At 52.7% G+C, this 121,444-nt stretch overlaps 3 protein-coding genes and 1 non-coding gene across 8 annotated transcripts; all 4 read right to left on the bottom strand.

The window, feature by feature from the left end:
- Window positions 1-10,226: 10,226 nt before the first annotated feature.
- NOP53 (NOP53 ribosome biogenesis factor) lies at window positions 10,227-19,677 on the bottom strand. Its single transcript, XM_061173044.1, is given in 13 exon segments — window positions 10,227-10,287; window positions 10,384-10,460; window positions 11,215-11,281; window positions 11,511-11,686; window positions 12,417-12,620; window positions 12,692-12,796; window positions 14,076-14,171; window positions 15,309-15,379; window positions 15,729-15,928; window positions 16,571-16,679; window positions 18,522-18,586; window positions 19,351-19,650; window positions 19,652-19,677. Coding segments are annotated over 13 exon segments (1,557 nt in total).
- LOC133079207 (small nucleolar RNA SNORD23) lies at window positions 11,066-11,176 on the bottom strand. Its single transcript, XR_009698089.1, has one exon. It is a non-coding gene; the product is annotated as a small nucleolar RNA SNORD23 (small nucleolar RNA).
- Window positions 19,678-21,167: 1,490 nt separating the features above from the next.
- EHD2 (EH domain containing 2) lies at window positions 21,168-39,093 on the bottom strand. 2 transcript variants are annotated; one of them, XM_061173240.1, is made up of 6 exons: window positions 38,989-39,093; window positions 36,555-37,015; window positions 35,929-36,026; window positions 31,532-31,944; window positions 25,448-25,612; window positions 21,168-22,979 (listed from the first exon to the last, which is right to left on the bottom strand). In XM_061173240.1, exons 2-6 carry the CDS (start codon window positions 36,956-36,958, stop codon window positions 22,428-22,430), a joined length of 1,632 nt encoding a protein of 543 aa, XP_061029223.1. In that variant the 5' UTR covers window positions 36,959-37,015; window positions 38,989-39,093; the 3' UTR covers window positions 21,168-22,427. The 2 variants fall into 2 exon arrangements, with proteins under 2 accessions (XP_061029223.1, XP_061029224.1); XM_061173241.1 differs by having other exon boundaries at window positions 36,555-37,011.
- Window positions 39,094-43,834: 4,741 nt separating this feature from the next.
- On the bottom strand, window positions 43,835-118,050 carry BICRA (BRD4 interacting chromatin remodeling complex associated protein). 4 transcript variants are annotated; one of them, XM_061173376.1, is made up of 15 exons: window positions 118,002-118,050; window positions 68,170-68,270; window positions 66,024-66,069; window positions 65,880-65,922; window positions 63,798-63,863; window positions 59,186-61,153; window positions 58,452-58,628; window positions 50,051-50,668; window positions 49,711-49,954; window positions 49,283-49,392; window positions 48,259-48,320; window positions 46,966-47,114; window positions 46,664-46,758; window positions 46,367-46,469; window positions 43,835-45,795 (listed from the first exon to the last, which is right to left on the bottom strand). In XM_061173376.1, exons 3-15 carry the CDS (start codon window positions 66,062-66,064, stop codon window positions 44,702-44,704), a joined length of 4,770 nt encoding a protein of 1,589 aa, XP_061029359.1. In that variant the 5' UTR covers window positions 66,065-66,069; window positions 68,170-68,270; window positions 118,002-118,050; the 3' UTR covers window positions 43,835-44,701. The 4 variants fall into 4 exon arrangements, with proteins under 4 accessions (XP_061029359.1, XP_061029361.1, XP_061029360.1 ...); XM_061173378.1 differs by having other exon boundaries at window positions 49,711-49,891; XM_061173377.1 differs by lacking the exon at window positions 118,002-118,050 and adding an exon at window positions 101,951-102,043.
- Window positions 118,051-121,444: the final 3,394 nt, after the last annotated feature.

The following is a 121,444-nucleotide window of genomic DNA, read 5'->3' as shown; positions in this document are numbered from 1 at the left end:
CCAAATGCATACTTCCACTCCTGAAGGCCAGGTTTTTACATCCAACTGCCTACTTGACACCGACAGTTGGGCGTCTAACGGGCACCAGCAACCTGAGGTCCTGATTCGCCCGCCCCACCTCTGGGCCCCTCCTTCTCCGGTCTTCCCCATCTCGAAATGGCAACTCCAGACCAGGCAAAAAAAAACTTGGAGTCTATTGGCTTCTTTCTTTGTAGATCAGTCAGTGATGGTGGATTTACTTTCACAATATATCCCGGATGTACCCACCCCTCTGCACCTCCACCTGCGGGCGCTGTTGGAGACCCTACCACCTCCGGGAAGGACTTAGGGAGCTCCTGCCCTGCCCTACTTTCCCTCACAGTCTGTTCCCTATGCGGCCGCCAGGGGGCGCCGGTCCCCACCAGCGTCTGCACACGCCCGGCTTCATCACCCAAAGTCATCACCGTGGACCACAGGCCCAGATGTTCCGACCCCCTCCTTACCTCTCTGATCTTATGCCCTCCTCACTACGCTCCACCTACACTGGCCTCCTTGCTCTTCCCGGAACAAAACTGACACGCCTCTTCAGAGTTTTTTGGGGTTTTTGTGGAGTTTTTTCCTTTTTTAAAAATTGAGGTTAAATTCACATCGCATAAAATTAACCATCTTAGAATGTACGATTCAGTGGCATTTGGTACATTCACAGAGTACATTGTTTTTTTAAAAAATGGTCTTGTCATCATTTCTTATAGGAAATGGTGGCGATGGGAGATGGAAGTTGTGTGTGTTTTAATTGTGGTAAAATACACCTAATCTAACACTTGACATTAGAAGCATTTGGTACAGTCACAATGTTGTGCAACCGGCACCTCTATCTAGTTCCAAGACGTTTTCATCACCCCAAAAGGAGGCCTGTACCCATTAAGCAGTCACTCCCCACTCCCCCCCTCCCCCCAGCCCCTGGAAACCACTAATTTACCTTCTGTCTCTATGGATTTGCCTGTTCTGGACATTTCGTGTAAATGGAATCATACAATACGTGATTTTTTTTTAAGTTTTTTTTTTTGATGTGGACCATTTTTAAAGTCTTTATTGAATTTGTTACAATATTGCTCCTGCTTTATGTTGGGTTTTTGTGTGTGTGTGTGTGGCCGCGAGGCATGTGGGATCTTAGCTCCTTGACCAGGGAATGAACCTGCACCCTTTCATTGGAAGGCAAAGTCTTAACCACTGGACCTCCAGGGAAGTCCCTACATGATCTTAAGTGTCTGACTTAGCATAACTTTTTCGAGGTTCGTCTGAATTTTAGCATGTATCCACCTCAGAGATTTTGGGGTTTTTTGTTTGTTTGTTTGTTTTATCTTTTTATTTATTTAGCTGCGTTGGGTCTTAGTTGCGGCACGCGGGATCTTTGTTGCGGCGTGCGAGCTTTCTCTCTAGTTCTGGTGCATGGGATCCAGAGCGCGCAGGCTTAGTTGCCCCACGGCATGTGGGATCTTAGTTCCCCAACATTGGAAGGCGGATTCTTAACAACTGGCCCACCAGGGAAGTCCCCACCTCAGAGATTTTGCATTTACTGTTCCCACTGCCTAGAACACTTTTCCTTCAGACAGTCGCAGGGCTCTTTCCTTACTTCATATCTTTGCTCAAATGTCACTTCTTCCCTGACACCCTATTTAAAATTGCAACACCTCCTCCAGCCCTCTGTACCCCCTTTTTCTCATGGCACTTACGCCCTTGACATTCTATGTATCTTACTTTAGGTTTTTTTTTTTTTTTTTTTTAAGCTGTTAGCCATCTCCCCCGCCTACAATGTGCACTCCGTGTTTTTCTGTTTTTTCTTCCCTCCTGGTATGTGTCCAGTATCTAAAGTAGTGAGTGGCACGTGGCAAGCACTCAGTATATACTTGTCAGATAAACGCATCTTTAAGAAAATATTTAGTAAGCTTATTAGAGAGTCTCTTATATTAATGGCTACAATTGAATAGTATAAAAAATGTATGTGGGGCTTCCCTGGTGGCACAGTGGTTAGGAATCCGTCTGCCAATGCAGGGGACATGGGTTCGAGCCCTGGTCCGGGAAGATCCCACATGCCGCGGAGCAACTAAGCCTGTGCGCCACAACTACTGAGCCTGACGCTCTAGAGCCCACGAGCCACAACTACTGAGCCCACGCGCCACATCTACTGAAGCCCGTGCGCTCTAGAGCCCGTGCTCTGCAACAAGAGAAGCCACCGCAATGAGAAGCCCATGCACCGCAACGAAGAGTAGCCCCCGCTCGCTGCAACTAGAGAAAGCCCACGCACAGCAAGACCCAACACAGCCAAAAATAATAAATAAAAAAAAATTTTTTTTAATGTCTGTGAAACAAGAATGCAAACTAAGTCATTTGTTAACACCAGGAGAATTCTTATCTTCCTCTCCCTGTGATAATTCTTATCTCTTTCTAGGCGAGTACCAGGCGCTTAGAATTCAGGCAAGTTGGATGGGGGAGAGTGGGGGGAGGGGGTTCACTTCCTTGCAGACTGGACCTTGGCCGATAAGAAGCCAATTTACATCCTTAAAGGGAAAGGGCATATTTCCCATTTTAAATGTTGTAAAGTAGGGCTTATAGGCTCTTCTTCCACTGGAGGCAGATTTGTCCAAAGTCCCACCGAGTTTCCATCAGGCCTCTTTCATTCACATGGGGCATACTGAGCCACCGACACAGGTGCAAACGGTAGGAGGCAGGAATCTCGTGTGACATATTCTCGTGAATATGGTACCCAAAGGAACTAGGGCAAGTATTTTGGTGCGGGCTACACTGAGGAATACGGTACCTGCGGAAGCCTCGGAACTTTCAGTGGTGCTGGTGACAGGACCTAGGCGAGGCCTTCCCTGACAACCCTCTTTTTTTTTAATTACCTTTTTAACACAGTATAGTGCACAAATATTAAAGTTACAGCTCAGTGTAATTTTCACATGTATAATACCATTTAACCACCTCCCATATCAAGATATAGGTCATTTCCGGTTCCCCAGGAAGTTTTCTCACGCATCTTCCCTGTCAGTTACCCAACAAGGGTCACCACAATCCTCTATCACCATACATACGTGAGTTTGGCCTGTTCTAGAACTTTGTATAAACGAAACCATACAGCATGCACTCTTTATGTTTGGATGCATGGATAAATGGATGGACCAATGGACAGATAAGTGGATGGAAATGGATGGATTGATAGATGGATAGATGGATCCAGTGATGGATGGATGGGCTGAAATGATGCCTGCCAGCCCCTAGGGGTTCTGGGTAAGGTCTCTGCCTGGCAAATGGGGGAAGGTACAGGGCAGGTGGGACAGGGGAGTAGTCAGAGGTGAGGCCTGACACGCCTTGCCTACAGCAAAGTGACAGGACCCTTTGAGTAACTGTCTCCGCCCCTCCTGCCCTCGCCCCCACCGGGATCTACACACGCCCTTCATGGCAGGGTCCCTGTCTCTCCTATGCTCCCTCTGGCCCTCGCCCTTTTACAGCTCACCCCACCACCACCTCTCCACGTCCAGGACCCCTGCCGACCCCCGCCTCCGATCTGCTCCACCCATTCAGTAAGCGTTGCCCCTCGCCTGGCGGGGGAGGTGTCTAGCTTTTATCCCGCCTGCTGCAATGTGGTCCTTTGAGGGATCTTGAGTAAGGGTGAGGGGGAGTTAGGGTCGCCAGGGAACCTCCAGGCCAGCTGGTTCCGGGTGTGTGCTCTCGGCGCCCCCTGGCGGCCACCGTCTCTCCAGCATCTCTACTCGCTAGAGCCTAGCACTTTCGAGATCCTGCACCTGACGGTCCGCACCCGACACTCTGGGAGACAGGACGTTAATGTTCACGTAGGACCACGGGCGGCGCCACGAGACCGCTCCAGGCATGGTCACCAGGGGCGTCCCCGCCCTGGATCCCCAGGACAGTTCTCAGCGATCCATCCCGGACCCGACCTCCTGGCCAACCCTCCTTCCTGCTGGGGCACGTCCAGCCTCGTGGGAGTGGTTCCTCTGCAGTCCAGATTCCCTCCCACCTCTCTGGCCGCTTTTGCTGGGTCCCTTTTGCTGACCCCCGCCCGCTTCCGCTCCTCCTTCCCTCCCTCTCCCATCCCCCTCTCTCCTCTCCTCCTGCTTTTGTTTACTTAGCTCTCACTGCCTCAAATGCCACCAATACCCCACTCGCTGACCACACCAGTCTCTCCCTGACCGGGCCTCTGAACTCCTGGGTCCGGCCATTTCTGCCACTTTGCCTTTTACAAGCCTATTAGGCAACTCAGGCTTGATCTGGTCAAAATTCAATCCGAATTTCTCTGCCCCAAACCCACTTTTACTTGAGTTGTCCCCATCTTAGTTAACCAGCTTTTTACTATTCCCCCTCCATCCGTTCAGTTCTCATTCATTCTCTGTCTCCCTCTGCCTCTCCTCACCAGCCAGGAACGGGTTAGTGCTTTACTTCCTGGAACCTGTGTTCCCCAAACCATCTATGTCCCATCTCCTCATCGGGCATCCCCCTCCATCCAAATGTTCCACCCAGAATATCCTCGGTGTCATCCTTGGTCTCTCTCCACCCTCTCACGCCCACGTGCAACCGCTCGGCCAATCTGCGCATTCCACCTTCAAAATGGATCCAGAATCTGACTGCTTCTCCCCTCCACTGATTCCACCCTGGTCCAGCACCGTCATCTCCCACCTGGACTCCTGCAGCTGCTTTCTCACTTCATCTCTTGCCCCCAACAGTCTGTTCCCCAACCACAGCCAGAGGGACTCTCTCTCCTCACATGGTCTGAATGGCACTGCATGATGTCGTCTCAGGTTGCATCATGGGCCTCACCTCCCACATTCTCTCTTTGGTTCCCTTGGCTGCAGGCGCCCAGGTCTCTTTGCCCTTCCTGAGGCTCCCAACCCCAGGGCCTTTGCACTGGCTGTTCTCTCCACCTGGAAACAATTTTTCCTGTCCTATATTCATGGCTGCCTCCCTTGTTTTATTCCAGTCTCTGCTCAAATGTCAATTACTAGGAGAGGACTCGGTATTTTGGAGTTAGTACCTGGGTCGGTAAGTAGGGGTGGGGACAAATGCAAGAGCTCTTTCAAAGGGAGAATGTACATGACCCGGGTAGAATCTCAAATCTGGGCAAGTCACTTCCCTTGTCTGTGCTTCAGATTCCTCAGTGGTAAAGAAAAAAAGAGGTGGGGGGAGCACAGTAACGCCTGTCACACTGGGACCAGAACAAGGACGTGGGACAGAGACAGCCTTCTAATTATGGAACAAGTATTAATTGTTTAAATGATATTATCATTAAAGGAAAGGGAGGAATCCATGATGTTGCCAGGTTTTTGGCCTGGGGGACTTAATGTGTCACTCTAGAGTTTGGGTCACAGGAGGATTTTAGACCATAGGTCAATTCCCCCGTCCCCCCACCATGAACTTGTGGGGCAGGTGAGCACAAAGGGCTGGAGGTGTCCTCAGCCATCTATCTATCTGTGCTCCTGCCTCATTCATGGAAGGCTGGGCTCGCTAAGTGGAATGGACAAAGTTCCGCCTGGCCCCTGACTCTTAGCAACTGTGTGGTCTTGGGTAAGCCCCTTGCCCTCTCTGGGCCAACATCTCTTTGGATGGCAAATGAACACAGCAAAAATGTCACAGAAATGGTTTAGTTTCTTGCAGACCTCGGAAAGCTCTTAGAATTTTAAAAATTACTTTCCTGAGCGTAAAAACAATGCATCTTGGGCAGGGATCAGAGCCTAACTAGAAACCACTCCAGGTATTTTAAACAGGAAGGGATTTAATACAGGGAATCAGGTGCTTACAAAACCAAGGGAGTCTGGGGCAGCAGGCTCTAGGCTGGGCTTTAGGGATTATGCCCAGGACGGCTACACAGAACCCACCTGCTTCCAGGGAAACTCTGGGCTCAAGAACGCCCAGTCCTGGCTGTGACCCTGCAGTCACTTCTGCCGTCCATATCTCTGGAAGGACTCTAACCGCTGGGGCCTGTTCTACACCTAGAATCCAGCTGCAAGGGCGTCTGGGAAATGCAGTTGCTGCCTCCAGCCCCTGCTGTAAGGAGGGTGGGTGGAGGTTGGCAAAGCTCACCCCGGGTTCGCCCCAGTGAGTGGAGAAGATACATAAAAGCAGATTTAAGGAGGAAGATACAAATCTAGCATCATTCACCATCGGAGTGTAGCCCCTGTTAACCCTGGTGTACATCTTCCCAAATGCCTTTCTCTGCCTATGTGTTTATTTACATTTTTAAACTAGTCAGAGTCATAATCCTTTCCCCATTTAACAGTTCTCTGAGACAGACCATAAGTATTTCCCCCGATCATTAAAAATTCCTCCCCTTTCCCCCAAAAAATATTCTCCCCAAAGCTGTTTTTTTTTCTTAAATGGTGATGAAATATCCCATCATGTAGACATCTCACTTATAAAAACCCATTTCCCATTGTCTATATTTGGACTGTTTCTGTTTCTAATCTTCCAAACAGCACATCAAGGCATCTATGTCCATATTTTGAATTCCTATTTTAAAAAAAGTTTGGAAAAGCTGGAAAAAGGCTGAAGGTGGAAAAAAGCATCCCCTGGAATCCCCCACCCAAGAGACTCTGGGCACAGGGTTAGTTCAATGAAGCCCAGCATGGATGGGGGCAGATCCTGTTTCCTTTATTCCACAAAAGAGCAGAACATAAACACATTCCGGTTATTACGCATGCTTCCGACCCCTGGGTTAGTGGCCGCAGAGGCCTCCCTCCCCCGAGTGGCCAGGCCCACCCCACGGCCATTACCACGCTTCCTTCCATTCTACACAGCGCTCTGACTGACCTGCCTCTGCATTATGCTTTTCCCCAAATTTCCGGCCATTTCCTTCAGGCATGTTCCCAAGAGTGCAATCAGTGGGTCAAAAGGTAAGAGCATGTGTGAGGAGTCTTTGGCACAGATTGCAAGTTTCCACACTTTTTTTCCCCCCATTTTTGTTTTCCCCTAACATTATAATACACTCATCTAGGGCTTACTCTGTGCCAGGCTCCTGTCCTAAGCACTTCTGTGTGCAGACGCCACCCTTGGAATAACCCAATGAAGTAGGCACTATCATTATGTCCATTTTGCAGATGGGGACTCTGGGGCACAGAGAGGTGAAGTAACCTTCACAAGGTCACACAGCTAGTATGTAACGGAGCTGGGATTTGAAATCAAGACTCTAGCTCCCAAGTCCATGCTCTTAACCACAATTTAAGGCTGCTGCCTACAGATGGCCTCCATCCTTTAAATAACCAACTCTAGCTCCCTCTGCAGTATAGATGCACTATCATTTATTCAGGCATCACTCAACTGGTGGGTAATTCACTTTTTTTAATACCACAATTGGGCAGATTCAGGTTTTGTGGTGCTTGAAGCTTTTACAATTTGAGGGACCCACTACAGGAAAAATAGTAAGTTACAAGTTCGAAAGGAGGTGTAGGACCTTGGAAGGGACCAGTGCAAGTAATTGACTTTGAACCTTAAGGCTCCATCAGCATCACGCTAAATCCCAATGTGCTTTTTCCCAATAATTATTAGCAAGATTTTCAAACAGTAAAGGCAAGCGAGTTTTCCTGGGAGCACCCATATGCACCAGCACCTAGATTCTACCGTTAACATTTCCCTGAACTTGTTTGATGACGCATCTGGGCATCTGTCCCTCCCCTATCTGTCCGTTCATCCCCTTTATTTTATGCATTTCAAAAAGAAGTTGCAGACATCAGGGCACCACTGCAGCTTGCAAATCTTTAACTAGAGTTCAGCATTTTTAATTTTTTTCTTTTAATGTAAAAATCAGAAGTGAAATGTAATTGATAATGCAGGGAAACCCACAAACCTGTCTTTGCTGTTACCCCGTGTTTTTTGCACACAGGGGAACAGACGCATTTCCCCAGGACATTAAACAGTGAGAACTTCCTGAGGACTCTGCCTAATGCCCCGGCTGGCAGAATCTGGCCTCGGGTAGCTGGGACCTCTCCATCCCCCGGGTAACCCAGCATTTGACAGATGCTCTGCTGGCCATCTCTGGACATTAAGAGTTTCCTCCCTTTTTCCAGCAGCTTCCTTCAGACTCCCTTCCCAGGATGAAGTTACTGGGTCAAAGGCTGGGGCTTAAGGCTTTAGCAGACACCAAGTGGCTTCCATTTGCACCTCAACCTACCATCCTCTGCCCTCTCCCCTATACACACACGAACACTGCAGTTTTCTTGTCTGTATAACAGTCCTTTTTAAGATGGGAGAAGGGGAGGAACAGCAGGAACAGTTCCTTAAATTGTGATGTGGGGGGAAGGAGGAGGCTCTGACGTTAGTCTCTCCCTTCAGCCATTTGTTTTATAAATTGCCTGCTATATTTTTATAAACATCTTGTCCTGGAGCAACCTGCCTAAAGGCCATGATAAAAAATAGAGAAAGACTAACAGAAAACTAAAAGCAATGGACACTCCTGACAAGATACCATGCACAAAGTCAAAAGGAAGAGCCTGGGAGAAATGTCTGTGACATGTATGACAGTCTTCAGACCCATAATAAATAAAGAGCTACTATAAACAAACAAGAAAACAGCCCAGGAGGAAAATGGTCCAAAGATTTGAACCAGCATGGAAGAAACCACCAGTGATCATATGAAAAGGTGCTCAACCTTACTGGTAACCATGCACGATAAAATAAAACGTGAGACCATACCGTAGTAAAGCTATGAGCAAACAAGGTGGGGGGGGGACTCCTATATGCAGAGAGCATTTTGGCTGGATCCAAATGACCTTTTAGATACACTTTCCCTGTAGCCCAGAGATTCACTTCCAGGTACTTGTCCTACAGACACATGTGAAATGGCACAGGTACACAGGTATCCCCTCCAGCTTCACCAGGAGCAATATGGGCCTGGGTGAGTGGAATCACAGCACGGTTGTACAGTGGAATTCTCTGCAGCTGAGAAAAAGAATGAGGACGCACCCTACACAGACATAAATTCCCCAACATGTGCTAAACGGCAAGTTACAGAACCACATATGGTATGATCCTATCCCAGACACAGAAAAATTAAAACACTATTTTTCAATGTATACGTATGTAATTTAACAGACTCACACGTGGAACATGACGGAACCCTTCAGAGCAAACTGCAGAGACGGCTACCTCTGCAGAGGTTTAGGATGGAGGGCAAAGGTCAAGGGTGATTCACGTTTCTTTGGTATGTGTATGAACTGTATCAATGACTCAGTGAGACCACAGTCCTTTATTACTTGTAGAATAAGTGTTTTTAAAAGTTCTTTATAGTGGGGGGGGGGAATCAACCTCCTTTCATGCGCTTCCATTTCCTCCCCTTTAAAAAGGGGATAGGGATGGGGACCTCCCTGGCGGCCCAGTGGTTAAGACTCTGCGCTTCCACTGCAGGGGGCGCAGGTTCAATCGCGGTCAGGTAACAGATGCCGCATGCCACACAGTGCGGCCAAAGAAAAAGGGGGCGGGGCGGGGATAGGTAATTCCAGCCCTCCTAAACTGGCTGTCGTGAGGGCTTGATGAGAAAGGATAGGCCGGTAGCAAACGTCAGCTGCTGCTCTGAACAATATGACACGCCTGCAGTCAAGGTGCCTGCGGTCAGGGTCCGCCTCCCTGTCACTGCAGTGCAATGGGCCACCTCCCCCCACCAGAAACCCAAGTGCAGCCCCCCCCCCCCCGCTCTCCCACACCCAACAGCGGCAGGCCCGTGTCCTCTGCCTACTTCTGTAAGCCGCTGCTCACTCCCGGGACGGCTGCCCCTGCCTCTGCGGGACAGGCCCTCTGCCACGCCCTGGCTTCCCAGCAGGCTTTGGTGGAGACGAAGGCCCTGGTACCCACATCCCTGTGTGCTAGAGGGGGACAGGCAGAGCTGCCCCCAGGAGGGAGACAAGTCACACGCGAGGCCTGAAGTGTTGGTCAGAAGGTGCTTTATTGAAGGGCGGGGGCTCCAACATCTCGCGGCAGCTACAACCTGGGGACAGAGGGGAGGCTGAGGGTGGATGGGGGGGTGGGGCCCCACATCCTCATCCACGTGACACCCCCTCTTCTGGTTTGGGCCCTTCCATTTCCCCTCAGGGACCCTCCCTGGCCTGACTCTGGGGTCAGGTGGCTCTGGCAGGCTGACCCTGTCCCAGGCCTGGCCAAGGGAGCATCGCTCCATCACTGGCCACGGCGACCGGGTCTGGGAGGGCCCCGGGACCGCTGGGGACCACTGGGGAGAAGGGGAGTGCCACTCACTGGATCTCGCGGAACGCCCGCTTCTCCACCAGCTTCACTTTGTACTTGCGCTTGAACCTGGGGGAGGGAGAAGAGAGCAGTCGGCGACCTCAAGCCCATCCAGCGCGGGAAGGTTCCCGATGCCCGCCCCGCATGGCAGCCCCCGGCTCTCACTTGGCTCGCTCCCGAGGCTCGATCATGTTTCTCCTCTGGAAGCTCTTGAACCGGTCACGGAGGATGTTGCCCTCAGGCTGCGAGACACGGACAGGGAGGCCTCAGCGGGTGCCAGGCAGAAACCCTAGGGCCCTGACCGCTCCACAGGGTCCAGTGGAGGGGGTGGGGGTGGGAGTCAGCCCCGCAGTCCCCCCATTAGCCAAGGCCCCCAGTCTGGCCTCACGTACACCAGGGGCTCAGCCTGGCCCTGAGCTCATGGGGTGACAGGTACTGAGCCACGGGCCGGCCCTGAGCTGGGTCTGGAAGCAGCAACAGGAAGGAGGCTGGAGAAGGGGGAGTGGGCGTGGCCGGCAGAGGAGCAGCAGGGGCAAAGGCGGGGTCAGAAGAAGGGTGCGCGGTCGGCCCACTAAAGTACAGCTGGCTGGAGCCCCAAGGCGCGCCAGACCACACAGAGTCCGTGGCTGTGTGAGGAGCTGGGGGCACTGGGGAGCCACAGCAGGTTCTGAGCGGGGGAGGAACAGGGTCTATTTTGAGCTTTAGGAAGACCCCTCTGGGACTGAAGACGCTGAGAGTGGGGGCCGGAGACCAGGGGCTAGAATGCGACCTGGCCAGGAGGAACGGTCTTCTGAGGGCCCCAGGCTCCAACTATCCATCACTTGGCCCCTCACCCCCGGGGACCCCGTGCCCTCAGCCCCCAGGCATCAGCCCAACCAGCCCAGCCTGGGGGCAGCCATGATGTCGCCCATAGTCCCTGGGGGACGTGGGGAGCAAGGATGGGTATCATCACCAGGCACGGGGGTCTCCCCTACAGCACCCCAGCCACACAAGTACCTTCAGGGTCCTGAGTGAGTCAGACAGCTCCGAGCTGAGCTGCACGTCAATGTCGGGGTCCTGATACCTGGGGAATGCGGGGCGTCCGGGGAGGGGGTGGTCAGCCTGGCCCAGGACACAGGGCCAAAGACCCATCTTGGGAACAACAGGCCGGGCAGTGGGGTTGAGAACACAGAACTTTGGGGGAAAGAGATGGTCTCCCAGCAGGGGCCCAGGCGGAGCAAAGATAGGAAGGCGCCAGATGGGGGATTTGGACCCCTCCCGGCCTCCCAGGGAGCCCCCAGCCCGGGCCTCACTTGAGCCGCCCCAGCCGGCGGGGTCTGTCCGCCTCTGCCAGCCGCTGTGCCTGCCGCCGCTCCCGCTGTCGAGCCAGCTCTGCCAGCCGCCGCGCCACCTGCGCCTTGATCCCGCGCAGCCTGAAGACCTCCTGGTGCCGAAGCCGGGCGGCCCGCACCGCAGCCTGCTGCACCCTCTGCGGGGATGGGCGAGGTCAGGGGCCAGGCCGAGCACGATCCGGCCCCGGGGCGCCTTTCCTGCACCTGCTCCCAGGTCACAGCAGCTGTTTCTCCACAGCGCTTGTTTTCTTTTTTTTTAAAATAATTTATTTATTTGTTTTTGGCTGCACTGGGTCTTTGTTGCTGCGCATGGGCTCTCTCTAGTTGCAGCGAGCAGGGGCTACTCTTCATTGCAGTGCGCGGGCTTCTCACTGTGGTGGCTTCCCTTGTTGCGGAGCACAGGCTCTAGGCACACGGGCTTCATTAGTTGTGGCTCACGGGCTCTAGAGCACAGGCTCAGTAGTTGTGGCGCACGGGCTTAGTTGCTCCACGGCATGTGGGATCTTCCCGGACCAGGGCTCGAACCCGTGTCCCCTGCATTGGCAGGCGGATTCTTAACCACTGTGCCACCAGGGAAGCCCAGCGCTTGGTTTCTGAACCAACCTTCCTTACACGTTTTTCTCTGTCTGTGGTTCATAAACCCTCCCCACCCCCCACCCGAACATCACCACCAGGGCAGCAGGCCTGACCTGGCGTGTTCCCCGCTCCATCCTCTGAGCCCAGAGAGGCACCTGGAGGATGCCAGGAACTAGGTCTCAGCTGACAAAGCAGCTTCAAGGATCCCAAGCAGTCCAAAAAAGCAGGCTGCCGAGAGGAGAAACCAGGCTGCGGGATCGGGCAGAGCAGACGGGAGCCCACGGTGCTCACCAGCATCCGGGCAGCCTTCTCCCGCCGCCGCCGCTGCTCCGTCTTCTTCTCCGCGGAGGCCGGGCGGGCTGCTGTGGGCGAGGCCTCTGCTCGCGTGGCCCGGTCCCCTCCAGCCTCGGGCCCCTCGTCCTGGCCCTCGCCCGGCTCCCCTTCCCCGTCCGACTCCTCCAGCAGCCCCTGGCACATCTCCTGGAAGGCAGACTCCTGGGGGGAGGGGGCGGGTCAGGCGCAAGGCAGGGAGGGGCGGGGAGGCTGGGCGCACGGCCTGGGCTCACCTGCGTGGCCGCCGGCTCCGAGGCCGGAGGGGCCAGCCGCCTCTCCAGCTGCGCTGCTGCCTTCTGCCGCCGCAGCTCCACCTCGTGGGCCGCCCGGAGCAGCGTCTGGGAGGGGGCGGGGACGCAGGTGAGGACCCAGGCCCTGGAGGCCTCTCCTGGGAGTTACCGGCCCGGCCCTCTTACCTCCCACCTGCACCTCCACCCCAGGGCTCAGCCCACCCCCCTCGACGGCCCAGGCGCCCCCTCCTCTCCCTGGCCTCCCTGCACCGGCCCAAGGGGGTTTCTAATCCCTAACCTCACGTCTGCTCTGCCCGTTCTTTTAAAGGACAGTCTGGTCTCTACACACTGCAGGGTTCCACTTCTAGGAAGTGCCCTGAACAGGCACATGCACACAGACAGGAAGAAGTGGTGGCTGCCCGAGACCAGGGGAAATGGGGAACTGGGGGGTAACAGCTGATGGGCATTAGGTTTCTTTCTGGGGTGATGAAAATGTTCTAAAATTGACTGTAGTGACGGCCGCACAACTCTGCATATACTAAACACCACTGAACCGTGTCGTGTAGGTGAGTGAATCACACGCGTGGAAATCGTATCTTGATAAAGCGATTATGTTAAAAAGGAAAGAAACAGAAAAAGACAGCATCTCCCGGTGAGCAACAGCCTCTGCGCGCAGCCTCCTCCGCCTGCGGCCGGCCTCGTCCTCTCAGTGTCTGGCGCAGCGCTGTCGGCTCCCACAGATGCTGGCCCCGGGAGAGGCACGCGGCCCCGCCCCGCCGGCTAAGAGTCTGCCTCACGGTGCACAACGCTGAACAGCATCCACAGGAGCACCCGCGTCTACTCAGGGACCTCGATTTCTCCCAGGACCCTCAGCTCCCAGAGGGCGGGGGTTCGTTCCCTCTCTGTTCGTGACATCTGTGCCCAGCAGATGTCTGTGAGATAAACACTGACTCTTGCCACCAGCTTTTCCTGTTGCTAAACTACCTTCGCCCTTGCACAAAGCTTACTCGGTCACACGTTTTGTTGCCAACAGTTGAAAGCCTTTTGCATTTATGTCCCACAGAGTTCCTGAAAGGTGCCACGGTCTCACCCATCTCTGGGCCTTTGCACATGCTGTTCCCTCCGCCTGGAACACCCCCCTTCCTTCCTCTCTTACCATAACAAACTGCCCCCAGTCTCAGCTCTGATGCCCCCTTCTCTAGCAAGCCCTCCCTGACTCCCAAGGCTGGGTCTGATGCCCCCCCGTGCCCTTCCATCCCACCCCTGCCCACTCTGGGTCATCGCTGTCTGGGACCAGGTCTGCCTCCCCGACTGCACCACGAGCCCTGGGAGGGCGTGCCGACCAAGTGGCCAAGCACCGACTGACAGGCCTGGCGGGGCGGCGTACCTGGTGGTCCTCAAAGGATGGGTTGTAGGAAGCTCCCGCGGGCGTCACCTCCACGGCAGGCGCCTGGGAGGGCTTGGTGTGGAGATGCTGCGGCCGCTGGAGGAGGACGAGACCAAGAAAGGGTAAGGCCCGGGAGCGCCATGACTCAAGCTCCGACAAGTGCTGGGACCCCGGGCCCGGGAGGCGGCAGAGGCCTCAACACGGCGCACGGCCTTCAAGCTGGGAGGTGCCTGCGGCATCCCGAACGATGGACAGCTGGTACCGCGGGCGCAGCAACCCCAGGACGAGCACGCAGGGACTCTGCTTGCCTTTCCTGAGTAGGGTCCCTGTCGCCAGAGCGGTGGGGAGGGGTGAGACTTGCAAAACCGTACGGTACGGTCACCAGGCCATCACTGAGATCGGCAGCTGTGCTCGGCAGAGGGCACAAGGTTCTACGTCTGTCAGCGCAGGACACCGCAGACAAGGGCTGACAGACACTCAGAGTGTAGCCCTGCGCCCCCGGGAGCTTGGGAGAAACGCAGGGCCCCGGGCTCACCTGAAACCCGCTAACCAGAACCTGTGCTTTAACAAACCCCCAGGGGCCCCGAGTGCACGCTCAGCTCTGAGTAGCATCTCCCCGTCTCGACTTGCCGCGTCCCTGCCCGGCCGGCCTCCACCCCAGCAAAGGTCTCCAGCAGAAGCCTGGGGGTCACCCCTGACGCCCCCTGCCCCCCCCCACAGCCAACTGCCCGCCAGGCTGGGTGCTTCTGCCCGAGGACTTGCCTTGGGGCACCCCCTCCACCCCCGTGCTGGGGTGCCCGCCCCCACCTGTCCCACCTCCTCAGAGCACCCCACAATCCCACCGCCCCCGTGTGCAAAAGCACTTACAATAAAAGCCCACAGCCCCAAGTGGGCTCCCCGCAGCCTTCTCCCACCCCCGACCAGCGGGCCTCCGCACCCTACAGCCCCCCCTCGCTGGAGGCTCTGCCCTCCCATCTCTGCAGGCTCGCTCGCTCCACCAGGTCTCCGGCCCCTTAGTACCATCTTACTTTCCAGTGAAGGTTTCCCTCATCTCCCTAAAGCATGTCCCACTGACCTGCCACCCTGGAGGCGGGACTGCCTGCCCGGCTCCAGCCAGTGGGTTCCCGGTCACAGGCCGGTCGGGCTCTGACGCTGAGTCTCCACGGCCTGAACGCTCCCCAGCCCCGGGCTCTGACCCCTATCACCCCGGACGCCCTTCTGACGAATTCTCACCTTCACACCTTTCTTCTTGGTCTGCTCCAGGAAAAAAGGGTCCTGGCGCTCCAAGGGCCGGTCCAGAGGGTCTGCGGAGGCAGCGAGGGGCGGCTGCTGGGGGAACATCGGGGCCCTGAGGGGCTCCCTCCCAGCCCTCCTCCCTTAAGATGGCACCGAAGCACTGACCGCAAGATGGCCCGGGAAGGACTGACTCGCAGACCCCAAAGGGCTTCGAATGCCAGGCAAAAGAGCACGGGGACGGGGTCCAGAAAGCAGAAGAGACCCAAGGCGGAGGGGCAGGAACCGGCCACGTGGAAAAGGGGAGCACGAGCGGGAAAACGGTGCCACTTCAAGACACCTGACTCTGCCGAAGACCCTCAAAGCAACACCCGCAGGGCGCCCCCCTCAGATACGGTGCGCGGCAGCAGGGACACTCACTGTCTTTGACCCAAAGGTCGTAGAAGGGCCGCTCAACCGTGTCCTGGGGCCCGGGCTTGGCTCTGGCCACAGGAGGGTTGAGGAGCCGGGCCTGAGCCCTGCGCGCCTCCCGGGGCTGTTCGCCCTGCTTTGCCAGCCTCTCCCATAGCTGCTGCTTCCGCTTGAGCTTCCTGGCGTTGGGCACCTGGTGGGCAAGGACGCTGGGCCGGGGAGAAGCGGCGCAGGCACAGCGGGTGAGGCGGGCTCCCCCTGCGCCAGCCAGGCATCCCAGCATCTCCTCCCTCCACAGGGGGCCTCCTCAGGCTTCTCCTACTCCGCACTCGATCCAGCAGCTTCAGAGACCATCTCCCCATGTCTGCCCCCAGCCCAGGCCTCTCTCCTGAGCCCCAGACCTGACAACACAACAGCCCCTGGGGCCCTTGCCCTGGATGTCTCCCAGGGACCGCACACACCATTTCAAAACCAACCTCAGCATCGCCCCACTGCCCGCCCCATCAGCCATCCACGCCCCACCCCCACTTCAGGGGTCAGTCACTAAGCCCTGCCTGACCCATCCCCTGGCCGTGGCTGCCCACCCAGCCCTCCCTTCCATCCCCAGAGCCCTCGGCCACGTCCAGGCCCACCCTCACCTGCCCAGCCACAGCACCCTGGCCCCAGCCTCACTGCCTCCAATCCGCTCTCCAAAGCGCAAATCCGACCCCATCCTCCCCTCCAGTGCACTTCACCTATCACCCTCCCTCCCCAGAATTCCTTTAGGGTCAGGAAGTGAGTAGGGCCTGCACAGAAGGGTGTGAGGCCAGAACCAGAGGAGAAGGAGGATCTGGGGGTGGTGGGACACTCACTCTTTGGGTGCAGGGACCTTGGATGTGTTCTCTAGGATGAGGTCGATCCGAAGGGGTTTCTTGAGAAGCAGCGACTTCTTCTGACCTTTGGTCCTCTTCTTGTTCAGCTCTGGGGGTGGGAGAAAGGAAAGAATTACGGCCTCAGGCCTCCTCACTACCCAAGACCAACTTCCCACTCCCCTCATTCCGGCTCCCCTGGAGACCTGCATCCCAGTACAGACCTGGAGGCCCCAGGCTGACCCCAGGCTCCCACCTGAGGAAAGAGGCCCCTGCAAGGGCAGGGCCCAGGGTGCCCAAGCTGTGACTCCCCACACCACACCCATTTCCTGGGCCAGCTGGAGGCAGCCCTGTGCTGGGGACACAGAGGAGTCAGACCCACAGCCCTGCAGACAAGGGGCTTCCAGAGGCAACAGGGAAGTGGCCACAGAACCATTAATGCTAACAAGGAAGAAAGCAGGTGGTCAGGCGACATGAGGCCCAGGGAGCTGGACTCAGGACCCAAGACGGCCGATTCTTAGCACAACAGAATTTTCTGCTTTTACTTCTAAAGTCTAATAGTAAAGAGAACTCTAGAACAAAACATACTAGGATGGAATCCACATCCTTCCATTTGCTAAGGGACCTCATGAAAGTGACTTTGCTCCTCTGTGCTGCCAAAATGAGGTTTAATGCCTACCTCACAGGATCAGGCGGAGATGTACTGGGTTGACTAAAAACGTCGTTCGGGGTTTGCCATAACACCTTACGGAAAAACCCAAACCAACTTTTTGGCCAACCCAATAATTGCAGCTGACCATTGAACAACATGGGTTTGAACTGCGGGAGTCCACTTATACCAGGATTTATTCCAATAGCAAATACTACAGGAACATACAATCTGCAGTTAGTTGAATCCACAGATGTGGAACCAAGGTATAGAGAGCCGACTACAAACCACACGTGGATTTTCGACCCCATGGAACGTCAGTGCCCCTGACCCCTGCACTGTTCAAGGGTCCATCGTATTTCAAGATCCCACAGCACAGTGATCACCCGTGAAAGCGCGCAATCGCTGTTATCCTTCCACTTTTTTTTTTTTTTTAAACCTAAAGCAGAATCTGTAACGACTTCCTCGCCTGTTCACCAGGGCAGCTCCCTGCCTTCCCCTTCTGTTCACAGAGCAGATCTCCTCACTTCTGTGAAAGTCGACCTCTTTAATACCCCTTCCTTACCTGCTCACTCAAAGACCGCTCTCCCCCAAGCGGTCCTTCCATTTCCCTTAGACCAGATCCCTTGACTGATCTCATACACGTTCATAAAAGCCATCCTGCTGTTACAGCAGCCTGACGTTTTGCTCATTAAAGCTATCGGCTTTCCCGTTAAAATGGACCCCTTAGCTTTGCTAGCCCCTCCTTAAAACAAATCGCTTATTCTTCATCTGTTTTTCCAGATATTGACAGTAAACCTTATTACTCACTGAAGCAAACCCTAACTTGCTTCTCCTCCACTTGTTTTAGAAGGTCCCGACCCTGCATTTTGGCAAATTAAAGCAAGCGGTCAAGAGGAGTCTCTTACCAACTTATTCAAGTTGATCCTTTCGTTCTCATTAAAGAACAAACATCTTATCGAGTAAAACAGGTATGATTCCTTACAGCAAGTCCTCGACTTGGTTTTCTGCAAATTAACAGAGACCTCCTGATTTATGATTATCTACTCAACAAGGCAGATCCCGACTGGATTCTCTGGGCATTGAGACCTCTCTGAAACCTCACAAAAAAAAAATGAGTTCTTTATGTTGGTCCCTAACTTGCTTTCTGTTCATTCCAGATCCTCTTGTTTATACAGTAAAGACCTTTTTTTGCAGGTGTTTGCCACCCAAGCCACGTCATTAACACAGATCCTTTCAGAGGCTGAGAGAGCCTCAATAAGGACTAATCATCGCCATACACCCGCCACAGAAACCCTTCCTCACCTTCATTCTTGGAGCCAGTGTCCACGAAGAAGAGTTTGTCATCGGGGGCCTCTGATATCAAGCCACTGGGAGATGGAAATTCAGAATGTCAGCCATACATGTGGGGGAGAGAAGCACGAAGCTGCGGAAGGAGCAGGTTTAACCTCTCCAGGCTCAGCTTTCCTGTTATACTCATTCAAGTACGATCTTCCCGCCTGGGACCCCTCCAGGCCAAAGCCCCTCCCTCCAGTTTGCAGAATTTACTCCTTAAAACGCACTAGGGCTTCACTGGTGGCGCAGTGGTTGAGAATCTGCCTCCCAATGCAGGGGACACGGGTTCGAGCCCTGGTCTGGGAAGATCCCACATGCCGCGGAGCAAATGGGCCCGTGAGCCACAACTGCTGAGCCTGCGCGTCTGGAGCCTGTGCTCCGCAACAGGAGAGGCCGCGACAATGAGAGGCCCGCGCACCGCGAGGAAGAGTGGCCCCCGCTCGCCGCAACTAGAGAAAGCCCTCGCACAGAAACGAAAACCCAACACGGCTAATAATAAATAAATAAATTAATTAATTAAAAAAACCCAACGCACTAAACTAGGCTGGGTGCATGGTACGTACTGATACCAGAAAAGTGTCTGTGGTTTACCTGGATTCTAATTTAACTGGGCGTCTTGTACCCGGTGACCCTATCAAGTCCCCCAGGCTGTCACCCGGAGTTCCCAGTCCATCCCCTCGGCTTCCCCAGCGGTGCCGGACAGGGGCTCCCAGGCCCCCGGAAGTACCCCCAGGCAGCTCGGCCTCGCACCCCGCCACACAGAACGTGGCCCAGCTGTCCGCAGTCCCGCCCCACTCACCCGCTCGTGCGCTCCTGCAGCCGCACGTCCTCCAGGAACTGATCGACCTCCAATCCCAGCGGCTCCTGAGCGAGCCGCCGCCAGCCCCGCTTCTTATTTCTTGGGCCTCGCCGCCGCCGCCTCAGCGCCGGGTCCACCGAAGTGGGCCGCAGCCCCAGGAAGCCGGAATTGGCCTCGCTTTTCGAGCACTGCCCGCCGCCACCACCTCCCTTTCCCACCGCCATCTTGTTAAAGGAAGAACTTTGTCTCTGGCTCCCGGAAATCCGGTTTGGGGCATGCGCGCGCCGAAATCCCGCCCCCCCGTGACCTACTTCCGGCGGCCGCCATCTTGGTAGGGTGGCTGGAGCCGCAAAGGGGCGGGGAGGCTACTATCTTGGTAAAGATAAATGGCTCCTCCCTCTTCTGCAGATTCCGGTCCGCCCCAGGTTGTAGGTTTGGGGCGCTAGCCCTAGGCGAAATACCTTTCCCGGCCACCTAGGAATACTTTTAAAATCTGAGTATCATTTTTAATTTGTTGAATTTTTAAAAAATCTAGTTTTCTTAAAAAAAAAAGTTATACCCGTCAGTGGCAGATTCGGCACACGAGACTTTCCAATCTCAGAACGTTTGACCTGTCAATGTTCCAACCCTAGCATCTTGGAAATCAGAGAGTTTTCGGAATGTCGAGGTTGGGAGCACAGAACATTACGTGCGAGAAATGTTAGAAACATACATTATTAGAACCCTAGAAGCACAGGCTCACAATCATTAATCTTGGGTAAGCTACATAGTTGTGCCTCAGTTGCTTCATCCGTAAAATGGGGGCGATAATGGTTCATCTGCCTCATAGGTTATTCTGGAGATTAAACAAGGTAATATATACAAAACCCTTAAGACTGCCGGGATCTAAATGTTAACTATTGTTATTACCTCGCCCCCTGAGACTTTATCTTAGAATCAATTAATCTATGCTGTTTACAAATAAGGAAGGGAGCTCAGATGCCCTTGGGCTCTGGCAACCATCCGTAGGGATCCAGAGCCTCATAAGGCCGTTCTCCACTCGAAAAGGAAAAAGGCACAGAGAAGGAAGGCGCCAGGGGGGGGTTCACACAGCGGAACTCGGCCTGGGGAAGGTGACAGGCCCGGGATTTGGCCCTGGAGACCTGATCACCCACCACCTGGGGCAGGGGTTTCAGCGACCGGCCAGCCTAGCTCGCGTGTGTCCACCAGGGGGCGCCGGGAGCCGCGCCACCGGGCGCGCGTGGGCGGGGAGGGCGCGAGGCCAGCGTGTCCCGGGGGCCGTGGGTGTGGCCTTGGGTGTGAGTCGGCGGGACCACGAGCGGGGTCCCCCCGGGCGTGAGCGAGCGCGTGCGCACACTTTGGTGGTCCTGATGGGCAGCATCACCTCCTCCCCCTCCGGGAGCCCGCTTGTCCTCGGTGTTACGTGTCAGGAGCTGTGTACCCAGGTTGTGTGGGTGGACGTCGGCGGGCAGGGAGGAGGACGGGGGCACCTTGTAACCAAGTTGGCACACACACACATACACACAACCCCACGGCCCAGGGCTTGGTTCCCAGGCCCCCGCGGCAGGAGGTTTGAGGGAGGGATGTCCCGGAGGGAGGGCCTCAGAGTAACTTTTCTTCGGAAAATATGTCGGTCTGGTCCCCAGCCCAGGCCTGAGTCATCAGGTTCCCGCAGCATTGAGTCATGGCCTCCACCTCTGCCCCTGAGAGCTTGGAGGGTACCCCCCTGAAGTTCTGCCCAGGGCTCTCCTTCCCCAGGGGGTTTGGGGGGAGAGCGATCCCCACCTCTAACCCATCCCAAGACAGCCTGACTCCCACAGGGAAAAAAGCCATGGCTTTATTTGCACTGTGGGAACGCTATTACGTTCACAGTCCCCTCCCAGGCACGGGGTGAGGGGTGACGGGCGTGGGAATCCCAGCGAGCACCCTGGAGGGGGCATCGTCCCCATCTGTTCCGCTCTTCCCCATCTTTTCCGTGTGGTCCCCCACCAGGGTCAAGCACTAATACGTAGTGACGGCAGGAAAAGGTGTGTGTGTAGGGGGGGTGAGAGTTCCCTTTAGGGGAGGGGAGGGAGGGTTGTAGCACCAAGAGCCCCTCCCCCCACGACGTCCCTGAAAAGGGGACTAAAATTACGTCCTGGGGCCTATCTGGCAGGGGCTCCACTTAAATATGGACTGATGGTGGGCCGAGAGGCTGTGCCCCAGCAGTCTAAAATTCGAACCACCAGCTGTGGGGAGCCTGAGGTGGGGGGAGCAGGCTGGGCTTTCAATCCAGGGCAGGTGAGTGGAGGACAGAAAGGCCTCAGAGTGGACGCCGTCTGGGAGGAACAGGGATGGAAGGCGGTTTTTGGTCTGCAGAGGATCCTTCTTAAAGAAAGGGGTGTGGCAGGAACTGGGGGGAGGGGCTAAGAGGGGTCCAGCTGAGGAAGTAGGAGGTGTGTCTCCCCCCTGAGCCCCCAGTGGTCCCAAGACCTGAGGACACCATGGGGTGGAGGGTCCCCACCTGGCTGGGCAAGAGGAAGCAGGGCAAGGGGACCCCTCCGTTAGTCATTTCAACCAAGTGGCCGCTCACTTATGAGGGGTCCTGCTCAGAATCAGGGATCAGACGGGTTAGGCCTGGGTGCGTGTCTCTGTGTGTTTGAGTGATTCTGTAGGTTCTCTCTCCTGAGAATGTCAGCTCCATGAGGGCATATAGAGTGTCTGCTTTGCTCTCTGCTGTAATCCCCAGTGCCTAGAAGGAGCCCTGAACATAGTAGGTGCTCAACAAATATTTGAATGATGCAGGGATGGATGCTTCTGTGTGTGTGTGTGTGTGTGTGTGTGTGTGTGTATTAGTCTCGGAATGATGTGCTAAGTGTACGTGAGGGTAGAGGTGTGAAGGGTGGGCAGAGAAGCCTTGCCCCTCCCCTGGTCCCCACTGCCTGGCAGTGGGGGGCAGAGGGACCCCCATCCTTACAGCTGGGAGAGTGGGCAGGCAGGGTGCACGTGGGCCGGGGTGGGGATGTGCGTGCAGCCATCCGGAGCTGGGGAGCCACAGCAGGGCAAGAGGGAGGAAGGGCCGGCAGGCAGCGGCTGGCTCACTCAGCGGAGCCCTTCTGGCGCCGCTTGGAAGGTGGCACGAGGCGGCGGGGCAGGTTGGTGGGCAGCCCGTGGCCCTCGAGCTTGGCCTCGATGAGGTGGCTGGCCAGGGCGAACTCCTCGTCGTCCAGCATGCCATCTCGGTCAACATCGCTCAGCTTCCAGATGCGGCCCAGCACAGAGTTGGGGAGTTTGGTACCCACCATCCAGGTCTTGGCCTTGGTGCCACTCAGCTTGCCATCGGACGGCGCCAGGTTGTAGAAGATCTCATCATATTTGGACTTGTCCTTGGTCACCACCCACTCAGTCTCATCATCCGAGCCCTCCTCGCCGTCCTCCAGGGCCTCATCAGGCCCCCGCTCCACGAAGGGGCCCATGTGGGTGCCCTCGAAAGCGCCCCCCTGCACGCCCACATCTGTGCTTTCCAGCTCCTCCTGCCGGAGCAGGGGCATGAGCTTGGCGATGTTGTGGGTCAGCATCTCATCCAGTGCCTCCAGCAGCTTCGGCTTCAACGAGTGGAACTTGGTGAAGTCGTGAGCCATCAGCAGCTCCTGTGGGGAGGGGAACGCAGAGAAGTCAGGGGGCACCATCCCAAAGCCCCCCAGCCCCGTGCTGGCTCCGGGACACTTGGGCAGCTCTTGACAGAGAGGTGCAGAAGTATCTGATTATCTGAACACCCCAATCCGCTTGGGTACCCACCACTCAGAAGAGACTTGGGCAGCAAGGTCCCATGGTGCCCCCCACCCCACCCAGTGCTGGGCATGACCCCAGAATCCCTGGACAGTAGGGAGAGCAGGGGCCCTCCGATGACTCAGAGCAGCAGCCTTTCACCAGCTGGTAGAGAAGGATTTCAACATTTTGACATCAGCCACGGCTTTACCAGAGCACACCCGTCAGCCCTCAGTCCTGCCCACCCTCTACGGCACCCCAGCTGCCCAGTCAGCATCCCCACCATTATGCGAGTTAAGAAAATGCAATTCCTGCCACCCTGCTGGTTCTGTTACCCCACCACACAGAAAGGACTAAGCGGCTTGCCCCATATTTGGAGGTTAGGTTTGGGATGGACAGTCATCAGGAGATCCTGGGACTACCCCCACCCCCGGGGCAAGAAGTCATCTGGTGCTAGAGCCGCTGCAGGGCTGGGTTTGTGGTCACGCTGCTTCTCACACGTGCAGCTGTTAAAGCGATTGCACCAGAAGAGTTGCAGCAAAGACCAATCCATATGGCAGCACCACATTAATTTCCAGAGCCAAGGCAGAGAGCTCCACTGATCACGACCATAAAGAGACAGGGGTGTGATTGATGGTGATGAGTAGGGAGGACTCCAGGGCCAGGCTGCCCAGGTTCCAACCCAGCTCTGCCACTTGGGAGCTGTGTGTCCTCAGTCAAGTGACTTGACCTCTCTGGTTTCCCTGTCAGTTTCCAGATTTGTAAAACAGGTTGAGAACTAGCACTCCCCTCACTGGGAGGTGGGAAAGGCTAAATGAATTCATCTGGATGAAGTGCTCAATAAATGTCAGCGTAATATTCACAGCTGCTCTTTATCTAGCCCAGCGGCTCTCAACCAGGGACGATGGTGTCCCCCAGGGGACAGCGGGCAATATCTGGAGACATTTTTGATTGTCACAACTCGGGGGTGCTACTGGCATCTAGTGAATAGAGGCCAGGGATGCTGCTAAACAGCCTGTGATGCACAGGACACCCCCTACAAGGAAGAATTATCTGGCCCCAAATGTCAGGAGTGTGGAGGCTGAGAAACCTTGATTCGGCCCAAACTCTGTGCCAGACACTGTCTAAGGAAGTCGCAAACACTAGCCAATTAAGCATCCAAGGTAGATACTATCAGGATGCCGATTTTCCAGTTGAAGAAACTGAGGCTCAGAAAAGTTAAGTGACTTGACCAGGTTCACAGAGCTAGTCAGTGACCAAGGGGAAATTCACTCTATTATAATTCTTCAGTATTGGACTAGAAATATCTAAGACCCAAAGGTCACAGGCTTTCAGTATCAGCCTAACACAACCTCAAAACAGAGCCTGGGCTAGGGGCACTAGTCCTCGCCTCCATGCCTGAGCCTGGACCTCTGTCCCCACGTCCATTGGTCACTCCTGCCCTGCCCACCTCCTGCGGCTCTTCATTTACTCCAGGCTGCCACACCCAGACCCAGTGCTTTCCCTGACACTGGTTAATCCTAGGCCTGAACATGTGAGGAGCCTCCGGTTATCCCCCAGTATCCATCTTCCTTTCTTCCTCAGTATGGAATCCCTGAATGTTACCTGGGCATCTGGCCACCTAGAGAAAAGACTACACTTCCCAGCTTCCCTTGCAGCGGCTGTGGCCATGTGACTAAGTTCTAGCCAATTGGATGTCAGCACAAGTTGCTCATGCAACTCTAGAATTGCCCTGTTCAATACAGTAGCCACATGTGGTTATTTAAATTTAAATTAGTTAAAATTAAAACCTAAAATTTCAGTTTTAATGTGGCTAGTGGCTACCACATTGGACAGCACGGCATAGAAAGTCACCAGAGAAAGTACTATTGGACAGCACTGTTCTAGTAAGTGTTCTTAAAGAGAGAGACTGTACAATTAGCTTCCCCTCCCGCCCCGCTCCTCCCCCTCTTCTTGCTGGCTGGAATGCAGACACAATGGCTGGAGTTTCCACAGCCATTTTGTACCATGAGGGGGTTCTTGGGACTGGAGGCCAGACTTGGAGGAGAATTAAGACAGAAGGAGACTGGGTCCCTGGCTCTGTAAAGCACCGAACCAGCCCTGGACCATATTGCAGGACATTTATGAAGGAGAGAAATAAACTTCTATCCTAACTAAGCCACAGTTGCTTTGGGTTTGCTGTTCACTCCCTTAATTCACAAAACCACGCTCCCACAGAATCATTTGCGGGAAGTGCTTTCAGGAACCTGCCATCCATCCCTCTAGTTTTCAAGGTCCCATTCCGGAGCCCATGGAAGCCAACCTTCCCATCACATCACCCCTGCTGCCTTCCTCCTGGGCGGCCTCCCACCTGCATCTTCTGGCAGTCCGGGAAGTCGCCGGGAGATATGTGATGCTCCAGCTGAATCTTGGCAAAGATGACGGGCAACTTGAGGATCAGCTGCTTTTTCTTGTTCTCCTTCCCAAACACGGCGGGCATCTCCTTCTTCAGGTAGCTGATGATGTAGGTGTGAACCTGTGGGGAGGAGAGTTCTCACCTAAGCCTGCCTCACAGTCACCTGCGGGGCTCGTTAAAACATGGGTTGCCCGGAGCTTCTGATTCACTAGGTCTGGGGTGGGGCCTGAGAATGTGCATTTCTAACAATTACAGGTGAGCTGCTGCTGCCGTGGGTACAAGGGCTCCCCATCTCTCCTAGGTACTCTCAGCCCCTCCCGTGGCGTAAACATCCCTCCATGTCCACTGCCAAATCTACATACCAGCCCTGGCCTCTCCCTGGAGCTCGAGCCTCAGAGCTGATTGCCTTGTCAACATTCCTGGACAGCTCCGTCTTAGGACGCCCGCAATGGAATTCAGGTCCAGCCCCCAGAGCTGTGCCACTCTCAGCTGTGCCCATCTCGGGAGACAAACGGCACCTCCACCTCTCCCTACCCAGTGGAGCCCAGAAATCTGGAAATCATTCCTGATTTGATTCTCCCTCCTCACTGGCCACATCTATTTCATCAGCGAGCCCTTTTAACTCCTAAATCTCTCGTCTACTTTTCCATTTCTCTGCACCTCAGTTGCTGCACCCCCCCATCCCAGCAGTCACATCTTTTGCCTGGGGGGACACACCAGTCACCCCACTGGACTCCTGGCTTTCCCTCTGGCCCCTCCAGCCCCTCCAATCCTTTCCCCATGAAGTAGCAGCTGGAGGGTCGTTTTTGTTTTGTTTTGTTTTGCTTTTTTAAGGAACAAGTGCGGCACCATGAGACACTGCTACTATGTATCAATTTGCTTCTTATCCAAGTGCAAAATTCCTCCCACAGCCGACAAGGCCCTACTGCAGCAATTCTCAAAGCGTGGCCCGGGGGGTCCCCGAGACCCTTTCAGGGGTTTGCAGACTCAAAACTATTTTCATAAGAATATTAAGGTGCTGTGTGTGTTTTTTACTCTCATTTCCTCCCCAGCGGACAGTGGAGTTTTTAAAGGCTAAAAGATATTGCAATTGACTGCAGAAACAGATGCGCAAATCCAGATTTCTCCTCTGAAGCCAGACATTAAGGAGATTTGCAAACATGTAAAACAGGGCCACTGTCCTCCCGAAGTTGGGTTTTTTTTTTGGGTTTGGAAAACAGTTAATTGTCATACAACATCTGTTACTTAGGTTAACAGGTAGTAGATATTTTTCTTGCTATTTTAAATGATCTTACCATGTTAATTATTATCAATATATGTTCATTAGTATACATCGACATGATCAAAATGTATAGATAACATTTATAATAAATGTTACTTATTAATAAGGATATAAGTATTGTTTGGGAATTCCCTGGCGGTACAGTGGTTAGGACTCCGTGCTCTCACTGCTGAGGGCACAGGTTTGATCCCTGGTCGGGGAACTAAGATCTCGCAAGCCACGCGGCACGGCCGAAAAAAAAAATTATGTAAGTATTGTTGGTTAATTAATATTATGAGAGAAATAAATATGAAACGTTTTCTCAGTATTAACTTACTTTTTTTTGGATGTAACGCGAGGCTTGTGGGATCTTAGTTCCCCGATCAGGGATTGAACCCAGGCCATGGCAGTGAAAGTGCTGAGTCCTAGCCACTGGACCGCCAGGGAATACCCTCAGTTTTAACTTCTAATATGGTTAATATAGAAAGATTTAATCCGTGTACATACAAACTCTTTGCGGGCCTCAATAATTTTTAAGAGTGTAATGAGGGCCTGAGACTGCTCTGCATGTCTTGGCTCCTGCCGCTTCATGCAACTTTATCTCCCTCCATCTGCTCCAGCTTCCTCACCTGCCGTCCTTTTTTTATCAGCATGCCAACCACTTTCCTACCTCAGGGCCTTTGCACGTGCTACTCCCCGCCTGGAACTCTGCCCTGGTCTCCCAACAACTGGCTCCTTCAGCTTCCTTTTGATGTCACCTCCTCACAGAGGCCATCCTATGGGAAGCAGGTGCCGCAAGCACCACCATCCAATTCCTTTCTACCTTTACTTTTATTGTTTCATTCACAGCACTTATCACAATTCATCATTATTTCATTTATCTGTTAGTTTACTTATTCTGTCTCCTTCCATCAGAATGTGAGCTTCAGGAGAGCTGGGACCTTGTCTGTTCCCTCTGTCCCCAGTGCCGGCACAGTGTGCAGAGAAAAGACTCAAGAAATATTTGTGGAATAAACCAATGAACTTGAGAACCTTTGAGCCACGATCTCATAAGTTATCAAAAAGCAAACAAGGAGGGGACTTCCCTGGTGGTCCAGGGGCTGAGACTCTGCGCTCCCAATGCAGGGTGCCTGGGTTCGATCTAGATCCCACATGCTGCAACTAAAAGATCCCACGTGCCACAACTGAAGATCCCGCACGCCGCAACAAAGATCCCTCACGCCGCAACTAAGACCCGCCGCAGTCAAATAAATAAATATTTTTTTTAAAAAAAGCAAACAAGGAGAGAAAAAAAATGAGCATTCATACGTCCTATTTTTAATAGGAAGCTCAATAATTAAATGGATAGGGTTAAATAAAAATAAAATATATCTGGAAAAAGACAAGAAACTACTCACGGGGGTTGCCTGCAGGGAAGAGAACCTGAGAGCCATTGGGGTCAGAGGTGGGAGGGGGCACGTTTGACAGAACATGAGTGCTTTCCCATGAGATGGTCTTAAATGTTCAATTAAAAACACTCATTAAGGGGGCTTCCCTGGTGGCGCAGTGGTTGAGAATTTGCCTGCCAATGCAGGGGACACGGGTTCGAGCCCTGGTCTGGGAAGATCCCACATGCCGCGGAGCGACTAGGCCCGTGAGCCATAACTACTGAGGCTGCGCGTCTGGAGCCTGTGCTCCGCAACAAGAGAGGCTGCGATAGTGAGAGGCCCGCGCACCGCGATGAAGAGTGGCTCCCACTTGCCGCAACTAGAGAAAGCCCTCGCACAGAAACGAAGACCCAACACAGCCATAAATAAATAAATAAATAAATAAATTAATTAATTTAAAAAAAATCATACAGTGGCTTCCCATTGTATTAAAAAAAACCCACACTCATTAAAAAGTCCTTTTAATGAAAACCTAGGAGCAGGACAGGAATAAAGACGCAGATGTAGAGAATGGACTTGAGGACACGGGGAGGGGGAAAGGGTAAGCTGGGACGAAGTGAGAGAGTGGCATGGACATATATACACTACCAAATGTAAAATAGATAGCTAGTGGGAAGCGGCTGCATCGCACAGGGAAGGGAGATCAGCTCGGTGCTTTGTGACCACCTAGAGGGGTGGGATAGGGAGGGTGGGAGGGAGATGCAAGAAGGATGAGATATGGGAATATATGTATATGTATACTTGATTCACTTTGTTATAAAGCAGAAACTAGCACACCATTGTAAAGCAGTTATACTCCAATAAAGATGTTTAAAAAAAAAAAAGTCCTTTTAATGAGTCATAGGTTTAGAATGCTAAACATTTTGGTGGCACCTTGGCTGGCTCTGAATCCTCATCTCCCATCTCCACCACCCTGGGCTCCTTGTTCAAGCATGTCCCGGCCTCAGGGCCTTTGCGCTTGCTGTTCCCTCTGCCTGGGTATGGTCTCCCCCAGATCTCCACTCTGCTCACCCCTTCCCCTCCTTCAGGCCTCTGCTCAAATATCGCCTCCTCCAGGAGACCCTCCCCAATGACCCTAAAATAGCCTCTCACCAGTCTCTCTGCTTCACTTTTCTTCATAATCCTTATTACATACAATATAATATTAGAGATTAATTTGTTTAACATCCACTTCCCAATGAAAAAGCAATTCTACAAGAAAAGAAACTTTATCTGGTTTTGTTCCCTGCTCTATCCCCAGGACCTAGAACAGTGCAGGAGCACATCGTAGGCGCTCAATAATTGTTTGTTGAATTAATGCTATCGAGTCACCTCAGCGAGCTCGGTATGAAGGTTCACGGCACCCTGGTCTCTTTAGAATCAGAACCTCCCAAGACCCTGGCCTCAAGTGTCACAGCACAGTGAAATCGCCCCTTCTAGCAGCACCTATCACTTCAACCAAAGGGCAGAGCCAGAGGACTCATCCACATCGGACACTGGGACAGACAGGGAAACTGAGGCACAGAGGGGTAGTTACCAAGAGTGCGGAAAGGCCTTGTACTGTTGGGGGAGCGCATATGGGGAGGTAAACGGTGTGTGCTGTTGTTTGATGGTTGGACCAAGTGTGGCAGAATCACACGTGGGGAATGAGCGGGTGACACGGGGCAGGGGAGAAGCAACAAGGCTTGGTCACTGTAGACCCTGTGTCTTGAGCGGCACTGGGGAGCCATAGATGGATTTGCAGGAGGAAGGGGAAGGAGTGGTCTGCAGGTCTGAGAAGGCCAATCAGGGCAGGGGTGTGGCCAGGCCGGTGGGTGGGGCCTACGAGAGCGGGCCAACGGGGAGAGGGGGCGGGGCCTAAGGGCGGCTCCTCGGGAACCCAGAAGACAGGAGGAGGCCAGGCACTAATGGTTTTTCCAGAGAGGAAGCCGCGGAAGGTGCCAGGAAGAGATAACGTGGGTGGGCGGGGTGGACCGGGGCGCGGGTCCCGGACTCCGGGGTTTGTCTGGGTTTCCGGAGCCACCTCCTGCGTGGCGGGGGCACCAGGTGTCCGGCCCCACCCCGCCCCAGGGTCCCACGGACCCTGGGCTCCCCCTCCCGCTGCTGTCTGCTCCCCCGAGGGACCTGGGGGACCGGGGTCCGTAGGGGAAGAGGGTGACCCAGGGGGAGACTGAGGGAGGGAGGACTGAGAGAGGGAGAATGGAGAAAAACAGAGAGAGAAAAGAGAATGAATGAGGGAAGAGAAGAGGAAAAAAAGAGAGACAATAAGGGAGAGAGAGAAACTGAGAAAGAGGTGGAAATGAGATGTAGAGAGAGAGAGAGACACAGAGAGACAGAAAAACAGAGACAGTCCAGGGCCTGGGCAGAGGAGGAGAGAAAGGTGGATTCTGGAGCCCTCAGGAGCTGACCACACTGGGCAGCTCCCTCCCAAGGAAGATTCCTGGGGTGGGGGCGGGGCTCTGACTCACCCCCCTCTCTGCAGCTCCTCAAACCAACACCTCAGGCTCCTCCATCCCCCATAACCTTCCAGGCCTCCCTGCCTGCCCAGCTTCCTGCCCCACCTCCACCCTGGCAGGCAGCCTCCCCTGTGAATGTTCCATTCGTCCTCCAAAACGCTCTTAAACCAGTGCTCTGGCCTCCCAGTCCCGGAGGCCCTGTCCTGATCCAGGCTCCTCCTTGTTCCTCAGTCCCCAGCCTCCTCCCTGGTCTGGGAGCTGAGTCTCACTGCCCTTGAATCCACCCTCCAGAAGGCAGCTAGAGTCTGACCCTGTCCCTCCCCTGCTCTGAATCCTTCCATGGCTCCCCAGTGCCCTCAGGACAAAGCACAAGTTCCAGGCCACAGCCCTGGGTGATCTGACTCTCACCCACCCCAGCCCACCCCTGCCCCTAGCCTCAGATTCAGTTACTCCCACTGTCTACACTGGCTTCAACACTGACATTTTTTCCTCTTCCTTGAACTGGCCATGTTCTCACCTCCAGTCCACGCACTTGCTGGTCAGGCTTTCTAGAATCTCTTCCCCTCTTTGTCCTCCTCATCCTCCAGTTTGCAGCTCAGATGCCCTCTCCTCCAAGAAGCCCTCCCAGATTTCCCCTGGGCTCCCCAGTCTCAGCCCTGACCATGTTGGATGATCACTGTCTGGGGATGGGGTGGTCTTCTCCCCTGGACTGCCTTGGTCACTGCTGTGTTCCCAGCACCACCCGGCACAGGGCCAGGCACAGCAGGAGAACTTTCTCAGATTAGAGAACTTAACTAATCAGAGAGTTGATGCCAGGGACCAGCAGTCAAGTAGAGGAGGATCAGAGGAAAGGCAAGAGCTGCCGCTGCCTCCCCAGCCCCAGTTACTGCTCAGCCAGCCCCCCATTACTGCTCACCCGCACCAGCCGGGCCCTCTTCACCAGATCATTGAGCTTGCGCAGTGCGGCGTGGCGCGGCAGGCCCTGGATGTCGCGGAAGAGGTCCTGCTCCTCCAGCTCGAAGAGGCGCCGGTTGTCGGGTACCAGGAGGGGCTGGGACCAGAAGGAACCGATGTAGACGCGCAGCACCTCGGGCGTGCCCACCACCTTGCCCAGCGCCCACATGAGCGCCCCGTAGACACGCATCAGCTGCTGTGTCTCCACCATGTCGGCCTTGTTGAGTACCACGCGGATCTTGTCCTCGTGGCCTCGCAGGGCGCCGATGGCCTCCGAGAACTCGTCTGAGATCTCCAGCTTGTGAGCATCGAAGAGCAGGATGATGAGGTCCACGCGCTCGGCGAACCAGCGCAGCACTGCCGGGAAGTCGTAGCCTAGGGGGAGGGGGTGGTACGGGGGCGCCAGGGGCAGAGGTCAGCACCCGAGCCTCCAGCCACTGGGAGGCAGCCATTCCTTTGGACTCAAGTTAGACTGTACAGGATGTTCAGGTTGTTAACCTTCGAAATTTTTGTCTATGAGAAACAGCTGAGGCCCCAAGAGTGCCCCACAGCTCTGTCTCTGCAGCCCTCAGAATTTCCCCCATCACTCTGGCCCCCGTCTCTCAAGCCATCTGACTACAGGGGACAATCACCCCCTCCCCTTTTTCATTCATTCTTTAGGCAGATATTAGCAGTGGGCATTGGTCCAGTTATTGAAACACTGAAGTGTTCCTAATAGACTCCCTGTGCTTCTATGGACAACCCACCCCCACCCCCCGCAAGGCCCCCGAGTGCCTCCATCACCCCAGCCCCTCCCCAGGATCTGTCAGATCTCCCCACCATCCAGCAACTAAAGATTTCACTCGGGCCCTGGTTATGCTCTTAACATAGCAGATGTTAAATATTTTAAATTTATTAACAACATTTACTGAGTCTTCTGTGTGCCAGGCCCTGTCCTGGGCACTGGGGGTCCCACAGAGAACACTCAGACAAGGTCCTTGCCTTCGTGGGGCACCCATCCCAACAGCTGGCTCCTGGGTCCATTCATTCATTCCTTTCACCTTTCATTTCCTCACTCACTCATTCATTCACGCTGTTTGCTTTTTTGCTTGTTCGCTCATTCATTCAGCAACAAGTGATGCTTGGGAGAGAGGAGAGGAGCAGTTGAGACCCACCGACTTGGCAGTTGGGAAGACCCGCGTTTGAATCCCGGCTCTGCCCCCATAAGCTAGGTGACCTTAAGCAAGCAGGTAAGCTCTCTGGACCTCTGTTTCCTCCTCAGTAAAATGGAAATCATCATAGGACCTACCTCCTAGAACTGTGTGAAGATTAAAAGAATACACGAGGGGATTTCCCTGGTGGCCCAGTGGTTAAGGCTCCTTGCTTCCAATGCAGGGGACGTGGGTTCGATCCCTGGTGGGGGAACTAAGATCCCACATGCCGCGCGGCCAAATAAATAAATAAAATTTAAAAAAAATTTTTTTTAAGTAATACACATGAGCTAAGATACATAAAGAGCTTAAACAGTGCCTGGTGCTGAACTATGCACTTAAAATGAGTGAGCTTTAGGCATGTAAATTATAGCACAATAAAACTCTTTAAAAAAAAACGGTGCTAGACGCATGGTAAGCACTCAACAAACATTACTCATGATGCCTGCGAGACACCGTTGGGGGGTCATCCAGGAGCCATCCCCAGAGCCGCCTGCTCTGTGCTGGGGACACAGTGTGGCTCAGGCAGCCCCAGGTCTGTCGTTACTGGGCTCACGGTCCAGAGTGGTCAGGCTGGGATGCAGCAGCCCAGAGGGGAGCGCCTGACCCAGCCTGGGTAGTCAGGGAGGGCTTCCAGGAGGAGGGAACAGAGTGGCAACCTGGGGGATGAGGAGTTAACTGGCAGAACAGGGAGCCATCGCTGATTCACCCGAAGTCACCTCGTGCCCTTCCCGATTCAACTTACTGAATCTTCAAAACGACCCCAGGAGACAGGCACTCTTATGACCTCCATTTTCCAAAAGGGGAAACTGAGGAACAGAGAGGTTAAGGGATTTACTCCAGATACGCAGGTAGGAAGCAACAGAGCAGCAGCCCCCTGGGCCTCCACGCTCTGCTGGGGAGCTGGTGCCAGGCCAATCCTGCATGGGAGGAAGCAGGCTCCTGCAGCCACTGGGGACGGGATGGGATGGGGTGGGGGTGGGTGACACTGTTTTGCGGGGAGAAAGGGCCAGGTCACCAGAGGAACAGCAGCTGGGGCCCCTCCTCCCTCCCCAATGTCTACACAAACACACACAGCGGCCCGGCTTTGGAAAGTGTGTCTCATGCAGGGAGGGACGGAGGGAGGGAGGTTGAGTCAGCGCGGGAATGGGAGACGTGGCAGAGAGGCACCCCGGGGCGCACAACGACAGCCTCACAGAGGAAAAGCAGTCATCATGGGCACTTCCATAGCACCTAGTGTGTGGTACATACTGCTCTAAGTGCTTCACACATTTTGACATTTAAATTGAACCCTCAGGGCAACCTATGAGGCTGATACTATCACGTTCCCGTTTTACAGATGAGAAAACTGAGGCATGGAGAGGTTAAGTGGCTCAGCCAAGGTCCCACAGTTTAGAAGGAGCGGAGGCCAGATCTGAACCCCGCCAGAAGGCTCCACTATGCTACAATCACATACGTGTGGCCTTCACAGATATTCCAGGCAGAGGCTGCTTGCTCCACCAGTGCACACACACGTGCGCACACACACGTGCACACACACACTCGTGCACTCAGGAGCGTACACCTGGACACCATCAGAGCCGCACGCTACAAGATGCAGACTCCCAAACACACCCTCGCTCACAATCTGGAACCTACACAGATATCCGTGGTCACGCAATTGCAAAGACGTTGTGAGACCCACACAAAGTAACAGCAGCAGGCACACACAAGCCCGTGCACACTCGCACACGCACCAAACTAGAGACACAATCATATATAGTTACATAAAAGATACACTCATGCGCATACACACACACCCCCCCTCACTGTACACACAAGGGCACAACTGTATACAGAGATATAATCACATGCGGTCACACCCCATCCAACAAAATCCCCTCAGGCCTTCCTACACGGCCACACACAGGTACAATCCCAAGCAGAGCCCTGACACCTCAGAGTCACACCCACAATTACACACTTTCCCAGACACACACTAAATGATCCACACAGTCACAGAAAAGTTCCCTTGCCCAACACACTCACACACACATTTCACAATACAACCACATATGGAGACACAACCAGTCACTGTCACACACAATCCCACAAAGCCCCCCGGAGTCCCTCAGAGCCGCACACAAAGTCACACCCTGCCACAATCACGGGCGCAAACTCCCAGACACTCACACACACGCACACACACATACATCCTTACAGACAGACGGACGGACTCTCCTCTTCCCCTACCTCTGCTGAAAGGGAAGGAGACCCTGTTCTCTGCTCTTCCCCACTTCCTTTGGGCTCCCACCCTGCACCCCTGCCCTGGCTTGGAGGCCTCCCTCCCCTCCGACTCTCCCAGGCCCACGCCCCAAGCTCCCCCCCACCCCATTGCTTCTGCAGCTGCCTCCTGCCTCCCTTCCGGGGAACAGGCGCTTCCTGGGCAGCAGCCAGGGACTCCCATCCGCGCCCTCACCCCAAGGCCCAGCCTCCTTGCCTCCCTGCAGTCGCCTCCCACTCCCCTCTGCCCCACACTGCAGCCTCCTTTGCCCCAGTTTCTGGCCTCCGAGGCCTTGCGGGACAGGGGTGGAAGGGGACAGAAATGCTGGGTGGAATGAGGGTGGGGGCCGGGCTCCCTCGGAGGCCCCGCTGGAATTCATCCCCTCCCCTCCGCGCTCCCCCTGCACAGCTGTTTATAAATTCCAGGCCGCCCTTGGCCCCCGCCCAGATTCCCCTTCCCAGGTCCTCCTCAGCCCCATCTGTGGCCCAGACACAGAGCCAAGAGCTCACACGGGCCCAGGGCCTGCCTGCCCGGCTCAGCCTCCTCGCTGGGTCTCCTGTCTCTCTGTATCGCTGCCTCGCCCTCTGAATCTCTGTCCATCTTTGACTTTGTGTATCTCTCTCTGTCTCTCTTGATCTCTCCCCCTCCATCCTTCAGACCCACCCAGATGTGCAGCTGCAGCCCGTTCGCACGTGTTCACCCACACGCCTCCCCCACCCTTCAACGTGTGCCAACATGGAGGAATCACAGCCTTCCACCAGCTCCCTTCTGCTACCCCACCAGCTCAGGGCCGGCGGACACAGGCCCAAGTCCTAGCAGAGACCCTGGGACCCTCCCCCCTCAGACCCAAGAGTCCAGGCCCCCAGCCCCTCCTCCCTCAGACCCAGAGATCCAGGCCTCACTCACCGCGGCTCACTCTCTGTTTGGCCCCCGACAGGATGCCTGGGGTGTCGATGATACTAATGCTCTCCAGGACCTGATTGGGGAGCTGGGCGCACATGAACCTGGGGTAGAGGGAAGGTCAGGGGTCAGTGCAGGGAGGGGCAGGAGGAGAGGACACATAAGAAGGGAACCCAGGACTGCACCGAGGAGAATCAGGTTCAGGGAAGGGAAGAATCTTGAAAGAGAAAAGGAAGATCAGGACAGAGAATAATAACTATAAAAAAAAAAATCAGAGCTGATGTTTATTGAGCACTTACTTTGTGCCGGGTGCTGTTCTAAGCACTTTGTAGGTGTTAATTCATTTAGTCCTCACAACAACCCTATGGAGTAAGGACTATGGTTATCCCCATCTTCCAGATGAGGATAAGAGAGAAACGGAGAGATTAAGTCACTTGCCCAAGGCCACCCAGCTAGACAGCGGTCGAACCCATGCGTCCCTGGCTTAACTGCTCCCCTAGAGAAGGCAGGAAGAGGAAGGATCTAGTAGAGAGAAGGGAATTGGGGCTGAAAAGGAGAGAAACACAGGCAGGGATGGGGCAGGGTTGGGGGCCAGGGACAGGAAGATGCACTCCTGGCTCCTGGCTGCACACCTGTTGAGGAAGGTGTTCCCAAAGGGGTTGAGTTTGCGGAAGGGCTTGTCTGGGTCAACGACGAGGGCGTTGCCAGGCACGGTGCCCTCGGTGTCACCATGCATGACGGCCACGAAGCAGTCGGTGGTGGGCTCGGGCCCCACCCGGGAGCCGGGCACCTCCTGCTCCAGCAGGTACTGGATGAAGCTGGTCTTGCCCGTGCTGTACTGGCCGGCCACCAGCACCATGGGCTTGCCGTCAAAGTCAGCATCCTCCAGGGCTGGTGAATGGAAGGCCCCGAAGCGGTAGTGCTCCTCGAGAGGCAGCAGCTTTTCACGGTACAGCTCCTTGAGGGCTGAGGTCACCGTGCGGATGGCCTCGGGCTGCTGGCCCCGAGCCCCGCCCCGCTTCAGCCAGCTGAACATGGTGGCCGCACACTGCCTGCTGAGCTCGCTGATGGAGATGCACAGGGGGAGAGCTACCTGTGGGAGGAGAGGATGTTGATGGGGGACTGCCTGGAGGAAGAGGTGGAGAAGAAAGGGAGCCAGGAGGTCGAATAGATGGAGAAAGATGGTGGAATGGGTAGGGAAGAGGAACTTCTTAGAGCACTGTTGGTGGATGGCAGGAGTTGATGGCTGAAGGAGGAAGAAGGTGATTATTCCAGCTGGAGGAAGAGAGAGAGAGTAACAATGGCATGATTGAAGAAGAGGGATTGATGGTGGAAGACCAAAAGATAAACAAAGGGAAGGATGCAGAAGCTGATTGGAAGAAGTGTATTCCTTCATCTTTTTCTTTCTCCTCCACCCCTCCCATTACTTTGCACATTTTCACTGAAATCACACCATGTGTCAAGAGCTATGGATGCAAAAATACTCCAGAGACCAGCCCCACCCCCAGTCAGAGCCTCCAGTGAGGAGAGAAACTGGGCACCAAGCAGTCAATGATGCTTGGGAAATGCCGGGTAAGTGGACTTGTAGGCACCAGAGGGGGACATGGTGAGCCAACCACAGGATTGGGAAAGCTCTGGCTGGGCTGACTTTTGAGCTGCTCCCTAAAGAGTGGGCATGACAAGGGCATTTAGGCAGAGAGGATGGGGGGTATCATGACCTGGAGCTGTGGAATGGATGGACAGAGTGGCTGGACACATGGGCACAAGGATGAGAAGCGAGTCTGAACTACTGCCTGGGTCCCCCCAGATCATGATGGGGCTTGGGCATTCACAAGAATAGTAACATTTATGATCACTGCATGCCAGACACTGCTCTAACTCATTTCATCTTCACAAAAACCTTGTCAGGTAGGGCTATTATTATCCCCACTTTTCTGACAAGGTAATGTAGGTTCAAGAAGATAGCAATAACTTGCCCAAGATCACTTTGCTAGAAAGTGCTCAAGCTGGGACTCCAGGCAACCTGACCTCAGAGCCTGCACTCCTATCATAGGTCTAAGGAGTTAGGGAGAGAAACAATTACCAACCCAGCAGCAGTGAGCACTTCCAGCACCCAGACCATGTTCTCTACATTTCCTTACTATCCTTTCATGCTCTGTAGGATCTGTAGTGATGTCCCCTCTTTCATTCCTGATATCAGTCGTTTGTGTCTGCTTTTTCTTTTTTTTTCCCCTTGATCAGTCTAAGTGGATGCTTATAATTGCACTGATCTTTTCACAGAACCAACTTTTCGTCAGATTGGAGTCTCTAAATACCATTTTCCACTAAAAGAGAAACTGAGGCTTCTTGGAGAAATGGCTGATTCTGGGGCTGAGGTGGGGAAAGAACAAGTGAGCCTGGGTCAGACAGTGGGGAAGTGCTCAAACGTAGATGGGGCATGTCACAGGGACACAGACTCAGCTTGACAGGACTCCCACTGGCCAAAATGGGACAATTTGGACATCAAAAATAACTGCAAATCAAATATGTTAAAATACATAAAATCATAATGATACTTAAAAAAAAAAAAAAAAAGGAAAAGAATTCGGGGAAGGTGTGCCAGAGAGGTAAAGGAGAGGCTGGAGCAGGACCTGGGATGTTGGCAGAGGGAGGGAGCCCTGGGTGGTGTCCTATGCAGGGAGGGACCTGGGGGACATCTTGGGGAGGACGCTTTGGGGGTGAGGTAGGAGAGGAGCTTGTGGGTGGGAGGAGGGACCAAATAGGACAGAGATGGATGAGGGCGGTGGAGGGAGACCCCAAGGAGGGGATCCCCTCTGGCTGAGAGGATGGGGGAGTGGGAGACACTGGAAGGGAGGAGGAGAGAGGGGGACACTGTTACTGGAAGGGGCTGGGGGGAGACAGGGAGGTTTCGGAAGGGAGTGGGGAGACCCGGGAGACCGTTACACAGTGACTGGGGTGGGGACTGAGGGTCTTTGGCGAGCAGGGGAATAACTCAGAGCCAAGGCAGACTCGGGGGCTCCGCGGGCAGAGGCTGGGAGGCGACAGCTGCGGTCGGGGACCACTCACCGATGGGGCGCGCAGGCGGCTGGACCGGGCGGGCGAGCTGGGCGGGGGTCCCGCGGGGATTCAAAGGCGCCCGCGGATCGGCCTGTGCTCGCGGTCCAGTCCGGAGCCGTCTGAGCCGGGTGGGGCAGAGAGCCGGGAGGAGGGACGGGAGGGGCGGGGGGGGGCGGGACAAGGCGCCCCCGCCCCCCCCCCCCGAAACCGGGCGCCGGGCCTCTGGCGCCCCCCGGTGGGGAGTGGCAGGGCGCCTTTGCGAGATGGGTGAGTGAGCGGGCTCCCGGTCCCCGGTTCAAACTCCATCCCTGTCTCCCTTCCTAACATGGGAATAGTAACAATATAACAATAACACCAGTAATAATAATAATTTATTATCAGTAATAATAATTTTAAAACTTAAACGAGTTCATGAAACTCCTCTGCTCAAAACACTCCTTGGTTCTTCTCTCACTCCAAGTAGAAGCCAAAGCCCTCAGAGTGACCCACAAGACCCTGAACGATCTGCGGGCTCCCTTTGCCCTCACCTCCTTCTCTCTCCTCCTCTCTCACTCAGCTCCAGCCACACTGGCCTCTTCGCTGTTCCTCATACAACCTTCCAACTTCAGGGCCTTTGCACTTCTTGTTCCTCCATCTGGAATGCTGTCTCCCCCGGGGATCCAAGTGGCTCCCTCCCTCCCCTCCTTCAGGTCTCCACCCAAATGTCACCTCCTCTGAGAAGCCCTCCCTGATCTCCCACGATTTATCCATTATCGCTGCTTTATTCTTCTCTGCCGTCTTTATCACCACTCTACATATTTTACATTTCTGTGCTTCAGCGACGGTCTCCCTCACGAGAACATGAGCTCCATGAGAGCAGGGATTTTAGACTGTCACCAAGAGGAATCGCTGATGTTCTCACACTTCGGTTGTTTTGGAATTTCTAGGGATTGTTTACTCATCGCTGATTAGACCCACAGCTAATCGTGCACTGATACACCAGCCCCTATTACCATGTCACAAACTTGTGGATTTAAAAAAAAAAAATTTTTTTTTTGATTTGGCCGTGTGGCATGCGGGATCTTAGTCCCCCAACCAGGGATCGAACCAGGGCCCCTGCAGTGGAAGCGTGGAGTCTTAACCACTGGACCGCCAGGAAAGTACCAGACTTGTGGATTTTTAAAAATATACTGATGGGACTTCCCTGGTGGCGCAGTGGTTAAGAATATGCCTGCAGGGATTTCCCTGGTGGAGCAGTAGTTAAGAATCCACCTGCCAATGCAGGGGACATGGGTTCGAGCCCTGGTCCGGGAAGATCCCACATGCCACAGAGCAATTAAGCCCCTGCACCACAACTGCTGAGCCTGCACTCTAGCGTCCGTGAGCCACAACTACTGAGCCCGCGCGCCTAGAGCCCGTGCTCCTTAACGAAGAGTAGTCCCCTGCTCACCGCAACTAGAGAAAAGCCCGCGAGCAGCAATGAAGACCCAACGCAGCCCAAAATAAATAAATAAATATAAATAAATAAACTAAAAAAAAAAAGATGGAGAAGGCAGCCAGTGAGCTTGTAGTTCGGACACTGTCCATCTTGGGTTCCAATCCTGCTCTGTGTCCAGGTGATCTGGGCCCTGAGGTAGCCATTCCTGGCCTCTTTTTCCAGATGGCTCAGCTGTAGAAAAGGGACCCCCCAGATGCCCACTCTGCTGCTTCTAGCGTCTAAGAACAAGTATCTAAGAAGTTTGGTCCCAGGACTTCCCTGGCGGTCCAGTGGTTAAGACTTCGCCTTCCAGTGTAAAGGGTGCGGGCCGGATCCCTGATGGGGGAGCTAAGTCCCACATTGCCTTGCGGCCAAAAAACCAAAACATAAAACAGAAGCAATATTGTAACAAATTCAATAAAGACTTTAAAAATGGTCCACGTGGAAAAAAAAAAAAAAGAAGAAGAAGTTTGGTCGCAAGGACTAACCGTAGGAGCTGAGATCAGTTTTGGTCTCCTGCCCAGGGGCCCGGGAGGGGGAGCGTCTCTGGCTCCTGCACAGCCAGCCAAGGCCTTGCTGTTATATACCCCCCTCCCCCCAAGCTGGGTGTGCATAGGGGAAGGTCGCAGGCTCCCAGCCAGACCGCCGGGCTTGCAGCCCAGTCTGACACTGCATCCCTCGGGGCCTCGGTTTCCTCACCTGCGAGGTGGGGCTATCAATTCCCACACGGGGGCTTCTGTGAGCATCAAGTAAGATACCCCAGGTGAAGGGCTCGGAGCAGTGCCTTGGTAAGTGTTCTGAAAACGTTAGTCATCGTGTTCCTCTGCTCGGGCTGCATGCAGCCAGCCTTCCAGAACTGAGGCCGTGAGCAGGTGGAAATCACTGGCAAACTTCTTTACGCGGCCAGGCCACGTGAGGTCTTCCGGGAGCTTGCGGGGGGGATTAGAGGATGTTAAGAACTGCCGTTCTCCTTCAGTGCTTTATTACGTACGTGGGGGGAGTAGGTCTAGAGCTAGCAAGGGGGGGCGGTCCCTCTCCTGGAGATCCCATGTATATGCTCCTCCCCCTCAAACACCCCCAGGAGCCTGAAGAGGAACGGGGAGCATCACCGTAGTTCAGCCGCCGTCACTCCCACTGACTATGGCAGTCGCCTCCTCGCCATGTCGGTTCCCCACACGGCCGCCAGAGGGCGCCTGGGAAACCTAAAACAGCTCAGCTCTCTGCTCGGAACCCTCCTGGGGCTCCCGCCTCACTCACAGTCAAAGCAGTCATCACCGTGGGGCTCAAGATCCTACAGGATAGGCCTCGTTTGTTCTCTCTGACCTTACCTCTTGTCTGCACCCCCTTCTTCCCTAGGTTCCAGTCACAGGGCCTCTTCGCTGCTTAACATTCCACCCACGCTCCTGCCTCAGGGCCTTTGCACTGCCTGTTCTCACTGCCTTGGGTGCTCTATCCTTAGATCTCCCCGTGGTTCCCTCCCTTATTTCATGCAGCTCTCTGCTCAAATGTCACCTCCTCAAAGAAGTCTTCCGCTCCCACCTGATCCTGAGGGCCGTCATGTGCAGTTGGGCAGGTTGTTCACTGCACAAAGCACTCGCTTGTATGAAGGGGGCTGGACTCCAGGTCACATGCTGCTCTCCAAAGTCTAGGAGAAAGGGGTGCTGTTTTCTAGTTCACACAAAGGGGTTCTAGGGACTAGCAGCTGCTTTGTCCACTCCTTCACTCTGTGTCATGGATTGAGTTGTGGCTCCCCAAAAGATACGTCAATGTCCTAACCCCTAGTGAATCAGGTGTGAATGTGATCTTATTTGGAAATAGGGTCTTTGCAGATGGAATCAAGTTAAGATGAGCTCATACTGGAGTAGGATAGGCTCTAATCCAATATGGCTGGTGTCCTTATAAGACACACTGATGTACAGGGAAGGTGGCTTCGAAGGAGAGACTGGAGTGATGCAGACACAAACCAAGGAACACCTGGGAGGGCCAGAGACTGGAAAAGGTAAGGAAGGATCGATCCTCCCCTAGAGTCTCTAGAGGGACTGTGGCCCTGCTCACACTTTGATTTGAGACTTCTAGCCTCCGGAACCGAGAGAATAAATTTCTTTCTTTTAAGCCACCCACCCAATTGGTGGTACTTTGTTATGCCAGCCATGGGAAACTAACACACCCTGCTTGATTTTCCCCACATCTCTGACACTGTACACGTTTACAGTCAATCCTCACTGTGAGCAGGTGCCCTATTTGTGAATTAGTCCACTCGTTAAAATGTATCTGTGATGCTACAAACTCGCAGCACTTCCACGGACATGCGCAGAGTGGCAAAAACGTTGAGTCGCTAAGGCGGCGCCCTTGTACTGGAAATGAAGTATCCTTTTGGGGGTCTATTTAGTGCCACGTGTCTCACATTTCTGTGCTTTTGTTGATTTCACTGTTTTATTTTTCATAGTTTTTTTTTTTTTAATTTAATTTTTGGCTGTGTTGGGTCTTCCTTGCTGCACGCAGGCTTTCTCTAGTTGTGGCGAGCCGGGGCTACTCTTCCTTGCAGTGCGCGGGCTTATTGCCATGGCTTCTCTTGTTGCGGAGCACGGGCTCTAGAGCGCAGGCTCAGTAGTTGTGGCTCGCGGGCTTAGTCGCTCCGCGGCATGTGGGATCTTCCTGGACCAGGGCTCGAACTCGTGTTCCCTGCATTGGCAGGAGGATTCTTAACCACTGCGCCACCAGGGAAGTCCTGATTTCTCTGTTTTAAATGGCCCCCAGGTGTAGCGCTTTGTGCTGTCTCAAGTGCTTAAGCACAAGAAGGCTGGGATGTGCCTCACGGAGAAAATACGGGTTAGAGAAGTTTCACTCAGGCACGAGTTATAGTGCCGTTGGCCGTGAGTTCAATGTTAACGAATCAGCACTATACATTAAGTGAGGTGTCTTTAAACAGAAACACATAAAACAAGGCGATGTCTTGACGGCTTGACAAAAACGTGACCAGAGGCTGGCAGGAAGCTAACCCTATATTTCCCCCCAGGAGCGATGGTTCAGTATTTGCTAAGTCCGTGTTCCCAGAGACCACAGAACCTTACCAGGAATGATACGATTCGCCTGTGTTTGGTTGAACTTTTTCACTGCCTGCCTTCTCCACCACCAAGTTGGCCCTCCCAGGACAGGCACTTGTCTTGTTCAGCTGCACCCCTGTGCCTGGAACAGGGCCTGGCACCCAGTAGGGGCTCACGTATGTATGTGGACTAAGTCCTCGCAATCCCCCTCTCCACCCACCTGTCGCCCCTACCCCCGGACTCCAAACAAGTCCCCGGAGACCCGAAAGCAAAGGGGGCCGGGGGGGCGTCAGTACAGTTTTAAAAAAAAGGATCGTTTTTTAATTTACAAGAGTTCTAAATGTACAGAAGTCTCCTTTAAAAAAATCGTTATACACAATAAATACAGTACAAAAAAATTTATCTTACAGTACTAGTTTTGTCTCCAAGATTTCGAAATCTGGCGTGGGTGGCTGGCGGCAGGAAGAACAGAGGGAAGACTGGCTGGGGAGGGGGTGGGAGGAAGACCCCGGTTTCCTGTTTTGGAGGTGCTCGGATTTCAGTCGAGGGACTGGAGGCTTCGCAATCTCTCGTTCTCATTCGAGCGCACACAGAGGGACATAGGACACGGAGCGGGACGCACACACATGGATGGGACACAGCTGCCCGCGGGCACAGCGCTCCCAGCTGGGGGTACCGGGATGCAGGCTCACGCCGCCCCTCCCGTGCGTTTCCTTTCTCGGCCTGTGGGGGGCGGTGGGGAGAGGCTGAGCGCAGCTCGCAAGGACCCTGCCGGCTCTGAGCGCCCTCCACGCAGGGATCCATGAAGCCACACGGACAGGCCCGGTACCCGGAGACGCGTGAGCAGTGGGGACAGCCAGGAAGCCCTCATCCCTGGCAAAAGCGCACGTGTCCCCCGGTGGGGGGGGGGGGGGGGGCGGAGTGTGCAGGAAATGGGAAGAAATAGGAAACGACACACCAGGATTACCCCCTCCTTTGGCAGGGGGACAGTTTACATTACAGCCCCTCCCCGAAATCCACGACCCCCACCCAACAACCCGGCTGAAGCAGGAGGTGGGGGACGAGGCCTTTGTGACTCAAATAACTTAGGCAAGAAAAACTCAAGGGGTCCCCGGCTCGTGTCCCCCAGGAGGCTGAGGTCAGACGCCCGGCTGCCCCCCTCCCCCCTCCCCGCGGCGTCCCTGCGGAGCGAGGGGACAGGGAAGGGAAGACCAGCCCGGTGTTATCTGTTCAACGTCCTGGCGCCGAGGCCACCGTTGTGACTGGAGGGCGGGTAGGCCTCCGGCCTGTGCAGGGGCGTCGGGGAGGCAGACGTGACCGCCGCCGGGGCGGCGTGTGGGTACGGGGGTGCGGGCGTCCGGCCGGGGGCCTGTTGGAGGTTCAGGATGCTGTCGATGGCGCTCTGGAGGTGTTCCGTGAGTGTGTCGTCCTGCGGGCTGTCGCTGGAGAAGCTGGCCTGGTCCACGTCGGGCGACTCGGACTTGCGCCGCTTGGCCGGGGGCAGCGGGGGCGCCTCCCAGCCGGGCTCCCGGCTGCCGCTGCCCTGCCCGGCGCCGGCCGCGGGTTCGGCCGGGGCGCCCTTCAGCATGCGCTGGTACAGCTCGTCCTCCACCGCCGCCAGCTCGCGGATGAGCCCGCTGGTGGCCTCGTCCACTTTGGTGGGCAGCGGGGCCGGGCTGCCACCCCGGGCTCTGCCCGCCACCGCCCCCTCGGCCGCCCCGCCGCCCGGGGCCTCCACGTTCTCGCGGTAGGTCTTGCGGAGGGGCAGGCGGGGGCAGTGGGGGGCCGGCGCCGGCGGCTTGCGGTCGGCGGCAGCCGGCGGCGGCGGGTGGTCCACTGTGCCGTTCATCTGGCCGGTGGCGGGGGGCGGCGGCGGGGGCCGGGGCGGGGGCTCGGCCGCCTTGAGGGCGGCGGGGGCTGGCGGCGGGGGCTGGTGCACCGGGTCCAGGGCTGTGTTGTGCACGACCTTGCTGAGTCCGGCTTCCTGTTTGATCTTGAGCTTGAGGCCGATGCGGCTCCGGGCCTCATAGGTCTTGATGGGCGGGCGGTTACGGGAGGGCATCGGGCCGTCCTCGTCGGCGTCCAGGGAGGAGGCAGCGGAGGACAGGGAGGAGGAGGACGCCCGGGCCCAGCTCACGGAAGGGGAGCCGCCCGCCCCACCGTGCCGGATCACCAGCTTGGTGGGCAGGTGCAGAGGGGGTTGGGTCGGGGCCCCGGACGCCGAGGACGGTGATGGGCCGTGGCTGGGGAGCCGGTGTCCCTCGGAAGAGGCGGCGATGGGGAGGCCGAGGGAACGCGAGGAAGACACATACTCATCTGCAGGAGAAGGGGGCCAAGAAAACCCAGGGGGTTAGGGAAAGCACGAGGCGCCTGCAGAGCAGAGCTGAGAGGAGCCGGCCTACACTGAGCGCCTACTACCTGCCAGGCCCGGGGCTAAGCCCTTGACTCATCAAGTCCTGAGGACATACTGCTAGGTAGGACCCTTTCCCCAATTCCCAAGTCCCCCCAGTGTGCAAGCACAGGTCAGCACCGGAGAGTGGACACCACCTTAACTTCTGCAACCCAGGCACCTTGCTTGCTTCACCCCAGTCCTGGCTCTGCTCCCCTGCTTTTCTATCCCCCGGGGGTGGCAGGATGTTCCCTCCATCCAGGCCAGGATCGAGGAGGTGAAATGGACACACGGTGATGGAGGAGGAGGAAGATGAGCTCAGCTTTCTGTGGTTTCAGAGCCGGGAGCACTCGGCAGGAAGGCGGGGCTCGGGCGCCGCCCAGTGGTGGGGTGAGGTAAGGCCACGCACCCTGCTCCCGCCCCAAGTCTAATTCGGCGGCTCTGGCACTGGGCACTACGCGGGTAGGAGTGGGGGACTCGGCCTCTCTCCCCTCTCACCAGGCTTCTCCTTGGCCAGCTGCTTGTCCAAGGCCAGCGTGGTCTTTTCCTCCTGAATGAACATTCGGTCGATCATTACCATCTCCGCTGAGGGGCTCACCCTCTGAGGGGGGAGAGAAGAGAAGACGGGCAAGTGAAGAGGTGAGGTGGGGGAGGGGACGCGAGCAACCGGCATGGATGGGAACACATTCCAAACTGTCCTTGTGATCCCACCCAGCCCCCCTCCCTCCTTCTTGCCCAGAGGGGGTGAGGGGAAAGGGCAGGGTCCCCCGGGGAGGAAGGTGACGGCCACCCTACCCGGGACTCCTCCAAGAGCAGGAGGCGGTATTTATTGAGCATGGCCTGGGTGCGTTTCAGCAGCTGCGTGGAGACCGTCTCAAACTCCTCGTCCACTGTGGAGGAAGAGAAGGGGTCCGGAGGCCCAGAGGTTGGGGACCTAGGGACCCGCAGATGCGCACGGAGCTGGGCGCATCCTGACCCACAGTCAAGGGCGCGTGCAGAGTTGCACTAGCATCTGCTCCTCGGCACCCTCTGCAGTCCTCGCCACCCGCCTCCACACGCCGGGGACAGGGTGGGGAGAGTCCCAGGGGAGGCCTCACCTTTGTGGTAGTCGTTGGGGGAGGGGAGGGCACCCTGGTAGACGTGGTAGGGCAGGAGGCGATGCAGGGCGTCCTCAAAGGAGGGGAAGGCCGTCTTGTAGTCAGGGTGCAGGACGGAGCCCTGATGTTTGTGCAAATGCTCCAGGAAGCTGGGGGGTGGGGAGGACACCACACACACACACACACACACACACACAGAGCTGGTGGTGAGGCCAGGAGACAGCAGATCCTGGACCCTGAGCCCCAGGCCACAAGGCAGAAAACGACGGGACAGGGAAGGGAACGCTGGGGGCGTATGTGTTAACGGGTGCTGAATGTGCCTGTTCTGCCTCAGTGCATCTCTGGGGACAACCAAAGGCAGTAGGCGCTATCATTATGCCCATTTTACAGATGAGGAAACGGGGGTCCACAAAGGTGAAGTCCCTGACCCAAAGCACCTACAGCGAGGAAGAGGCAGCGCTGGGAGTCAGAGGCCAGAGCTTGAGACTCAGCCTCCATGCAATACCGTCTCCTGCCACCTGGGGTCAGCATGTCCCCGCTCTGCCTCTGACCCAGCAACAGGCTTGGGGAGGCCGGCAGGGAGGTTGGGCCCCTGGTTGGTTGGTTGATAAGATCCTGTTCTTTCAATGGGCTGTTTTCTAGCCCAGCACGTAAACATTATGTACGAATGTACATAATACACCAGACATAATGTCCCACCAGACATGCTTGGCTGTACCCTGTGCTCTAGACCAGCAGCCCCCCGCACACCACGGGGGCAGGACCTGGTCTGGCTGGTGTTTCCAGAATCTAGCACAGGACTGGGCACTGTATGAGGACACGACCAACACTCTCGGTGGAAGGAGGGCAGAAGAGAGGGACAGAACGCAGGCAAGCCGCCCATCCACCCAAACAGCCATCGGATCAGCCACGCACCAGTCTGATTACCATCCATCCATCTATTCACCCAGGCTCCCATTCATCCTTCCACCCGCCCAAACGCTCATCACCCATCCCCTGATACGAAGCACTGCCTGCCCCAGGCCTGTTTGAGATGCTGGGGGTGCAGAGGTGACCAAGCCACGCCGAATCCCTCCCTCCTGAAGCCAGCAGCCTAGCTGCCTCATGAATGCTCCTAATACCGCCTCACTGAACCCTCACCATCACCCGATTATCACTACTATTCCCACCTCACTTTCTAGAGGGGGAAGCTGTGGGTCTTCAGGGAAATGGCACTGCCCAAACCACAGGGCTAATGAGAGGTGGAGGGACAGCACGGGGTGGGAAGGCACAAGGACCGAGCACTGAACTCACCAGGCTTCTTTGCTGGGCTGAAGGACAGGTGGTTTCTTCAGGCTGCTCAACTTGCTCTCATACTGCGGGGTGGGGAGGTGGGGGGGGAAGAGGCCAATGAGAGGTACTGCGACGGAGGAGCCTTCCCTTGGCAGCCTGACCCTCTCTACCCCCCAGCCCGGGACAGAGATGGGAGGGGGCCGACGTCGCCCGAGATGGGGTCCTGGTCCCAGCTGCGGGATGCTCTGCCCATCACATTCAACCTGCGGGGAAGACCCGGGCTGGATCCAGGGGCGGGACACGGTGAGGAGAGGGTGACAGGCAGGCTCGAGCCCTCGGCGCCCTCCGCCTGGGTCCCCTCCAGCCCCTTATCCGGCCTGGGTCTCTCGGCCTCCGCCTGGTGTCTCCCTCCCTGCCCACCAAATGGCCCTTGAATCCCTCGTCCTTGTCCGGCATCTGGTTTGCACAGACTCTTCTCATTTTGCCTAAATCTCTCTCTTGACTTCCCTTGCTCATGCCCGGTCTTCCCTCTCAAGCTCTTTCGAATCTTGGTCTCCGCCTTGGTCTCCCCCCGACCCCGCACACTCCCTGTCTCGCCCCTCCAGTCTGGGTACCACTATCCTAGTTCTCCCCGCAACCTCCCCATCTCCGCCGTCTGTTTGACTCAGTGTCTCACTGCCCACCCCGCCCTGCCCCTCCGTCTAGGGTCTCACCCCACCTGTCCCGAGCCCATGCAGCCCCTCCTCCTACAGTCTCAACCTCTCACCTGCTCCAGTCCCCAGTGACCGTCTGGGTTCTCACTCAAGCCATCTCTCCTATCATCACCCTGTCATTTTGGTGTCCGGGAGGGGTCTCTGTCCAACTATCTCGGTCTCTCGTGTGTCCCCCCCCCGCCCAGACCGTCCTGGTGTCTCACCCATCGCCAGGCTGTGTCTCATCTGCCCGTCTCTGTCTGCCGTCCAGCATCCCCTGCCCCTCCGGCCCCCGTCCCGGTTTCCCGGTGATGTCGCTCGGGCCCTAGCCCTCCACTCTGGTGGCCCCTTACCTGCAGCCCGGAGGACTTCCCTGGCCCAGATGCAGCGGCCTTGGCCACAGTCAGGGTCGGGAGGTTGCTGGCAAAGGCTTTGTTCTCAGCGGGAAGCAGAGGAGGGAGGCCTGGGGGCGAGGTGGGGCAGACAGGGCTCAGGGGTCACTGGCACGAAGGCGCGCACCTCCAAACACACGACCCTGCACCCCTCACTCCTCTGCTTCTTTGGCCTTGGTGGCTGTGTCAGCCCTGGAGGGAGTGCCCCCTGGAGGGACATCTGGAGAGACGGCCCTTCCTCCTCCACCTTCCCTGTCCCGGGAGGTCTGGGCGACCCCTTGGGCTCAGGCCCCCAGGCTCTGCCCTAGCCCGTCCTCCCTGGCTCTCAGCCCCCCGTCCACCCACCTTCGGGCCCCCCAGCTCTCGTGCATGGGCCACCTCTCCCCTACCTGCAGTGGCCACGGGCGCCGGGGCCGGGGCATGGCTGGGGGCGGTGGAGGTCCCAGATGGGGCCTGCCCGCTGACCAGCCCGGAGGCGGTGGGGCTGCCAAGGGGCCCCAGGCTGGCGGAGGTCTGCGGGGCGGCGGGGGCACCCACAGCCTTGCTCTGGAGAATGATTCCGGACGGCACCTGAGGAGGGCGACAGGTGGCTGGGGGGCACACGCTAGGAGTGGGGGCGGCCAGGAACCAGGGCTGGGGGCGAAGACAAAGCCATGAAGTGCCAGGGGTTCCGATGGGACTGAAGGGGAGGGCGGGGCGGGCGGGGGGCTGGTCCCTGCCTCCGATTACCTGGTGAAATCTCTCGAGAAGAGCCTTCGGCTGGGGCAGCGCCGGGAAGGGGGTGGCCACCATCTGGAAGGTCCGAGGAGGCGGTGGGGGGGGCGCTGCGGGCTCGGGGACCAGGTGGAGGGTCGGAGGGGGCGTGGGGGACTTGTGGGGCCCCTGGCCAGGGGGGAACTGGAGCTGGAAGTCGGGTGGCGTGGGGGCTGGCAGCCTGGAGGACGTCTCGGAGGAGGAGGCCACGACAGAGGAGGTGGAGGCTGGGGCCAGCGGCCCCTCCAAGGGCTGGGACGGGGGTCGCAGAGGGGGCTGCGGTGGGCCTGGGGCAGTGGGGGCCGGCGTGCTCGCAGGTGGGGGCACGCCCAGCTGGTTCTGGATGACAAAGATGCTAGGCAGAGTGGGGGGGGCCTGGGGCGGAGGGCAAGGGTGCAGGGCGGGCTCTGAGGGTGGGCGAGACAAGCTCTGGGGCTGCGAAGGTGGGCGAGAGTGGGGTCGGGAGGGCGGGCGGGAAGGGGGCCGTGGAGGGTGTGGGGAGGGCAGGTGAGGGCTGTCTCCCAGAGGGGCCTGGTGAGGTAGTGATGGGGATGAGGAGGGGCCTGGGCCCTTCAGCGGAGCCGCTGCTGGGATCTGGGCAGGGGAGGGAGGGAGGGAGAGGGGAGGGGGCGGGGGTCAGAACCAGCCTTGGCTCCCGTTGCCCCAAGACACTGGGGACTCCGGCCACTCCCACCAGAAACCCCCCCTTCTTAGCCACCCCTTGCCCTGAAAGGACCCCACCGCCCTTCCCGCCTCTCACGTCTGAACTGCCCACCTCACCGCTCCACCCGTCCCCCCCAAGCCCTGCACACGTTCACCTACCTCATTCCCTCAACCCGTCCCCCACCTTCCCCCACACCGTCTGTCCCCAGCTCCCCCTTCCATCCGTCCCCCCCATCCCCCCACACCTCTGCCCTCCAATCTCACCCCCCTCCCCATGTGCCCCCACCCAGGCCCCCCAGATGAAGGCGAGCTCTGCAGGCTTTGGGGGTAGCAGCGTAGGAAGCAGTGGCGGCGGCAGGGGCACCACACCAGCTGCCCAGCGGGGAGGCGGGGGGCCGGGGAGCAGAGCACAGCAGCAAGGGGGAGGGAGGCGGCCAGGCGGGGGCAGCGTTCCAGCCACCGGCCCTGGCCCGACCGTCCAGCTAACCCAGGAAAACAGATACCAGCACAGACACTGTGGCTGCCTACCAGGGCGGGGGGCTGATGGCCGAGGAGGGCACGGCTGGGGACTAGGGGATCCAAGGAGGCAGGGGTAAGGACTGAAACTGAGGGTCAGGGTCAGGCCCCTCTGGACACCAGCCCATGAGTTACGGGTCCCCTTCTAAGTGTCCGTGGCCGCTGCCTCCGTGTGCCTGTGTGGCCGTGGCTGCACGCCTACCTGGGAGCCATGTGAGCCTGCAGGTATGCGCGTGCATGTGTGTGTGTGCGCGCATATGCACACGCATGTGTCAGACTCGCACATGCAATCCGGGCACTAGTTCTGTAACACGTACAGTGACCTCGCCTACAACACACCTCAGCCAGAGCGCCCTCTGCACTCTCTTCCCTCTGAGGTCACCTCCCAAGAACCATAACCTCGGCAGCTACTGCTGAACCAGCGAGGACCAGCCGGGTACCTGACACTGAGCTGGTGCCTTTCTGCTCACTGTACCCCAGTGACGGTGCACACTACTGATCCAGCGCGTACGGCTGGGAACTTGTACCCACTTGTGTGGTCTCTCCACTGTCCCGAGAGCTGTGATGATATTGGACCCATTTCACAGATGAGAAATTGAGGCCAGGGAGCCAAAATTACTGGTCGAGTCTCGGACAGGTGCTCTTCATCTCCCTGGCTTATCTACACCACCCAGTGAGTGACTTCCAAGCTGAGCAAGGAGGACTCATGCTCAGAGGGCTCAGGGGACTTTGCCCAAGGCCACCCATGGCTGCCACGCTCCAGAGCTCGGGCTCTTTGCTTCAAGCCTCCAAAGTGGGCCAACTGACAATTCCGGAGTCATGGCTTGCTTTAAGCCTCCAAGCTTGGCCCTGAATAACTTCTGGCAATTCAAAGTTAAAAAACCAACTAACCTATCAACCACTCTGTATGTCCCCAAAGGCTTGCCACCTCTAAGGAGGTATCAGAAGCTTGGACCTTGGCTCTCAAGGGGCTGGTGAGATTGTCACCTGGACAACGCTCTGGAAGGCGGTTTGATCTGGTGGTTTTGAAAGACCCTCGAGTTGACCTGGTAATCCCCCCCTCCAGGAATCTGTGATAAGGAGCATTCAGGTGCATGCTCACAGGGCTGGCCACTGTGGGACTATTTACAATAGAGAAAGTAGGAGAAGAAACCCAATGGCAGCAGCAGGTGAGTAGCTAAAGTGAGTAAGGGTGAAGGCAGCCGGCCCACTCGACACCTCCCCCCGACCCCCACAAGCACAGGCTTCCAAGGGCTTGGTGAAGTGGCAACACAGATGTGCCAGATGCTAAGTGAGATAAGGAGAATGATCCATGACACGATCACTGGACAACTGGCTAGACTGCATTATGGGTAGTGGATTTGATAACAGTATTGTCTCACGGCTAGATTTGCGGAATTTGATAACTCTGCTGTGATCGAATAAGAGAATGCTCTTATTCTCAAGGGCTGAAATACTATGCTAAAATATTAAGGGGTAAAGAAGCATGATGTCTGCAATTTACTCTCAAATGAGTCAGGAAAAAAAGAATGTATACATGCCGAGAGGGCTACAGCTAAAGCGAACGCAGCCAGATATTTACAGTGGGTAAATGTGGCGGGGCAGCCAGCTTCTGAGATGGCCCCCAGCGATCCCCGCCTCCTTGGATTCAGTCTCCCACATTGTATCAGGGTTGGTCTCTGGTCAAAAGTGGCCAAAAGAACTCAGGAGAAGTGACCACACGTCACTTCCAAGATTAGGTTATATTATAAAAAAGACTGTGGCTTCTATCCTGGGTGCTCTCTTGCTCTCTTTCTGTTGGATCAGGCACTTGGGGGAAGCCAACTGTAGAGCATGTTATGAGCTGCCCTTCGGAGAGGCCTCAGCCTCAGTTCGTCTCTACATAGGCCCTCCCTCCTGCCAGCAGTTGCACAAGTGCACTATCTTGGAAGCAGATTCTCCAGCCGGGTCAAGCCTTCATATCACTGCAGTCCTGGTTGATACCTTGACTATAATCTCCTAAGAGATCACGAGCCAGAACCTTCCAGTTAATCTGCTTCCAATTCCTGATCCTTGGAAACCATGTGAGATAAGTTAATGTTTGTTGTTTCAAGCTGCTACATTTGGGGGGGTGGTGGTAATTTGTTACACAGCAATAGACAACTAATACATCTGGTCAGAGACTAAAGAACTCTCATGAGTATTATTCCCATGTACTAGTCTTATAAATTTGCTGTATGTTTGAAATGATTTTAAAATGAAAAGTTTAGGGAATTCCCTGGCGGTCCAGTGGTTAAGACTCTGCGCTTTCACTGCCAAGGGCACGGGTTCAATCCCTGGTCGGCGAACTAAGATCCCGCAAGCCGCATGGTTCAGCCAAAAAAAAGAAAGAAAAAAAGAAAGAAAGAAAAGAAAAGTTTAAAAGTAACCAAAAAAGTTTAAAAATTAAAAAAAGAATCTCATCCTCATGAAAAATACAGAGATAAATACTCACATACTCCCCGCAAACCAAGTCAAAAACCAAATGACATACTGGGGGAAATAGTTGCAGCTCATAGCCTAGACAAAGCTCATCTCTCTCACATACAAAGAGCCTCTAGAAATCACAAAGAATAACAAGCAGTGAGAAAAAAGGGGCAAAGGAGATGATCAGACAGTGCGCAGAAAAAGAAACACAAAAGGCTGAAATATTTCAAGAGATGTTCAACCTCACTTGTAATAAGAGAGACGCAAATCAAAACACCCTATGGAACCATGTTTAGGCATCGCATTAGGAATAAGCCGTATGTCTCATAAAGACACCCGTGCATTGCCTTTGGGGGTCTAAACTGGCACCATTTGCTACAGCCTCAGAGGAATGCAATTCAGCAGCAGCTGTGCAAATTCTAAGTGCACCTGTGCTTTGAACCAGCAAACAGGCTTCCAGGAAGTGACCAGAGAGATATGCCTGCACATGTGGGAAATGACAGGTGGCTGAGTTGTTTACTGCAGCTCTGTGTGGAGGACCAAAGCCTGGACGTGGTCTATCGTGCATCAGGACAGCACTTCCGGGGATGAATGCTCGTCCATCCCTATCTGTACAGAGGAATACTTCTCCACTGTAACAAAGGACCAAGGCAACTCCCCATGTGCTGCCCAAGTAAGTGGATAATGTGCTACCTGCTGGAGAGAGAGAAATGTAAACCCATATTTGCACGAGGCTGTATATGCACAGAGCTGGAAGGAGATACAAAAAGTAAGTGCTGAGGCTATGGGGAAGGGCCGGGGGCTGGGAATGCAGGCATGGGGTGGGATGCTTTTCCCCGTACTTTAAAAATGCTTTTTCATGATTGAACCATGTGACTATAATACCTAATGTCAAAAAGGACAAATGTTTTAAATGGATGGGAAGAAAAAAAAGCAAGGCCAAAAGGAAACGTCATACCAAAAATGTTACCAGTGGCTTCTGCATGCTGGTATTATGGGCGATTTGTTTTTCTTCTTGGTTCTTTTCTGTATTTTCTAAATTCTCTAAAGAAGCATGAAATTATTTTTATAATCACTTTTTTTTTAAATTCCCACATGAGTGGACTGTTTACTGAGAGATTCCAACTGCCCGTGAGGAGATGGGAAGATGCTCGATTGACGCAGAATTAGAGAGACGCGCAGGAGGAGGAGTGCATTTTTCCGCCTGGCCAGCAGTGAGTCGGCTGCTGATCTGGGGTTGAGGAAGCTGTGGGAGAAGGCCTTCACTGGCACAGACCTCACAGAGGAGCAACCGGTTTGGTCCATAACATGCTTGGGAAGCACTTACAGTCAACCCTCTGTATCCACGGGGATTGATTCCAAGACTACCTCGGATACCAAAATCCAAGGATGCTCAAGTCCCTTATGTAAATGGCAGTGTTTGCATATAACCTATGCACATCCTCGCGTATATTTTAAATCATCTCTAGATTACTTATAATATCTAATACAATGTAAATGCTATGTAAATAGTTGTCTGAGCGCAGCAAATTCAATTTTGCTTTTTCTGGAATATTTTTCCCCGAGTATTTCTGATCCGTGGTTGGCTGAATCCGGGGATGCAGAACCTGTGGATATGGAGGGCCGACTGTATACCCTCTGGTCCAGCAATTCTATTTCTAGAAATTTACCCCTACAGGTATTCTCATGCATGTGCAAAGCCTGATACAAGAATATGTATGGGAGTGTGGTTTGTTACCAAGTCCACAGGAAACCACCTTAACTATTCATGAATAGGGGACTGAATAAATGAAGCCTTGCGTGTCTATGTAATGAAATAAAGACATCAAAAGGGTTGGCAAACTATGGCCCAGAGGCCAAATGTGGCCTGCCACCCGCTCAGCCGACCATTTTGTATGGCCCGCAAGCTAAGAACAGTTTTTACATTTTTAAATGGTTGAAAAGAGGTCAAAAGAAGAATATTTTCTGACTTGGGACACTGACAGGGGATTCAAATTTCAGTGTCCATAAATAAGGTTTTATTGGAACACGCCCATGCTCATTCATTTATCTAGAATCTAGATCTAGAGCTGCTGCCAGGCTATAATGACAGAGACCTGCAAAGCCTAAAATGTTTCCTATTGGCCCTTCATGGAAAATTCACCCGGCTTCTTTCATGCTGCAGGACTTTCAACATGCCCGGCCCTGTTCAAGCACTTTACATACATTAACTTATTTATCCCTCACAACAGCCTATGAAGTAGATGCCGTTATCATCATCCTCATTTGACAGGTCAGGAAATCGAGGCACAGAGCGGTAAGGGACTTGGCGGAGGTCACAGAGCCTGTAAGTGGCAGGGTCGGGAGTAGAATCCCTGTTCCTAACTTCCCCGAACAACAATTCTCCGGGACAGTGGTTTTCAAGGCACACCTAGTGCCCATCGGTAATGGCTCTCCCTTTGCTCTCGCCGTGGAGTGCCCAGCGCCGGGCGGGTGCTCGTGTGTGTGGCTGGGTTCCTTCCTCCATTCATTTTTTTTTTTTTTTTTTTTCCCATTCATTTATTTTACAAATGCTCACCAAGCATCTGGTGCAGGCCAGGCACTGTTCTGGGCACTGGGGAGACAGCAGCACCTGAACACACACAACTCTCTGCCTCGTGGACTTTACGTTATAGTGAAGAGTATACGTTACAGAGGGGCATTTACGTTATAGTGAAGACAGGAAACAGGGAAAACAGGCAGCCTGGTCAGAGGGTGGTCAGTGCTATGGAGAAATGTAAAGCAGGGAAGGTGGCAAGGGAGGGCCGGGAGGAGTCAGGAAGGTGACCAACTTGTCCTGGTCTGTCTGGGACCGTCTCAGTTGTAAAACTGAAAGTCTCGTCTCCCGAGATCCTCCTCGGTACTGGGTAAACTGGGCTGGTTGGTCACCCAAGGAGCGAGTCTAGACAAGTACCTCCAGGGTATGCAACATTCAAGTGGCAGAGTACACATGTGCCCTGGCCTGGCTCTCAACCACAGCACTCGGAAAAAGGGCTCCTACCAGCCCCACGTTCCAGCTGAGGACGGGAGCTCGCGAGCCTCGGAGAGGGGACCACCCTTGGCCCCAGGGACCCAGGCCCGGTCCGACCACTCTAGAAACAGTGCTTCCAACCTGAGACTCTCATGGGCTAGGCGGCCCCTCGCCCCTCCCCTACTCCTCCCTGGTTTTCCTCTCTGGGTAGAGATGACCTGAGGACATCCTGGCCCCATGTCCCTCTGGACTGACCCATAAACACAATAGCTATAATAATAATAATAATAGCAAATATTTATGGAGTGCTTACTCTGTGCAAAGCACATATTAACTGGTTTACTTGTCCTAACAGACCTATAAAGAAACTATTATTCCCATTTTCCAGATGAGGAAATCAAGGCTTGGCAGTTACAGGGACTCGCCCAGGGTTAGCACAAGGCCTGACACATACGTAGTGCACCCCTTTCCCTAAACAACTGTTGATGGAATGAAGAAACTAGTTGCTTCAAGTCACATGGTGAGTAGCAGAGCCTGAGAATGAAATCATGGCTGTTTAAGGCCAAGGCCCAGCTGATTTCTGCCTTCCTGGACCTCGCTCATGTTACTCCCTCCTCTTCCTGCCTACCCTAATCCACCTACCCACTGGTCCTTTTCGAACGAGTACAACATCCATCCCTCCAGAATAAAAGGTGGCCCACCCTAACCTCTCAAATGCTGATGTGCTGACTCATATGAGACAAAGGCTAATTTCTCTAATATGTAAAGAGTTTCTACAAATCAACAAGAAAATGACCAGTACCCCAAATTTGAAAATGGCCAAGGATATGAACAGACAATTCCATAGAAAGGAAAACACAAATAGCTCTAAATCTATAAAAACCCGCCCTGCCTCATTTACTGTAAAACAAAATGCATATTAAAACAAAACAAGGTACTATTTTCACCTATCTGATCGGCCAAGTTCAATATTGCTGAGGGTGGGGGCAAAAAGGCACAGATCATATATTGCTGATAATCTGTTAAACCAATTTATACTCCAGAGCAATTTGGCAATATCTGTCAAAACTACAAATACATTTGCTCTTAGACCTAGCAATTTCCTTTTAAAGAACTTATCCTACAAAGAGACACATGTACAGAGTTCTTCTTTGCAACCTTGCTCATCCACAGCTAAAGACCAAAAGTGACCTAAATTCCCAACAACTGGTTAAATAAATAATAGTACCTCCACACAATGGAATACTATGCAATCATGTAAAAGAATGAAGTACAGTCTCCAAGATGAACTTTTAAATGATAAAAGGTGCAGAATACATGCAGAGTACGCTATCACTTTTGTAAAAATGGAAGGGAAGGAATCCAGTTGTCATTTTGCTTGTCTATGCATGGGAAAGGAGTGCAAGAAACCACCTTGGGAGGGAAAGCAGGAGAGGGGGCTTTAGATCTAGACCTCTTGGTATCTTCCTTAAAATGTGAGCTACCTGAATATTAGTTATCCAGACAGGAAAATGATCATTCTAGGACCTAATCCATTTCCTGCTGTGTGGATCTTGTGTCCCTGACTAGAGTGTGGTCTCAGGCATCCATGACTGTCAGGAGACCCTCAGGAAACATCTGGGGAGCCAAGGAGAGCACCGTTTCCCAAGCCAGCGAGACAGAGAGGCAGGCAGGGCAGCCAGGGAGCGAGCAGAGGGAGCGGGGAGGGGGGGCGAGGGGCAGGGCTGGTCTGCGCTGGGACAGAGGCTGCTGGGGTTCGTCTACCTGGGGGGCCGGCGCCGGGGAGGCCTGGCTGTCGGGGGCCTGAGGGCCAAGGCCAGCTCCTTTGGTGATGGGGGTGGTCAGGGCTGGGTCTTGGGCGGGAGGCGGGGCGCTGACTATGACCGAGGCGGGCACGGAGAGGTGGGGGCCCTCTGTGGAGAGGGGCTGCTGGCTCCTCTCCTGAAACAGGCAGCCCGCACAGGGTCAGAGGCCATCCCCACGGACCCGCAGCCTCCCCACCCTGACACCCCGCCCCCACTGATGCACCAGGGGAGCGGGTGGTGGGAACCGGTTGGTGGGCACCAAGGCCAGGGCGCTGGGAGGGAGCCCCAGGGTCCAGGAGGCCGCAACCCGGGGCAGCTCCGTCCCCTCAGTCCCGTGAGTCGTCTTCCAGCTCCACCCCAATGTCCATCTCTCCTGCCCCGTCTGTCCGTCCATGTCTCAGCCACTCTCTCTGTGTGACCCCTCTCCCACCCTCCAGCAAGTGGGCAGTCTGTCAGCCAGTCACTCTCCTTGTCTGTCTCTGTGTCAGTCAGTTGGCCCTGTCACCCTCAGGCCTCCTCCTCGGGGACCTGGAGCTGGGGGACCATCTCCGAGACGCTCTCCCTAACCCACAGGACCCTCCCACTCGCTGCTTCAACCACACCCGGTTCCAGCTCTTGGCCCCTCTCCACGCAGACCCCCTGCCCCTGCCTTTGCCCTTGCCGTCCCCTCCCCTGCCCGGCCGCCCTGGTTACCTGGGGCAGGAACATCTGCAGGGAGTCCTGAGTGAGGATGGCCGTGGCGGCGGCAGAGGGCGGCTGCCCCAGGACAATCTTCTCCGGGCTGGACGCCAGGCCTGGGCTGGGCTGGGGGGTGGAGGCCTGAGCTGGGGCGGCCTGCGGGGCAGGGCCCTGTGCGGGCTGCTGCTGTTGCTGTGCCTGCGGCTGCTGGAGGCCCAGAGGCAGCGGCGTGCTGACCGCGGGGGACGCCTGGGGCGCCGTCTGCACCGCGAGGACAGGCGCGGCCTCCCCGGCGGCGGCGGCAGGGGTGGCGGGCTGCACCAGACCGTCGGGGGCATTGAGCATAGCCACAGCGCTGGGGGGCAGAGTGACCCCCTGGAGAACGGTAGTGGCGGCGGGGCCGGTGGGTGCTGGCTGGCTCTGTGTGGGCAGGCTGCCCGCGGCCAGCGACACGGGCATCTGGAAGAGCGCTGGCTGGCCCACCTGGATGGGGGCTGCCGAGAGGATGTGGGCTGCGCTGTGGGCCCCGGAGTGGGGGGCCAGCACGGGGCCCAGGCTCAGCGGGCCCGCCAGGTTCTGGTTGGTGAGGATGGGGTTGGCAATGAGCTGTCCGCCCGCATGCGGGGCTGCGGCCGCCAGGATCTGCCCGCCCACGTTGGCTGGCAGGGCCGAGAGCGGCTGGGGGAGCTGGACTGCCGACGTGCCGGGCAGCAAGAACTGGTTCTGGCCCGGCAGCATGTGCTGGGCGGGGATGACGATGCTGCCGCCTTGATTCAGGAGGTGCACGCTCATGGGCTTGCTCAGCGCCCCGGGGGGCTGCGGCGGGGCCGCGCCCGTGGTGGTGGCGGGAGGCTGCTTGAAGACGTTCGCCTGCAGGGCGGGCGCCGGGAAGCCCGACAGCACCACGTTCTGGCCGGCCTTGCCCGCCGCCATGAAAGTCAGGTTCTGGGGGGCCTTGGGCTGCTGCGGGAGGCCCCCTGCCTCGCCCTGGATGGTGAGCGTGGCGCCCGCGGGGGCGAACGGCTTGGGTGTCAGCTGGTAGAGCTTGGGGGGCAGCACGCCGGCAGGCTTGGGCTGGATGGGCGTGGGCGTGCGGTGCAGGATCACATTGGGCGCCGGAACCAGTGGCGACGTGCCGAGGCCCGGGGCCACCGCCAGCGGCTGTCCCGAGGGCGCCCCGGTGGCCGCGGCCGTGGCGGCTCCCGCCCCTCCGAACACCGAGTTCCCGTTGAGCGTGGTGGCCACGGCGGCAGAGAGGTTCTTCTGGATGACCAGGCCAGCCCCCTGCGGCGAGACTCCGGCTGATGCCAGGGTCACTGGCTCTGAAGGGCCAGCTGCCGAAGCCAGATAACCGCTGACTGGCACCTGCTTGGCCAGGAGCTGGGAGGTGGGCGGGTTGAGTGCCATGACAGGCTGGCCCACCACCTGGATGGGAGCCAGGCCGAGAGTAGCCGCCGCGGCGCCCCCGGGGCTGCCGTTGGGCAGGCCCTGAAGGCCTGGGATGGGCTGCAGGGTCACATTGCCCAGGCCCATGGGCTGCAGGAAGGGCTGGACACTGAGGGCTTTGCTGACCACGTCCTGGGGCGGCACCAGGGCCTGGTGGGTCAGCACGGTGGGCGGGGCCTGCAGCCCCAGCAGGTCAGCGCCACCCGGGAAGAGGGCCTGGGGCCCCGTGGCCACGGCGGCAGCCCCTCCGGTCCCCGCTGGGCCGGCCCCGCCATCCGCAGGCTGCAGGGTGGGCAGCTGGAAGGGGCCCAGGTCCAGCTCGGCCTCGGCTTCGAGTGTCTGCTCGGTGATGTTGGCCTCCTGGAGGCTCTGCTGGAGGATGTCACAGGGCTGGTCGGCGCCCCCGCCGCCCCCGCCGCCGCCCCCCGCCGCCGGTGAGCCCAGGATATCATCTTCCAGGAAGTCAAGGTCCACGCTGGGGGCCGGCTGGCTGGGCTCTGGGTTCAAGTGGTTGCCAGAAGCTTCTTGCACGTGGAGCTGGAGGCAGGTAAGGTGTGAAGGAGAGAGGCGAGGTTAGCAAGGGGCTGGGCTCAGGGCACCGCGGAAGCAAAGGGCACTCGGTGTCAGGGCGGCAGGGATAGGAAGAACCTTCCACCTAGAAGTGGCTGGACCCGGGTTCAAATTCCAGCTTTGCCAGGGCTGGGCTGGGCAACCTGGGGCTTGCTTAATCCAGCCTGTTTCCCCATCTGCGCAGAATGTAATAAAAACCATTTTCTAAACAGCCATACAGGCCCGTAATACTTATCTGCAATTCCAAAACCCGAAAGGCTCTGAAAACCACAAATGTTTTGATAACTTTAGGCTGTAAATCCTGAACGGAACTCAGGTGATGCTCTGAGGGAAAGGCATAATTCATCCATGTAACGTGACTCACCTTAAGTTTGACCACAGAAAGGTGAGTGTGTTATGTTACATGCAGCACACACATATTCTGCATCACCTTTCCAGTATCTGAAAAACCCTGAATTCCAAAACAAGCCTGGCCCCAAAGGTTTCAGATAAAAGATCGTGGTTCTGTTGAAGGCAGCAGCGGCAGCCGCTACCGGATGGGAGCCTTACTTGGTGCCCAGCGCAATGTGAGCCTGATTGATTGATTGATTGATATTTGTTTGCTTGCTTGCTGCGTTGGGTTTTCGTTGCGGTGCGCGGGCTTCTCATTGCAGTGGCTTCTCCTGTTGCGGAGCACAGGCTCTAGATGGGCGGGCTCCAGCAGCTGTGGCACACAGGCTCAGCAGTTGTGGCGCACGGGCCCAGCCGCTCCGCGGCATGTGGGATCTTCCCAGACTAGGGCCCGAACCCGTGTCCCCTGCATCGGCAGGCGGACTCCCAACCACTGCGCCACCAAGGAAGTCCCGAGCCTGATGCTTATTAAATGCTTTCCGGATGGCAATCCAGGACACGAGTGTGTAATCGATACATGCATGCATTTTTGAGCAAATATTCCACAAGTAATAATTATGCCAACGGCATGGAAAACCCACTTGACCAGGTCATGGATCAAAACTTGTAGTTCAGGGGCTTCCCTGGTGGCGCAGTGGTTAAGAATCCATCTGCCAATGCAGGGGACACGGGTTCGAGCCCTGGTCCGGGAAGATCCCACATGCCGCGGAGCAACTAAGCCCATGCGCCACTACTGAGCCCGTGCTCTAGAGCCCGCGAGCCACAACTACTGAAGCCCGCGCACCTAGAGGCCGTGCTCCGCAACAAGAGAAGCCACCGCAATAAGAAGCCCGCGCACCGCAACGAAGAGTAGCCCCCGCTCGCCGCAACTAGAGAAAGCCCACGCACAGCAACAAAGACCCTACGCAGCCAAAAATAAATAAATAAAATAAATAAAATGAAAAAAAACAACAAACAACACCTGTAGTTTGAAAGATTCTGAGTTAATCCAAGTGGAGGGCTCAGAGCAGTACCTGGTTCCTAGCTGGCACGCGAGAAATATCATCTATCGTTGTTACTGTCATTATTACTGCCCATGTTGTTGTTGTTAATAACAGCCCAGTGAGGTAGGCACTGCTCCCTCCTTGCCTCCCAGACCGGGGAAAGGAGTCACCCTGCTGCTGAGTGGAGGGCAGTGCCTGGCAGGATGGGGCTCCGGCTCAGCCCCCAACCAAGGACCAGGCAGTTCTGAGTTCCTAACCGCTAAATGGCCATAACCAAACCCGCCTCCTAGGACAGTCGTGACATTCACTGATGTCACATGCAGGAGGTGCTGAGAACCTGACCAGGGACGTTATGGGTATTAAAAGAGGACGGCAGGGGTAAGAATAATGCATATTGTTACTGGTCTATAAATGTAATAACATGAACATAATGTTTATTTGTTGGGTTCTGGATTTAGTCATTTATATTATGCCAGATAAATTATTTGGAATGTTACTATGGTTGTTGTGAGGACTAAATGAAAATTACGGTAAAGGGCCTGGCATATGATAGGTATTCGGTAACTGATAGTTATGTCGATGAAGAGAGAGGAGGGGGGAGCGGGAGGGAGAGAGAAGAGGGGGGAGGAGGAAAAAGGAGGGGGAGGGATGCGGAGCGAAGTGGGGAGGAGAGAGGCCACAGAAGAGGAAGAAGAGGGAGGGACGACTGGCATTAAGTAATGGGCCCGGCACACAGTAGGTGCTCAATAAAAGTCCACTGTGTTCCCTGCTCTGGGCTTTGCTCATCACCCCTGCCTTCATCTTCCAGGTGGAGACTGAGGTCCACAACAGTCGATCCCCTTCCTCCAGGTCACACACACCACCCACAGCTGAGCCAGGACAGGACCCCCAAGCCCCCCCGCACTGCTCCTCAGGAGCACCACCCCCTCCTGCCCACCGTGAACTCCAGAGCCAGCCTCTGCCTCTGTACCAGCTCTGTAGCAGCTGACCTCCAAGGCCAGGGACTCAGGACCACACCTCCCTCTCTGAGGGGCCTGAGGGCACAGCTGGGGGTCCAGCAGCTCCGGCCTCACCTCCACCCCACACTGCTCCTCAGTGACTGCCCCCTGCCCCCCTCCCGGCAAAGTGCCTCAGGGGACGAGTGTGACCCCTTCTCCCCTCCCCCACTGGCTGCCACCACAGGCGACTTGTGTGATGCCTGGAGCCCACGGCCCTCCCCGAGCCCCCGGGCCACTTACCCCAGGACCTTCATAGAAGGCACTTTGGGCCTCCCCGGGATTATCCAGGAGGTCATCACTGTCAAGCTGCAACAAGACCCGCCCCCACCCAAGGTCAAAGGTCAGCTGGGCAGTGGGCCGGCCCACCTCTAGAACAAAAACCAATTTAGGGTTACATGGGACAAAAAGACAAAGACGAGGTGGGGGGGTTGGGGGGGGAGATTCGAGGGGTACAGGAAACTCCGCATCCAGAAAAGACGCCCCAAAGAAAGGGGCTTGGCTGCAAGATTAAAACGCGAGGCAACCCCAGCACTGAGTCCCTGGCTCTCCCGACACGCCTGCCTTGAACTCTAGAATCCTGCCTCCATGGCTTTGCTCAAGCGTCTTTGGGAACACATCTGGCAGGGCCTGTCACATGTGTCACCTCCTCCCGACAACTGTCCGTTCCTTCCTACTAAGTCACTCCTTCCACTGCCCAGCCCAAGCACCCGGCACGCCCTGCCACCGGGTGCCTAATGTGCGTGCTGTTCCCGTGTCTGGGAGTACAGGGACCTGTCTCGTTCCCGTAGACATGGGCAACGCCTAGAACAGGCCCTGAGCGCCCAATGAATGTCTGTCCACAGCTAAGCCTCTCCAGTTTCTCTGTCCAGTTGATCTTTTTCCAGAACCCCAGACTGGTATATCCAATAGCCGCCCTTGGACTTCTGGAATCCACCTCGAACTCCCAGTCTCAGAGAACGGTACCACCACCCACTCAGTTGCTCAGGTCAAGTCCAGGAGGCATTGTGGATGCTCTTTCTTCCTCACCATCTAATCCACCAGCAAGTCTAGTGATTCTGCCTCCCAGACAGATCCCAGAGCCAGCTCCTGGCACCTCCTCCCGCACCTGCCCTGGGGCCCAGGCCACCATCCTCCCATTGCACTCGCCTCCGTTCCACAAATTATTTGATACATCCCCTCTCAAGAAGCAGAGCTCCGTTCCCTCCCTGTGAGTGTGGGCGGGCTTAGTGACTCGCTTCTAGTAAATGCAGTATGATGGAAGTGACAGTGTGTGACTTTGCAGACTAGGTCATAAAAGGCACTGAGCTTCCTCCTGACTCTCTCCCTTGGGTCACTTGCTCTGGGGGAACCAGCTGCCATGCTGTGAGGACACTCAAGCAATCCTATGGGGAGGCCCACACGGTGAGGAGCTGAGGCCTCCAGCCAACAGCCACGGCAGTGAGTCATTGTGGAAGCACAGCCTCCCGCCCCAGACAAACCCTCAGATGACAGCGGCTCCAGGCAACATCCTGACTGCTACTCAGGGGAGACACTGAGCTAGACACCCAGCTAAGCCACTCCCCAGTTCCTGACCCTCAGAAACTGAGCGCTCTAACAAATGTTGTTTTAAGTCACTAAGTGTTGGGATAACTTGTTATGCAGCTGTAGGTGACTGATACAGCTCCTCATGGCTCAACAGACATCCACTCTCCACCACTTTGTTCCATTCTCTGGAGTGCAAACAGAATGTGGCATTCTCCTGCTTAGTAACCCGTCAGAACTGCCTGTCACGTTCAGAATAAAGTCTGAACTCCTCGATCAAGGTCCTCCAAGCCCTGCATGACCTGGTGATTTTTGTCCACTCCAGTCTTACCACCTTCTAGTTACCCCTTCATTCCAGCCCCACTGGCCTTCTTTCTCAAACTTTCCAAGCTTCCTACCTGTCCTTCCCCTGCCCAGACCCTTGCCCAGAGCGCCATGGGCACCTCCCTTTGATCCTTCAGGTTCACACCAGCTAAAGAAGCCCCTGCCTCCACCTCCCATTCATTTTCTTTTAAACCTCTTTTGTTGTGCAAGTGACATTATTGTTTCTTATGCTGCTCTGCATGGTGCTTTCCACCATCACCTTTATTAGCTCTCGGTTGCTTTGTTTACCAAGGAAATGTATATGGAGTGAGGGCAGGGATTTGCCATCTCTTTCACTCTCTGCCATAACCCTGGGGCCCGGCTCATGGAAGGCAAGGGGCAGATGTCTACTGAATTGGGGGGGGGGGGTAGTGTCTCTCAGCTCCCAATTCCACAGGCCCCTGCCCTGGGGATGCTTCTCCCTGCCCCAGCACTCACCTTCTCAGATCCATGTAAGAAGTCATTGAGGGCCTGAGGGTCACTGAAAGAAAGAAAGGGAGAGATATTTGAGGAGATGAGGGACAGGGGAGAGGAGGGAGAGGGTGGGGGAGGGTGGGGTGCGGTGGGGAGCCCATTACTCACCAAATCACGTCTAGTAAGCATCTCCCATCCTCATCATCCATCGCCACTGGACGGGGCGGGGCGGGAAGAGGGCAAGGGAGACAAGTTAGATGTCGGCAGCGTGCCAGGACCCTCCCTGCAAGGACCATTCCCTGGGGCCAAGACCCCTGGAGGGGTCAGGGTTTCTGTCCCCTTAAGTCTAGGGGCATGGGTAGGGGTGGGGCAGGTGCCCTCCGTACCAGAACCTCCTGATCAGAGACAGACAGCTGCCTTTTCCTCCTCCCTCTCTCTCCCCAGCATCTGATGACGATGGTGATGACATCAACCCAGACTGAGTCCTGATCACATGCAGGCCCCGTGCTAAGTGCTTCACACACATGTAACTCATTTAATCCCCACAGTATCCCTCGAGGTGGGTCCTGCCACCCCCGCTTTGCAGATGAGTAAAAGGAAGAGCGGAGACCATGGTTCTCTGTCTCCCAGCTAGGAGGTGGCAGAGCCAGGCCTGAACCCAGAAGTCTGGCCCCAAGCCTGTGCTCCTGTCCTACACGTGACCGGGGGAAGGAGGGAGGGAGGGGAGGTGGCATGAAGGGGCCCAGGTTCTGGGTCCCCCTGGAAGACACATGCAGCGTGGTTCTCCAGGAAGGGAAGAGAGAGGGAGAGGAACCAGGAGGGTGGGCGCTCTGAGTCAGAGGAGCCGCCAGAGCCGGGCTGAGCCTGTCAGAATGATGAGGATGAGGATGGCTAACATTTGTCTCGTGCTTACCATGTGCCAGGCACTGTCCCGAGCGTTTCACAAATGTTAGCTTGTTCAGCCCCCATGGGAAAGGGATGCCGTGTGCCCCATTTTACAAGTGAGAAAACAAGCTCTCTGTGTTTGCCCACCCACCCCCGCGCCAACCACCACTGCTCCAGACACCCCACCAAGCTTCCATGCACCCATCTTTCCAAACTTCCACCCAACCACCCATCTTTCTCGTCTTCCAAATACACAAACTGACCCATCCTTCCATCCGCTCCTCCTTTTTACTTTTTTTGGGCCGCACTGAGAGGCTTGCAGGATCTCAGTTCTCCAATCAGGGATTGAACCCGGGCCCGGGCAGGGAAAGCACTGAGTCCTAACCACTGGACCGCCAGGGAAGTCCCCACCCGCCTATGCTTCCATCAGCCCAGGCATCCTTCCCTCCCCACCACGCAGACAGGACACGATGAGAAATCACACACAATCCCGCTCCAGGGTCGTGGAGTTCGTACCCTCTCTTTTCCTTCTTGGTAGGGGGAGGGGGATGGTCCTGAACTCACTGAGGACATGGTGACTGTCGTGCCCCCCCCCCCCCCCCCGCCAAACACACACAAAATCGTACTTGTGCTCTCAGCTGGGTCACAACCCTTAACCCCCAACAGCATTCTCTGAACTTCCTGATCGCCACTACAGCCCCTATTACCCTCGACGGCTCTGTGACAAAAAGAATCTCAGGGAGGGACCCCACATGGTTAGTTCAGGGTCTTCTCTGAACAGTACCTTGGAGAGTGTGACGAAAGCAAAAGACCCTCTTGCCAGAAACGTGCATGTGGGCCCGAAATGTTACACGTTCTTTCCCAGGGGGAGGTGTGTCATGGGACACACACACACGTATGCACACACGTACACACTTCATGGGCCCTGGGTTAACAAGCCCAGTCTAGAACAGAAACACACGGCCCCGGAGCCTCACACACCAATCACCCTCGCCTCTAGAGCTGGCCCCGGGGACTGTCCCCAGAGAGGCACTTCCAAGGCTCTTGCTACTTCGGTGCAGAAAGATAACACACTCTCTCCGGCTTCATATCTCTGCCCACACCCACTGTCTTCCCGTGTCACCAGCTCTGTGGCCTACGAGCCCCTGCCCTTCCCAACCAGCCTAAGGTGGGCAAGGCCTGGCCAGGGAATGACAAGGCAGGATCTGCAGAGAATCTGGAGAAGACGGAAACGGGGGAGGGAGATCCTGCCTGCAGATGGCATGGAGGTTGGGGAAATGGCCCGAATGACCCAGGGGGCCTAGGCTGGAGAGGGCGGGGCTGAAGGATGTGGCTGAGCCAGGCTCTTCCAAGAAGGAACGTCCCTTCCAGGGAGGTGGACGGGGGACCACGGCCCCTCCGGGAATGAGCGGGATGCTTGGCTGGTTACCTGCGCTACAAACGAATCATGAAGGGAAGGAGGGGGCGTCCACTCCAGGTCTACGCAGGGCCCCCAGCTGGGGACTTGGGGAGTGTCCTTTCGGGGGCCAGCTGTGGGGAGAGAATGAGAGAGAGGCTGTGAGTGGGACAGTCAGTGAAAAGGAGAAAGACGTAGCCAGAGAGACGAGAGGTCAAATACAAGTTTAAAACCACAGGAAACAACACTGTACATTATCACATATATATATGCAGACACACCGCACTATACCTATAAATTGTGTGTGTATATATATATACACACACACACACACACACATCATGCAATAGTATATAACATTATATGATATAATCCATCAGCACTTCAATCTAGCAAAATACAGTCAGGTCTCGTCATCTGAGGTGCTGATGTCCCCTATAAGGTCACCGTGAATTTGCGATTATGGCCGCTGAGCCGCCGCCCCTGGGGAAAGACAGGGTTAGCTTCCTGCCAGCCTCTGGTCCCATTCTCATCAACCCATCAATATATCCCCTTGGTTTATGTGCGTTTCTGTTTAAAGACACCTTGTTTGGGAATTCCCTGGTGGCGCAGTGGTTAAGAATCCGCCTGCCAATGCAGGGGACACGGGTTCCATCCCTGGTCCGGGAAGATCCCACATGCCACGGAGCAACAAAGCCCGTGCACCACAACTACTGAGCCCACGCGCCTAGAGCCTGTGCTCCGCAACAAGAGAAGCCACCACAATGACAAGCCCGCGCACCGCAATGAAGAGTAGCCCCTGCTCGCCGCAACTAGAGAAATCCCGCGCACAGCAATGAAGACCCAACGCAGCCATAAATAATAAATCAATAAATAAATTTATTAAAAAAATAATAAAAACAATAAAGACACCTTGTTTAATATAAATCGTTGATTCGCTCACACTGAGCTCAAGGCCAACAGCGCTATAACTCATGCCTGAAGGGCAGGTCATCTCACACGCGCGATTTCTCCATAGAGCACATCGCAGCCTTCCTGTGCTTACGAACACTGGGCAGCCCTTCAGCACTACACGGGAGGGGCCGTCTTTAACAGCAAAACCACCAACAAAAAGCACAAAAGTGCAAAACAACAGGGCACTGAAGAGGATGCTTGTTTATAGCTCTCGAGCTGAACGGAAAGGCAGAGAGGGTCGCCGCGTTCAACCTCAGCTGGGAGCACGTGCATTGGGAGACTCAAATAGACTCATGGCTCTGCACACGTCTGCAAGTGACCAGGAAAGCGCCGTGAGTATTGATTTGGGGGTTATCAATGTCAGCAAATAGGCGGATTCACAAATATGGAATCCACGAATAACAAGGATTGACCTGATGACAATAATGATGGTGGTTGTGATGATGATGATGATGGTGATGATGGCTGCTGGTTTTAAGTACTCTGCACGTATTAGCCTGTTCACCATCTTTGAATCCCTATGAAGCAGGTGCTTTTCGCAGCCCCATTCCACAGATGAGGAAGGCGAGGCTCAGGACGGTGAGCCATACGCCCTAGATCCCTCCAGTGGTCAGTGGTCAGGCTGGGGTCTGAGCCAAGGTAGGCTGACTCCAGAGTCCCCGCCCTTAACCACTATCCCACAGACAGTCCTCTCATCATATTGTTTCTCTTTTAAATGTGAAGCAAACACGGCCACAGCGTCAAGATAAGACGAAGCCGGGTGACAGCCTTTGTTAGCATTTTGTGAATGCTTGGGATAGCTCAGATCCAAAAAAGCGATAAAGCAAGCAGATGGAAGAGAGAGGAGGAACGGGAGCTGCTTCTCCTTTTCATGGAGAGCCCCAGGCCCCGGAGAGATCTAGAAAGCATCTGTCACAAGACCCTGGAACACGGGATCCTGGCCCATCTAGATTCCAGGTGCACTGCCCTGGACCAGGGTGATCACAAGCGCCCAAGGTGGCTTCGTGAGAGCCGCCAGCTCCACGTGGGCTCTCCCCTCCTCCCTGCCCCAAGCTTTGGGTGTGGCCCAAGTTCTGTAAACCTCGGACCAGAAGTAGAGCCAGGAGGTGGGTGTCTCCTGAACAGGGCTCTCCAAATGGGATCTGCGGGTGAATGTCCAGTGGGAGGCTCCAGCCTGTGAGAATCTGTTATCCATGTGTTTTCATTCAGATGGTAACAGCAGAGCAATGGACGAGGGGGACTTTCTGGGGAGAGGGCAAGGTTCTCCATGGTGATGGGGTGTCCGTTACATGGGGGTTTAAAAATTCACAGCTCAGACTTGTGTATGTCAACACATGTCAATTCAACGCGTGTTAATTTTACCTTTAAAAAACTGTACAAAATAAATAATCAGCATGGAGTTGTAGTCGGGGTTGGCGGGGAGAGCTAACAGACATGGCAAATGTTGGTAACTGTTAGAGCTGGATGATGGCTACCTGGGGGCTTCAGTACACCATTCTAGTTAATTTACCTCTTCTTGAAAGTTTCCATAATAAAAAGAAAACCATTTGTCAATGATCAGCAGGTCCGGGGTTCCTCTGAGGTGGGTCCCCCGTTCAGGTGCCAGGGTTGGCATCTATGTCGCCTATCAGGTTGATGCCAAGAGGCCCAGCATGGGGTGACAGTTTGGGGTTGGAGTCAGCAGTTCAAATCCCCACTTCCCCACACATGGGCTGAAGTCGGGCAAGTGACTTCACCGCTCTAGGCTTCAGCGTCCTCATCTGTAAAATGGGCACAATCATAGTCCTTACTTTCGCGTACGGCAGTGGAGAGGCTCTTAGGCCTTTAATCCTCAGGTGTAGTAAAGTATTTTGTAAGCGACAGATACTGTTACACAATCATTTTAGCTGCCATTGTGAACCTTACCTAGTGTGGCAACTCCCAAAGCTTTCTGGCCACAGCACAGTCAGGTTGGACAAAAGTCCCCAGGCCCCAGCTTTTCCACCTGGTGCCTTTTGCCACATTTGGCTCTTGAGCACATTTTGAAGGGTTTACACCCAAGGCAATAGAAACAAAAGCAAAAGTAAACAAATGGGACCTAATCAAACTTACACGCTTTTGCACAGCAAAGGAAACCGTAAACAAAAGGAAAATACAGCCTACAGCCTGGGAGAAGATATTTGCAAATGATGTGACTGACAAGGGCTTAATTTCCAAAATATACAAACAGCTCATACAACTCAATAATAACAAAACAAACAACCCAATCAAAAAGTGGGCAGAACACCTAAATAGTCATTTCTCCAAAGAAGACATACAAATGGCCAACAGGCACATGAAAAGATGCTCAACACTGCTAATTATTAGAGAAATGCAAATCAAAACTACAATGAGGTATCACCTCACACCAGTCAGAATGGCCATCATTAAAAAGTCTACAAATAATAAACGCTGGAGACGGTGTGGAGAAAAGGGAACCTTCCTACACTGTTGGTGGGAATGGAAATTGGTGCAGCCAATACGGAGAACAGTATGGAGGCTCCTTAAAAAACTAAAAATGGAGTTACCATATGGAAGGGTTTACATATCATTTGATTATGCACATGGTCCGACTTAAACTGCCAGGTACCAAGTCTCCTTGGGTCCTTCCAAACCCCTGTTGTTACCCCATTTGTCAGGTGAGATAAACGAGGCTAAATAGAGTGGTGAATGGGAAACCATGGGCCACACACAACCAGTGATACGTGCCCCCTGCCCACCCATGCACAGGGCTACCCAGGATCCTGCAGCTCTCAACCCGGCAGACAGAGGGAGCCTTGAAGGGCACAAATGAACCCACTAAGAGTGGAAAGACAGAATTTGAATGCTGTCTGGATATTTGATGATACTAAGAAATTGTGATTAAGATTCTAGGTATAACAATGGCATCGTGTTTTTGTTTTTCAGTTTTTTTTCCCTTAGAGTCCTTACCTTGTAGAAATACATCCTAAAATATGTAGGGGTGAAATGATAAAATGTCTGTTATTTACTGCAAAATAATCCAGTTCTGGGAGTTCAGGGGCATACTGACCTGCGCTGTCCAATACGGAAGCCACTAGCCATGTGTGACTACGCGCATTTAAGTTCAAGCTAATGAAATGAAATAGGGCAAATGACTTGAGTAGTTATTTGTCCAAAGAAGATATACAAATGGCCATAAGCACAGGAAAAGATGATCAACACCACCAATCATTAGGGAAATGCAATCAAAACCACAGATGCTGCCTCACCCCCATTAGAATGGCGACTATCAAAAAACCAAAAATTAGGCTTCCCTGGTGGCGCAGTGGTTGAGAGTCTGCCTGCCAATGCAGGGGACACGGGTTCGAGCCCTGGTCTGGGAAGATCCCACATGCCGTGGAGCAACTAGGCCCGTGAGCCACAACTACTGAGCCTGTGCGTCTGGAGCCTGTGCTCCGCAACAGGAGAGGCCGCGATAGAGAGAGGCCCGCGCACCGCGATGAAGAGTGGCCCCCGCTTGCTGCAACTAGAGAAAGCCCTCGTGCAGAAATGAAGACCCAACACAGCCAAAAAATAAATAAAAAATAAATTAAAAAAAATAAAACCCCAAAATTAACAAGTCTTGCCGAGGACCTGGAGAAACTGGAACCCTCGTGCTCTGTTAGTTAGTGGGAACGTAAAATGTTGCAGCTGCTGTGAAAAACACTTTGGCGGTTCCTCAAAAAATTAAAAATAGAATTAGCATATGACCCAGCAAGTCCACTTCTGGATATATACACAAAAGAATTGAAAGCAGGGTCTTGAAGACATATTTATACACCCACGTTCACAGCAACACTATTCACAAGAACCAAAAGGTAGAAACAACCCAAGTGTCCATCAACAGATGAATGGATAAGCCAAATGTGGTGTCTATTTACAATGGAATATCATTCAGGGAGGAAATTCTGATACAAGCAACGGCATGGATGACCTTACGCTAAGTGAAGTGAGCCAGTGACAAAAAGACAAAGATACCATCTGATTCCACTTATGACGGAGAGACAGGAAGTAGAATGGCAGTTGCCAGGGACTGGGGGCAGGGGAGGGGAAACCGGGAGTTATTGTTTAGTGGGTGCAGAGTTTCAGTTCTGCAAGATGCTACAAGTTCTGGAGAAGGATGGGGGTGAAGGTTGCACAACCATGCAAATGCACTTAATGTCGCTGAATCGTACACTTCGAAATGGCTGAGATGGTAAGTTCTGTTATGTATATTTTACCGCAATAAACCAATGGGAAAAAAAATGGAACAATGAGGAATATGAAAGTTTTAAATAAAAAAAATTTACCTTAAAAGTGTAAAGGAAATTAAACATTTAGTTCGCGGTCACAGTGGCCACGTTTCGTGGGCTTGACAGCCACACGTGGCTGGTGGCTACCACACAGGACACCGCAGATCTAGAACATTCCCATGGTGGCAGAAAGCTCTCCTGGACAGCACTGGTCTGTCAGAGTGGCGGAAAACTGAAAATTGGCAAAGAGTTGGTTGATGGGGTCCATGTGTTACTATTCTACTGTGTGCACATTTGCAGTTTTCCAAAATGAAAATTTTTTACTTTGAAAATACTTGAACATCAAAAAATCATACGTCTCTCTGATTTTTTATTGTCTGTCTCCCCCACCAAAATGTCAACCCCCCCAAGGACAGGGATTTTTGTCTGTTTTGTTCCCTGTGGGACACCCAGAGCCTGCACAGAGCATGGCACATGGTAGGGGGTCACTAAATATTTGTGGGGTGAACAAATGAATTTGCACAGGGGGTTAAGCAAATCCAATCATTCATTCAAAGAGCAACCTGGTGAGAAAGGCATTTACCAATCGCCTGCTCTGTGTCCAGCATGAGGGAGAGCTGAGGATACCGTAATGAACAAAAGCAGACCCAGTCCTTGACTTTGGGGAAGATCATGACTAGTGGTTCTCAACCAGCGTGACATTAGACGCCCCTCTCCTTCCTCGACACACACATACTCAAAAAGCTTTTGAAAAAGTGACCAGGGGAGGTGGGGACACACAATTAGCATGCAAAGCTGCAACCCCAAATTATGCACAGGGGAGTGGACGTCTTGCGCTCCTTCAGAGCAGAAGCTTTAAAAGCCATTGCACGGTTCTGCCCAAGTCCTGGCATGACATGGATACGTGGACAGAGCCACAGCCAATGCAGGAAGCTCGGACACATGAGTGAGAGAGGAGCCTTTGCTGTTGTCAGCCACTGAGATCTAGGGCTCACTCGTTACTGCAGATCACTCAGCTGAAGCTGACTGATACATCTCGGAAGAGCCCACCCTGCCCCAGTGCTTCCTTGGTATCAGGCCCTGTGCTAACCCCATACCTATCGATTCCTCCCAGTCTCTGGGGAGGCAGGAGGAACGTTTCCCACAGCGCAGGAAACTGAGGCTCCCAGGGGTCAGGACACTTGCCCCAAACCACACTGTGGGGCCAGAATTTGAACTCAGACCCTGTGATTCTGAAGAACCTCATTCTCCACCACTGGGCTATAAAAAGCAGGAAAAGCTGGGCTTGCGAAACCACAACCAGCTCAAGAGAACAGCCATGATGCAACAATGACAAAGTGTCCTTCCAGAAAATCGTGTGAATTCCTCCGGCACTTGGAATGCCATTGGAGTTTTGCGTTGTCATCAGGAGTTGTGCAGAAGCCAGGCTGCTGAGCAGGATACAGAATTAAAAGTCCCCGCGAAGCTCCAGAAACAGGCTAATTTTAATTTAGATTTAATTTAATGTTAGTAACCCTCAGGTTATTTGCAAGTCATAAAAATGAAAGTCGACGGAACCCTACCATTTGCTGATGGGAAGTGATAGGTGGAGAAGAGGATGTGGCAAAGTCTAGCTGTTGCTTTTCCAAACACCATTTCCCCACCCCTCCTCGCCTTGCTCACAGAAGCCTGATGCTGCTCGGGGTAACCCCTGCCAATTCCAAGATGTAAACAAACGCCGTTCTGAGTCAGTCAGTCTTTTTCAAACTATGGGTCACGCCTTTGAGGGTTGTGAAATCATACTAGCAGGTTGCGACAAGGAATTTTTTTTTAAGTTAAAGAGTATAGGGTCAAATGGAATGGGATAGAATAGAAAATATTAAAAGGCATCACACAGGGTAAGCAAAAGGATCAGTTTGTGATACTGGTTTCAATTATGTGTGTCTCTGTGTGTACATATTTCCTACTGTGGGTTGTGGCCAAAATAGCTTTAAAATAATTGGATGAGGCCAGTGGCACTGCTATCCCCTTTATCAGCCATTCACTTTCCCAGGCTTCCTAGCAGCTAGGCCAGCCATAGTTTTGCAAATAAGTAAAAGCCAAAGTGTACAGAGTTGGGTTCTGCTCAATGAATCTTTTGGGGAAGACAGAATTTGGGAAAGTTTTTCTTCCAGAATATAAAGACAGAGCTTCTCTAGGGAGAAAGTCTTTTGCTTCCTGCTTCCAGCTTTGAATACAGTTGAGAAGACTGGAGCTGTGGCAGCCATTTTGCAATCATGAGGCAATAACTCTGAGGCTGATAAGCCTACCTACAGAGGATAACTGATGAGAGGAGAGAAAAAGACTAGGTTCTTAACAACTCCTCATGGGTTGCCTGCCTCCAGACTTCTTAATCCTTACAGTTTAAGCCACTGTTAGGTTTTCCGTTATTTGCAAACACAACCTGACACAAACGAGTTGGCATTTCTAGACATCCTTGCAGCCCATCACAAGGACTCTCAAAGCCTTCCGTGGGTCAAGGACTGTACTCTGTGAATCCGCTGATTGAGAAGAGAGGCCCAGCAAAATGGGAGAGGGCTGATGCTAAGGGGATCTGAAAAAAAGACCACTGGGGCCAAAAACTCTTCTTCTCCCTAGTCCCACTGCTTACAGCTCCTCCTATTTATTATCCAACCCTTGAACTTGGGCTAGCCTTTTGACTTGCCTTGGCCAACAGAATGTGGTGGAAGTGATGGTGTGCATTTCTGAGCCTACTCTTTGCACAGCTGCCATGTGACGAAGTCCAGGCTAGCCTTTTGGAGGATAAGAGACACATGCCCATCACCTCTATCATCCCAGCTCACAGCCAGCCAAGCCCTAGAAGCAGAGCTGCCTAGCTGACCTACAGCTGACCACACCCAGGTAAGAGAGAAGTAACCAGAGGTACCCAAGGCCAAATTCCAACCATTAGAATCACAGTTGTGTTTTAATCCACTGTGGCGCATCGTGTTTTCCAAAGATGGCTGAAATAATGTCTCTAACCTCCCATGATCTACCAAAGTGCGATCTTGCCAGTCCCCTTGAATTGAGGAAACTTTGTGACTACTTCAACCAGGACAGTGCAACAGAAGTGCCACTATGTGACTTCTGAAGCTAGGTCATAAAAGTCAATTCAGTTTCTGCCATGTCCACCAGGACATTTACCCTGGAAGGCTTAAGCCACCTTAATAGAATTCTGACCGCTCTGAGGCCACCATGCTATGGGGAAGCCTAAGATAGACACATGGAGAGACCATGAGTAGATGCTCTGGTTGATGGTCTTATCGTCAAGTCATCCCAGCCCAGGTGCCAAGCATGGCATATGAACAAGCCCTCAGCCCCCAGCCTGCAAGTCTTCCCAGCCAAGACCGCAGACATCACGGAACAGAGACCCACTATGTCAAATTCCATGTTGAATTCTTGGCCCATAAAACCTGTGAGCATAATACAATTGTTCCATTAAGCTGCTACATTCTGGGGTAATTTGTTAAAAAGCAACAGTAACCAGAACAGCCTCTAAAGTTGGGGGGTTATTTGTTATGTGGCAGCAGCTAGCTGATACAGCCCTCTCTAGAGACTAAGTACCAACTTTGACCTCACACCTCTGACTCACCCAACTCTTTCTTTTTTTTTTTTTAATTAATTTATTTATTTATTTTTGGCTGCACTGGGTCTTCATTGCTGCGTGCAGGCTTTCTCTAGTTGCAGCGACAGGGGCTATTCTTCGTTGTGGTGCGCATGCTTCTCACTGCGGTGGCTTCTCTTGTTGCGGAGCACGGGCTCTAGGTGCACAGGCTTCAGTAGTTGTGGCACGCGGGCTCAGTAGTTGCGGCTCACGGGCTCTAGAGTGCAGGCTCATTAGTTGTGGCGCACGGGCTTAGCTGCTCCACAGCATGTGGGATCTTCCCGGACCAGGGATCGAACCCATGTTCCCTGCGTTGGCAGGCGGATTCTTAACCACTGTGCCACCAGGGAAGTCCCTCACCCAAGTCTTACCCATTCCACCTCCCAAATCTCTCCACTTTATCTCCTCCTCTCCATGACCACTATTCCTGCCCAGATCCAGGCCTCGCCATCTCTCTTTTCATCTATCCATCCACCCAGCCTTTTGGGGAGAGAGAAAGAAAGAGCTATTTGGAGAGCAATTAAAATCGACACCACCTTTATTTTCAGTGACCTTTAGAGTTCTAAAATCACTGAATTAGTTTAACAACATAAAAGCGTGCCCTATAAAACTTGGATTGCTCATAAAGCAACTGGTGTCTAGCTCCTAAAAGCCTTGTTTACACAGGTAGTCACACACTAGAAATGTTTGGTATGTTCTCTCTTTTCCCTTTTTGCCATTCACCGCTGTTCTAAATGAAGCTATAAAGCCACAGACTTGCCAAGAAAATCAGGCATCTGAAAAGGTTTTTGAATTTTTTCTTAATACTAGTGTATAAAAAACAGGGGGAAACTCTGAGGAGTGAAACAGGTAACGGGGTGGGGTGAAGGGAATAACAGCAGCGATTACACTGACCAGACACAGGGCTGCCCAGGGCATCAAGCAAAAGAGAACACTTCAAGTTCAGGAAAAAATGGAGTTAAGAGAAGCAAAGGGGAAAGAAAAGCCCCTACAACATTCCACACATGCTTTAGACCACTTGTTCCTAAACGTGGGCAGGCACCAGAGTCACCTGGAAGGCTTTTAAAATAAAGAATGAAAGAATGGATTTCAGAATCAGCAGGTTGGGGGCAGGGGCGGGGGGCGGGGCGGGGGGGGGCCGAAAATTTGCATTTCTAACAAGTTCCCAGGTGATGCTGCTGCTGCTGGTCCAAGGACCACTGCTCTAGAAGCTCTTGTCTCTTTAGTTTTCCTTTTGGGGCTCTTGCTCTTGTATAGAACACAAGCCACCAGTTCCTAGCCAGTGTCCAGGCCCCTGACAATGTGGCCTCGCAGGGTCCTCTCCGAGGCTCAGGAGGGTCCAACAGCCAGTCTCAGTCTGATATCCTTTTAAACAGAACTTGGATTTGGTTCCATTCAGCAATGTACCCTCCTAAGAGGATGACTCACAGTGAGTATAGGCCTTTTGCCCCTTTGCCAGAAACTTCCTTTCTCAGCCTCCTTTGCAGCCAAGTGTGGACATGGGAAGATTTTTACATTTGGATAAAAAAGACAGAGCCTTACATTGGGAAGATTATTTGCCCCTACTCTTTCGTGCTTGAGAGAATGATATGAAGCATGGTGACAATGGCCAGTGCTACAGCAGCCATTTTGCACTCCTGAGGGGGAAGGCCCAGTGAATCAGAGACAGACCCAGCAGCCTGGCAATATTGAGCTGCCAAATATCCCTGGAATGGCCTTCAACTAGATGTTTTGTTCCAGAAGAGAACTAAAAGCCTGAATTAACTAAGGTTAAACATATACCTACTCTATGACCCAGAAATTCCACTCCAAGGTATTGACTTAACGGATGTGAAAAGTATGTCTACAAAAACATTTGTACAGAAATTTTCATAGCAGCATTATTCACAAAAGCCCCAAATTGGAAACAGCACAGTGTCCATCGACTGGTAGATGGAGAAACAAACTATGTTATATCCACGCACTTGAATACAGCTTAATAATGAAAGGGAATAAACTACTGATACAGGCAAGGTCATGGATGAATCTCAAATCCACCATGCTGAGGAAAGGAAGCCAGATACAAAAGACCATTCACTGTGTGATCCCCTTGAAGTAAAGTTCTAGTGAAACTGATGGGGAAAAAAATCAGAGGTGTGATTGCCTTAAGGGGGCAGCAGGAGGGGGAGAGGGCTAAGTACTGACTAGGAAGGTCCACGAGGAAATCTTCTGGGATGATGGAAATGGTCTGTAGCTAGATCCGGGTGATAGTTACATAGGTAATATTTGCCAAAATTCATCAAGCAGTGCACTTAAGGTTTGTACCTTTTATTATACTTAATTTGTATCCCAGTAAAGCATAGCTTAAAAAAACAAAAAAACAAAAAAACCCCTACACAATCGATTCTTGTTATTCGTGGTAGTTATGTTCTACAAAGTTGCCACAAACACTGAATTACAGAATAAGGAACTATTGCTCCTGGGGGAAATACAGGTTCTTATGAGCCTCTGGTCCCAACATTTTCATCAACCGATCAATACATAACCTTGTTTTCACGTGTGTTTCTGTTTAAAGACACCTGATTTAATATATACTGCTGATTCATTCGCAGTGAACCCATAACCAACGGCGCTGTAACTCACACCTGAACGAAGCTCATCTGAGACACATCACAGCCTTCTGGAACTTAGGAACACTAGCCAACACTTCAGCACAATGTTTGGGGGGCATTTTAAACAGCTAAATCAGCAACAAAAAGCCCCCAAAATGTGAAAAACGTGGCACTAAACAGACCAAGAAAAAGCCACTTGGCTACGGTGTAAGAGCTGAAACAAGAAGACAGAGGGTCACCCTGGTCGATCTCAGCTGGGAACAAGGCACACAGGACAACTCAAATTTTTCACTTGCTCTGCACATGTCTATAAATGACTGGGAAAGCACCCGGTGTGCTGATCTGGGGGTTACAAAGAAATTTTAGCAGGTAGATGAATTCACAAATATGGCATGTGGGAACGAGAATCAACTGTACAGGGAAATATTGGTCAAGATTATAGCACATTTATTTACCCTTTACCCGGAGATTTTACTCATGGGCCTGATCCTACAGTTACAACCTGACATATCCAAAATTATACATTTAGGAGGTTTTTAGGGCAAGGTGTGTGTCTACCAGCGAGATATTGGAAGTAATCCACTGGCCATCAGTGGAAAACAGGTTAAATAAACTGGGTCCATCTAAATGGGAATACTATGCAGCTGTAAAAAAGAATGAAGAATACAAATGGCCACCTATATGGGAAAAGAATCTGAAAAAGAATAGATATATGTATATATATAACTGAATCACTTTGCTGTATACCTGAAATTAACACAACATTGTAAATCAACTATACTCCAACGTAAAATTTAAAAAAAAATTTTTTAGAAAGAATACAAATGGCCAACAAGCCCATGAAGAGATGCTCAACATCATTAGCCACCAGGGAAATGCAAATCAAAACCACAAGTGGAGACTGCTTCACCCAGTAGGATGGCTACAATCAAAAAGACAGACAATAATGAGAGCTGGTGAGGATGCGTAGAAATCAGAACCCTCGTACACTGCTGGTGGGAATGGAAAATGGCGGGGCCTCAGTGGAAAGTAGTCTGGGAAACTCCTCAAACAGTTAAACACTGTTACCATGTGACCCAGCAATTTCACTCCTACATATATACCCAAGAGAAATGAATACGTGCATTCACACAAAAACTTGTATACAGATGTCCATAGCAGCATTATTCATAATAGCCAAAAGGTTGAAATAACCCAAATGTCCACCAATGGATGCATGGATCCACAAAACGTGGTCTCTCAGTATGGTGGGATATTACTCAGACATCAAAAGGAATGAGGTACTTATATACCACAGTACAACATGGATGATCCTTGAAAGCATCATGCTGAGTGAAAGAAGCCAGACACAAAGGACCATATATTGTATGATCCCATTTTATGAACTGTCCAGAATAGACAAATCCACAGAGACAGAAAGATTAGTGGTTGCCAGAGGCTGTGAAGAGGGAGGAATTTGAAGTGGCTGTTCTTGGGCACAAAATTTTTTTGGGGGGGGTGGTGATAAAAATGTTCTGAAACTAGATAGTGGTGATGGTTGCACATTATATAATCTTGAATATATAACCTGTGAATATACTAGAAAGCGCTGAATTGTACACTTTAGATGGGTGAATTTCATGGTATGTGAATTATATGTTAATAAAGATGTTATTTTTTAAAAAGGAACAAGGATGTTCTCCATATACTGACAGAGAAAGTTCTCCACGACTATTGCTCTGTGCGAAAGTAAAATGCAGAACAGTGTGTATAAAATGTTACCGTCTGCTTAAAGACAGTGGGGAGGAGATACAAGAATATATATTCTAGTAAATCAACTATACATCCATTAAAAAAAAAAAAAAGACTATATATCCTAAATGCCTTTCTAGGTCTAAAGAACTTCCAGAAGGATCTCTACAGCACTAAACCCACTGATGAACTAGGAGGGGGACCCAGCAGATGGGACAGAGACACTCCGCTGCAAATTTTTCAAAAATAGTTTTTGGTGTTTCAGCCCATGTCCTAACCATTCCAAAAAGCAAAAGTTTTTTTTTCTTTTTTTATTTTTTGGCCATGCCCCGAGGCTTGCGGGATCTTCGTTCCCTGACCAGGGATTGAACACGGGCCACAGCAGTGAAGGCTCCAAGTCCTAACCACTGGACCACCAGGGAATTCCCCAAAAAGTAAATTTTTAAAAATGTGTTAAAAAAAATAAGAGGACAGTTTCCGCCATCACTCATCAGCGTAAACTGTTACTTGCAGCCGAATGCACACAAACTAAAAAGCTATTCAGTGGTAAAAGGAAGCACTGGGATTTGAACCCAGACTTTGGGACACCAAATCCTTAGACTGCCTTCCAGGACACCCCACTGCCTCATTTCCAGTGTCCGTGAAAATGCTGCAAAACTGGGCATCTGCTGGCATGACCTCCCTTCCCTCTACCCTTCCCCGGTGGAAACTCTTTTCTTCCTGAACTTGTCAGGAGCCTTCCCTAATCATGGCCCGGTTTCTCTCACATGATGCTTGAGGCAGAACCACTGGGGAGTCCTGAGAAGTGGGAGCCTAAGGTCTACCCCACGAGGGCCAGGGAGTTGGGTGGGCAGGTCCTGAGCCAGCCAGGGGTTTGTGGTCCTGGTTTCAAGATGCCACACTTCGTCCTGTTTCTTAACAAATGCCCCCCACCCTCCTCCAGGGCTTACTTACAAGCAGCATCGTCCGTCTAACCCTGTCTGTGCTCACCGCCTGGAGGGCTGCAGGGGAGTCTCTAACCAGCCTCCGGCTTCCTCTCGGGTCCCTTCTAAACTCAGCTCCCCACTCGGGCCAAAGAGATCCATTTGATTTGAGGTCACGTGGTTTCCCCTTCCCAGGACTCTCCACTGCCCCACTCAACAAAACAGTGCTGGGGAGACAGCGGCAAGGACAACAGACATCCCTACTCTCCTGGTCACGTTCTAGGGCAGGAGTCAGACCACGAACAAAGACATGGTGCCGAGAGGAGGAAAGCAAGGAGGCGGGAGAAAGGTGCTGTGGGGAGGGGGCGGGGAGGGCTGCGGGTGCATTTCTATGTAAGTGGTTGGAGCGGCCTCACAGAGAAAGGGGAGTCTGAGCTGATGTGCAGGAGGTAAGGGAAGGAGCGATTCAGACACCCAGGGAAGGGTGGTCCAGGAAGAAGGAACAGCAGATGCAAAGGTCCTGTGGCAGAAACATGCTGGGGATGCTTGAGCAACAGCAAGGAGGTGAAGCGGGGTTGAGGAGATGATGAGGGTCAGCCACAGAGGGCCTGGTGGGCCGTGGTGAGGACTTGGGCTTTTATTCTGGGTGAGTCCAGGGACGTGACCTGACTTGGGTTTTCACAGGATCCCTCCGGCTGCTGAGTGGAGAACAAATTGCAGGAGGCGAGGATGGGAGCAGGGAGCCCAGAGAGGAGGCAATGGTGGCAGGGGAAGAGGCGAAAAGTGGTTGGAGTCTGGATTTGATGGCAAAGCAACAGGGTCTGCAGACGGATTGACCAGGAGGTGTAGGGGAAAGAGCAGAGTCAAGGGCCCGCTGGAATTTGAGACGGACAGCAGGGCAGAGCAGCTAAAACTGGGCAGCCAGGCAGGATGTGAAGTGCACACGCACCCTTACACCAGCTCTCTTGGTTGATCTAGCACATGCTCCAGCTAAGGCCATTTCTCCCTAAGGTATTCTGATGGTCCCAAAGCTACTAATTATCTTATTAGGAGAGGGGTTGGCCTCCCACCCAGGACAAAGCAGGGAGGGCTGCTGCTCAGAGCCTCAGAGACAGAGAAAAACAGCTGAGATATGCAAGGTCTTCAAATCTTCCTCACCCAGCAGCTCTTTGTGTGTCTTGTTTCAGAATCTGGCCTTTCCCCAAAGTCTAAACTGAGATTGACAGTTTACATCTGACTTTGAATCCTTAAACCATCTGGGGGTATATGGTGTAAGGTAGGGATCCCATTTCATCTCTTTCCAAATGAATGACTAGTTTTTGGTCCCCAGCTTGGTTTATTAAGTCTCTCCCTTCCCCATCAATGTGACCACTGGCCACTTTGGCCTCAGACCAGATGTCCATACCTTGCCTGGCTCTCATCCTGGGCTCTCTGTTCTTTTCCATTGGTAAAATGTCAATTTCTATTTATTCCCTAATCTCGGAGATAAAACATATTCAGCTGGACAGGTAATCAATATATGGATTAATGCTGGGCAGAAGGTGATGGATAGTCCAGGCAGCAAGGTGCCTCAGAAGGGTACAAGGTCCCAAAGCAGAGACCGTGATGTCCCTTTGCTTGACAATACATTCTCAAGTAACTTGACTTATATATCACGTTATCAACTTTTAATGAAACTATCCTCACAAAAAGAGACAGGGGGCATAAGAAAGTACTCACAAAGAAACCAAAAGATCAAAAATAATAATCTACAGACACAAAAGGTCACATATCGTATGATTCCATTTCTAAGAAATGTCCAGAAAAGGTAAATCCATAGAGACGGAAAGCAAATTAGTGGTTTCCAGGGGCTGGGGGGAGGAGAAACTGCTTAATGGGTATAGGGTTTCCTTTTGGGCAAACGAAATTATCCTAGATAGGTGGGTTGGCAGGAGACTAGATAGAGGTGATGGTTGCATAACATTATTAGTGTACGAAAAGCCACTGAACTGTGCACTTTAAAATGGTTAACTTTTTTTAATTGAAGTATAGTTGATTTAAAATGTTGTGTTAGTTTCAGGTGTACAGCAAAGTGATTCAGATATAGATATATATATATAATTTTTCAGTTGCTTTTTCCCTTACAGGTTATTACAAAATATTGAGCATAGTTCCCTGTGCTACACAGTAGGTCCTTGTTGTTTATCTCTTTTATATATAGTAGTGTGTATCTGTTAATCCCAAACTCCTAATTTATCCATTCCCCCTCAAAATGGTTAATTTTTATGCTATGTGAATGTTATCTCAAAAAAAGAAAACACAGTTAATGTAAGCAGAAAATAAAAGACGATGGTCCTATTCCTATTGTAAGCTGTTCCTATTGTAAGCTCTTTTTAAGCCACATTAAAAAGTAAAATCAGTGATGTTTTCAGCAGAACTGGCAAAAAGTTGACTGAAACTTTAATTATCAAGAACATCATTCAAAAGAGGGACTTTAGGTTTTATCATTAGTAATGACTACTGATAAATATAATGCTATTTAAAATGTCTGATTTTTTAAAATCTTCCTCACCTGTTTTTAATGTACATTTTAATGTATCTTTTTATAATGTACCAAAGTGGAGTCATGTACGTATACAGTTTATAAAAAACAGGTGACGGTTAAGGCCTGGACTTTGGAACCAGACCTTCTGGGTTCAAATGCCACTTAATTGATGTGTGACCTCAGGCGAGTCACTTCAGCCTCCCTTTCCCTACAGTTTTCTCTATAAAATGGGATTAAAAGTAGTGCCCACCTCAGAGGGTTGTGAGGATTAAAATGAATGGATGCATGTAAATAGATATGCATTAGGCACATGCTTACCATTTTTACTGCCAGGAGTGTAGAATCAAAAGTACTGTGGCCTCCGCCAGGCGATCAAGTCAACATCAGCCATAATAAGTCAAGTGGATACTATGTACCTTTGATGTGATAAGATGGGAAGGGCACTTTATCTCTGTGGTCTTCCTCCCAAACCCCTAACCCCTTGTCTAATCACGAGAAAGACATCAGACAAATCCCGAGAGAGGCACATTCTCCAAAATCCCTGGCCAGTAGGCCCCCAAAATGTCGAGGTCATCAAAAGTAAGGAAAGTCTGAGAAACTGTCACAGCCAAGAGAGGTCTAAGGAGACATGACCAATGCAATGTGGTGTGCTGGGTGGAGTCCTGGAACAGAAAAAGGACATTAGGGGGAAACTAAGGAAATCTGAATCAATTCTGGAGTTGGGTTGATAGCGATGTTGGTTTTTGGCTGTGACAAACAACAACCAGGTTCTGTCCCCTCTGTCCCCCTGATTCTGCCCTGGTTCTCCTACAATCTCATCCCCACATGGTGACCGAAGGGATCATGTTAGAACGCAAGTCCGCTCACGTCCCTCCTCTGCTCGGAGCTCTCCCATGGCTCCTGCCTCACTCAGAATCAAAGTCCAAGTTCTTACTGTGACCATCTGCCCCCATCCCACCTCTGTCCTCACCTCTCACCCTCTCCCTCTTTCGCTCCCCTCCACCCACACCAGCCTGCTCCATATTCCTCCAATGCACCAGGCACACACCTGCCTCAGGACCTTTGCACCAGATCGGTGAGGCTCAACCCGATTCCCCACCCCCTCACCCAGCACTTCCACCTCCCTCTCCTGCTTTGCTTTACTTCAAAGCTCTGATTACCATCCCACGTGTGACTCTGATTTATCTTATCTATTGCCTGACTCTGCGAGGAGGGGGTGAGACCAGGTTTCGGTCCGTTTTGTTCCCTCTGTGTAAACATGGACTGAATGACAGAGGGGGACCATTCTCAGTGGTCACAGCTGATGCTGAACAGAGTAGGTGTGTGGCCAGGTTTGGGGGAGGGCGTGGTGGGCAGGGGGGACACATCACAGGCTGACCAGGGACCCATCGGGCAGGGCTCACAATGGGGGACCGGCCACTGGGATGAGAGCAAGGCCCAGGGGCCCAGAGGGAACCTGTCAGGGGCAGATGGGAGAGGAGGCGAAAGGTCACAGGTGGGGGAGGGGTGAAATTGGGCCTCAGCACAGAAAGCTGCTCAGAGAAGGGGGAACTGAGCAGAGGTGCTGATGGGGCCGATGCCATAGAGAGCGTCTCAGAGACAGTCAGACACGGAGAGAGAGGGGAGGTGGGCGCATCTTCCCAGGACAGTGGGGGGATGCTCCACAGGACTTATCCACCCGCCCCAGCCCCACGCTGCACACCAACCCAGGAGGCAAATTAATCCAATCAGTCTACACCAGTGGCTCCTGCCCAAAATGCCAGGAGCCACCCCAACATGGAAGACAATAAAAACTCCAGGCAAGTGTGCAGAATGTGTACAGACACCACCCCGATGAACCCTGTCAAGCTGGTTAGGAACCCTCCACAGGGGCAGGACCCCCAGACAACGCCCGCATCCCCACCGACATCGTGGACGGCTCGTTCACAGGCGCTGTGGAAGAGAACATCTCTCAAGTCCACAGAGCAAGCGTTACAGAGCCAACACCAGCAGCAGGGCTGGTGAAAGCCATGATGGCTTTCAACCCTCACTCAGAAAGGAGGGTTCTAGAACATGCGATGGGGGGCACACCTCCGTCAAGAAGGGAGGGGAGCCTACAGATAATTTCTACCTCGCATCACACAGAGCCTGGGGCTACTCTAATTCCGTCCTTATGAATAATGGGGCAGATGTAGAACATTCTAGAATGTTCACAGCATCCTTGAACTGGAAACAACCCAGATGCCCATCAACGGAAGAATGCATGAATACGCTGCGGTCCATCACATAATGGAATACTACACAGCAATGAAAAAGGAACAAACTACTGGTATATACAACATGGAATCATCTCACAAACACCATGTTGACTGAAAGAAAACACCACTGTACGGTTTCATGTAAAAGTACACACCCACTTTTAACTATGGAGTTAGAATCAGGATGGTGGTTCCCTGGGGGTCGCAGGGGTAGGGGGCAGATGGAGGGGCCAGAAAGGGTTGGGACATCTTTTGGGAGGGGGTCATATTCTGGGGGTTTTTTTGTTTTTTGTTTTTAAATCTGGGAGCCAGTTACATGGGTGTGTCCAATGTGCAAAAAATTCATCCAACTGGACATTTATGATGTGTGCTCTTTTCTCCATGTTGTAATTCAATAAAAAGTTCCCCCAAAGGGGGAGAAGACAGAAGAATACAAAAGAATAACTGTCACCCTCATCTACTACTGGTAGAATGTAGCATGGTATGATCGCATGGGAAACAGTCTGGCAGCTCCTCAAAGGGTTAAACAGAGTTACCCTATGACCCAGCAATTCCACTCCTGGGTACGTTACCCAGGAAACATGAAAATATGTATGTACTGAAAAACATGTACACAAATGTTCACAGCCGCATTATTCATAATAGCCAAAAGGTAAAAGCAATCCAAATGCCCAATAACTGATGGACGGAGAAACAAAATGTGGTCCATCCACACAATGGAATATTACTCAGCCACTAAAAGGAATGAAACACTGACACATGCTACAGCATGGATGAACAGAGAAACCATCAGGCCAAGTGAAAGAAGCCAGGCACAAAAGACCACATATTATATGATTCTGTTTATATGAAATGTCCAGAATAGACAAATCCATAGAGACAGAAAGTAGATCAGTGGTTGCCAGGCCTGGGATGGATGGGAGTGGCGGGGGAGGGTGATGGCTCAGGGGCACAGTGTTTATTTTGGGGGCGATGAAAACGTTTTAAATTGAAATGGTGATGGTTACACATCTCTGCGCATGTACCATAAACCAGAGTCGTACATTTTAAATGGGTGAATTGTATGATACGTGAATTGAAGCTCAATAAAGCTGTTTAAAAAAAAAGTAACTGTGAGAGTGTTAGTTGATCATTGTTAGGTGGAAGACACGTTTTCTACTCTTCTGTATGAACACTCTATTTCAAAATTTAAAAAAAAGAAAACTAGCAAACATGTACTGACCACACCCAGGCACTTGATTATTCCCATTTTACAGAATGAAAATTGAGGCAACACCCCCCTGAGCATGCCCCAGGTCACAAAGTAGGTCTGCCTGGAAGCCGGGCTTTTGGTTGTTCAGTGGCTGGGTCCTCCCGATACTCTGCTTGTTCTAGGGGGCAGAAGCAGGAGAGACTGGTTCTGGAGGGTGGCTGGGACAGACCTTCCAGCCCTCTCCCCTGCACCTTTGCTTCAGCAAATGCCTCCTACTGCTTTGCTGAAATCATTCCTTCACTCAATTCAAAAATCAATAAATATTTCCCGAACCCGCATTATGCCTGAATTTCTTCAGCAGCCTCCTCAACAGTCTCCCCACCCCCACTCCCAGTCTAGGGATCTGGTTTGACCCTGAGTCACCTCCTGTCCCTCCTCTGCCCTGAATCTGAGCAGAGTTCTTATCTCACTCGGAGTCCAAGCAAAGTCCTCACTGAGGCCCACCAGGCCACATAGGAACTGGCCCTGTTCCCACTGCCCTCATTCCCTGCCCTCCCTCCTTTTTCCACTCAGCTCCAGCGACATGGGCCTCCTCAACCTTCTTCTCCCTTGCCTGTCTGTCCAGGGCCACCTGGCAGGGGACTGTTCCCAGTTTCTTTTGCGGGGGGAATGAAAATGTTCAAAAATTGATTGTGGTGATGGTTGTACAACTCTGTGAATATACGAAGAGCCACTGGTGAATTGGAGGGTATGCGAATTACATCCCATAAAGCCATTTAAAGAGAAGCACCACAGGAGGCATAAGGTGGGAACAGGCATAAGGCGGGATCAAGCATAAGGTGGGAACAAGCATAAGGTGGGATGCCAGGGTGCTTGCAGAAGAGACAGGGTGGTCTTGAGAGGTATCTGGATTGGGATGTAGGCTGGTGGGGGGAATCACCACAGCGGCACATCAGCTGGGGCCTCAGTTAGCTGCCCGCCACTTGGAAAGCCAGCAGGATCTCTGAAAAGACCCCAATGTGGTGACTTTGTCAACTTTACAGAACACATCTCCTGCAAATAACAAGAATGGACTCACATGTTGCGAGAAAATGTTCACAACACATATATCAGACCAGGACATATATTCAGAATATAGAAAGAAATCCTACAACACAATAAGAAGACCAACAACCCAATTTAAAAATGAGCAAAAGGAGACCTACAAATGGCGCAGAAGCCAATGAGATATTCGACATCTTTAGTCATGAGGGAAATTTCAATTAAGACCATAGTGAGACACCACTACATACCCATTTGAAAATTTAAAAGACTGATAACAGCAAGTGGTGGTGAGGATGTGGAGCAACTGGAACTCTTATGCACGGCTGGGGGTAATGTTAAATGTCCCAGCCACTTTGGAAAATGGCTTGACAGTTTCTAATAAAGTTAAACATATCCTTATCCAACCCAGCCATTCCACGCCTAGGTATTTACCCAAGAGAAAGGATGGCATATGTCACACAATGATTAGTACCCGAATGTTCACAGCAGCTTCATGTGTAATGGCCAAACACTGGAAACAGCCCAAAGGTACACCCACAGCCGAAGGGATAAACAGATCACAATGTATTATATCTGCACAATGGAATTACTGCACAGCAACAAAAAGAAACGAACCACTAAGATGCGCAACATAGATGAACCTCAAAATCACTGTGCTGAGTGGCAGAAGCCAGACACCAAAGAACACAGGCTGTGTGATTCTATTTACATCAAACGCTAGAAAATGTTCTGTGCCTTGACTGGGAAGGCAGTTACACAATGGTACGGATTTGTCAAAACGCATCCAATAAGTACCATTAAAATGGATGTATGACTTGGGGGGAGGGATAAATTAGGAATTTGGGAGTAACAGATACACACTACTATATATAAAATAGATACACAAGAAGGACCTACTGTATAGCACAGGGAACTACACTCAATATCTTGTAATAACCTATAATGGAAAAGAACCTGAAAAAGAATATATATATGGGGCTTCCCTGGTGGCGCAGTGGTTAAGAATCCGCCTGCCAATGCAGGGGACACACACAGGTCGAGCCCTGGTCTGGGAAGATCCCACATGCCACGAAGCAACTAAGCCTGTGTGGCATAACTTCTGCGCCTGTGGTCTATAGCCCGCGAGGCACAACTACTGAAGCCAGTGAGCCACAACTACTGAAGCCCGCGTGCCTAGAGCCTGTGCTCCGCAACAAGAGAAGTCACCAAAATGAGAAGCCCGCGTGCAGCAATGAAGACCCAATGCAGCCATAAATAAATAAATAAATAAATAAATGAATAAATAAAAGAATATATATATGTATAACTGAATCACTTTGCTGTACACCTGAAACATGGTAAATCAACTACATTTCAATTTAAAAAATTAAATTAAAAAAAAATTTAAACGGATGTATCACATTAAATATAAATTACACCTTAATGAAGTTCATTACAAAACAAAAACAAAAACAGACTCTAACTCCAGACTGCCTGGTTCAAACTGTGGCTCCACAAGTTACCAGCTGTGAAGTGGGGCAAGTATCTTCACTTCCCTGCCTCAGGACCTTTGCACTTGCTGTTCTTGGTCAGGAACACCCTTCCCGCAGATAGCTACGGGGCGTCCCCCTCACCTTCTTTAGGTCTTTGCTCAAGTATCACATTTTCAGCGAGGGCAGGTTAAAATGACCACTCGCACCACCAGCCCTCTCCACCCACTTTCCCTTTTTCTCCACTGCATTCAGTACCTTCTGATGAGTCCTATCATGGGTCTCCCCCACCAGCCAGTCAGTCCCCAGACGGCGGGGATTTTTGTCTTGTTCATGCTATATCCCCCCCTCCTAGAATAGTGCCTGGCACACAATAGGCACTTAGTAAATAACTGCTGAATAAGTGAGCTAAGGGATACATGTTACTCCCATTTTGGGATGTGAATTGCAAAATGCTCAATAAGTATCTAGTAAAGGAAAGAAGGAGAAAGCACAAGGGAAGATGGAAAGAAATGGGCTTCACCACTAACCTCAAGGATCTGAAGCTCAGAGAGGCGAAGGCACTGGCCCCAAGTCACACAGCAAGTAAGGGGTGGAGCTTGGGTCCCCACTGGGCAGGCTGACACCACCAACCACCTACACTGCACACTGCATGCTGCCCCAGGGAAGGGCATGAGCCCAGACCACCATGAAGCCCAGATTTTATCCCCTGAATGAGAGGCAGCAAGAAGGATTGGCGGTCTCTGTACACAAAGACTACTCAGTCAAGACAGAGAAAGCAGGGGCAGAGAAAACAGGCAGGGAAGAGGGAAGGAGAGTGTTTGGGGGAAAATTAAAGACCAGGCAGTGAAAAACAGTGGTCTCATCCGCCAAGTGGAAACAGAGATGAGAATTTAGATGCACACCGCCACCCCATTTAAAGATGCTCAACATCATTAGCCATTAGAGAAATGCAAGTCAAAACCATAATGGGGGACTTCCCTGGTGGCGCGGTGGTTAAGAATCTGCCTGCCAATGCAGGGGACACGGGTTCGAGCCCTGGTCCGGGAAGATCCCACATGCCGCGGAGCTACTGAGCCCGTGCGCCACAACTACTGAGTCTGCGCTCTAGAGCCCACATGCCACAACTACTGAAGCCCACGCACCTAGAGCCCATGCTCTGCAACAAGGGAAGCCACGGCAATGAGAAGCCTGTGCACCACAACGAAGAGTAGCCCCTGCTCACTGCAACTAGAGAAAGCCCATGTGCAGCGACAAAGACCCAATGCAGCCAAAAATAAATAAAAAATTTAAAAAAAAACAAAACATAATGGGATACCACCTCACACCCAGTAGGATGGTTACGTTAGAAAAGAGAAATTGGAATCCTCATGCATTACTGGTGGGAAAGTAAACTGGTGCAGCTGCTGGGGGAGAAAGTCTGGCAGTACCTCAATAACTGAACACAGAGTTATCATTTAACCCAGGAATTCCACTCCTAGGTATAGACCCAAGAGAATTAACATACATCCACACAAAGACTTGTGCACAAATGCCCATACCAGCATATTCACAAGAGACAAAAAAGTGGCAACAACCCAAATGTCTATCAATGGATAAATAAACCTGGTATATTCATATAATAGAATATTAATCAGCCAGAAAAAAGAATGAAGCACTGATCCATGCTACGACATGGACGAATCCTGAAAACATTATACTCAGTGAAAGATGCCAAGTACAAAAGACCACACACATACTGTATGATTCCATTCATGTGAAATGTCCAGAACAGGCAAATCTATAGAAACAGAAAGTAGATTAATGGTGATCAGGGGCTTGTAGTGGGGAAGGAGGGCTGGGGGAAATGAGGAGACTTCTCATGGCAATGGGATTTCTTTTGAGGGTGATGAAAATATTCCAGAATCAGATAACGGTGATGGTTGTACAACCTTGTAAATATACTAAAAACCAGTGAACTGTATACTTTCAAAGAGTGAATTTTATGGTATGTGAATCACATCTCCATAAAAAAAAGTAATTAAAAAAAGCACATCCCTTGATGATACCAAATGACCGTAATTTTTTACTAGGTTTGACAATGTCATTGTGGCTATGTAAGAAAGTGCTTAGTTTTGCTTTTTAAATACACACTTGAGTTTGTAGAATTAAAATGGCAGGAGATCTGGGATTTGCTTTAAAATATTGATACTTCAACAGCAACAAAAAAGATATCAATACAAGCAAGTGTGGCCAGATCTTGATCTATGGAACCTGGGGATAAGTAAGGAGGATTCATTATGCAGTTCTCTCTAATTTTGTATACAGTTGGAAATTTTCATTAATAAATTTTTTTTTTCTTCTGCACACCCTTTGTCCCAGCAATTCCACCTCTGGGCTTTTAACTTACCCTGTACTCACATTACTCACATTCATGCAAATCAACAGTTGTACACACGGTACCTCACTGTAGTCTTGTTTGTGATAGCCTAGAACTAACCTAAGTGTCCAGCAGATGGGGACTGGTTCAGCAAGTTAGGGCCCTCCAATGGAATAAATACCATGCAACTGAGAAAGACACAGAACTTGACAAGTTAGAACCTCCAGGATATATCATTAAAAGCTAAAGGCAAAGGGCAGAACAGTGTTAGAATAACTTGTCATTAGTGCCTTAAAAAATGGGGGGGTGGGGCGTGAAGAGAGAGGGAGGGAGGGAAGGAGGGAGAAGGAGAGAGAGAGAGAGAGAGGGAGAGATGCTTACACATGCACAGAATGTCTGTTTGAAAAGAGGCCCCCAAACTATAACCATTTACCTCTGGGAAGAGGATGTGGGTACAGATAGCTGGGAGTTGGGAGAGGGAGGGAGACTTTTCACTAGAAATCTCTGATATTATTCGAGTTTTCTACTTGGGCGCGTTGTTCCTATATAAAAAAAGAAAAAAAAAATTTTGTAAGCCCCAAAGGAAAGCTGTTTCCTACATGTGGCCCTGTCCCCACACATCTCCCCTGGGGCCGGATTAGAAGGATCAGGTTGCCCCCTCTGTTCCCTCCCAGGGGTGGGAGGCCAGGCAGGGCTGAGGCTTCCCTGCTGGGAGAGCAGAACCGCCCTGTGGGACTGCCCAGGGCTCCCTGGAAATGATTTCCAGACTCCTAAGCCCTTGGCTGAGGCTGGGGGAGGGGGAGATAACAACACAGGAAGAACAGGAAGACTAGGAAGAGAAAGGAAAAGAGGAAGGGGAGGAGGGGGAGGGAGAGAGGGAAGGGGAAGCCTGTGTACCTGTAAGCACACAAAAGAAGAACAGGCCTGGGCAGGGGGTGGCTAGAAATGCCATCTTCCACCTCGACTGAAGAAATAGCCACCAAGTAGCTTTATTCATAGTTGACAAAAAGTAGAAACAACCCAAATGTCCACCAATTGACAAGTGGATAAACCAGCTGTGGTACATTTGTACAACGGAATATTATTCAGCCATAAAAAGGAATGAAGCACTGATCCATGCTACAACGTGGATGAACCTTGGAAACAATACATGAAATGAAAGCAGCCAGACACAAAAGACCACATCTTGCACGATTCCATTTGTACGAATGTTCAGAAAAGGCAAATCCCCAAAGACAAAGTAGATTAATGGTTGTCAGGGATTAGGGAAAAATATACAGGGTTGCCTTTTGGGTGATGAAATTGTTCTAGAACTAGCTTGTGAGGATGGTTGCACAACTCTGTAAATGTACTAAACCCCACTGAATTGTATGCTTAAAGGGGAGAAATTAATGGTATGCAAATATCTCAATGTTTAAAAAGAAAAAAAAAAAAAAAAAGGAATGAAGCTCTGACACACGCTACAACATGGATGAACCTTGAAAACACACTGCATGAAAGCCAGACCCAAAAGACCACATAGTGTAGGGTTCTATTTATAGAAAATGTCCAGAACAGGCAAATTCATGAGACAGAAAGCAGGTTAGGGGTTGCCAGGGGCTGGATGGAAGGGGGAATGGGGAGCAACTGTTAAGGATACGGGGTTTCCATTTGGGGGGATGAAAATGTTCCAGAACTAGATTGTGGGGATGGCTGCACAACTCTGGGAATGTACCAGAAAACCACTGAACTGTATGCTTTAAATGGGGGAATTTTATGGTATGTGAATTATATCTCAATAAAGCTGCTCAAAATTTTAAGCAAGGAAAAACGGAAGGAAGGGAGGAAGGGAGGAAAGGAGGGAGGGAGGGAGGGAGGGAGGGAGGGAGGAATGAACTGATCACATGGCCCATCCCCACCCCCACCCCCACCCGGACCATGACTCCCAACCTGCACTTACCAGGCTGCACATCCTCCCAGAACATGTTCCCTCAGCACGGCCCCCGCCCCCCAAATGCACGGGGCAGCGGCCGGACCCCCGCCTCCAGTCCTGGCTGAATTTCCTGGGTGCCCTACATGACCCAGGTGGGACACCCCCAGCACGTCCCTGGGTCACTTCCCTCTGTACCCACTACTGGCCCTGGGATGGGGGCGCCACGTGTGAGAGGTGAGTATGAAGCTTTAGCCTCTCATTCCATCCACCACACCCCGCCCCCCAACCCCACCAAAGCCAAAAATGGGCAAGAAAACACAGAAACCACAAAGGCATGTGAAATGTGCTGGGTTTGTAGAATTTTCTAAGTGTGTAAAGTGCTAATTTCGGAGGCAGAAATACCTTTATACTTCAAAACACAAAACCAAGCAAACAAAGAAACCTGTAGACTTCAACAAAAAGTGAAAACACACACACACAAAGAGCAAATCAGGCCAGAGGGACCTGAGGGAACCCCCCTCTGCCCGGCCACGCTCTGCAGTGCCTTGGGAGGTTAAGTTGGTTAAGAGGTGAGATTTAGGACTGTTATTTCAGCAGGGGGGACAGAAAAACCCACACAGTTCCTAAGCGATTCTTTTATGAAATAATAATCTATAGACATATGTTCTCATGTCAAGCAATCAAGCTATTGATTCCACAGAATTCCTGGGAACAGCTTTTCCAGCTCGGTTCTCTCCCTCCCACCCGACCCCCACCCAGACCCTCTCTTACAACACCCTGCGGACAATTCACCTTCCCAAAATGCTGATGAGAGGAAGCTGCTTTCCCACTGGGCAGGGAGAAAAAAAACACAAAACCAAGACATTTGCATTCATTCACTCAACAAATATTCAGTGAACACCTACTATGCCCCAGGCCCTGGGAGACCCCTCATAGAGCTAAATTCTCGTGGAAGAAGCAAACCATAAATTGGTAAACAAAGTCATCTACGAGACGTGATATTGGCTAGTGGCAAGTGGCCAGGAGGAGCTCAAAAGGCAGGATAAGGGAATGATGGGGAAGGGGAGGCTTTAGTTTTAAAACAGGGTGGTCAATACATGTGACACTGAAGCAGAGACTGAAATGAAGGGAGCCATGTAAATAGATGGGGGAAAAGCATCCCAGGCTGAGGGAACAGTGAGTGCAAAGGCCCTAAGGCAGGAATGTGCCTGATAGGCACCAAGAACAACTAGATCATTGTGAGGTGGGTGGAGGGCACTGGAAAGGATGTCAGAGAAGTAGCTGGGGGGGACGGGCAGTAAGCATGGGAAGCGAGTAGATTTTGTTCTAAGTGTTCTAACCTTCCAGAATTGCCCCAATGCCTCCAACGCGCTTCTGGAACTGGGCTTGGGACACATGGGGAATTGAGGTGGTACTCTCTCAGGAGTGTAGAAGTTGCCCATACGGTTCCTCACATTTCTACTTTCATTTTCAGCGCTTTTCAAATTGTGAGTTGGAAAATTTGAGCAGTGATGAAATCAGTATAGTGAGTCTCAACCATCACTGAAACAAATGAAGGAAAAAGAACAGAGTAAAATTGAAAAAACATATTGAATGACTCAAAGGTGGTTCAGCTAAGTGTTCCACAAAACTTTGTTTCAGGTGTGTGTGTGTGTATCCCTCCTGGATCATGGTGTGAAATATATGTCTTATCAGAGACTGCAGGTCCAAAGGTCAGGAAAACAGCTAATCCAGATGCCCCCTCCCATAGATCTGAGACCTTCCCACTCATTCCACTGGCCACCCGGGCATCTACAAATACACACCCACTATGGTGAAGACTGCTGTATGTTTCCCCCAACCATTTTCTTTCCCTGGACTACATTTCCCAGCATCCCTTGTAGCTGGGTGTGGTCACATGACTGAATTCTGGCCAACAGAACGTAGGTGGAAGTGACATTCGTACTTTCCAGGCCTGGCACAAAAGACATCCCTCCACACTTCTTCACCTACAGTGGACTCCACAGACTTAGGGGAGGGCAAAGCCACTCTAGGGAAGGAGTCTGGTTCTCTCAATGAGTTCACATGAGGCTGCCCCACCAGAAGCACCCTCACTGGTCTATAACATGTGTGAGAAAAATGCTTTGAAGCCACTTAGTACACTGAAGCCACTGAGAATAAAGGGCTTATTTGTTACAGCAGCTAGCATGACCTGTGCTAACTTACACACCCCCCAAATGAAGGTTGGTTAACTCAGCAGCCTGCTAAACGAAGAATCTTTTGCTGAAGTTCCAGAGAGGAGAGGAGAGGAAACTGAGTCTCTGGATGCCTCACAGTACAACAGGTGTGCCCAACTCAGAAAAGCCTAGTGAAGCATCAGGGCCACGTTCAAGGCCAGAGATTTAGCATCCACAAAATGCGTTCTAAGCCACGTCAAGTTCATATTTTGAAAAGAAACATAAGCTCCATGGGAATTCCCTGGCGGTTCACTGATTAGGACTCAGCGCTTTCACTGCCTGGGGGGCCCAGGTTCAATCCCTTGTCGGGGAACTAAAACCCCGCAAGCTGCGTGGCGTGGTCAAAAAAAAAAAAAGAAAAGAAAAGAAACATAAGCTCCATGATGAAGGGTCCAAGTTGCATCTCGAGCCCAAGACCACACCAATAACAAAGCCCTCATTTAGAAATCGCCATTACCATAAACGGGGTACCGGGCTTCCATGACAACCATGTACGGTGGGTACCTCTATCCCTACCTTACCGATGAGGAAAGCTGAAGCCTACAGCTAACCTGACGACAGGAACTGCGGTTCACCACAGGCCACCACAGTGCTTAATTCTACATGACCCTGGAGGTGGGGGCCTGGAATAGATCAATGAGGGTGAGGACGCTGCCTGCCTCATCTACCACAGTGCCCGGCACATGGCAGGAATGCAGGAAATGTGTATGTTCATGTTGCATTCATGAACAAACAGCTGCTCTTCTCCCTTTTTACAGATGAGGCAATGAGGCCCAGAGAGGGCAAGTCACTGACTCAAGGTTACCCAGCAAATGAGGGAACCACATTTCAGGTAAAGTTCAGACCCCCACCCCCCACAAAGCACTCACTGTGTCTCTTCTGCCAGCCTGTTCCCTAGTGTCCCTCACACTAACCCAGGGCCTGATCACACCAGCTTTTAAGCCTCGGGGCCCTTTTTCTGCTCTTCCCAACTTCCTCTCCTCTCCCCGATTAACACACTTTCTTTTGGCTCATTCACATCCTCCCGGGTTCCTCATTCACGAAATATTCATCCATTCAGCAATTAAGGCTTGGGATATGTGCTGCGTGCCAGGCTCTGTTCTAGAAGCTGGAGGGATGGCTGTGAACAAAACAGAGATCCCTGTTCCCGTGGAGCTTACATTTTTGAGGAGGGTTAGGAGGGAAATAAAGAAAGAACAATATAACAGATTATACTAAGTATTTACAAATATTTAATTTACATGTATTTAGCTTTTATTTATTGAATAAATACTTAATAGATATTAGAATATATATGTCATGTATAGAATTATCAATATTTAAAATACAAATGTTATAAAAGATTATGACATGTAAAATCAATATAAATGTAAAATAAATATTATGTCAGAAGTTGCTAAGTGCTGTGGAGGAAAAGCAATGAAAAAGAAGGACAAGGTATTTGTAATTTTAACTAGAGTAATAAAGGCAGGCTTGACTGAGGAGGGGAGGGAGGGAATCACGGAGCAAAGGAATAGCAACCGCAAAGGCCCTGAGGTGGATGCGTGTCTGAGTCAAGGAAGGAGGCCAGTGAGGCTGAAGCGGAGTGAGTAAGGGGGAGAGTAGTTAGTGGGAGATGAGGTTAGATAGATAGATAGAAAGCCAGGGGTCAGATCATGAACTAAAAATAATATCAGCTAAAAGGCAGAAACAACCCACGTGCCCATCACCTGAGGGTTGTAGAAACAAAATGCGGTACAGCCACGCACTGGAGTATTATTCAGTCTTGGAAAGGAATGAAATTCTGATACATGCTACATTATCGATGAACCTTGGCAACATTATGCTAAGTGAAATAACTCAGACTCAAAAGGACAAATATGGTATGATTCCATTTAAATGAGACCATACGGGACCTCCCTGGCGGTCCAGTGGATAAGACTCCGCGCTTCCACTGCAGGGGGCACGGGTTCCATCCCTGGTCGGGGAGCTAAGATCCCACATGCCGCAGGGCACAGCCAAAAGATAAAAAAATAAAATAAAATAAAATTTTTTTTTAAATGAGGTGCATAAAATAGGCAAATTCATGGAAACAGAAAGTAGATGAGAGGTTACGAGGGGCTGGTGGGAGGGGAGAACGGGGAGTTATTGTTTAATGGGTACTGAGTTTCTGTTTGGAATGACGAAAAAGTTCTGGAAATGGATACAGGTGATGGTTGCACAACACCATAAATGTACTTATTAGTGCCACTGAACTGGACACTTAAAAATGGTGAAAATGGTAAATTTTATGGTATGCACATTTTCCCACAATTAAAAAGCAATAACAGCTAACGTGTTGCATTAGATGTATCAGGCACTGTCCTCAAAGCTTTACGTATGTTCATTCATTCACCCCTCCGACAACCCAATAGGGGAGGTGCCTTCTAAACCAGTGCTGCCCCCCAGAAAGGCGATGCAAGCTACATATGTCATTCTAAATTTTCGAGTGGAAAGAAGAGGTGAATTTAACATATGCTAATTTCAAGAATACATTTTATGTAATATGATATATACAAACAGGATCATTTCAACGTGTCATCAATATAAAAATAGTATTAATGGGGAGTTGACTGTTTTCCCTCTTCCTTTGAAGTCTTTTAAATCCAGTGTGGGTTTTTTTTTTTTGACACTCAACAGCTACCCAGTGGTTAGTGCACTGGTGAGCGGAGTTCTTGGGCTCTGAGCAGAGAAGGGCCGTGAGCTGACTCAGGTTACAACAGGGTCCGGTTGGCTGAGTAAGGGAAATAGCCGGTGCAGGGCAGGGGATGGAGGGAGCCCCGGGAGGAGGAGACTGAGATGGTCCAGGCCGGAGGTGATGGTGGCTGGACTGGGGTGGGCGCAGCGGGGGTGGGGAGACAGGCCAGACGGTGGAGATCTTCCATAGGCAGAGCTCACAGGCTACACTGCTGGACTGACGGGGTGCAGAAGACAGGAGGATAAGGGGCATCCACACAACAATGTGACTAAAAAGGGCTTAAGATGGTAAGTTTTATGTCACGCGTTGTTTATCACAATAAGAAAAATTAAAATTGGGAGTTCCCTGGTGGTCCAGTGGTTAGGACTCGGCGTTTTCACTGCTGCAGCCTGGGTCTGATCCCAGGTTGGGGAACTAAGATCCCGCAAGCCGAGCAGCAGCCATAAATAAATAAATAAATAAATAAATAAATAAAATTTAAAGAGTCAAGGATGATGCCAAAGTACCTGACCCAGGCCACTGGGAGGATGGACCGCGATGGTGACAAACTGGAGGGGGCAGGCTTTACTTTTGTTTGTTTGTTTGGGGGGTGGGGGTGAGGGGTCCGACGTGTTAAGTTTGAGGTGCCTCTGAGACAACCCAGTGGAGGGCTCGGCAGAGCGGGGCGGGCTGGAGACAAAAGTGAATAAAATCTGCCCTTAATTCCTCTCCTGCCCATTTCCAGGGCCTGGCTTCTCTCTTGGTTCCCTTGACACCGTGTCCAGCCGTGCAAGGAGCATCCTATCACAGGGCAGGCCCCAGTCTGGCCCATCATCACGTTCCCCCTTCCTCCCTCATCACCAGTCACGGCCCAGCACAGCCTCCAGGCTCCCAGCTTTCGGGGAACAGGCTTCCAGAAGCCTCCCTGCCCACTGCTACCACCCACCCGGCTTCCTCGCCTTTGGAGCCCCTCAAGGCTCGATGCGGCTGCCTATTCTGCATCGTCTAGCGAGGAGCGCGGAATCTGAAGAGTAAACACCATCCAACATCGCCAAACAGTACAGGCAACATGCACCCTGCGGGGTGGGCAAGCGCGAGACAGAATACGTATTCTAAGAGGTCCAAGAGCCTTTATTCAAAACCCTTGAGGAGAGATGCTTTCCGAAAAGCAGATTCTTTTTCAGACTTTGCCAGGTGCTGGGATGCGCACCTGTCTATGACGGAACACCCACGACCAGCTCTGAGACGCCACCCAGGAATCAAACACTAATATTTCTGCAGCCAAATGTATGAATATTCCCATGGCGAGCAAAGACAGACTACAAATAGCTTGGCTTTGGGTCAGGTCCTGCTGCCTGTTGAGTCACTGCGGGCGAGCTGCCGTTATCATTACTGATGGAGGTGGTGTTACTGTGATAGCACGCCTTGCTCGCTGGTTGATCTAAGAAGGGAAGAGTCTTGGTGCTAAGCCCAAGGCTCCCCCAAGGCCTGGAAGCAGGGAGCCCCTGAGCTCAGGTCAGACAAACCTGGCTTCAAATCCCTGCTCTGCAATTTCCTGACCCCAAGCAACCGACCTCATTTCTCTAGGGGTCTCAGTCCTGGGGGGGGGGGGTCTGGAAGGATCTGGCTGTTGCCTATAATCCTTAAATCAAGGCCTATAAGCCTTAAATCAACAACAATGACAACAACAACAACAGCAATAATAATAATAGTGGCTAACCTTGATGGAACCCTACTCTGGTCCAGGAGGGCCCTGAGCTCCATGTGGCCACCATCTCATTGCCTGACCCTCATCACTCTTCTGAGAAGCAGCTTCTACTGTTATTTATCCTCTTTTAACAGAGGCCTGGCGCAGCTGGCCCGAAGAAGGAGACAGCTGGGGCTCCAAGGCCAAGTCTATCTGCCACAGGGCCTAAACGTGTCCAAAGCATGGATCATGCCTGTCCCTAGGTCAGGCCGACCCGTTCCAGATGCTGATCCCCTCCCAACGGGGATAAGTCAGTCAAACAACAACCCGTGTGCCGTCTGCTTCCTGCTGAACCCTCCCAAACAAGCCCCAAGGGGGAGGTACTATTATTTGACTCCTTAGCTGTACCTCGATATGTCCCACGTGGATGGGGAGCCCACACATGCGGTCTCCAGGCCAATACAGTCCATGTCTTGGTCCAGCCAGAGCTCACACCAGGGCTGTGCCAGGCCTCCTTCTGCCACCTAGAATAGCCTCTGGCCTCTCCTTTTTTTGTTCCTCTGAAAGCTTCATCTTCCTTTGAGCTCAGAGGCCGCTCCAGAGACTGCCCTGCGTTTCCAGGACCAAGAGTTATTTAAGTAGCAGGACTTGGGCTGATTCTCGCCAGCATCTCTAGGGCCTGGCACCAAGCAGCCACTCAGTAAATTCTGGCTGCTGTTTGCAAGGGATGAGAACAGTGAGGCCTTTCTGGAATGCCATTTGCCAGGGCCTCCTCAAACCTCAGCACACGCTTCCCTTTGCCTTAGCAAGTCCTCTTCCAGGAATCTGGCCAGTAGAAACTCTCTTGCACAAGCAACTGCAGGTGTGGATACAAAAATGTCAGGTCGGGTCACTCCCCTGCTCAAAAGCCTGCCATGGCTCCCATCTCACTCAGGATCAGAGCCCAGGTCCTGGTCAAAGACGCAGAATGGAAACTCTAGGGTAATAAAGAGGTAGCATGAATCAGCTCTTAATGGAGATAAGATGGAAGGCCAAATTACTCAATTAATCTAAAGGAGGCAGGAAACGAGAGAATAAGGAACAAATAACACCAGAGATAAACCAAAAATGAATAGTAAGATAGAAGATTTCAATGCAGCCACATCAGTAATGAGGGCAAATACAAATGGTCTAACCCTGCACCGTCCACTCAGAGAGGCCTCATGTGACTGCCCAGCCCTGGGAACAGAGCTAGTCCAACAAGATGTTCTGAGTGGAAAATACACACTGGATTTCAAAAAGTCAGTGTCGGGCGGAAGGGGGGAAACACTCTACAACATGTGTTGGCGAGGATGTGGAGAAATCGGAACCCTTGTGCGTTACTGGTGGGAATGTGAAATGGTGCAGCCACCGTGGACAAGAGTGATTCCTCAAAAAGTTAAAAAGAGAATTACCAGATGACCAAGCGACTCCATTCCTAGGTATATATCCAAAAGCATTGAAGGCAGACTCAGATACTTGTATGCCAATGTTTATAGCAGCGCTATTCGCAATATCCAAAAGGTGGAAATAACCCAAGTGTCTATTATTGGATGGATAAACACAGTGTGGTCTATTCAGACAATGGAATAGTATTCGGCCTTAAAAAGGAAGGAAATTCTGATAGATGCTATGAATGTGATGACTATCCTTGAAGACATTATGGTAAGTGAAATAAGCCAGACACAGAAGGATAAATACTGTATGATTCCACTTATATGAGTGGGAAGTGGTCAAATTCATACAGAAAGAAAGTAGAATGGAGGTTACCAGTAGGTGGTGGGAGAGGGGGATGGGGAATTATTGTTTAAGGGGCACAGAGTTTCTGTTTGGAAGGATGAACAAGTACTGGAAATGGATAGCGGTGATGGTTACACAACATTGCAAATATACTTAATGCCACTGAATTGTGCACTTAAAAATGGTGAAAATGGGAAATTTTATGTCACGTGCATTTTACCACAATAAAAAAGACTGTAAAATATCTCATTAGTGACTTCTAGATTGATTACATGTTGAAATAATAGTATTCTGTATATAACAGGTTGCATAAAATATATTCACATTAATTTTCCCTATTTCTTCTGTGGCTACTAGAAAATTTTAAGTAACGTATAAGTGGCTAGGATTTTCTTACTGGACGGCACTGGTCTCAACATTCCAATCATCAAAAGGATATAGACTATTTGCTGTCTGCAAGAGACACACTTTAAATGTAAGCACACTTTAAATGTAAAGACATATATAGGCTCACAGTAAAAACTGGAACCAAAAAAAAAAAAAATCCATAGAGTAGAGGTTAAACAAATTATGGAATACTACTCCTCCTTTAGTTTGCTAAAAGAATGGGTTCTGTGGGGAGGGGTGGGGGACGGACAAATTGGGAGTTTGGGATTAGCAGATGCAAACTATTATATACAGAATGGATAAACAACAAGGTCCTGGGACTTCCCAAGCGGTCCAGTGGTTAAGACTCTGTGCTTCCAATGCAGGGGATGTGGGTTCGATCCCTGGTCAGGGACCTAGGATCCCACATGCCTTGGGGCAACTAAGCCCGCACACCACACCTAAGCCCGCGTGCCGCAACTACTGAGCCAACGTGCTCTGGAGCCCGCGTGCCACAAATGGAGAGAAGCCCATGCACCGCAGTGAAGATCCCGTGTGCCACAACTAAGACCCGACACAGCCAAAAATAAATAAATCAATTAATTAAATAAATATTTAAAAAACAACAAGGTCCTACTGTATAGCACAGGGAACTGTACCCAATGTTCTGTAATAAACCATAATGGAAAAGACTATGAAAAAGAATGTAAATATATATGTATAACTGAATCACTTTGCTGTACAGCAGAAATTAACACAACATTGTAAATCAACTATACTTTAATTAAAAAAAAAAAAAGAGTGGAGTTCTAGATTGCTGCCATGGAAATAATTCTAAGACATTTGTTCAAGTTAAAAAGCAAGGTGTAGAATAATTCATGTGGTACGTGTGATAAAGAGGAAAAAAATGTATGCACAGAATAGAGGGGTAGAAAGAATGCATCCAAACTCCTCACAGAGGGCTCCTCTGGAGAGGGCAGGACAAGGGGACAGTTTCATAGTGTTATATATGACTTTTTTCCGTGTCTAATTAATTCATACAGATCTGCCCTCAAATTGGCAAACCTCAAAGAGTTAAGGAATCTGATCTTAGCCTCGGCATCCAGTGCAGGGCCCTTGAAGCAACTCGGAAATCGTCCGGAAACCACTCTACCCCTTGCTACTCAAAGGAGCGGCCTCAGTGTCCCCTGGGAGCCTGCTAGAAATGCAGAGTCTCAGGCCCGCCACAGACCCGCTGAATTAGACCTCGCATTTGAACAGGCTCCCCAAGGGATTCGTGTGCACGTTCAAGTTTGAGAAACTGTTGATCTGCAACACAGCCCAATCTGTCTGCACAGATTTAGTAGGTACAGACTAAAGGCTGGTCAGTGATAATAATAGCAACCACCGTGATAGTAACAGCAACCAGCACTTACAACAGGCTTATTAAGTGCCAGGCGGTACCTTATCTCAATGAAACTCCACAGACATCCCACCATGTCGCAGATCATCTCGATCTACAACCCCATATCTGCAATTCCAACCTCCAAAAATCTCTAAAAACCATCCCTTTTTTTTCCCCTTTACTCATTGTGGGGCAAAAGCTAACCTGCAATGACTATCCTTATGTATCCTCCTTAGTGTAAAACAGCCACAGATATATTAGCAGCAGGAATAGTATTTGCTGCAGAAATCTTTAGCCTATTTGGGGAAGGGGAGCTGCCCTGCCTGGCTGAGGGCTGTTCCACCTCATCCAGCCTGCGCTGCGGTCTGAAATATTCTGAATGTTGACACACCTCGGAAGCCAGTTACTGCCATAAATTTGCAGCACATCTGTTGACATGTGACGTCATCTATGAAACCTCCGAGAGGAAGGCATCAGGTCCCCCCTCGCTGATGGGGAAACTGAGGCTGCGAGAGGTGGTGGGTCCCTGCTCCAAGTCCCGCAGCTGCCTCCAGGCCAGATCTGCCTCCGGGGTCCTGACCCCTTCCTTGCAGGTCTCCCCATCAGTCACCCACCCGGGCTCGCTCACAAACTCACAAACACATCCGAGGAAGCCGGGGGCGCCGCGGTTATGTTAATGAGGACACCACAGAGGGTAAAAAGGGAAAGAGGAGGGTGGGATGGCACCCTGCTGAGCCGGGGCCTCCACTGGCTAAGCTGAGACCCAAGCTGTATCCCAGGGCAAAAAGCAGAGTGGAGGGGGGCAGGGCAAAGGCAGCTTCCTGACTGTGGGCTTTCAGTCCTGGTCCCTGTAACAAGCAAACAGTGAGGCTTTATGGTGAACCTGGGCTTTGGGGCCAGACTGCGCCCCCCGGGGTGGGGTGGGGGATCCCCTTTAGCAGATGTGTGACTCTGGGCAAGTCACTTAACTGCCCAGTGCCTCAGTTTCCTCATCTGTAAAATGGGGATGCTCACTGCACCTACCTCCTAAGGTCCTAACGTGAGTAACTGAGTCAGGACTTGTGAGGGCCCTAGACTGGTGCCCATGGCCGCATGGGCTGTTATTATTATTGTTGCTATGGTCATGAGCTGTGGAAAGCTCCTAACTGGATCCACAACACCCCTGAAATCCTCCGCCAAAGGTTGGGATGTAGAGTCAAGCGTGCGTTTCTCTGGGGGAAAGGTCGGAGGCCTCCGAGCAGGTTCCCCAAAGGACTTGAGCCCTCCTTCCCCCACACTAAGGACCACCTCGTGCTCTTAAGACCTTGCCCTGGAAAAGATAAAAGGCGGCTGCCTCTCCCAGCTGGGGCAGGACGGCCAAAGCTCTCGCCTTCCCAACAGCTGGCAATACCACCGGCCTCCCCCTCTCCTGCCCCCCGCCTCCTGCCACCCCTCCTGTCTCCAAGCAGGTTTGCACCGGCCTCCTGAACTCCTTCCCAACTGCACAAACATCTTTCTTCTGCCTTCACACCCCTCTCTTCCTCACCTCCTGACCTGTAAGGAAACTTCACTCTTGAGCCCAACCCAGCACACCCCCTCCTCCCTCTTCTTCTAGAATCTTCCTTCGCTCCTTTCCTTTTCTCTAAGCCTGCTCAGATCCTAAAAATCTCTAAGCCTGGTCCCTCATTCATGCAGTGAATCTGAGTCTGGACGCATTCCCAGTCAGGTCCGGCGGATGAATCCTCACACAGAAATAAACTGCGTGACATGGAGGAAGTTGGACAGGGTCGTCAAGGAAGGCTTCCCAGAGGAGGCGGTACTTAAGCAGAGGCCTGCAGGACAGGACGAGGAGCCCAGAGACAGGAAGGAATGGGAGAAGATCATGGCAAGCAGAGGCAAGGGCAAAGGTGGGGAGGCAGGAACAAGCTGGGTGCGGGAAGAAAGCAGGGTGAAAGGGCAGGAGATGAGGTCAGGGAGATAAGCCCAGGCCAGACTCATGGGGCTCTGTGGGGGGAGGTGAGGGTTAGACTTTCACCTGAGGGCACTAGGGAGCCATAAAGGGTAGCAAGATTTTTTTTTCCATCTCTGGCTGCCAAGAGCTCCATCTGCCTGCCTGCCTTCCGTCCATCCATCCATCCATCCATCCATCCATGAAGCCATCCTTCTCTCATGACTCCTCACCATATTCCAGTCTGGCTTCCGCCCCTACATACCCATCAAACCCAGGAAATCTTTGCTTCCAGAACAGCCGCATCCAACCCAGGAAGCCTGTCCTCAAGTCCGTGCAAGTTAAACCTTTCTAAAAACTCTCCCACTTTGTTCCTGAGATACTGATTGTGCCTGATCCTGCCCCTCCTCCCTCTTTCTCTGTTTTGGCCAAAGAAGCTCCTACCCCTCCCTACACGTGGGTGGCCGCCTAAGTTGATTCTCCACCCTCTCCTGTCCTCTCCCTGGGGAATCATCCCCATCCCTGGGACTTCAGCGATCACTCCGTGTCACCGTCTCTCACTCGTGATGCCTCCAGTTCATTCATTCATTCCGTCTGCACCTCACCACCAGCCGAGAGGGTGCTGGAGCTTTACTCTCTGGGATTTGTGTTCCCCAAACTATAGACACCACTACAGCATCTCAAGAAAGGGCACCTGCATCCACTCAGTTGCTCAGGCCAGTGACTTTGGATCATCCTGGACTCCCTCCTTCTCTTACCTCCCATCAACAAAACCAAAGCACCCCAGATCTCAGCCCCAGTGAAGCTTTCCCTGGCCTTTGTGCAAAGCATCCCAGGTTTTTCTCTGCTGGAAATGGCGTGGAGCCCAAAGCCTGCCCCCAGAAGCCCTCTCCTCCAGGAAGCCTGCCCTGATGCACCAACATACCCCAGAAGCAATGCCTCCTCCTGGCCTCCACCAGCCCAGCTGACACTCCTGAGACACTGATCTCACCTTGCAGGGAGAATGGGTGTGTTTGGGGCTTACCCCCGTCCCCTGTCCCGAGTGCAGAGCTCTGAGGCCCGGCACAAGGGAGGCCTGTGCTATGTGGGTCTGAATTAACCAGTACGATGCGCCTGGATTCAAATCCCTGCTCTGCCAGCAGCTAGCTGTGTAACCTTGGACAAGGCACTTCACCTCTCGCTGTAACAGGGAGAGGAAGGCAACCCGGGGGTCTGGCCCCGGGGAAACTTCTAAGCAAACCATGATAACTGCACCGCACGGAGTCCCACAGCCAGGAGAAGCAACAGACAAGATGGCCAAGTAGCAACACAGGAGGCCTGAAAGCGGGTGTTGGGCGAAAAAGACTCAGAAGGAGAAATGCAGCAGGATCCTCTGTAGAAAGCCAAAATCCACCACACAAAGCAAACAATTTGCCAGGGCACAGAACAATTTGCCAGGGCACTGGGCCAAGGAAGGGAATGGGAATACAAGGGAATTTTATACAGATATATATATATATATATATATGCACTTGCATATATGTGTATATAATATATACATTTACTATATGCCTATTATACTAAGTTTAAATTTACCACTAAATTATTACATAAAGTATAATAATATGTAACATATATTAATGCATGTGTGTGGGTATATATATTTTACTGTTCATTTGCTTAAAGCAGACTTCTGTTAGGAACTCCCTTAAATAAATCTCCCTGTTCTGCTACTTAGTCTGGCCGGGGGCTCTTCAGGCCGAGAAGTTGGCTCAGCGTCCCCTGTGACCAATGCAGACACAGCTCCCTGCCCCTTAAAGGTCGCAAAGAAAAAACAGGACTGCGGAAGGGGGACGGGCTCGGGGAGGGGCAAGGGCCGGGCAGATGTCAGGGAATTCTGCTGGGCCAGCTAAGGAGACAGAAATCCGACAAAGAAAAACAACTCCTCACGAAACAGCTTTGAGACCTTAGGTGGCAAAGCACGGGCAGCCCGGAAGGGCCACAGAAACCAGAAGGCAAAGACGGATCAGAAGTTTCCCAGACATTTTTATCAACTTCGAGACCTGAGTCTTTCCCCATTTTAGCATCTCGGTAAAAGGAGGCGTAACTTACAGCCAATGGCTTGTGTGAACACAGCATGTGTGGCTTCCAGTCGTGGCTGAACTGAGGAGGGCAGCACCTGAGCGCGCCCCTCCAGCCTCAGTCTCCCTGCTGAGCAGCGGGCAGGCCCCAGTCCTGACCTGCCCCATGGGCCCTGATTCACTCCCTCTCTGAAGACGCTTAGGGAGCGAGTACTGGGCAGTGGGGAGGTGGCTAGGGCAGGATGGGCAATGTCCATGGACCAAGTGTCAAGTGCAGTTGGGAGACCCATGGCTGCCTGTCCTGGGTGAGGGGTCTGCCGGTGGAGCTTTGCCGCTGCAGGCAGAGCTCTGCAGCTTTGAGGGCTGGGCTTCCTGAGCCAAGGAACCACTCAGGGGTCGGGCTTGATAAAAGTGGTGGGGGGATGGGCCCGGGGCGGGGGGTGGGCAATGAAGGCAGCTGAGCCTGGCTGGGGGCCTCTCGGGCCCCACCCACCAGGACTCCCAGGAGATGCGTGGCACCCCGAGATTGGCATTTTTGGTGCTTTGGAAGCAGGTGGGTCACACTTTTTAAGAAACAGAAGAGCGACTCCAAGCACAGGCTCTCTGCTCCCTTTCTCCATGCCTGCGACATGTCCATCCTTCAGTCAGTCAGTCAGTCAGTCAACAAACATCTACAGGATTCCTACTGCACACCAGGAGCTGAGAACACGGGGCACATCATTTCCCTCCTTCTGTAGTTTATAGAATCTAGTGAGAAAGCCAGGCCTGAAGAAAAGCTCACGGGACACCTACATCCCAATGGGGCTACGAGGGGTGGAGCAGTGAAGTGGGAGAGCATCCCTAGGCCAGAGGCCGAGGCTGGGAAGGGCACCCAGGGGAGGGGCGAATGGGATGACGAGACTTCAAGGGGGGGCGGGGGGGTAGATTTCTCTCTCCCGAGAGAAAGGAGGTGAAGCCTTCCCAAGGACTCCTGCTCAGTGATAAAAAGGCTAAATCTCCAAACAGTGATGCTGAGCTGAGGTCTCAACCCAAAGGACCACACAAGTCCGCGAGATTCAAGAAGAGGCAAGGCAGGTCCACAACAGGATAAACGAGCAGCGGGCCAGTGACCCACTGCTCTGGGAGGGGTTGTTGACTGTGAAGGGGCACAAAGGAACTTTTTGGCTGCGATGTGAACACTCTGGATCTCGATGGAGTGTGGATTACACAGGCTGCTATGGTCTGGCAAGACTCATGGAGAAGCACCCTTAATCTCTGTGTATTTCATTGTATGCCAATTACACTCAATGAGAGGATGGGGGAGAAATACATACATACATACATACACACACACACACACACAAAACTTTCTGTGAAAGGGGATGCACGTCCACAAAAGCGGGAGGGCACTGGGCACATTCTGGGGAGAGACGTGAGGCCACCGTGGCCAGAGCCTGCTAGGCCGAGGGGAACCTGGCCTGAGAGGGTAAAAAGCTGAGAGCTCTTCCGGGGGCCCCCGTCACCTAGCCTGGAGGGCTTGGTGTTCGAAGATGGGTGAGGTGCCTTGAAGGTCAGGAGGGAGGTTACAGTCTGGCCAACTGTCACAATCATCCCGTGAGCATCTGTGAGCATCAGCCTGCCCAGTACCACATAGTGGACGAGAGGCAGGGCGGCATCCATCCTCTGGAAAGTGGGCTCCAGGGACCGTCGATCTGCAGGTGTCCTGGAGGAATGGACCGCCCTTCACCTCCAAGCTGCGGAGGCCACCGGGGCTCCCTCCAGGGCCCCAGGGGTCATTAACGAGGGTCCCACAGCCATAGAGATGTTCCTCCCTCACTCCGCACCCAAGGCTGCCAGGATGGGACATAGGGGACACAGGAGGCTGGGGGGGGGAGTTACCTAGAAGTCAACAGCCCCCTCCAGCCCCTCGAAGGACAAGAAACACTTTGAAGGAGAATTACAGAGGATGGAGTGAGCAAAAGGAGGGGATTAAGGCAGCCAGGCCTGGTCAGGGGCTCCAGGGATATAACCCTTCCTCTGACCCTCCTACCCCTGGAAGGAGCGTTTGGTTACAGCCTCCAAGGAAGTGATAACTAACTACAGTTACAATGGTGACCGCTACCTTCTGCAGGGCGCTTACTCTGAGCCAGGCACTTGCAAAACACTTTTCCACTCAGGACCTGATTTAACTGATGCAAAAGCTCTTGAAAGAAGCATCGATTTATTATTCCTGTACTTCTGGTTCTCTAATCTGGAATTAGAGAAAGGAAGTAACTTGCCCCCAAGTCACAAGGTTAGAAGGGGCAGAAAGAGGACTCGAACCCGGGCGGCTGACCCAGTAACCCCTCACTGCCGGGGTCATCTGTCCATCCCCCTGCCACTGGCCCACCTTCTCTGACTGTGATTTCTGCACAGAATATCAGAACCCACATCCAGGCATAAATCCCCAAGCCCATGTGATCAGAAACAGCCACCCACCAAGGTGCAAAGCCTGGGGTGGCCAAGACAGGATGGCAACACAGATCAAGGACAACCTGACCAAAGTTTACTGCCTGCAGCCTCGATTTCCCCAATCTATGAAATGGGCCTAATGTTTCTTCCATCACAGAACAGGATAGAACTCGGAGGTGATGAAACAGATTCTGGATACCAAAAATAATACCACCATTAGTAACGAGAATGATACAGTTGAACTGATATGATATCTGGAATTTGCTTAAACGTACTCCAGCAGAAAAGGGAAAAGAAAGTGCAGGGTGGCGCGGGGGGTTGGGGGGGCGGGAGGAGGGATCAGCGGAAAATTGGCGAAGCTGGCGATGGGTACACAGGGGTTGATTATTTTATTCTCTCAACTCTTGGTGGGTACTTTAAAATTTCCATGATAAAAAGTGAAAATAATAACAAGCAAAGTGAATTTTCACCGCACTCCTGCAAGCCAGGGCCTGTCTTAAAAGCTTTCTACATCTTCACTCATTTAAGCTTCACAAAGACCCCATGAGTTCTGTTACAGATGAGGAAACTGAGGCCCAAAGGGTATTTGTTGCTTTGGAACCTTCCCTCTGATTAAAATGCCAACATTGACTGCCCGGGGTTTTAGGGGAAGGAGGCAAGAACGCGGGTATCTAATTCCATGGGAGATTTCTCTCCATCATCATCATCATCATCATCATCATCATCATCATCACCATCACCATCATTACCATCATCACCACCACCACCACCATCACAGCCACTGACATTTTCTGAGCAGTTGTGATATGTCAGGCACGGTGTTAAGCACTGAACATCCGTGAGCACACAGGTAGGTCTCCCATCACAGCCGTTCTTCCAGATGAGGAAAGCGAGACCCAGAGCAGGACAGCCCCGTCTGTCCCCAGGGCCATGCCGCCGCAGCAGCCTGCCCTGTGCCCTCCGCTGCTGTGCGGTTTAGAATGCCAACAATGTTCCCTATGTGCCTTTCAGGAAGACAATGGAGAGCTTTCAGAGTGGCGAAGTCAGCGTGGGGCCCACAGGAGAACAGTAATCATAGTGAAAATAACAGCAACATCAGATGCTGCTTCCTGAACGGCTACTGCACGCCCGGCTGGGGAAGGCAGTGCCTCCTTCGGCCCTCACAGCCCACCTGCCAGGGAGCCATCATGGGCCCATTTTACAGACAAGGAAATCGAGACCCAGAAAAAGATCGCTTGCCCAAGGTCACACTGCAGGTAAGTGGAAAAGCCAGCATTCCCTCCCCTGCCTGCCAGTAAGGGGGCTCACAGCCCAGAATTAAGGGGTTCCTGACCTCAGGAGACAGAACTGCCATAGAATGACAGATGACACCTCCACTGAATGACTCAGCTAGGCTACCCATGCACCTTGATGGGTATTATTTAATGCTCACGACAGCCTTTCCAAAAGTAGGTACTGAGGTGAACCCATTTAACAGAGGGGGCAACTGAGGCCCAGAGCCAGCAAGCCCCCTGCCTGCATCCATTCAGCCAGCAAGCAGCAGAGACGGGATTCGAATCAACAGCACCCACACCCTTGACCTCCACACCAAGTGGCAAGCACACGGTGCAGGCCACGGGCAGGAAGGAAGGGGCAAGGAGGTCACAAGAGGCAAAGACAATGGATGGATGGGTGGGATGACTTGAACAGGAGGGGAAACGATTTCCTTCAAGATACAGCTCCACAGGTGCCTCCTAAGAATGACCGAATGACAAATCGCAGGCTCTTGACCCAGCAATCCCGCCTCCAGGAGTTTATCCCGCTGGCATACCCACTTCCCAGTAAGACAAATGGATGCATGCCCTCTAACTCTGCACGCTGAAACTTTAGGAAACACCTCCATATCCGTGTTGAGTCAAGGAGGATTTGCCCACACTGAGGAATACAACACAGCTGAGAAAAAGCCAAAGAAACCTCTCCATGTACTGTGCACATCTCCCAGGGAGATGAAGTGAAAAAAGCAACGTGCAGAACGATGGGAAGAGGGTGCTACCATCTGTGCAAAATAAATATTTTTTAAGACATACACATGTATATAAATGTGTGCGCACAGAACATCAGGATTGAGGCGGTGCTCTGGGGAGGCGAGTTGGGGGACCAGGGATGCCCCAGAGGGTAAAGGGGGAGACTTACTATGTTTGGGATTTTGAATTTGTCCCATGTGGATGTATCACTTAGAAAAAAAGAGAAAGAGAGAAAGAAGTTGCTTCCCCCTTGGAGCCTTTGCAAACCACCCAGACAGAAGGCATCAAAGTCCCCCAGCAGCCTTGAAGACAACACTTCTCTCTAGCCTCCTCCCGGATTGGGTCCCAATATCATAACTGGGCCCCAGGGCCGGGGCACACAGTAGGCCCTCAGGAAGTTTCATCGGGAACAATTAAAGACAGACAGGCCCTCTCTCCAGCTTCTCCTGCCAACAGATCCCCCGCCACCATGAATACCTGCAAACTCAGGACACAAAACTAATTGTCGCCAAACTAGAAATGTCTTAGAAAACCTTCTCTTTTCCCGTTGGGGGATCTTGCATGCCACTGAGACACAAAGGCTTCAGTCAACGGGAATAAAACTCTAATGGTGGTACCCCAGGCAGCGGAGAAGTCTAGGGAAGGAAGGAGGAGGGAATCCTTGGGGACCAGTCAACCAAACATTTCCCATGTGTCTCTAGTGTGACACATCCTACGCTGGGGAGCCAACTCAGACAGGCCCTCCGCCCTCAGAGAGCGGGGACAAACTTGGATATGACCCGGTGAAAAAGGGGGGCAAGTCATTCTGATTGGGGGGAGAACGTTTTACATCATGGATGTAAAACAGGCAACTTGCTGTTTCCACTAAGAGTCAGGGAGCCTGGTGAGGGAAAGACCCCGGAGAGACAGAGGCAAGAGAACCATGCCCCCCACCCTTCTCCCCTGCAGGGCGGGAGAGGGAGAAAGGCAGCCCCTCACTGCTTTCCAGGCCCAGGCCGGCTAGAAAGGAATGCCATGTTTTCCTGTTTCCAATTAACTTCCCCCCACCAGCAGCCCTCTGCATTCTTGAGACCAGGAGTCAAGACAGCCATGGGGGAGAGCTGGGAAGGCGGGCGGGAACTCTGATGGTGGCGGGGCCTGGGGCTCAAAGGTGACCCCCCCAGGACCCCGGGGTACCCACACACACCCCAGGACCCTCCTGCCAGGCCCCCTGGGCTTGGCGCTGACCCCTGGACCCTTTCACAACCTCTCAGAGGGGAGAGGGGGAAGACCCCACATCCCCAGGGAAGGTTGGGGAAGGCCCCTGAGGCCTCTGGGAAGGAAGCTGGCATAAAAGGGGGGCAGGGCATAGGCCTGTCACTCTTGGGCCTCACACTTCCCCCCTTTTCCACCCCCACCCTGCCCCCCAAAATCAGTTCCAACTTTCAGGAAGCACTCATCCTAGAGAGACCTACAGCCCCTCCCCTCCTGTCCCCGCCCCACAGGAATTATGATTACCTATGATGCCTGTCACCTCAGGAAGGTATTTGTAGGGTGTCCCTCCAAGTGTTAGCCCCTCTCCAATCACACCCCCCCACCCCGTCCCTGAAGTCTGGGCTGGAGTCCCCTCTCAGCCATAGAACAGGTATCCGCTGGACTCAGTTTCCTCATCTGTAAAATGGCAAGATCGCCCGTATTGCCCCCCTCACTGGGGAAGCTGGGCCCTCCCCAGCCCTTCCCCCTCATCTCCCCCCCAACCGGCCAAATGTGTATTCGGCACCCGTAAGTGCTGAAGGGGTGGGGTCCCAGAGAGCTGGAGGCGGAGTGTCACCAAAGTGGAACTCCTTGTGGGCCCTCACCCACCACCACAGGGAATTCCTCCAGGGTAGATGCCTTTTGCCATTCACCCTAAAATACCCAGCACCCAACTTTCCTCCCCACCCCTACAGGCCTGCCATATCCCCGTATGCTGAAGGAAAAATAAAAATAACACGTTTGGATAAAACTTTCAGTCACCGCAAGGTCAGTTAAGGAAGCTCTACTGATCCCCACCTGCAGATGAGGAAACTGAGGACTAGTGAGTTGAATCTAGTGCCTGAGGTTACAGGGTGGGGCAGGGAGTCTGCCGCCCAGGCCGAGGGGAGAACGGGCAGGGGAGTTCTCTGCCAGCTACATCACGGCGCCACGGAGGGTCACGGGGCAGAGCGACGACGAAGGTCCCCGGCAGCTCAGATTCCCTCCCAGCGGGGCCGAGTCCCAGTTCAGGTAGAGCAGGAAGAGGATGACAGAGGGGCCACCGACCAAGTGCCCCCCAAACCCCAGGCAGCAAGGCCTGGGGCCCCCCCTTCTCCTGACTCCACACCTCCAATCCTCAGCTCCTGCAGGCAAACGCTCTGCTCCAGCCACAGGTGAAAGCATCCTGCCCTCAGCCCAGCTTCCAGATGCTCCTTACCCCTTCCCCAAACGAGCACTGGGGGGGGGGGGGGAAATTCAGCCGCTCCTTCCTGGTATTATCTACATTTGAGACTCAACTGAAGTCAAACGGACAAATTGCCAAAGAGGGGTACAGGAGAACCTAAGAGTTTTGAGCTGAGTTGGAAAAACTTGAGACGGTTACAGATTGGGGCTGTGTGACCCCGGGCAAGTCACTTAGCTTCTCTGAGCCTCCATTAGCCTGTCTGCAAAATGGGAATCACATAACTGACCCAACTTCCTCCTCGGGTGGTGGCCAGTGGGTAGCGCACCTAACAGTAGCCAATCCCTAATGCTCTCTGGGTAGGAGATGTTATTTCCGCCTTCCAGGAGTGGGGAAGCTCTGGGGGAGGGGGGTGTAGCTAAGCACACCCCTTAAGTCTCACTGGACGCTGGCACATGGGAAGGGGGTGGTTCCTGAGCTCCCCTGTTCTCCCACCACCCTAGCAGGTCGGCGTTGACTGAGGCCCCCATCCCCACCCCAGGTGAGAGGAGAGGTTGAAAGCACAGAGCACTTCTCAGAAATCTCAGGCCTTGAAGTCTGGGGGTGTTTCTAAAAACTGTTTCCCTGACAAGAGCCCTGGGAAAAGAGGGGTGAGGGAAAAGCAAACCCTCAATACATCCCCAGATCTATACTATCGGAGGGCTATGTAACAAAAGGGGCTGCCTGTCCGGACAGAAGGCCGAGCACGGGCAGGAGCCCCCGGTCCGGGTACACCAGAGGGCTGGGACCTGTCACCCCGGCCTCCGGGGAGAGCTGACACAGCGGCCTCTGACCTCACCTCCCGGGAAGTTCAGCTGCTCAGAACCACAAAGCAAAACAAAGGGGTGCGGAGAGGAAGGAGCCGCCGTGCCTGCCAATCACCGCTGCCTCCCGAGCCCGCCCGCGGCTGCTCGCCCCGCTCGCCGCTGGCCGCGGACCAAGGCCTGGGCAGCCCGCGGTCCCTGGTCTCCCCGCGGCCGCCCGTGACAGGAGCCGGAGAGGCAGCCGAGGGGCAGCGAGGGATGGGAAAACCAGATGGCTCCATCCCTCCTCCCTCCTCCTCCATCCCTCCCTCCGGGTGCCCGCGGCCCGGCCGCCCTCCGCAGGGGCCCGGGGAGGCCTCGGGCCCGGCTCGTCCGGGCTCACCACAGGGAAAGGGCTCCCTTTGTCTAAAGGTCACCACCCGAGCGCGGTGCCCGGGCTGGGCCTGGTGCCTCCCATTGCTAGGCCGAGGGGGTGGAGATGGGGGGCCGCCCCAAATCTCGGAGGTGACAGGGGTAAGGCTCACCTCCCTCCTCCCCACCCCCCGTAACGGCCCCCTCCGGGAACAACCAGATAGCGGGGGCGGGGGTTAACTCCTATCATTGCTGGGGGGTGGGGGACCAAGTCAACTCCTTTCATTGTTTCGGGGCGGTGGGGAGGAGGAGACCCAGTGGCTTCCTTCCGCATCCATCCCTCCCCAGCATGCCGGAGGCCCCGTTTCTCCCCGGCACCCCCGGAGGGATCTGAGGAGGGAGCGCAGGGGACGGGCGAGAGGGGGAGATGAAGCCTCGCCAGCTCCGGTCGGGAGACCACCATCCTCTGCCCCATTGCCCTCTTCTTCCCCAAAAGACAGGGGGCAGGGCGAGGGGAGGGGAGGGGGGGCCCCCCCGGGCCGGGGGAGGGGGTCTCCCCACCCCTCCCCCCCGTGGAACGTTAGGTCTCGTTTTTCCGCCGCTCCATTGTATCCCCGGCAGCCGGCGGGAGGGCCGGGGAGGCACCGGGCGCCGGGTTTGGGCAGGGGAGCCCGGGGTGGGTGGGGGGGGTCCCCGCAGGATCGGGGCGGCGGTGATGGAGAGACGCGGGGGGTGAGGGAGGGCTGCCGGGGGTGGTGGGCGCCGAACAGAAAAAGAGGCAGCGGGCGATGCGCCCCGGTTGGGGGGCTAAGTGTGTGAGTGTCGGGGGGGTGGGTTCGGCCCCGGCTCCGGCTCCCCCCACACACACCCTCGCCGCCAACCCCCACTCCCCCCTCGCTTTTGCGCCCTGTCACAGCCCCGACTCGCAGGTAGAGAGAGTTAAGAGATTTAAAGAGAAATTGCTACATTGTGAGAAACTCACCCTGATGTTTGAGCAGCCGTCGGCGCGGGGTCTCCGAGACGGCCCCGCACGGGCTGCAAAGGGAGGACCCAGAAGGGGCCGACCGGCCGGGCCGGTCAGCGCACTGCCTGATCGCATGGCGGCCGCCCGGCAGCCCCCGCCAGGCCCCTGCCGCCGCCCCGCGCCGCGGCCCGTGCGCCCCGGACCCGCGCCCGCTCCGGGCGGGACCCCTCGGGTTTGCAAAAAAAAAAAAAAAAAAAATTTATTTTTTAATTACATGCAAAAGAAAAAAAAAAAAACCTTGCAGGTTTTGTGTTCCACCCCCCCCTTTCCTCCTCCTCCTCCTCCTCCTCCCTCCGCCCTCGCTGAGGGACGGGCTTGGAGGAGGCCCCGCCCCGCGACTCCGCAAACCAGCTTCGGCTCTGGGCGCCGAGCTGCGGGCCCGCGAACGAATGGGAGGCTGCGAACGCCCCGGGAGGGTGACCTCCGCACCGGCACCGCCCCCTCCCCAGCCCTAGTCCCGGGGGTTCAGGGGCGCGCCTTCCCAGGCTACGGTGGAGTCTGCCGACTGCATCGAGCGATGCTCCGGATTAGGGGGAAAGGCTAAAGGGATTCGCCCTCCCGTATCCCGGGCGCCCAGCCCGGCTGGGGAGCGGGCGCGGTGCCCCCTGGGCGCGCCCCGACGCGGGGGATGGTCGCCGGGCGGGAGGACGCGACCAGGGGGAGCGCCGAAGGTTCGGAAAGGTAGCGGGAGTCGCGGCTGGAGGAGAGGGGAGGCCCCGCAGGTGGAATCGCGAAGGAGCCGGGAGTCGGAGCTAAAAGGGTGGAAGGCGCGGGTGCTTTGGGGCTACTGGCCGGGACCCCGAACGCGGCTCGCTCACTCACCTCAATCGGTCTTTTGAGCTGCTACGCCCCGGGGAGGGTGCCGGGGACGTGGGTCCGACCTGTCTTAGAGCTTCCTCGAGGCCTCTCGGGCCGCGCAGATGGGACTCCCAGAAGCCCCGGGACGCCTCGGTGGTGTTGGGTCTGTTTCCGCCCCGCGGGGCCGTGTACGCCTTGCGGGCGTGACACTTCGATTCGCGCGTTCGTTCAGGGAACGCTTGCTGAGCGCCTGCTGTGTGCCCTGCGCCTTGCTCGGGGCCCATCGAGCACCTAGACAGCTCGGAGCTACCTGCTGGGGCGCACAGGCCAAGGGGACTTATATTCTGGTCTCTTCTTACCTTCTGTTTCCCCGGTGCCCTGGAAAAGCCATGTGTATACCGAAGCAGCTCAATAAATGTGTGTTGAATAAATGAGTGATTGAGACCTATGTGTTTTAAGCTTTAGAATTGATCCTGGCATCTTGGTGGCACTACGCATATTATTTAAGAGACCACGGAGGTTAAGCGCCCTGACTCAAACCAGTGAGCCCGTGCTTCACATCCTGCCACTTCCTTTGCTGTGTGACCTTGGACAAATTACTTCACCTCTCCGTGTCTCCATTTCCAAGAGGAAATAATTAATAGGCCTCATTTTATAAGGTCATTAGGAGAAAATGGTCTCATGGAGAGCAGCATCTGACAGGAAGTGCCAGATAAGTACTGTTATTGTTGACTATTATAGAAAAAGGAAACTTTATCAATTCCAGAAGTGAACACGTGTTGCCCCAAACATAAGACAGTGGTCAATCTATAACTCATATAGTAGTCATCCATGGCCCACTGAGGTATGTGATCCTTCCAGGAACAGCAACATACAAAGATATTATTTTTGTGCAGCTTGCCCTTCTATTTGCTAAGATTGAGCCACTGGGCTACACCTTGGGTATTCATTTATCTGGGTGCCATTTTTCCAGTCTTCACCAAGAAGAGACCTCCAGGAACTCCCACCCTAGAGAGCTTTAGTTATTCCCACCTTGAAGTGTAGAAAACGAAATTGACTCAGAGAGGGGAAGCGTTTTGCCCAAGGTCACACAACCGGGTAGTGGGACCTGATCTGAGCTGGGTGGCACTGGTGTCTCTTGTCATAGCTGCCAACACTGGGGGACTCGGAACTAGGGAACTGACTGGGGTTCAAAGGTAGCAGACCTGAGGCATTGCGAGGGGTGACTGTCCAAGTTCATTCATTCATACAGGAAGTATTGTTTATGGGTATCTAGTGTGTGCCAGGAATATAGCAGTGACCAAGAACACCCTGGTTCCTGCCCCATCGCTACCTCCCACCCCCATTCCGCAGCTCACAGTCTATTAGGGGACACAGACAATGAGCAAGTAAGCAAATAAGTCACTTAGCCTCAGTTTCCCCTGCCCTCTGTAGCAGGTTCCAGGCTTCTTAGGTGCATTATGGTATCTACCCCACCCCACCCCACCCAACACACACCCCAGAACAGTGCCTGGCACTTAATAAGTGCTCAAAAAAGATCTGCTGAACAATGAGATAATACCCACCCTTCCACAGGCATACCTGACCTCTTAGGAAGATGGTCTTGAGGCCAGGGGGGCTGGAATGGGCATGGGTGTGAAAGAAGCCCCCGATCTAGCCATGGCTGGCAAAGCCCTGGGAGGTCAAATGTCCAAGGCCAGAGGAGGGGTCTATATGGGCCCAAATAGGAAGAGACCTGCTATTCTTTAGGGGACGACACACCCCTTCCCTTTGAAAATCAGATGCAAGTTGTCAGTTCCAGGTTCAGAATTGGGTTGGCAGTGAGACCCAGATAGGTTCAGCAACTTGCCCCAGGGATACCCAGCCAGGGGAGGGACTAATCCCATATGTTCTGTTACCGAGTCACCTGATGAACCTGGGGCAAATCACTTCTCCAGCTCCTCCATTTTCTCATCTGTAAAATGGGACCGTATAGTCAGACACCAAAATCCATCGCCCCCCAACATTTTATTCTGAACATTTTCAAATATGGAAAGGTGGAAGAAATAGGATAAATACCCACCACCTAGATTCAACCATCAGCATCCTACTCTACTAGCTTAATCACACATCTGTGCATCTATCCATCCATCAAATCCATCTCAGTTTTTGATGCACTGCAGACATCTGTTTATCTCCCCCAAACACATCATTAAGCTGGTAATCCTAACTAACTCCTTGCTTTGATAAACACTCTGACAACTGTTAATACCAACCCCCTGGGCCAGGCGCTGACTCTCATTTAAACCTCAATTCTAACTTTTTTGTGTGGAGAAACCAGAGAGGGTAAGAAACCGGATCAATGTCACACAGCCGGGGAGTCAAACCCAGCTCTGTTTGTCCCCAGAGTCCAGACGTTATGACGGCTATGGAAAGGATGAAATGGGGCGAGGCACATAGAAGCTCTTATGGGACAGGGACAGAGCAGCATCCAGATGTGAGAAATTAGGACGGGAGAAGATGCACCCACCTTTTCTCATCTACCAAATACACTACACCCCTGTGCTCAGCTGGGCTCTGGACACAGGGTCCTTGCTGCCAATATGGAACTTAATCCCATATAG

This window comes from Eubalaena glacialis, chromosome 18 (genome assembly GCF_028564815.1).
Source record: "Eubalaena glacialis isolate mEubGla1 chromosome 18, mEubGla1.1.hap2.+ XY, whole genome shotgun sequence".
NCBI classification, from domain to species: domain Eukaryota; kingdom Metazoa; phylum Chordata; class Mammalia; order Artiodactyla; family Balaenidae; genus Eubalaena; species Eubalaena glacialis.
Note: the sequence above shows the minus strand (reverse complement) of the source record. Positions and strands in the feature narration are given on the sequence as shown.

Bases quoted from the DNA above. Each gene is read 5' to 3' on its own strand.
- EHD2 (XM_061173240.1), bottom strand. From the start codon at position 36,958: ATGTTCAGCTGGCTGAAGCGGGGCGGGGCTCGGGGCCAGCAGCCCGAG. The intron at 25,613-31,531 runs GTGAGCAGTAAT...TCCTCCCCACAG, and splicing joins AGAGGGCCCGGCTGGTGCGG to GTTCACACCTACATCATCAG. The intron at 22,980-25,447 runs GTGGGAGGCCGC...CCCTCCCCACAG, and splicing joins CGGACTGCCAGAAGATGCAG to GAGCTGCTGATGGCTCACGA.
- BICRA (XM_061173376.1), bottom strand. From the start codon at position 66,064: ATGGATGATGAGGATGGGAGATGCTTACTAGACGTGATTTG. The intron at 65,923-66,023 runs GTGAGTAATGGG...TCTTTCTTTCAG, and splicing joins TGCTTACTAGACGTGATTTG to TGACCCTCAGGCCCTCAATG. The intron at 47,115-48,258 runs GTGAGTTCAGTG...CCCACCCCCCAG, and splicing joins CAGCCCAGCAAAGAAGCCTG to CTTCCTGGAGCATTTGCACA.